Genomic DNA, 121896 nt, shown 5'->3' with positions numbered 1-121896 from the left:
CAGCCTTCGAGTATTTTTTTCCATTCGTGTTTAAATCCTACGCTCTACAATGTGGTAAGATTTGGATAGAGTCGGGGAGTGTGCGGGGACGGGCAGGGGGCGGTCCCTGCCTCGCTTGTCTCCACCTTTTATTTTGACCGGTCTGATGGCGACCGGCTCGCACTAGGACCCAGGCGCCAGAGCGCCTCCGTCTGTCCTGTAGGTTCATTCAATCTCCCATACACACAGACCCACTGCGAGACGGACACACACTCACACTCAGACACACAACTGCACGGAGCGAGGCTCGGGAAGTCAGGTCGCCTCCTCGCCTCGGCGCCTTCTTCGCTCCAGCCAGCCGGTTCTCCCCTGGGGCCCGGAGCTTGGCCGGGCCGCGCCGCCCCAAAACAGGACGAGCTCGGCGGACCCCGGTTCCTCCATGGGCAAACGCGGGCGGCCGCGCAAGGAGGCGCGCTGCGAGGGTGCGGGGCTGGCCCCCGCCGCGCCCCCGGCCGTGACCGCGCCCGAGCCCCCGGCCCAGCCAGAGGAGCTCGCGGGGGCCAAGCTCAGGTGCCCCTTCTCGGACATTTTCAACACCAGCGAGAACTCGATGGAGAAGCACATCAACACTTTTCTGCAGAACGTGCAGATTCTGCTCGAGGCCGCCAGCTACCTGGAGCAGATCGAGAAAGAAAACAAAAGTAAGTTTGGGGGCGCTGGCTCCTCCTCGGCGCCCGGCTCTTTCTTCCTCTCCTATTTGGGCGACCCCTGTCGCCTGCTTGACCCCCCTCCCCCAACACACACACATCCAGCCCTCGGCAGTAAAGCCGATGACACCGGAGAAAGGACACGCACGCACAAAGCTGCTAAAGATGTAACAAAGACGAGCGGGGGGAAGGGGGGGCCTGTCGGTGCGTCCGTCTGTCCGTCTCCCAGAGGCTGGCAGGACCGCTGGGCCGAGGAGCGGGGGAGTGTTGTTGTTTGCTGACAACTGAGCCGAGAGCTCATCTCTTCGAGGTCGCCTTTCTTCCTTTTTTTTTTTTTTTTTCCGGAGCCTTCTCGGGCAGACAAGTGTTGTTTTTCTGTCGCTCGTTCCTGGGTGGGGTGGGGATTAGAAGCCGAAAGTTGGAAACTGTAGGCAGAGCTTAGCGGTTCCAGAAAGAAAACACACAGACACACACGACAACGATAACACCAACAACCAAACAGCCCTCCACGGCGTGGGCTCGGGCTGGCTCGGGTCTTCTTCTCCCTCCTGTCTACTTTGCTTTTTCCTCTCCTCTCGCAGCAAGGCTGGGCTCAGGCCATCGCGTCCACGGATACAGTCCTCCTGCGCCTCTGGTGCCCTGTGGTTTCCTCACCGCCTCCCCCCCCCCCCCCGAAAGAAACAGGCCGGCAAAGCCAAGCACCGCCAGCAGCTCGCCCCGGACCCGCCGCCCTGCGCCCAGGAAACTTGGCGAGGGGGACGCAGCCAGAAGGAAACTTTGGGATCTCGCAGGAAACAATAGTTATGGAAGAAGGTGTAGGCTGTTATGTTCGGTTTTTTTTATTTTCCGGGATACGGCTCCCGAGTGAGCGCGCTGGGCGAGGAAGGCAAATGCCTTCCTCGTGGATTTCTGCTGTTCCCCCCCCACCCCAGATTCAGGTGGAGAGCGATGCTTGGGGGTGGTGGTGCTGGGAGCCCCACCCCGGCCTGGCCTCCTTTTTGTATTTGTTTGTTTCATTTTTGCCTCTGCCAACTGGGTTCCCCCATCCTCCCCAGGCAGTCGCTCAGCGCCGTTAACGGGGGCACGCGTGTGCGGCGTTTCCAGCACGGTCCTCACAAATAATAGCTGCGAGAAGGGCGAAGGGGCCGAGGAATATAGACCGACAGAGTAGAGAAAAGCAGGCTGTTTAATCTGTCCGAACAAGTAGGAAGATCAATGAGATGAGAGAGAGAGGAGGAGAGAGAGAGAGAAAGAAAGGAAGGAAGGAAGGAAGAAAGAAAGAAAGAAAGAAAGAAAGAAAAGAAAGAAAGAAAGGGTCCGATTGCAACGTGTCAGATCTTGCAACCTACTCCCCCCTCCCCCAAACACAACAACAACCCTCAAACACAAAAACACCTTAGCTGACCGACACCCCAGGCCTTCGGGGTTAAAGTAACCGTGTGATGGCAGCGAAATCGTGCAGTAGCTTAAGGCAAAAACAAGGATTTGTGTAGCGTGGTCGGTGGTGCGTTCTTTTCTTCTCTCCTGTTTTCTCGGAGTGCCTGGGTTGCGAGAAAGGCGCATCGTCGGCCGTGTAGCTGAATGTTTGCGATTATTCATGGGGTTTTGGGGGGGGGCAGTGTGCATTCGTCAATAGGGTAGTTTCTGAAAAGCCAGAGCTGGTGGGGAGGTGGGGGAAGACGTGGTTTTGTTTGGTGTGTTCGCTTTTGTTGGAAGGGGGAGGGGCGTGATTTCTTACGCTATCCCCCGCCCGGGTGCCCTGTTCCCCTGAGTCTGTCCCGTGGCGCCGGCTCTGGCCGGGGGTGCACCCAAAGAGGGCACCTTGGCAGTGTGTGGCAAACCTGGTTCGCCCCCTCCGCCCCCCTCTACAGAAGGGTGTACTAAACAGGCTGCTGGAGCTTCCACCGCATCCCTCGCCCCCCGCCCCTCGCACGCGCAGACAATCGGAGACCTCTGCTCCCCACCTCGCCGCCCCCACCCTCGCTCCCCCGGCCGCCTCGGCCGCCGCCACCTCCTTGTTTACCGGTGCCGGGGCTCTGGCGTGGCCACCAGTCACGTAAGCAGAGGGCCGGGCGCGCTGGGCCGGGCTGCCCCGCACCGGGCGGGCCAGCGGCAGCGGAGCCAGGCTCCCGAGACCGTGGAAGCCAAGGGGCTTCCTCCTGGTCCCTTTCCCGAGGTGTCCGCGCTGCAAGACCCCGAGAGGGGCTCGGGAACCTGGGCGCCCCAATCGAAGTCAACTTCGTGTGCGTAATCAGCCCCTCGGCCCCGCTGCCCCCCTCCTTCGGCCGGCTCCCCGCGGGAGTATTTTTAGCTCTCTTGCCTCTTTTCGCAGCCGCTGTTTGGCTCAGCATGACGTGATGCCAGCGGCCCCCAGATTTCCCCGAGAGCGGGAACTCCGCTCGAGGCCCTTGCCCCCTCCCCAACAGCTCACGCAGGCGAGGGTGACCTCCAGCAAACTATGGGGCGACCATCCGCAGGGCCCTCTATTATCTCCCCTTAAAATTGGAGCGGCCCACGGAGGCCACTTTATTTTCCCCACTCTCGCTCCGCCTCCCGCCCATCTCGGTCTCCTAGTACGGAAAACAGCGGGCCCTACATCTGCCTCATTTTATTAGGGGTGCTTCTTCGCGCTGGCGGCGCTCGCCGTTGTTTTCTGCTCGCTGCACACAATGCCCGCGCGTCACGGCGCTCCGCGTGTGCACAGCAATAATGCGAGTCGGGGGGCGGGTCGTGCGTGCGTCGGGTTCGGGCACTGAGGGTCCCTCCGCGCGCGCAGGACTTGTTTTGCTTCAGAGCCCCGCTTTCCGAAACGCTTACATCATTCAGTCGTTGGGGGAGGGAGGGGAATCTAGGCGTTCCGATAGGATTACAGCGTTTCTCAGGTCTCTGGTTTTTGGAAGGAAGCAAGGACCCTAGCTTTTTAATTATTTTTATGATTGGGCCGGGGGGGCTCAAGTTTTGTTAGTTGGGCAAGGTTTTTTTGTTTGTTTGTTTTCTTAGGTCACTACTGCAAAGGGCATTACTGGCCGGCTCAGGTGCACAATCTCCCCGCTTTCATTTCAGCCAGTTCTCCTGTAATCACTTGATCTCAGTTTCTCCGCCTTCTCCTCTTCCCCCTCCCAGCTAGAGACACATGGTTTCCACATGGAGACAAACTTCTTTCCTCTGACTGGACTTGACCTAGCAGCGTCGCTCAGCCAATCGGCAGCTTCAGCTTCCTCTAACGTCACGCGTTGCTGAGGCCAGAGACTGGGGGGTGGAGCCAGGAGGCAGGCCAGAAAATCACGGGGAGCTCTAGTGTGGCCAGCTGGTACAGTCCCTTCTTAAAGGGACGCTCTTCACCCGGGAGTTGAGCCTCAATTCTCCATTTCGGGTTCTGTGAGACATTCGCGAAATGCACCGATAAGGCCCTGGTCACGAGTTTACACGTTCCGCTTTTACCGTTTGCAAAGTATTTACTTGGCAGGAGCTTGCCTTATTTTCCGTTGTCACCAGAACTGCTTTTCATGGCTTCTTTGAGGTTTCCGTACTAGGAGAGCTCATTGAGTGTACACAGTACTGAATTATTCTCAGTATATATAATGAGTTTTCTTGGGGTGTTCAAATTAAGTCACTCAGTATTGACTGCTCTGTGCAAGGCAGGGATTGCTTAGGATATGCTGGTACATTCTCCCAAAGTTCCAACTGATGTGAATCCCTGAGAATCTCAAATTAAAGGCCTCCAGAAATATTAATCATGGATACTGTGACCCTGTTTTCACAAATTCAGAAATTATACATAAATAACCTCTGACATATCACCCGTATCCATTTGGGGTCCAGTGGAGGGATAGTATTTAGGACTGACTGATTAGTAGAGAAAATATGTACTTCCTGTTTTGGAAAAGGTTAAAAATGAAAGGGAATAAGAAAGAAATTCACAAAAGGGTGTTCTGTGCATAGAAGTTGTTCAGCAGGCAAGTGGAAGTTACTATAACCGGTAAGGTCTACAGGACAGAAAAGGGCTTCCCAGTCTGTAGGGAAGGTGGCTTTGGGGCAATGCTTAAGATAGAAAAGAATGATTAAATGGGAGTAGAAGCCATGGGTGGGTCTCTGGAGTGCATTACCTGGGTTTGAGGGTGAGGTGCTTTCCTAAGGGCATGGACAGGCCAAAGAGCAGCCTCTTCCTCCAGATAGAGGAAGCTGCTGCTGTGTGGTGTCATTTGGCCCTACCCTGCCTTCCTGACTTAATCTCCTCTGCTCCCATCCAGCAGGTCCACCAGCAAGCAGGCTTTACAGTCATGCGTCTATGCTTGACTGAGACTCTTCCCTCTGTCTAAAATGCCCTCATTCTCTTACTCCCCTGGGGTTATCTGTGTCTTACCTACTCTTCAAGTCCTAGGTCAGTTCCCACCTCCTCCAGGAAACCTCCCCTGGATATTTCTTAAGTCAGGGTAGTTGAGAGAATGAAAGCTTTACAGTCACCCAGAGCAGGGCCCAAATCCCCCCTTCACTGCTTACTGGCTGTGTGACCTTGGGCACAAGTTACCTAACCTTTCTGAGGTTTCATTTCTTTTTTGTAAAACAAGGATAACGATAGCATCGGCCTCCTGCCATTGCTGAACAACTAACTGAGGTTCTCCATTTAAAGTACCTGGAATGTAGTAGGTGCTCAATAAATAGTCACTTCTTTGAGCCTTGATAATCAGCAATTCTCTACTTGTTGGCTGTGCATTAGCTTTATCCTCACGGGGAGAAGATTAGCATCTTGAGGGAAAAGATCACTTACAGTATTTCAGTATATGTCACTGTTGCATAACACTGGGCATACGGTAGACAATATACATCCTTTGATTGGTTGGATTTGTCATTTACTGGCTATGGCACAGTGATCAGGTCTGAAGGCCAGGGGACACATGACAGACTTTCTGAAGACTTGGAGAAGAACTGGAAATACTGATCTCTTCCAAGGAGGGAGGATGTCTCCCATTATCAATGCAGAATGCCCTTGGGCTGTAAAGACCAGGGCTTATAAGGAGATGGTAGGTCAGGCCTAGAGAGCTGAAACTACATCAGCTGTGACCCTACAGACGGATCAGTTATTGGTTTAGAGAGCAGGAAACCAGTGCAATTTATGCTAAAATTGAGGGCTTTGGTGGCAACTAACGTTCACCTAGGTCACATTTCTGTACAGCAGGCATCTTACGATTCATTCATTCATTCACTCCACAAATATGTATTGAGCATGTACTATGTGCAATTGCTTTTTTTTTCTGAAAACTCCATGGGTTGATTTATGATGGGAGTGGAGTAATGTACTTGTTTTTGGTGGAGTTATGTAAAGAGCATTATTAAATCAGGCTTACGTTTCCTCTGCATCCTAAATTATGTTCCTCAGATTCAACTTTTTTTCTAGTTTTAAATATTATCTCTGCCCATAGGTAAATGCCAGAAATAGACTTTTGAGGATACTGTTGTGGCTTTCAGAGTCCCAGAGCTCCCAGGGACTGGGTAACCTGTGGAGGGAACCCAGGAAAAGCATCCGGACCTTGGGAAGTTAGAGAAGCTGAATTGAGCCATTCCTGGATTGGGAGGTGGGGGCGGGGGGAAGCTCTATCAGATCCAAGGCAAAACAACAGCTGCTCACCTACCTGCCCTCTCTGACCAAAACACTGTCCCACTGATGCACCTAGAAATGGGGGTTTTCATCTGAGGATGGCTGGCAGAAGTCTGGGGGTAGAACTGAAAGAAAGGAAGAGGGTGCCGGCATGCGGCGGCAGCAGCAACTAATTGCGTTGTATAATGTCAACACTGGCAACTATTTATGGAGTACTGACTATACTTGGTAAAGAATGGGGCTAAACATGCGTTATCTCCTCCAATCTTCACAACAGCCCCATGGCATATGCACTTCTATTACCCCCATTTTACAGAGGGGGTAACCGAGGAACAGGGAGCTGAGTAACTTGCCCAAAGGTCACAGGGTTAATAATGGCAGAGCTGAGTTTTGAACCTAGGCCTCTGATTCGACTGAGCCTACAGTTTTAACCATATATAGGTATATGCATTTTCCAGCCAAGGAATGAAGTCCAGAGAGGTGAAATGACTTGCTCAAGGTCACCCAATAATCTGAAGCAGAGTGGGTGTTTGTAACACCCTGTTGATTGTCCAGGGTCTTTCTGCACACACTCTGCTTAGAAAAGGTTTAGAAGTGAAGCTGGAGACAGGAGAGCCAACCAGAGAGATTTTGTTTTTGTTTTTCGGAGTTGTTCAACTCTGCTGGCCCTAACTCAAGTTTAGGCTCCTAGGAAACACTACCCCCCTCCTACTGCCTTTCCCAAGTCTGTCCTCTGGACATATTAGAGGACTTGGGGCTGTTGCTATGGTACTAGGGCCAACAGCAGGTTCACCAAAAGCTGGGTCTTTTGCCTTTTAAAAAAAAGCCTGGCCCTGCAGAAATGAATTGGCCACAAAGATTTGCATCAGTCATTGTGGCTTGTTCTGTTTTAGATCCCCCTGCCTCCCTACCCCACCCCCTCTTCCCTACCACCACCACTTTCTATAAATACAGTTGGATAAATATTGATTTAAACTGGGTTTCTGGAGGAGAAGCCCATGGTTGCCCTGGCCTGGTCTTCACTTAGATACCACCAGTATGCCAGGCCTGACACACCTAACCCCTGATAGCGCTGGCTTCCAAATGACCCGTTTGGGGGAGGTGACTTGTGGTTTTGTGGCTTTTGAGTTTAAAAAAGAGAGAGAAAGAAAACGAAGTATAAAAAGCAATAACCCAGCAAAAAATGGGAATCTTCCTGCAGAATGAATAAAGGCATTTTCAGCAGGAAGAAATGGGGGAAGGTTTATGGTAACCTGGCCTTCTGAACCAGTTCTCTTCCCTTTCCCATTCTGCCTTCCACTCCCTTTTGGGTTTTGTTTTAAAGGAGGCAGGTGGTAAGACGGAGCATCAGGGCCAGTAGGAGCCCCAGAGGTCACAGAGCAGCCATCATCCTCACTATACAGACGGGGAGGCCGAGGCCCAGAGAGGGACAGTGGCTTACCCAAGATGACGCAGGAGAGGCAGAACCAGGTCCTTCTGGGCTGTGTTGCCTCCCGCCTGACGTGAGAATGGGTCCCAGGCAGAGCCCCAAACCGGGCTTTTGTTTTACAAGTCAGGTGCTCATAAAGTCAGCAATTCTCAACCCTGGTTTACTGATCCCAGGGTGTGTCCGGTTATTGCAAAGGTCATTGCGACATTCTCAATAGTCTCTCAAAATTGAGCTAATTTGAATTCACCATTTAGAAGAAATATTTTCTTTTACATTTAGTGGGGGGGGGGGAGTGGGTGGAGCCTGAAGGCGATGACAGTGACAGGATGGCTACCCAGCCTTAACTGAGGAGGAGGAATTCAAGTCTTCCTGGAGGGGCCTCCTTCTGGGGGTGGAGGGTGGAGCTCTGGCTCACACTGGAGAGAAGCTTCAATTCCGCAGGGAGAGACACCTGCTCTCTGGCTCTTCTGCTAAACTAAAGGGAAGTAATTTTCTCGATACTGTTGTCCCTGAGTGGCCTGGCTGGAGGTGTCAAAGCTGTCAGCAGCTGACTTGATCTCTCCTCTCCGGCCAAAACGAATGGGCATTTGCCACCATCCTCCCCGGCTGGAGGTTCCTTCTTTGCTTCCTCATCTTGGCAGAATGCTGTACAGGGCCCCTTGCTTGTGAAATATTTTGAAAGTTCAGGTGACCCTTGTTTTGAGCAATACATCTCCAGGAAATATATGTAAATAGGATCTCTTTTTTAAAAAATTTAGGTTAGAGAACCTTTCTTTAAAAGGCCCCTGTGGCAAATAATTTTATAAAATGTGGAATTATATTGCATGCCAGGAATTCTCCTTAAATGTGTTCTGTGAGTTTGTTCATTCATCCATCCATCAAACTGGTATTTCAGGGGTCCACACTGCTTTATGTCAGGCTCTGTGCTAGGACCTGGAAGTACAGTTTCCTGCCATCATGGAGTTATACTCTATTGCAGTGCCAGATTTAGAAATTCAGTTGTCTTAAAGTAAACCCCAGCCATGTGGGACTGCATCTGACTTGGGCTTTGTGTCTTTGGTTCTAGCCATCATTACAGATAGAACAAAAATTTATGCCGGGCTTCCAAAAAAAGGAATAGTCCCTCCCCTCCCTGCATGCACCCTGCCACCCCCCAGCCTGGTGTTTAAAACCCTTTGTGTTTATCCTTGTAATATTTACAGATCTGACTCTTTTTTTGTTTTTTTTAAAGCTGCCTGAGCTTAGGAAATCAAGTACTGTGTAAGCAACCTTGTAAATGAACACATTCCACTCCTAGTTCTTTACAGACGGGGGCACTCTGCACTTGGAGGATTGTCCCTAGCAGTGCTCCTACCAAGCCTGCTCTCCCATACAACATGCCCTTGGCCTCATACCTCTAATATCCAACTCCAGTGTCTGCCAAGGAAATTTAAACACAGCAAAATTAGAAAGATAAGCACAGTGTCCTGAGGGAGAGAAAGATTGGGAAGTTTAAAGCTAATAAAAGGGGATTTGGATTACCTGCTATTTGAGATATTTTACTCCGTGTCTTTATTGCCATTAGCAAGGATACTTGAATAAAGATGATCCGGGACTATTTTAATACTGTTGTATTAAAATGGAGGGCGTGCCCAGGGCTGCTCTGTTTTTGGCCATGGGTGGCAAGTGTAAGTGCATGTGGCCTCTGTTTTTATTTCTACAGGGGCCCAGAACTTCCTAATGATGTCCCTGTGTTATCTCCCTCTTACCTCCACCACACCTGACCATCTCTACCATATTTCTTGACTCCCAAGACTCTGAGTACCTTGCATGCAACTTTCTTTCCTTTTTTCCACCAGCTGTAAAATTTCTAACACCTGTGAGGAGCCAAGCACCGTGCTTGTTGCTTCCAAAGTGCAGTATGTATGGTCTCCAGTTCCAGTTCTATATTCCAGTGCAAGTGACAGACAAATGGAGAACAGTAAATAATACTTGCCTGTCTCCTGTGAGTCTGATAGCCTGTCCCCAAGGAGGCTGCTGACAGATACAATGTTGTCTCTGTTTTCCAAAGGAATAGTGATAATGGTGCCCTTTTACTGAGCAGTTACTATGTGCCAGCACAATGCTAAGTGCTTTATATTAAATCCTAACAATCATCCAACGGGAGGGTGCTGTCATTATCCTCATTTTATAGATGAGGAAAGCCTTAGCCTTAGCAAGGCTAACTAACTTTCCCAAGGCCACCTGCTAACAAAGAGTGGCGCTGAGACTCAAAACCAGGTTTTTCTTTCTTCCTAGGAGACTTCAGGACTCTGAGAGAAGTGTCAGAGAGCAAGAGGCAAGAAATGGAATCTGGAATGTTTGAGGTTCAGGCTGACAGTCCCCTTGGGAATGCCTCCCTGGAACGACTTCCTTTACTTCCCATTCATCCTGGGGCAGAGAGAGGGCAGCCAAAACCTTCTGGGACTATTTAGGCATGGACACTGAAGCCAGATAGGGCCCTCTCTTCTGGAAGGCAATGGTCTAGGGTGTTGCCACTTGCCCTTGCAGTGCCACCTTGCCCAGCACCCCCTGGGGAACTCACCCAACCAGTAGGCCTCCTGAGACTCTGGATGCTACAATGTCAAGGGTGTGAATCCACACCCTGTCAGGCTCTACTAGGTTTCCAGAAGGCACTTGAGCTTGTAGGGCAACTGGTCTGGCCCGTGCTTGGCAAGTGTGAGCCGCACAGATGAGCTTTAGGCCCTGGCTGCCACCTTGCCAGTGTGGGCCAGCTGGTTCTGGTCAAACGGCGTAGGTCCAACCTCTTCCTCTCCTCTATCGAGATCTAGGAAACAAGAGTGATCTTAAATATAACTGGGTTCATGTCATTTATTTGGTTAAAGCCCTTCAATAGTTTCCTTCCTATCTCACTTAGAATAAAATCCATATTCCCTGCATGGCTGTCACCCTTACTGTTTAACCTGAGTGTGGTCTGAATGGGTAGCCCTGGTGTCTCCTGGGACCTTGTCAGAAATGGGACTCCCAGGTCCCACCCCAGAGCTGCTGAATCCAAGTCTCCATTTTAGCACGATTCCCAGGTGATCTGTGCGCTCGTTAAAGTTTGAGAAGCTGGCCTAGACAGCCCTTGTGATTGCCCTAATCCCTCTACCCACCTAAAGCTACCCCCCCATCTCATTTATTATTTACCCCTTAACCTACTTATCAAGGTTTACAATGATTTTACTTGCTTATCATCTGTCTATCAGGCTAGAATACAAGCACCTTGAGGACAAAGACCACAAGCAGTTTTGTTCATTGTTCTCTTTAGCATCTAGGTTAGTGCCCAGCATGTAATGGAGGATTAAGGAATCTTCGTTGAACGAATGATGAGTTCTCTGCCTTTAACCTTCTGACCTAGTGTTTATCAACAAGGGAGCTATTGATGAGACAGTTCTTCTTGAGCAGGTTCGCCTGGAATACTGCAGGATTTAACATCCTTGGTTCATCCTCACTAAATGCCAGTAGAACTCCCCAGTCGTGGTGACACTCAAGAAAGACACTCCTACACATTTCTGAAGTCTTCTAGGCGGATGGTATTATGCCTGGGTGAGACCATTGCCCTAACCAATTTTGTCTGACCTTGTCTGACGGAACATACCCTGACGTACGCCGTGGGGTCCAAGAGTTGGGAAATCTAGGTTTGAATCCATTTGCTACCTATGTGGCCTTGGGCAAATCACTTAACCTTTTGGGGCCTCATCTGGGAAACAGGAATCTCAGAGGTGTGTAGAGGATTAAATGAACTGACTATACAAGTGGCACCATGCACATAGTTGGCTCTCATTATGTAGCAGCTAGTAGGCAAGTGGAGGCATGTTGTTCTAGGATTAGAATCAGAATGCTGGAAATAGAAGTGATGGTGAGATCACAGACATCTTTGGCCAGGCAAAGTCCTGGTGTTTTATTCTAAATAGTACACCTGAAGCTGAGAACTCAGCCACGAGGCAGCAGGACTGGGTGTGTGATTTAGTGTCCAGGGCTTGGCTGGCCCTAAGAGTGACCTCCACAAGTTTCTGCCACCTGGAAGGGAGTGATGATGCCAAGGGGTGGTGAGGCAGGGTAACTGTAGGCAGGCTCTGGCAGGGGAGGGAGGGTTACCCAGGGCTGTGTCAAGAATGTGGGGCATCCTCTTAGCAGCAGGGGAAGGCCTCTGGTAATATATTTTTTTAAGGCTTTAAAATCAAGTTGCATTTAACTTTGAAAGAATAGGTCATTGCATCCAAAACCTGATAAGTGCAACAAAAAATTACAGTACATTCTTGCTTTTGAATATAGATGGCAAACATTCTAAACAAAATATTAACCCGTGGAATGAGCAATTTTATAGAAAAACATACAATGGCTGACCAGGATATATGCCAGAGATGGCTGAAAGTCACAAAGTCTATCAGTATAAATGATTATAACCACAAATTAAAGGAGAATAATACATGACTACAGCAACACATGATGAAATGTCATTTGAAAAAAAGTATTCGGGAGGCATTCCTAATGAAGGAAGCTACTTCCATACAACAAAGATCATTTACCTGTGCTGGTCTTTTAACTAAAGTGATGTAGCGAGGTTGGGCCCGTGGCTTGGGGTCATCACCGGCAGAGGAGTTGATTCTTCCCTTTCCTTAGGGAAGAATGAACCTTGAACAGAAGATGAAACAGAACCGGCTTTGGATCCCTTTGGAATGTAACTTGATCTAGATATTTAAAGGAGAAGGTCTCCATAAATTTAAAAGACCAGAAAATGTATTCCACTTTACTTATCTATTTATTTTTTATTTATTTTATTTTATTTTTTTAAAATTTATTTATTTGTTTGTTTGTTTTTGTTTTTTGGCTGTGTTGGGTCTTCGTTGCTGTGCGCAGGCTTTCCCTAGTTGCGGCTAGCCGGGATACTCTTTGTTGCAGTGTGCGGGATTCTCATTGTCGTGGCTTCTCTTGTTGCAGAGCATGGGCTGTAGGCGCGCAGGCTTCAGTAGTTGTGGCACGTGGGCTCAGTAGTTGTGGCACATGGGCTTAGTTGCTCTATGGCATGTGGGATCTTCCCAGGCCAGGGATCGAACCCATGTTCCCTGCATTGGCAGGTGGATTCTTAACCACTGCACCACCAGGGAAACCCCATATTTACCTATTTATTTTTAAAACCACAAATCAACTAGAAAAAGAATTATGGAGGTGGGTAGAGAGCACAGGATGAGAGTCTGTAAGACTGAGTCCTAACCCTTGCTCCATCAGTTTGATAGATAACTGTGTGACCTTGGTAAGTTACCATACCTCTCTGAGCCTCAGTATTTTCATCTGAAAAATGGAGGCTGGATTGAGGAATAAGCTTAATGATACAAACTTCTATGAAACAAACCATGAAATGTTATTTGGGGGAACATTCACTTGGCATGGCCCTAGCAAGATCCTCCTGCATACTTTATCAGTTGCACCCCCACGTGGGGTGCTCCGGGGTAAGCAAGAGTCTTACACGTGCATATTAATTGAGTCCTGCAATGCAGATTTCTTCTCGGATCCAAGTTAATGCAAAAAAGAAGGAAGAGGACATTCGAGAGATTAACACATCCCTTATAATCACCGAAATAGGCTGCTGTTATAAGGGCCATTTAATAAAATGTAAGAAGCCCTTTTCTAAGAGGGAAGAGATAGGCCAGGATGGAAGTCAAGTGCAGCTGTTTGAGCCTCTGCCAGTGGCCTGATCTCACCAGAAAACCAAAGTTAAAAAACAACAAACTTCCAGATTCAGCGATCTCAGATTAACACTGCCTCCCCCTGCTGTTTCCTCCACCCTCACGTCCTTTCTTTCCCTTTATCCCCAGCTCAGGCACCTGGGTCGTGGTGCTTTTCCGTGTGGTTGGGATGTCAGCCGGCAGCCCTGGAGACTAGAGCTCTGGGAGGCGGCAGCTACCTCTCGGGTTTAGCATTACGTCATCCCTTCTAGACCCAAATTTATCTCGGCTGCACACAGACCCGCAGCTCTGAGCTGCTGCTGACTCGAGGAGAGCTTACGCATGAAGTTAGGCAAGGCTGACTCACTGGGCAGAAGAAAAGGTTTTCTGTTGCTCTTCACGTTTCTGGGCTCCGAGGGGAGAGGCGAGGAGGAGGCTGCGGTTGTCATTTTGGGGTGGGGGATGGAAAGATGTACAACTGTTAACAGTTCTTACTTAGGACCTCAGGACTTACCCTCCCCTGTTCCCACCCTTAAAGATAATTGCGGAAAACAGTGCCCTGCACAGTATACACTTTGCAGTTTCAGGGAAGTTCTCTTAAGCACCAGGTGTCACTAAGACAGTGACTTCAGACTTGCACCTTAACCTCGTGGCCCCTTCCCCTCTATTCATCTTTCCTGTCTGCAGAAACGATATAACACAGACCAGCCTCCTGCATTGTTCATGGATCTGCAGTAAATCATTTGAAAATTTACATTGAGTAAACAGTGCAGGGAGAGGACCCCTCGGAACGGAGAGCTTTGCCGTGTTCTTCCAGAAGGCAGACTGTCCCCATCCAGGCTGTTCGTTACAGGGCTGGGGGACTCTGGAGGACTTTTTCCATCTTCAAAAGAGACTCCCCTGAGTGAGATACTTTAGGGGGAGGACAGAAGAATCAGAAACTATGGGTAAGATTCCAGGTTCTTTTGTCAGTAGACTTTGGAAGCCTTGCTTTTCCTCAGTTTCCCTATTTGTAGTGCAGATTGGATTCATCTGCAAAAGAAAGGCCATGTCTGCCTCTGGGCTTCCCCAGGCTGGGCTGGCGCGGAGGGATGGTTTGTGGGTAGCATCACTCTCCCAAGGCTAGAGCCCCAGGCTTTGTGCTCTAGGAGGCCCTTGTGGCCAATGTCCATGCAAGAACTCTGGGAGTCAGCCGGAGCAGGTCATTTGCTGTTAGAAGAGGCTGGATATTTCCGTACGGAAACCAGTTCTTAACACTGCCCACCATCACCATCACCTTTTCTCTTCTTCAACATATGCAGGTGGCCTTTTGGTGATTCTCGCACTACTTTGCATCTCCTCATCTCCCTCTTGGCCATGGCTTTAAAAGAAGGGTTGGTAAATTCATCTGGAGGTCAACTGTGAAAGGCCAGGCATGTGCTGCAAGCATCCTGCTTTCTCTTAATAGCCTGCTAGGGCTTATGATGTATGGATTTAAACCCATCTTGAACACATGTGTATTTTCAGTTTGTACTTTTTTCCTTGACTGCGTGTCACATGGTTTACCTCCCATTGGGTAGACTTTTGTTATAAAGCTACCTCTTTTAAGTTCCTGGGGTAGCCCTTGGCAATTTGTGATCTGAAGTGGTAGAAACTTTCAACTTTATTAGAAACTTTCAACCTTATTTTTATTTCTACCCTCAACTTACAGATGTTCTGAGTGAACAGGTATTTTCTTTTAAATAATTCCATTCTTCCCCTATCCAACGTGTCCCTTGTTGAATGCGGAGGGTGGTTGTTACCAACACCCAATGGGAAAGCCCAGATCTGAAGTGACCTAGCCAACAGCTGAAAAAGCACAGTTCCTGTTTCAAAGCTTTTACAAAAAAAAAAATCTCCTGTGGCTTGTGAACATCTCTCATTTTGGGTCTCCCTGCATTTGATAGAACATCTATTTGGTTCTTAAATGTGGTGCCAAGTGTAATATTTAATAAGGCTGGTAGAATTTTGCAGATTTTGACCTCATTGGAAATCTTGTTCACTTTGGGAAAAAAAAGGAGGGAAGCATATTAAAATGCAGCATTAAGCCCATGACATTTTTGAGAGTAACGTTTTCATTCTGAGATGGTTATTTTCTGCAGTAGCCACTGGAATGACCACAGGAAGTTCTCCCCTCACCAAGAGCTTCCTGTTATTCTGGATGTCCACCAGCAGGTTAAAATAATCAGGGTGGGGAAAAGTTATGGATGTTTACGCAGTTCCCAGCTTGCTCCTAGAGCTTTCAACAGTTATGACCCTCTTGCCTTTCTTCGCCCTAGACCACAGCTTCTCATTCAGGGGTGATTTTCTGCCCCAAGAGACATTTGGCAATGTCTGGAGACATTTTTGGTAGTCACACCTGAGTCGGTGGTGTGCTCCTGGCATCTAGTGGGTAGAGGCCAGGGATGCTGCTGAATATCCTACAATGCACAGGTCTCCAACCCCACCCCCAGTTAGGAATTATTCTCTCAAAATATCAATAATGCTGAGGTTGAAAAACTCTGGTCTAGACTTTGAGGACCTGGAAAGACGGTGGTGGTGAGGGAAGCCATTGGCAGTTTTTTAATGTGGTCCTGCTCTCTTTAGCCTCTGCTTTCAGTTCCTGCTCTGTGGAGGAGAGCGTGAGAGGAAATGATCATCATAGCTTCCATTTATTGAGTGACATGTACTAAGTGCTGGAATTATTTAATCTTCACAATTAGCCCTACTGACTACACACTCCTTGAGAGCAAGGTCCATCTCTGTTTATCTCATTACCATACACATTATGTCTAGTACAGTGCCTGACACATGGCAGGCCCTCAATGCTTGGATAAATAGAGTAATTATATCTGATATAGATGTGAGGAAAATGAGGCCTGAAGAGTCCACACAACTAGTGTTAAGTAGCAGAGTCAGAATTTGAACTGAGCCTCATGTGACTCCAGCACCAAACCACTGAATTGTATCCCTCACTTGCAGCACCAAAGAGGTTTTCTAGCTTCTAAAATCTCGAGGTTTTCTAGCCTTTTCTCCTCCTGAGGGAGGGGAAAGGAGTTTAAAAAAATAAGATAAAAAAAACCCCAAAACACTACCTCTCTGTGAAAACTGAGGTGGAAGAAGGGCCTTATGGGAGCCCTCTCTGGCTCTGATAGGATCACCCCTTGCTCCTGAACAGGGATTTTTGGCTTTTCAAGTATTTATTCTGCACATGGGGCAACCAAGGCACACAAGTTACAGGAGACAGTAGTAGTAGATAGAAAACTGGAGCGTGGCACTGTGGATCAAGCATGCTTCAGCTCCTAGGCGCCCGCCGGGAGTCATTGAGAAAAGGGCTCCCAGAGAGCAGACTCACAGTTCGCTCAAATCCTTCCCTCCGCGAAGCAAAGCCCAGAGAGCTTCTTAGTCTTTGCGTCTAGGAGGTACAAGTCGAGCGGGACTACATCTCCCGGCGGCCATTGCGGAATTTGGCAAGGCGCAGGCGCACTGAAGCGGCGTGCGTACTACGACTCCCGGCGTGCAGTGGGCGGGGCGGGACTACATTTCCCAGGAGGCAGAGGAAGGGGCGGGAGGGGGCGGGCCGCGGCGCTGCTCCCGCCCCTCCCCCGTGCTCGCGCGGAGAGGTAAACAAACTCCGCGCCGGCTGTCTGCTGAGCCGCGGGGGCGGCGGGGCGGCTGGGAGCGCGCGGAGCCGCGGCGGGGCTAGCCCGCCCGCCGCCGCACATGTCCCGGGGCGGTGCCGGATTGTAGCCGCCTGAGGCGCCTCCTGTCGGCCGGGGAAGGGAGCGCGGAGAGGCCCCTGTCGCCGCCCGCGGTGCCCATGGAGCAGGTGCGGATGATCAACGTGCAGCGCCTGCTGGAGGCGGCCGAGTTTTTGGAGCGCCGCGACCGAGGTAACGGCTGGACGCCGTCGCCTCCTCCACCGCCTGAGCCCGCGCACTCCAGCTCCGCTCAGGGAGTGCGGTGCGGCGGGTGAGGGGTGCGTGTGTGAGGAGGTTGAGTGTGTGAAGAGGGGGTGCGTGTGTGAGGCGGGGGGGTGCGTGTGTGAGGAGGGGGTGCGTGTGTGAGGAGGGGGGTCCGTGTATGAGGGGGGTGCGTGTGTGAGGAGGGGTGCGAGTGTAAGGAGGGGGTTGCGTGTGTGAGGGGGTGCGTGTGTGAGGAGGGGGTGCTTGTGAGCAGGGGTTGCGTGTGTGAAGGGGGTGCGTGTGTGAAGGGGGTGCGTGTGTGAAGAGGGGGTTGTGTGTGTGAGGGGGGTGCGTGTGTGAGGAGGGGGCTACGTGTGTGCGTGTGTGGGGGTTGCGTGTGTGAGGAGGGGTGCGAGTGTAAGGAGGGGGGTGCGTGTGTGAGGGGGTTGCGTGTGTGAGGGTGTGTGTGTGAGGAGGGGGTGCGTGTGTGAGGGGGTGCGTGTGTGAGGAGGGGCTGCGTGTGTGAGGGGGTGCGTGTGTGAGGAGGGGGCTGCGTGTGTGAGGGGGGTGCGTGTGTGAGGAGGGGGCTGCGTGTGTGAGGGGGTGCGTGTGTGAGGAGGGGGCTGCGTGTGTGAGGAGGGGGCTGCGTGTGTGAGGGGGGTGCGTGTGTGAGGAGGGGGCTGCGTGTGTGAGGGGGCTGCGTGTGTGAGGAGGGGTGCGTGTGTGAGGGGGTGCGTGTGTGAGGAGGGGGTTGCGTGTGTGAGGGGGTGCGTGTGTGAGGAGGGGGGTGCGTGTGTGAGGGGGTGCGTGTGTGAGGGGGTGCGTGTGTGAGGAGGGGTGCGTGTGTGGGGAGGGGTGAGTGTGTGAGGAGGGGTGAGTGTGTGAGGGTGTGCGTGTGAGAGAGGGTGGGCATGTGAGTGGAGAGGTGCATGAGGCAGCAGGTATGTGAGGGGAGGAGTACCACTGGTGCCTGCGTGAGGGGGCACATGTGGGTGTGTGTATGTTAATGAAGGGGAGGAGACTGTCGCCTGGGGGAGATGGAGAGAGGGGTCAGGCTGGACCTGGGAGCTGCCCTGAGTGGAGGTGGACCAGAGGAGAGGGAAGGAGGGTGTTGAGAATGGAGGTGATCTGAGGACCTGGGAGGAAAGAGGATGCAAAGAACTGGAGGAAAGGGCTGGGAGCAGTGCAGGTAGGGGTGGAGGAGACAAGGCTGAGAGCAAAGAAAGGGAACGCCTGCTGAAGAGCAGGGCGGAGGACAGACACTCGTGGCCAAGGGACCTCTTCGAATCTGAAGTGCGATGCGATGGAATCCCCTTAGGAATGGAGACTAAGGGAGATGTAGAGAGATTGGGGTATGAAGAGTACAGCCCCTGGAAATTGTGTTGAGAGAAAGTGTCCTCCTAAGACTAAGTGATTGAATTATTTGAAGTACACAAAAACGTGGGGCTTAGAGAGACACCTTCTAGAAGGGGGATAGTTAAAGGAAAAGGGATTTTGAGGCAAGTGAAATAATTTAGGTGAATGGTAATTGGTCTCAGAAATGAGGGTGTTTGAGTCAAGAATTCTTGGAGAAGAGGATTTTGGAGAGGAGGGAGAAGTTCCTTGGTTTAGAGGAGGTGTTGGTACACCTTCCTGGGGTGAGTTGGGTCTGTATATGTCACAGGATTGATGACCAGGCAAGGACTGGGAATTTTATCTTCCAACCAGAAAGAGTGGAAAAAATTTATCTCTTTTTCTTCTCTTGTTTTCAGCAACCTGTTACTGCAAGGACTTGAGATCTGTAGATCCATGAATTTGGGTATATTCCTCTTATCATATCTTTTTTTCTTGCCGTTTCTTTAGAGTGTGAACATGGCTACGCCTCAGCGTTCCCCTCCATGCCGAGCCCCCGGCTGCAGCATTCAAAGCCCCCACGGAGGTTGAGCCGGGCACAGAAACACAGCAGCGGGAGCAGCAACACCAGCACTGCCAACAGGTAGCAAGCTGGGGAGGTTTAAAAAGGGCAGTTGGAGGGAGGGAGCACATACTCAGGCAGAAGTGCTGGCCCAACTGACCTCAGTTCTCTAATACCAAGTCTAGAGCAACACTGAACAGCCAAATGGAAACAGCCTTTCCCACCATCCCTCGGGATTTGGCCCTTTTAAAATAATAAAGTCTCGGAATCATAACCTACCTTTGTGTAGAAGGGAAGAAATAGAATCTGGAAAGACAACGAAAGACGTTCTTGCTGGGGATTATTAAGTGGAGATGTCTGTGACTGAGAGCGATAGTAAGTTCAGAGACCTGGCAGCATGTGTCCATGCATGCAGCCCCATGCTAAATGCAATCTCGGGCCAGCTTTAAACTTGGACGATCCAAAAATTTTTAAAAATCAGAAATAGCTCAGGCAGGATATAAAACAGAATCAAGGGTTTTGTCAAAGGAATAAAAATATTTAGGTAGAGTAGGAAGTTAGTGGGCACAGTCTATTTTTTTTTTGTTTAAGGATGATAAGATTGAATTGGGAACTTTTAAAGCAAAAAAAAAAAAAAAAAAAAAAGGTGCTTATTCTTCAATCAAAACAGAAACTTAGAAAATGCTTACTTGGCTGTACTCAGACATAGTTGACTTATATTTTTTTGAAAATTTTTGGTAGTGTCTGGCTGTCTCTTCAGTGTTTTTGTTCTAGAGGGTCAGTGAATTCTAAAGATTCATCTCATATGAAGTTTTCAAAAGTCCAGTCTTAAAAGAAAGTCAAAATCAACAGATGCTTGCCTTTTCCATTGATAAAAGGAATTAAATGAGATCTTTTTTCCCAAAGTTTGGTCTAGAGAATGTAAGCATTCATTTTGGAGGGACACAGAACAATCTCTGGGTAACTAAGTTTGCCTGAAGACTTTGGAGAGCTCCAGACAGGAAATTGAGTAACACTTGGGGAGGTGGATTGGGGAGGGAGCAGGAGTAGGGGCTCTAACTCATTGATGCAGAAAACCTGAGGTTCCTGTATATAACAGAGCTCAAAATGTTGGATCGTCCCACTCTGGATTACTGAGGCACATCACTAGGATTCACTCTTCTTTCTTTGACTTATCTTTAAAGCTGTGTTTCCTTTATGGCTTCTTTTCTTCATTAAGACTATTCTGTGTATTTTAAACAATTTTTAAAATTATAACAATAATTAGCCATAAGTGTAATATGCTGTATTTATGTTTATGTGTGGATCTAGAGGGTTTGTTGTGGTATGGTAGGTTTGGGATGAAAATACGTAGTGTGATATGCAGCATTAAACAAAAAGCACACATAAATTTTCTTGCCCCTCACAGTTTCTCTGGTTAAGGGATCATCAATTAAAACCTGTATTCAGGAATTTATAAGTTTTCCAATCCATGTGTAGATTAAAAAAAAAATTTTTTTAACTTCGAGACATGGGAGAAATACCAGGTAGGAAACCAAACGTGGATTCTGCCATGCTGCAAGTATTTATTGTTTCCTACTTTCTAGAAATCAAGTATATGATCTCATTACATTTTTTCTCTGTCCTTTACTGTCGTCATAGTAAGTTGAGGGATGAACTACATACTCACCAAGGTCCCACCTTCCCCTGAAGTTCTGTGACACTGATTTATTGATAGTTTTAGAGATCAGTTACTATATTGGTTATTCAGTACACCACCCCATCATTGCAAATGTGACATTTTTACTAACAACTCAAGGATTATAGAGGTATGAATAAGATGTGTATTTCTAGATTTTACCAGTTATGTTACAGGTCATTAATGTCTTTGTCATCTGTTGACTTATACTTTGCTTAGCTTGGGGTTTTGACTAAGTGATGTTTCTCTTTCATGCTAGTGTTCTTGTCAGGATTCTACTATTGTGTGTGGGACCACATTGCTAATTACTGTGTATTTTAGCACAGCATGTCAGAAAATTTGTAACACTACAAGTATGCCATGTTGTTCTTAGTACCCAAGGGAAAATAATTACATGTACAGTTGGACCACCTAAGACTAAGTAAAGTAATTTTTCATGGGAATATAAATAGTAAGAAAGAAAGAAGAAGAGAGAGAGAAAGAAAAAGAGATTTTAGGATATGTTATCTCAAGGTCCACCCATGTGTGGGATTTAGGGTGGGGCCTTTAGATAAGAACTAGTATGTTAAAGTGGAACACTAGAAATTATTTCTCCTTACCATTTAAGATTTCTGCTTCATGGAGTAGGGAACCAGGGATCAAATTCTAATACTGGGGTACTTGGGAGATAGTGTTGTTGTTTCATTTGTAAGGGAGCACTGTAGACTCCCTGTTAACTTTAAGTCTATTACTGGATTTAATAAAGATTTTATTATACTGGTTGCATAAAGCAGAAAGAAAGAAAACTTGTAAAAATTTTCATTTATTAGTCATCTGAAACAAGGAAAGGAATAGAGTTGATGAGTATATGCGTCTTATTTTCCTGATCAAAAAGCTACCTATATGGAGGTTGCTGTTCTTATGCGTCTTGAACATTGATCTCTTGTATGTCATAAAGTGACATTTGTTCCCTGACATTGTAGCATCCTTAAGATATAATGTTGGTTGACTTTTCCCCCCTAATATTCTCAGATATAATATGATATTCCTGATATAAAATGTTACTTTATAAATTTATGCTGAGAGTTGGCTCATAATATTATAAATTCCTATTCCTCCTTTCTCCCAAGCCTTGAAACCGTACTTTCATAGAAGTAAAAAGGAGAGAAAATGCGTGATGTAATGTGAGTTTAAAAGCATGTACCTTGAAAATCCCAGTAATTTTATCATTTGGAATCCTTTACCAATTAGGAGGTGGGATCTGTAATACATAATTATTTTTTAAATTCATGGTTGACTTTAGTCTTGGTTCATGGCCTTCTGGCATACTTCCAAAAATCACCCTTGCTGAGATGTTACTGCTATTAGAGAACTGGCTGCAATTGCTATCTGGCTTATTGAGTAGTATAAGATAAGTTCAAATTCCCAGCTTCTTTACTGTTTGGTCTCACAACTGAAAAATAGTAAGATCTGTCATCTTTCAAACTCTACTGACACTACTCTACATGGCTTTAGCGTAACATTGATTTCCTCCTAAATATCTCTTGAACCTGCCTTTTCTCTTAGCTTCGTTGCTACGCTCCTAATCCAAGATACTATCACTCCTCACCTGGACAGCTGTCGCGACCTCCTAACTGGTATCCCTGCAACCACTCTTGTCCCAAATACAATTCTGATGAATTATATTGGCTAGCCTTCCTTCAATTGCTTCAATATACCATGTTTCCTCCTACCTCAGGGTCTTTGCACATACTCTGTTCTCTTCTGAGAATCATTTTTCTTCCCCATGTTATCTCTATCTAATTACACTCTTACTTCAGCTCAATAATAACTTCTTCAGGGAAGCCTTTTCCGCATCTGCCAAACTAGAACAGGTATTCACATACCTCATGGCATCCCTACTTTTCCTTCACTGTTTATCACAGTCTGTAGAAATACAGTTATCTGATTGATAAATTCATGTCTCATTTATTGGACTAAAAACTCCATGAAGGCAAGGATTGAATCTCTTCTGCTTAAAGATTTATCCCCAGTACCCATCACAGTGCTCTGTACACAGTAGATGTTTTTGAAGAATGGAAGGTTTTCAAACTCCAAGTAGACTGTCCTAAATTGGAACTGAGTTTTTCTTTTGTGCCAAGTATTATATTAGACTCTGTAAGTAGAAATAGTGGAAGAATGTGCAACTCCTGCTTTGGCAAACTCCGATTACTTTGTGTTCTGAAGGATATTAATGATAATACATCTGGAAAGGAAAACAATATATAGTATTTGAAGAATAAAAATCTTCAGATTGCCAGTTCTTTTAAACAAGTATGTTATAGTAGACTACAGAATGCTGCAATTAATTTTAAAGACTACTATTGTCATCCTGTGTCATGAGAATTCAGTGATATCAGAACTCATATATGCAAAGAACCATAAGTCTGTCAAACATTGGCAGTAAATATTCGTATGAGCTTATAACATGCATATAGTAATTGTATTATTTTAAGGTGATGTACAAAGTAGTAAGTACAGGCATACCTCATTTTCTTGCACTTCCCTCTATTGTGCGTCACAGACATTGTGTTTTTTACAATTGAAGGTTTGTGGCAACCCTGCATTGTCAAGTGATGGTAAGCATTTCTTAACAATAAAATGTTTTTGAATTGAGGTATGTACTTTTTTTTTTTTTAGACATAATACTATTGCACATTTAATAGACTATATTAGGGACTTCCCTGGTGGTCCAGTGGTAAAGAATCCGCCTTCCAATGCAGGGGACACGGGTTCGATCTCTGGTTGGGGAACTAAGATCCCACATGCCGTGGGGCAACTAAGCCCGCGTTCCACAACTACTGAGCTCACGCGCTTCCACTGGAGAGCCTGCATGCTGCAAACTACAGAGCCCACGCACCCTGGAGCCCAAGCGCCACAACTAGAGAGAGAGAAAAAAAAAAAACAGCACGTCACAACTAGAGAGAAGACTGCGTGCTGAAACGATAGATCTCGCATACCTCAACAAAGATCTGGTGTGCGGCAACTAAGACCCAGTGCAGCCAAAAAAAAAAAAAAAAGACTGTAGTATAATGCAAACATAACTTTTATGTGCACTGAGAAACCAAAAAATTTGTATGACTCACTTTATTGAGATATTCGCTTTATTGCAGTGGTCTGGGACCAAACCCATGATGTCTCCAAGGTATACCTATACCAATTTACGGTTGAATTTAAAGTTGATGAAAAATGTCTTACTTTTTTCAGCTGCAGTATTTCAGTACTATGTGCTAAGATTGACGACATAAAAAACAAAACAAAACAACTTTCCTTTTGCTTGTAAGGCTTTAGTTTAACTTTTCTTAAACTACAGAATGATGAAATGTTTTAGTCTTATTTTAGAGGGAATGATGTTATATTTTCAGCTTTATATCCTTTTTGTCGGTCTTCTTCATGGATTATTAGGGGGGTTTTTGTTTTGTTTTGCAGGAGCGGGGTGAATTCTTTTTCTAGTATAGTTGTAGAGGTTTTTTTCCCCCCCAGTGGAAGTAATTTGAGACATATCTTCGGTTTTTATTCTTAAACATGTACTTATTTGTTCACAGAATAATAGAATGAAGCCTTATTTTTATTTTTGTGAAATTTCTTATTAGTCTGTATTTTTCAATTTTTCTATATTAAATAACTAGTTGCTGAGTCTTTGTCCAGTAGAGAACTCCCAAAGTTTCAGGACAAAAGTGGAAATTAGTAGCAGTTAAACTCTTAATGATATTAGTGTTGTTCTTCAAGTACTTTCCAAATGTTGAGTGATGTGATCTGATGTGTTCTGTGATATTCTGTCTTTCACTAAAACCAAGTTTAAATGAAAAATTCTCAAGAATTATTTATATACCTCAACAAACTCAGATTTTCCATTAAATGCTTCATTGAAGCATAAGTTTGCTGTTGTTGGATTTCTTAAGAATATATCCCCCTGTGGAAGTATCATCTGAAGGAGACTTGCATGATCATGGCTTGTAAGTTGGTAGGACAACTCCTTCTGTTCCTATTTGATGAGAGGCCTTTCGCCAGAATATTTATGTGATACTGTAATATAGGTCACAAATCATAGAAAGGGAATTCAGGATTTCATCTGGTACAGCTCTCTGCTTTATGAAGGTAAGATATTATCATATATTTTATGGTTAAAGCTCATGTGGCCTAGAGACGCTTAAAGGATTTTTGTCCAAGCCTTATAGCTATAAGTGATGGTTAAGTTTAATATCAGGCCAGATTTTAAGCAGTATATGCATAATTCTAACCAGGCAGGAATGTTAACCTGAAGAAAGCTTTCTCTTCTATTTTGTTCCTTACAAATTAAACAGCATTGCCTCCTTTTGGATATATTGTAGCATGATTCTTTGTCATTTCTTAAGTGAAGACAGTTTCCCCAATACTAATCTAATCAAAGAGGTTTTGTGGTGTGGTTTGACAAAATATGTATCCAGATCTCATTTCTGTTCAGTAGTGCTAATGTAATTTAAGTATGCATATATTTTTTAGATTGTTTTCATTTTCATTTTGGCTTCTGACATTTTAAAACACTGGCAGATTTTTCTTCCCTGTGTGTGTGTGTGTGTGTGTGTATACATATGTATACAGTCTTCGTTATCATCTAACACATGTTCTCAAGTAAACATATAAGTACATTATTTCAAACTATGATGAGCTTAATAGAGAAAAATAGAGGATCCTGTGAAGGCCATAATAGAGGACCTGATCAAATTTGAAAGATGAAAGAAGGCATCTCAGGGTTGTGAACCTTTGCAATCCTGCTTTCACTTATCCTGAATATTTTTTCAAGTTCATACACGTCTGTTAAGTCATTTTTAATTACAGCATGATATTCTACTTCATGTGAGCACCAGAATTTGTTAAGCCAACCATCTATTAATGATGTTTTTAAAATTATTTATTTATCTGGCTGCATTGGGTCTTAGTTGTGGCACGCGGGCTCTTTTGTTGTGGTGGGCGCACTCTTTGTTGCGGCACACAGGCTTCTCTCTAGTTGTGGCCCGTGGGCTCCAGAGCGTGCAGGCTCAGTAGTTGTGGCACGCAGGCTTGGTTGCCCTGTGGCATGTGGGATCTTAGTTCCCCGACTAGGGATCGAATCCCTGTTTCCTGCATTGGAGGGCAGATTCTTAACCACTGGACCATCAGGGAAGTCCCTGTTAATGACATTTAAAATGTTAATTTTACATTACTTTTTCATGCCATGCAGGGCCACTATGAACATCTTTGTACAAATACTTTTGTGCATTTGTCCACTTAGATCCTTAGGATAAACATGAAGAATTAGAATTGTTGGATCAAAGGGTAGAATCCATCTTCAATAACACCTTGCATTTAATTTGCTACTTGTGTGCAAAGCCCTTTAACATACATTATTATTTCTTTTGAATTTCAGAACATTTCTGTGAGGTGAAGTGGAATTTATTTATTTTTTTGATAAGGAAACTGGACTGGTATGCACAGTACAACTAGAAGATGAGAGAAATCCCTGCAATTTGTTTCTCTGGAATCAGCAAACAGTCCTAGTAATAATCTACTTAAAAACTAAGACTCAGTGACTATAACCTGAAATTTATGTGTTTTACTGTTCTCCTTTTCTGCTCTGGGAAATGCCTGAAACGTGTGGTCTGCACCTGCTGTTTTAATGCCTTATCACCAGAGTTCTTTTTTACCCTTTGCAATTTGCTTCCTTATTTGCTAGCTATTGAAACTGCGCTCTTAAAATAATTTGTAATCAAATTTATTGAACTTACACTATATATATAGAACTATTGCTGTACATGCTTCCCTACCATAGAGGAGCTTGTGGTATATTTGGAAAGATAGTGTATATAGTAAAAATGATAAATAATACAAATCAGCAAGATGTTATAGACAGGGCCATTTTTATTTATGTTGGATGATGGTACAGAGAGTAAATAGCTTAAATTTATAGAAAAAGGTTATTATGGAAATGCTATAGATTCACAATATATACTTGTTCATTGATTAAATTTAATGTGCATTCAAGGAGACATAGGGATTCCACAACATAGTATTAGAGAGAAATTCCTTATGTTTTAAGTAATGAATTTCTTATAAGAGAAAATATTTGGTTTAGTAGATAATTTTGTTATTAATGTTACTGCATACACTTCAGGGGAAAGTGTTATGGATTTTATTTTTATTTAGTTTTATGACATTGGATAAAAGGGTTTCCATGTGGTATTTATTTCCTTGTCTTTGTTTATCATGGGAAATATTTTTGCTAGTCTTTTGAGAACACTATGTAAATACCATTTGTGGAGGCCACATGACAAGAGCTTTGAAGCCATTTGAAACAAGCATTTTTAAATTATAGAAGAATATAATTTTAGTCTTTAGTCAGTCATGTATTTTGATAAAGCAACTGATTTTCCTTTACTCTTATTTTGATTAATTAGACAGGGCAATTTAGGATTCTTTTTGAGGAACTATAAAGAATCTTTCCTCTCATGTAATAAAAGAGACTTGAGAGTAAAATGTGGTAAGTTTGCCTTGGTATTAGAAGTAAATTTTCAGGTTTTTAATTTCGATCACCATAGTCCTGTGTGATAGTATATATCCTCTATAGGAACAACAGAACAAAAGTGATCTTTAGTCTCCACAAAAACTCTGGATAATGTATTGTCATTAATACTTAGTCTGTTGGATGGTTTTTTGTAGTCTTTGTTGGTAACAGTAAATGCACGTGAGTTACAATTTAAAATTTAGATTTCTAGGCCTGGCTCTTAAGGTTTGGTGTACTTACTTTTATCATTTTAACATGTTACCCAATCAGTTGTCCTTTGGAAGGCAGGTTACGTTCCTGGAAATAGCACTATTAGTCAAAAAGAAGTATTTGAATCTCATTTTTGTATAGAATCATTGTTTATTGCTGGGTGGGGGCAGGTTACCAAAAGCTCAGAGTCTAATATTTTAATGGAATTTATCACAAACACCATATTTAATCCACTGACTGTTTAAAGAAACAACACGATTTATTTGTATAAAATTTAAACATGCTTATGTAGAAATTAGTTTAAAAGAATTACATGGTGGTTATCTAACATTGTAAGAATATAGTGCCATAGTGTATGGTATATAGTTGCAATTTTCTTAGTAAGTCCTGCGTTATTTTTTGCTATTTTTGTTATTTTTACTTTTTGCAAAAGTTGGATGATGGAATGTGAGCCACATGAGGGAAGAGACTTCGACATTTTAGAGTACTTATATTCCCAGTGTAGGCACTCAATAAATCCTTACTAAGTAAATGAATGGCTGAATACTTTGAACATGATTATGTAGACCTGAAGGTACTTTTTTTTTTTTAAAGAAGATGTTGGGGGTAGGAGTTTATTAATTTATTTATTTATTTTTGTTCTGTTGGGTCTTCGTTTCTGTGCGAGGGCTTCCTCTAGTTGTGGCAAGCGGGGGCCACTCTTCATCGCGGTGCGCGGGCCTCTCACTATCGCGGCCTCTCTTTTTGCGGAGCACAGGCTCCAGACGCACAGGCTCAGTAGTTGTGGCTCACAGGCCTAGTTGCTCCGCGGCATGTGCGATCCTCCCAGACCAGGGCTCAAACCCGTGTCCCCTGCATTAGCAGGCAGATTCTCAACCACTGTGCCACCAGGGAAGCCCTGAAGGTACTTTTTAATGAAATGTTGGTATAGTTTTGAGAAGACTTTTAGAGAAACTTAGGCTTAATTGATTGTTTTGTACAAAACTGATCTAGGGATGTTTAATATCTTTATTCTCATCATCAGGTTATTTGTAGCAGGTAAACTCATTGGAGACAAAGTTGTTTTTGTTTTGTTTTGTTTTAACATTTGAAGTTAAGACCCATATTATCAGAAATAGCTGAGTAACGTGTTTCTTTTATTCTTTTAACAAACATTTTAAGTATCAGTAGGAATTTAATATTAATTTATTAAGTATCAGTATGTGCTTCGTACTGTTGGCCACAAATGTGAAAAATCATTTTAGTGGTAAAGTGTAACAAGTGTGAGGCACTGTCCTGTAAGATGAAGGTCTCTTATTCTACAGGAGTCCACAGGAAGACTTGAACATGCATGGTCATGGCATTATTCGTAATCACCAAAAGCTGGAAGCAATTGAAATGTCCATCAGCTAGTGAATGGATAAACAAAATATAGTATATTGTACAATGGAATACTACCCAGCAATGAAAAAGAAAAAATACTCATACATATGACAAAATGGATGAACCACAAAAAACTTATGTAAACAAAGTCAGATACATAAGAGTACATATTGCATAATTCCATTATATGAAATTTATATTTATAAGGCAAAACTATAGAGATAGAAAGCAGATAAGCGGTGGGTGAGGAGTCGGAGTGCAGATTGACTGAAAATGGACATGAGGGGACTTTTGGGGTGATAGAAGTGTTCTAAAAGTGGAATGTGGTAATGCTTACACAAATACGTAAATTTACAAAAGCTCATTGGATTGTACACTTAAAATGGGTGAATTTTATAGTATGTATCAATAAAACTTAAAAAAAGATTGCCTGTCTTATTTATTGCAGTAAGATAATGAACATATGACAAATGCTAAAACAAACTAAAGGTAGAATGAATGAATGAATATTAAGCAATGTTTCCTTTATTTTTTTCTTCCAGTTTTTTTGAGATATAATTGACATACAGCGCTATATAAATTTAAGGTGTATAGCATAATGACTTACATACATCATGAAGTTATTATCACAATAAGTTTAGGGAACATCTATCATCTCATACAGATACAAAATAAAAGAAAAAGAAAAAATTTTTTTCCTTGTGATGAGAATTCTTAGTTTACTGTCTTAACAACTTTCATGTATTACAAACAGCAGTGTTAATATATTAATCATGTTGTACATTACATCCCTGGTGCTTATTTATCTGATAACTGGAAATTTAAACACTTTGACTGCTTTCATCCAATTACCCCTCCCGTCACCCCCGGCCTCTGATAACCACAAATCTGATCTCTTTTTCTATGAGTTTGATTGTTCTTGAAGTATAACTGACCAACAACACTATGTTAGTTCCCAGTGTACAACATAGTGATTTGTTATTTCTATTCATTACAAAATGATCACCACAGCAGTGATTCCTTTAAAACTTTAAATAAACCAATAAGGAGTAGGGAGTGTAGTCAGTTGGAAGAAGGCACCTCCACTCTCCTGCAGCAACCAGAACAAGGAAAATTCAGCTATCCTGCCAACCTCTCCTCCCTTACTCCCTTTGAGAATCACTTTTCTATGTGATATATTTCCCTTAGACAGGAGGATTCTTTGAAATAGATATATGTATAACATCTGTGTCTGCTTCTAGTACTATAGTGAGGAATGGAGTATAGTAACAATGAAAATTGGGATCTATGGGCTTTCTATTATGAGTAGTGCTATTAATTATGGTACCATTTGGGTTTTTCTTCCCTTCAACAAATACCTACTGAATGTTTATTTCATGCCTGACTCCTTCCTGAAATACTGAATTACAATTTGGAAGTCCAGTGATTTAGGAAATCACTGAATTTTTTTCCATTTTTAAAGATTTTTAGACTGTTGCTCTGTAATAGAATCAAATAATGAAGCAGTCTAGGTAATTAGTGGTTTGTCTTTTTAAATGCCTTGTTTTAACTTTTGAAAATTTGTTTAAGAGCAGTCATTTTAATCTTGAAAATTCTCTGTAGTTCCCAATATTGCTTTTACCTAAGAAGTGATTATTTCACAAATACTGTATAACTTTAGTATGTATTTAGATGCATCTTAATTTCTGGCACTAAGATAAAAGTTAGTTAATACTAAATGGCTTACAAATTAAAATAACATTCCTCTGCCTCATCTATCCCCATCCAATTTCTGCTTCCTAGAGGCTACCACTTGCAGTAATTTAACAGTTTCTTCTACTGTTTGCTTTCATATTTCTAAATTAGGAACTTACCCTGCTTGTTATCTGTTGACTTCCTGTTATGAAGATGAAGATTTGACTGTCTATACTCTTGACTGACAGCAGATTAATCATATGCCAGAAATGAAAAAAAAATTTAAGTAGATGAAAGAACAGATATTCCCCAAAGCGCTTATGTTTTAAAATTATGCACTTTCTAGTAATTTGTATTATTAGTCTTCTAGAATAAGGATTTGATGTTTTAGTCTCATTCCTGAGTACTTTATGGTAGATTAGAGTATTGCCTCAATTGTAGGATGAGGTTTATAACTTAAAAAAAAAGTTTTGATGCAGTGTAATTTCTATACAATAAAATTCCTCAATTTTTAGTGTATGAGTCAGTGACTAGACATGTATACAGTCATGCAACCCCCAACACAATTATGATACAGAACTTCTTATCTCAAAATATTATTACCTCATGCCTCTATAGTCAGTTTCTTATCTCCACCTTCTGATCTGTTTTGTCACTACAGTTTTGCCATTTCTGGAATTTCATATAAATGGAATCATGTATATACTATTCTGTGTCTGACGTCTTTCACTTAGCATAATGTTGTTTGAAATTCATTCATGTTGTCCTATGAATCAGTAGCTAAGTCCTTTATATTGCTGAGTCCATTGTATGAATATGCCACAGTTTGTTTATTCATTTACCAGTTGATAGACATTAGGTTGTGTGTAGTTTCTAGCTATTATAAGTAAAGATGCTACATACTTTTATGAACAGGTCTTTCTGTAGATATATGTTTTCATTTTTCTTACCTACGTAGGAGTAGAATTCTGGGTCACATAGTAAGTGTGTATATAACTTTATAAAGAAACTACGAAACCATTCTCCAAAGTGGCTGTACCATTTTACATCCTGACTAGCAGTGTAGGGCACTTCCAGTAGCTCCAGATCCTGGATAGCACTTGGTATTGTCAGTCTTTTAAATTTTAGCCATTCTAGTGGGTGTGTCGTAGTATCTCACTGTGTTTTATTTTGCATGTTCCTAGTGATTTTGAATATCTTATTGTGTGTTTGTTTGCCATTGATATATCTTCTTTGGTGAAGGGTCTGTGTCTTTTGCTTTTTATTTTATTTAGTTGTTTTCTTATTGAGTTGTAAGAGTTCTTTGTAAATTCTGGATACAAATTCTTTGTTACATATGTGGTTTACAAATGTTTTCTCCTCAGTGGTTTGCCTTTGTCATCTTCTTAACAGTGTCTTTTGAAAAACAAAACTTTTAAATTTTGATGAAGTCCAGTTTACATGTTTATCTTTCATGGTTCATGCTTCTTTTTTTTTATTTTTTGAATTTTATTTATTTTTTTATACAGCAGGTTCTTATCAGTTATCCATTTTATACCTATTAGTGTATACATGTCAATCTCAGTCTCCCAATTCATCCCACCACCACCATCCCCCATGCCACTTTCCCCACTTTGTGTGCATATGTTTGTTCTCTACATCTGTGTCTCTATTTCTGCCCTGAAAACCGGTTCATCTGTACCATTTTTCTAGGTTCCACATATATGCATTAATATATGATATTTGTTTTTCTTCTTCTGACTTACTTCACTCTGTATGACAGTCTTAGATCCATCCACGTCTCTACAAATGACCCAATTTCGTTCCTTCTTATGGCTGAGTAATATTCCATTGTATATATATACCACATCTTCTTTATCCATTCATCTGTCAGTGGGCATTTAGGTTGCTTCCATGACCTGGCTATTGTAAATACTGCTGCTGTGAACATTGGGGTGCATGTGTCTTTTTGAATTATGGTTTTCTCTAAGTATATGCCCAGTAGTGGGATTGCTGGGTCATATGGTAGTTATATTTTTAGTTTTTTAAGGAACCTCCATACTGTTCTCCATAGTGACTATCAATTTACATTCCCACCAACAGTGCAAGAGGGTTCCCTTTTCTCCACACCCTGTCCAGCATTTGTTGTTTGTAGATTTTCTGATGATGCCCATTGTAACTGGTGTGAGGTGATACCTCATTGTAGTTTTGATTTGCATTTCTCTAATGATTAGTGATGTTGAGCAGGTTTTCATGTGCTTCTTGGCCATCTGTATGTCTTCTTTGTAGAAATGTCTATTTAGGTCTTCTGCCTATTTTTGGATTGCGTTGTTTGTTTTTTTAATATTGAGCTGCATGAGCCATTTGTATATTTTGGAGATTAATCCTTTGTCCATTGATTCATTTGCAACTATTTTCTCCCATTCTGAGAGTTGTCTTTTCATCTTGTTTATAGTTTCCTTTGCTTTGCAAAAGCTTTTAAGTTTCACTAGGTCCAATTTGTTTATTTTTGTTTTTATTTCCATTACTCTAGGAGGTGGATCAAAAAAGGTCTTGCTGTGATTTATGTCAAAGAGTGTTCTTCCTATGTTTTCCTCTAAGAGTTTTATAGTGTCCAGTCTTACATGTAGGTGTCTAATCCATTTTGACTTTATTTTTGTGTATGGTGTTAGAGAGTGTTCTAATTTCATTCTTTTACATGTAGCTGTCCAGTTTTCCCAGCACCACTTATTGAAGATACTGCTTTTTCTCCACTGTATATCCTTGCCTCCTTTGTCATAGATTAGTTGACCATAGGTACGTGGGTTTATCTCTGGGCTTTCTGTCCTGTTCCATTGATCTTTATTTCTGTTGTTGTTCAAGTACCGTATTGTCTTGATAACCATAGCTTTGTAGTATAGTCTGACGTCAGGGAATCTGATTCCTCCAGCTCCGTTTTCTTCCCTCAAGACTGCTTTGGCTATTCGGGGTCTTTTATGTCTCCATACAAATTTTAAGATTTTTTGTTATAGTTCTGTAAAAAATGCCATTGGTAATTTCATAGGGATTGCATTGAATCTGTGGATTGCTTTGGGTAGTATAGTCATTTTCACAATATTGATTCTTCCAATCCAAGAACATGGTATATCTCTCCATCTGTTTGTATCATCTTTAATTTCTTTCATCAGTGTCTTAGCGTTTTCTGCATACAGGTGTTTTGTCTCCATAGGTAGGTTTATTCCTAGGTGGTTTTTTTTTTGGTACGCGGTCCTCTCAATGTTTTGGCCTCTCCCGTTGTGGAGCACGGGCTCCGGACGCACAGGCTCAGTGGCCGTGGCTCACGGGCCTATCCGCTCTGTGGCATGTGGGATCTTCCCAGACCGGAGCATGAACCTGTGTCTCCTGCATCGTCAGGCGGACTCTCAACCACTGCGCCACCAGGGAAGCCCATATTCCTAGGTATTTTATTCTTTTTGTTGCAGTGGTAAATGGGAGTGTTTCCTTAATTTCTCTTTCAGATTTTTCATCATTAGTGTATAGGAATGCAAGAGATTTCTGTGCATTAATTTTGTATCCTGCAACTTTACCAAAGTCATTGATTAGCTCTAGTAGTTTTCTGGTGGCATCTTTAGGATTCTCTATGTATAGCATCATGTCATCTGCAAACAGTGACAGCTTTACTTCTTTTCCAATTTGTATTCCTTTTATTTATTTTTCTTCTCTGATTGCCATGGCTAGGACTTCTAAAACTATGTTGAATAATAGTGGTGAGAGTGGACATCCTTGTCTTGTTCCTGATCTTAGAGGAAATGCTTTCAGTTTTTCACCATTGAGAATGATGTTTGCTGTGAGTTTGTCATATACGGCCTTTATTATGTTGAGGTGGGTTCCCTCTGTGCCCCCTTTCTGGAGAGTTTTTTTTATCATGAATGGGTGTTGAATTTTGTCAAAAGCTTTTTCTGCATCTATTGAGGTGATCATATGGTTTTTCTTCTTCAATTTGTTAATATGGTGTATCACATTGATTGATCGGCGTATATTGAAGAATCCTTGCATCCCTGGGATAAATCCCCCTTGATCATGGTGTATGATCCTTTTAATGTGTTGTTGGATTCTGTTTGCTAGTATTTTGTTGAGGATTTTTCCATCCATATTCATCAGAGATATTGGTCTATAATTTTCATTTTTTGTAGTATTTTTGTCTGGTTATGGTATCAGGGTGATGGTGGCCTCATAGAATGAGTTGGGAGTGTTCCTTCCTCTGCAATTTTTTGGAAGAGTTTGAGAAGCATGTGCGTTAGCTCTTCTCTGAATGTTTGATAGAATTCACCTGTGAAGCTATCTGGTCCAGGACCTTGTTTGTTGGAAGATTTTTAATCACAGTTTCAATTTCATTACTTGTGATTGGTCTGTTCATATTTTCTGTTTCTTGCTGGTTCAGTCTTGGAAGGTTATACCTTCCTAAGAATTTGTCCATTTCTTCCAGGATGTCCATTTTATTGGCATAGGGTTGCTTGTAGTAGTCTCTTAGGATGCTTTGTATTTTTGCGGTGTCTGGCAACTTGTTCTTTTTCATTTCTAATTTTATTGATTTGAGTTCTCTCCCTCCTTTTCTTGATGAGTCTGGCTAATGGTTTATCAATTTTGTTATCTTCTCAAAGAACCAGCTTTTAATTTTATTGATCTTTGCTATTGTTTTCTTTGTTTCTATTTCATTTATTTCTGCTCTGATCTTTATGATTTCTTTCCTTCTACTAACTTTGGATTTTGTTTGTTCTTCTTTCTCTAGTTTCTTTAAGTGTAAGATTAGATTGTTTATTTGAGATCTTTCTTGTTTCTTGACATGGGCTTGTATTGCTGTAAACTTCCCTGTTAGAACTGCTTTTGCTGCATCCCATCGGTTTTGGATCATCGTGTTTTCGTTGTTAATTTGTTTCTAGGTGTTGTTTGATTTCCTCTTTGATTTCTTCAGTGATCTCTTGGTTATTTAGTAACGTATTGTTTAACCTCCATGTATTTTTTGTGTGTTTTTTCCATTTTTTTCCCTGTAATTGATTTCTAATCTCATAGCATTATGGTCAGAAAAGATGCTTGATATGATTTCAGTTTTCATAAATTTACTGAGGCTTGATTTGTGACCCACGATGTGATCTATCCTGGAGAATGTTCCATGTGCATTTGAGAAGAAAGTGTTATCTGTTTTTGGATGGAATGTCCTATAAATATCAATTAAATCTGTCTGGTCTGTTGTATCATTTAAAGCTTGTGTTTCCTTAGTAATTTTCTGTTTGGATGATCTGTCCATTGGTGTAAAGTGAGGTGTTAAAGTCCCCCACTATTATTGTGTTACTGTCGATTTCCTCTTTTATAGCTGTTAGCAGTTGCCTTATGTATTGAGGTGCTCCTATGTTGGGAGCATATATATTTATAATTGTTATATCTTCCTCTTGGAATGATCCCTTGATCATTATGTAGTGTCCTTCCTTGTCTCTTGTAACTTTCTTTATTTTAAAATCTATTTTATCTGATATGAGTACTGCTACACCAGCTTTCTTTTGATTTCCATTTGCATGGAATATCTTTTTCCATCCCCTGCCTTTCAGTCTGTATGTGTCCCTAGGTCTGAAGTGGGTCTCTTGTAGACAGCATATATACGGGTCTTGTTTTTGTATCCATTCAGCGAGCCTGTGTCTTTTGGTTGGAGCATGTAATCCATTCATGTTGAAGGTAATTATCGATATGTATGTTCCTGTTACCATTTTATTAATTGTTTTGGGTTTATTTTTGTAGGTCCTTTTCTTCTCTTGTGTGTCCCACTTAGAGAAGTTCCTTTAGCATTTGTTGTAAAGCTGATTTTGGTGTTGCTGAATTCTCTTAGCTTTTGCTTGTCTGTAAAGCTTTTGATTTCTCCATCAAATGTGAATGAGATCCTTGCAGGGTAGAGTAATCTTGGTTGTAGGTTCTTCCCTTTCATCACTTTAAGTATATCATGCCACTCCCTTCTGGCTCATAGAGTTTCTGCTGAGAAATCAGCTGTTAACCTTATGGGAGTTCCCTTGTATGTTATTTGTTGTTTTTCCCTTGCTGCTTTCAATAATTTTTCTTTGTCTTTAAATTTTTGCCAGTTTGATTACTGTGTGTCTCAGTGTGTTTCTCCTTGGGTTTATCCTGTATGGGACTCTCTGCACTTCCTGGACTTGGGTGGCTATTTCCTTTCCCATATTAGGGAAGTTTTCGACTATAATCTCTTCAGATATTTTCTCTGGTCCTTTCTCTCTCTGTTCTCCTTCTGGGACCCTGATAATGCGAATGTTGTTATGTTTCATGTTGTCCCAGAGGTCTCTTAGGCTGTCTTCATGTCTTTTCATTCTTTTTTCTTTATTCTGTTCCACAGCAGTGAATTCCACCATTCTGTCTTCCAGGTCATTTATCCGTTCTTCTGCCTCAGTTATTCTGCTATTGATTCCTTCTAGTGTATTTTTCATTTCAGTTATTGTATTGTTCATCTCTGTTTGTTTGTTCTTTAATTCTTCTAGGACTTTGTTAAACATTTCTTGCATCTACTTGATCTTTGCCTCCATTCTTTTTCTGAGGTCCTGGATCATCTTCACTATCATTATTCTGAATTCTTTTTCTGGAAGGTTGCCTATCTCCACTTCATTTAGTTGTTTTTCAGGGGTTTTATCTTGTTCCTTCATCTGGTACCTAATCCTCTGCCTTTTCATCTTGTCTGTCTTTCTGTGAATGCGGTTTTTGTTCCACAGGCTGCAGGATTGTATTTCTTCTTGCTTCTGCTGTCTGCCCTCTGGTGGATGAGGCTATCTAAGAGGCTTGAGCAAGTTTCCTGATGGGAGGGACTGGTGGTGGGTAGAGCTCAATAAAACTTTAATCCACTTTTCTGCTGATGGGTGGCGCTGGGTTCCCTTTCTGTTGGTTGTTTGGCCTGAGGCTACCCAACATTGAAGCCTACCGGGCACTTTGGTGGGGCTAATGGTGAACTCTGGGAGAGCTCCAGGAGTACTTCCCAGAACTTCTGCTGCCAGTGTCCTTGTCCTCATGGTGAGACACAGCCACCCCGTGCCTCTATAGGAGACCCTCCAACACTAGCAGGTAGGTCTGGTTCAGTCTCCTACAGGGTCACTGCTCCTTCCCCTGGGTCCTGATGCACACACTACTTTGTGTGTGCCCTCCAAGAGTGGAGTCTCTGTTTCTCCCAGTCCTGTCAAAGTCCTGCAGTCAAATCCCGCTAGCCTTCAAAGTCTGATTCTCTAGGAATTCCTGCTCCCGTTGCTGGACCCCCAGGCTGGGAAGCCTGACATGGGGCCCAGAACCTTCACTCCAGTGGGTGGCCTTCTGTGGTATAAGTGTTCTCCAATTTGTGAGTCACCCACCCAGCAGTTATGGGATTTGATTTTATTGTGATTGTGCCCCTCCTACCATCTCATTGTGGCTTCTCCTTTGTATTTGGATGTGAGGTATGTTTTTTGGTGAGTTTCAGCGTCTTCCTGTTGATGATTGTTCAGCAGTTACTTGTGATTCCGGTGCTCTCACAAGAGAGAGTAAGCACACGTCCTTCTACTCCGCCATCTTGAACCAATCTCTCTGGTTCATGCTTCTTACGTCCTAAGAAATATTTGCAAAATCCAAGATCACAAAATTTTCTCTTAAGTTTTCTATAGGTAATCCATTTAGATCTGAGATTCATTTAGAGTAATTTTTTTAGAAGGTGTGAGGTAACAGTTGAAGTTCACTTTTTGGCAAATGGACCTCCAGTTGTTTCACTATCATTTACTGAAAAGACATTTCTACATTGAATTGCCTTGGGATCTTTGTAAAAAATGAAAGGACCATGTATGTGTGAATCTATTTGTGGACTCTATTCTTTTCCATTGATCTAAATATTTATCTTTACTAAAATACCACACTGTCTTAATTACTGCAGGTTTTCTAGTAAGTCATGAAGTTAGGTAGCGTAAGCCTTCCAAATTGGTTCATCTTTTTCAAAAGTTCCTTTGAGTATTCCAGGTCTTTTTCATTTTCACATATATTATTGAAGCTGCTTGTCACTTTCTACAACAAAGCCTACTAGAGTTTTGATTGGGATTGCATTGAATCTGTAGATTAATTTGGGGGAGACTTGACACATCTGAACAACATTTAATCTTTTGATGCATGAACATGGTATATCTCCCCATTCATTCAATTATTTAGATGTTTTTAAAATTCAGCAGTATTTTGTAGTTTTTCAGAGTGTGGGTAATGCACATACTTCAATAAATTAGTTAATATTTGTTAAAGTAGTTAATATTCTTTGATGCTATTGTAAATAGCAATTGAATTTGGTATATTGACCTTGTAAACCTACTTTGCTAAACTCACTTATTAGTTCTAGTAATTTGTATATTAGGATTTTCTAAATAGACACTAAATGATGTTTACATTAAAGATATTTTTACTTTTTCCTTACCTTTCTGTATGATATTTATTTTTCTTGCCTTGTTTCATTGGCTAGGACCTCTAGTACAGTGGCTGAATAGAAGCTGATGAGAGTGAACATCCTTGCCTTGCTTCTGGTATTGGGAAAACATATATTCTTTCACCATTGATATGACAACTATAGATTTTTTTGTAGATGCCTTTTAACAAGTTGAGGAAATTCCTTTATTTCCTAATTTGCTGAAAGTTTTTATCATGAATGAATGGATGAATTTTGTCAAATGCTTTTTCTACATCTATTGAGATTATACTGTGGTTTTTCTTTTTTATTCTGTTAATATGGTTAATTACACTGATTTCATTTTTTTGAACCTTAAACTAATCTTGCATTCCTGGAATAAACCCTACTTGGTCATGGTGTATTTTACAATACTCACGCTAACATCTCTAGTTAGTACAGACTCCACAAGTTTAAGGGTGCAGTCCCCAACATGACTGCCCTCACTACAGTTGCCAGATGCAAGTTTAAGAGTCCCCAGGCCACCCACGTTTATGACCAACTGACTACAAATTTAGGTGTTCCCACAATCCCCTCAGGTTCAGTAGTTCAATAGAACTACTCATGAAACTCAGGAAAGTGCTATACTTACGATTACAGGTTTTATTATAAATAATACAAATCACGACCAGCCAAATGAAGGGATGCATAGGGTGAGGTCCTGGAGAATCCTGGGCATGGAGCTTCTGTGTCCTGTCCGTGTACTATCAGGATACATTACCCTGCTGGCAGATTGATGTGTTCACCAACCAGGAAGCTCACCTGAACCTTGGATTCTAGAGTTTTTATTTCCATATCATTATGTAGTCACAGTTGATTGAATCATTCACCATGTGATTGAACTCTCTAGTGACCCTCCTCTCCCCAGAGGTTGGCTGGTATCAGTTGCTCAAAGCCTGAATCCTCTAATTACATGGCTGGTCTTTCTGGCATGACCAGTCCAATTTAAGTCATCTCCCTAGCATAAACTCAAGAGTGGTCCAAGAGCCCACCATGAATAACAGAAGACACTCCTATAACTGAGGAAATTCCAAGGTGTCCTAAGCTCTGTCCCAGGAAATTGGGACAAAGACCAGACAAGTTTTTTATTGTAAAACTGATAGTTTCTATAAATTTGCTAATATTTTCTCAAGAATTTTTGTGTCTGTGTTCTTGAGGGAATAGTAGTCTGTGGTTTTGTTTTGTTTTGTTTTTCAATGTAAGTTCTTTGTCAGGTTTTGGTATCAGGGTAATACTGGCCTCAAAATGAATTGGGAAATATTTCCATTTCCTTTATATTTTGAAATATGTTCTGTAGAATTAGTATTATTTATTCCCTAAATGCTTGGTAAAATTTGCCAATGAATACTTCTGGGCCTGGAGTTTTTTTGTGGGCAGGTTGTTTTTTGTTGTTGTTGTTGTTCTCGCTAATTTTTTCCTTGCTCTTATGGCACCATGACTTTTTTTTTTTTAACATTTTTATTGGAGTATAATTGCTTTACAATGGTGTGTTAGTTTCTGCTTTATAACAAAGTGAATCAGTTATATATATACACATGTTCCCATATCTCTTCCCTCCTGCGTCTCCCTCCCTTCCACCCTTCCTATCCCACCCCTCTAGGGGGTCACACACCACCTAGCTGATCTCCTTGTGCTACGCGGCTGCTTCCCACTAGCTATCCACTTTACTCTTGGTAGTGTATATATGTCCATGCCACTCTCTCACCTCGTCACAGCCTCCCCGTCCCCCTCCCCATATCCTCAAGTCCATGCTCTAGTAGGTCTGTGTCTTTATTCCTGTCTTACCCCTAGGTTCTTCATGACCTTTTTTTTTTTTCCTTAGATTCCATATATATGTGTTAGCATACGGTATTTGTTTTTCTCCTTCTGACTTACCTCACTCTATATGACAGACTCTAGGTCCATCCACCTCACCACAAATAACTCAATTTCGTTTCTTTTTATGGCTGAGTAATATTCCATTGTATATATGTGCCATATCTTCTTTATCCATTCATCTGTTGATGGACACTTAGGTTACTTCCACGTCCTGGCTATTGTAAATAGAGCTGCAATGAACATTTTGGTACATGACTCTTTTTGAATTATGGTTTTCTCAGGATATATGCCCAGTAGTGGGATTGCTGGGTCGTATGGTAGTTCTATTTGTAGTTTTTTAAGGAACCTCCATGCTGTTCTCCATAGTGGCTGTATCAATTTACATTCCCACCAACAGTGCAAGAGTGTTCCCTTTTCTCCACACCCTTTCCAGCATTTATTGTTTCTAGATTTTTTGATGATGGCCATTCTGACCGGTGTGAGATGATATCTCATTGTAGTTTTGATTTGCATTTCTCTAATGATTAATGATGTTGAGCATTCTTTCATGTGTTTGTTGGCAATCTGTATATCTTCTTTGGAGAAACGTCTATTTAGGTCTTCTGTTTGTGGGCAGGTTTTTGATTATGAATGCAATTTCTGTAATAGATGCAAGGCTGACACTAACTCTCTATTTCTTCTTGAGTTAGTTTTGATAATTTGTATCTTTCAAGAAATTTGTCCATTTCATCTACATGTTGAATTTATTGGCATAAAGCTGTTCATAATATTCTCTTATCCTTTTAATGTGTGTAGTATCTGTAGTGATGTGCTCTCTTTTGTTCCTGATATTAGTTATTTTTTTTGTGTTCGTAATTTTTGCCTTTTTTCTGCATCAGTTTTAGAAAAGTTTATCCATTTTACTGCGTTTTTTTTTTAAAGTCAACTTTTGGTTTTATTGATACTCTCTGTTGTTTCCTGTCTTCTATTTTGTTTATTCCTGTTCTTGGCTTTATTATTTCTTCCTCTACTTCAGAGTTTGTCAACCCCAGCACTATTGACATTTTGGGCCAGATAATTCTGTTTTGAGCATCATTGGATGTTTCGCAGCATCCCTGGCCTCTCCTCACAAAACACCAGTAGTGTCTCCCTGGTGTGATAACCAAAAATGTCTCCAGATGTGGCCAAATATCTTCTGGTGGGAAAAATAGCCCACACAGTTGAGATCCATTGCCCACCTTCTTTTGGTTTACTTTGCTTTTTTTCTACCTTCTAAAGGTGGAAGGCATTGATTTTGGACTCCATCACTGCCCCCTACCCCAACATAAGGATTTAAAGCTAGAAATATTTTTCTCTAAACACTGCTTTAGCTGCATGCCACAAATTTTGAAATGTTGTATTTCTTTATCATCCAGCTGAAGATACTTTGTTTTCTTTGTGATTTGTTCTTTAACCTGTGACTTCTTATTTCCTTTTCTATTTCATTGGGCTTAATTTGCTCTTCTTTTTGTAGCTTCTCAAGGTGAAAGTTAGACCATAGATTTTTAACTTTGTTTTTTATACTAACAGAAGAATTTAAAGCTAAACATTTCTAAGTACTGCTTTAGATACATCCAACAAATTTTGACATGTTGTGTTTTCATTATCATTCAGTTCAGAATATTTTCTGATTTCTTTGTCATTTTTCTTTGATTTGTCGCTTATTTTCCAAATATTGCTATTTTCCTAGTTATCTTATTGTTACTGATTTCTAACTCTATTGTGCTTAGAGAACTTACTCTGTATGATTTTTTTTTTTTTTTTTTTTTTTTTTTTTTGGCTGTGTCGGGTCTTCGTTTCTGTGCGAGAGCTTTCTCTAGTTGTGGCAAGTGGTGGCCACTCTTCATCGCGGTGCGCGGGCCTCTCACTATTGCGGCCTCTCTTGTTGCGGAGCACAGGCTCCAGACGCGCAGGCTCAGCAGTTGTGGCTCACGGGCCTAGTTGCTCCGCGGCATGTTGGATCTTCCCAGACCAGGGCTCGAACCCGTGTCCCCTGCATTAGCAGGCAGATTCTCAACCACTGCGCCACCAGGGAAGCCCTCTGTATGATTTTAGTACTTAAATTTATTGAAAATTATGCTTTACAAAGTGCATAACTTAGGGACGTTTATGTAATATATCAAAAGATTTACCAGAGACAAATTAGAGTGTTTGCTGTTTTTGAAATAAGAATTGATTTTTACTGAATTTGATTCATGTGTAATTTTTTCATTTTTTCTTGTTTATTGAAAATGTACATACAGAAAAGTGTATAAATCCTAAGTGTATAGCTCGATGAATTTTCACAAAGGTGAAGAAATAAAATATTACAGACTTACTGTCAACCCTACCTGAGGTAACTACAGTCTTCTTTTGATACCATTAGTTTTGCCAGTTTTTAACTTTATACGAATGGGGTTATGCAGTGTGTATTTTTGTATCTGCCATTTTTCATTCAGCACTATGTTGAAATTTTGAAAATTCATCCATGTTATTGCATAATAGTTCATTCTCAGGGCTCTATAGTATTACATTATATCAATATGAATGTTCCACAATTTATTCATCCATCCTACTATTGATGGACATTTGAATTTCCAGTTTTGGGCTAGTATGAAAAGAATGTGTATTCTCTTGTATGTCCTTTGGTGAGCATATTTATGTATATTAGTTTGGTGTATGCCTCTGAGGGAAAATGCTGAATCATAAGGTATGCATATATTCAGCTTTGATAGTAAGTTTTAAGAAAAACTTATTAATTGTAGTTATTGTTATGCATCCTGTTTAGACACTTGCTTTTTTGTGGTCTTAGTTATTGTGGTGGGTTTTTTTGTTATTGTTATGGAAGAAGTAGTACGTTTCTTATGAGGCATTTTTCCTAAAAGTGCAGTATTCAAGTTTTACTGTCTTTAATGTTTTTTTTAAAATATGTACTTGTGATAGAAATAAATGTACAAAACTACTTCTTTGAAAGAATTACTTTATTGGCAATAAGCATGATTTTCTTTTATTACAGTGTTCTTCAAACTTTATTGACCACTTTATTATATACCACTAGCAGCAAAAAACTACTGTATACCTAATATATTTGTATGTGTTGATAATTGTATACATGTATCACTGTACTAATATTTTATAAATATAGAATAAAGTTTAAGAAGAAGAATAAACATAAATAGAAGTTTCACTATTCAACCAATTCTTTTTCAACCCCTTTAGGTATATACTTTAGAGACCCCCTGCTCTAATAAAGCTGAATTTTAAGCTTTAGGATACAGTTAGAAAATATTCATTTAGCATCATAGAATGTGTTCTTTTCATTGTGTGGAGGACAACATCCACTAGGCACTTTAGGATTAGAAAATAAGTGAAATGAAAATGTTAACAAATTAGGGGTTGGCTCATTAATCCAACAAAGATAGAAGTCTTTTCTTTTGTTGGAAGAGAATATTAATTCTGGGAATGGGGGCTTTTATTTTCCTTCCATGGTGGTACTACTCTTGAGCCAAATGGTACAATTTTGTGCAGTTTCAATTCTACGCTTCATTTCATTGACTGCCACCAAACTGCACCCTAAAGAATTAAAAGTTTACATATTAAAGCAGTGTTGTAGTCAGTGAAAAATCACAGATTTGGTTGAGATAATGACTCCCACTCAAGCAGAGAATACGTTAGCATGTCTCTTAAAGGGATAGTATTTGCGAAAAAGATTACTGTGATTTGATGATAAAATTATAGAAATGTCTTTATCCCTGTCCTTGGAAGTTGTTAAGCATTCAGAGTAAGAGTGTCTGAAAGGAAGACAGTTCATAGTGTTTGTTCTCAGAGGTGTATTTTTGTTTGGAGAAGAAAAGTGTGCTAACCAGATGGATTATTCAGAACATCTCAGCTTTATAGGGAATTTATCATAATGGGTTATTTTAATGGCATATTATTGGAAGGGTTTGGTCAGGCACATAGGCTCAGGGAAGCAAAGAGGTTGTTTCTGAGTGTGCTAGGATGTGATGCGTTCAACTTCTCTGTTTGCCAGCACTGTTTGGATCGTTATTTTCTGCGTGTACGTATAATTAGACGTCATACCTTAAATCTTATACTGTCCTCACAGCCGACTAAATGATCAAAAGACCTGTCTTTTCCTTCAGTTTCTTTTTTAATCATTATGGTTGGTTGGTTGTTTCTAGGCTAATTCCAAGTGTTACTAAGAACCTCTCAATTTGTTGCCCCATGCAATATGTTTAACATTGTTTTAGGTAGTATATTTTCAGTCTTGTTAAAAATAATAAGAATATTTACAGTGGCTAACATTTACTGAATACTTACTAGGTGCTGATGCTTTTACATTATTCTCTGATTCTCACAGTAACCCAGCCAAGGCATGTGGTATTATTCCAGTTTTACAAACGAGAAAACTGTTAATTAGAGAGGTTAAATAATTTGTTCAAAGTTCCACAGCTAATGTGAGTGATAGGGCTAATATTTAAACTCAGGGCTTTTTTCCATTTTTGTTCTCTGGTTTTGCTTTGCACTTCACAACTCTGCTTGTTTGCTTGTGCTATATCCTTTCCACTTGGAATGTCTTCTCCCTACTAGGTCTGGTTTCTAGTAGTAGCAAATGTACTCATCATGTAAGCCGCAGACCAAATGTCGTCCCCTTTTCTAAAGCCCCATTTTCTGATAGCCCCATTTGTAAGTAAACTCTGCATCCTTTAAACTCTCACAACACTTTGTACCTTTCTTAATATATTTGTTTTGCCTTGAGTTATAATTATTCCTGTAAATGTCTTAATCTACCAGCTAGAGACTGTCTCTGATTCCTTGCAGCTTAAGACAATTTTGAACATTGAAGATATGCAGTATTTGTTGACTTGATATTAGAGGCAAAAAAGTCATCAAAATAGGAGTAAATGCTACTGATGCATTTTTTAAAAATTGGAAGAATACGGCAATATGATAAAGATTAGTACATATGTGATCATTTTTGCTTCTTGGTATTTGGAAATCTTGTTAAATTTTACTAGTGGTATAACTAGATATGGCATACATTTTCTGGTTTGGTGGAAAAGTTCATATACTTAGCTATCATTTTATATTTTTTAAGAAGATAATAAAGAAAAATCTGAGAGAGTTGGGAAGAACCTGCTGTTTTAATTTTGTTCACAGCAGTGGTTCAGATTATGTTCTTTTGGTGTAAGCTTTGATAGTAGGCTCAATATAATGCTGGAATTCAGCAATTGGTTATCTTTGGATATATATCTTTTTTTTTTTTTTTTTTTTTCGGTACGTGGGCCTCTCACTGCTGTGGCCTCTCCCGTTGCGGAACACAGGCTCCGGACGCACAGGCTCAGCGGCCATGGCTCACGGGCCCAGCCGCTCCGCCACGCGTGGGATCCTCCTGAACTGGGGCACGAACCCGCGTCCTCTGCATCGGCAGGCGGACTGCCAACCACTGTGCCACCAGGGAAGCCCGGATATATATCTTTTGCATTTAGGGCCATATGTGGAATACCAAACTGTTTGAAATAAGTATACGGTGCATAGTCTTCGTCTCTCTAAATAGATTATTTCCATTTATTACTTACTGTAGTATTTCTTTTTTTTTTTCTCTGCTTCTCTCTCTCTTTTAAATTAATTAATTATTTTTTAAATTTTTTGGCTGCGTTGGGTCTTCGTTGGGCTTTCTCTAGTTGCGGCAAAGGTGGGGGCTACTCTTCGTTGCGGTGTGCGGGCTTCTCATTGCAGTGGCTCCTCTTGTGGAGCATGAGCTCTAGGCACACGGGCTTCAGTAGTTGTGGCTCATGGGCTCTAGAGCACAGGCTCAGTAGTTGTGGCACATGGGCTTAGTTACTCCAAGGCATGTGGGATCTTCCCGGACCAGGGCTCGAACCCATGTCCCCTGCATTGGTAGGCGGATTCTTAACCAGTGCGCCACCAGGGAAGTCCCCTTACTATAGTATTTCATTGTTTTTGTTTTACTTGTTCTGAGTTTTCTTCTCAGATTAAGGCAATTAAACCAAAACTTACTAAGAGGGGGTGGGTGGGATATTTTATTATTGATCACACGTTCAAATTTTGGACAATATTTTTTTGCTTTAAATCTCTTTCAAATACACCTTTTCCCTCTTCTAACTTATTGATTTACTTTGACATTTCATTCGAACAACAAAGAACTTAAACCTTTTAATAAATACTTATATGTGGTAGAGATTCGGTTGTAATTTATTGAGTTTTGAAGTCTGAGTCTGTGTTATACTGAAAGTGCTGTGTTTTTATTGTTTCTCCCATCTGAGTCATATATATCCTTGCCATTAATTTGTCTGAACTCTTAAAGCATCCTGAGATTTTTTTTTACATCTCGAGAGAGAGAGAGAGATGTTCTCTTATTAAGATAATCTCTTGAAAATGAACATCAAACTACAATGAGGTATCACCTCACACCAGTCAGGATGGCCATCATCAAAATATCTACAAACAGGGGCTTCCCTGGTGGCGCAGTGGTTGAGGGTCCGCCTGCCGATGCAGGGGACACGGGTTCGTGCCCCGGTCCGGGAGGATCCCACATGCTGCGGAGCGGCTGGGCCCGTGAGCTGTGGCTGCTGGGCCTGTGCATCCGGAGCCTGTGCTCCACAATGGGAGAGGCCGCAACGGTGAGAGGCCCGCGTACCGCAAAAAAAGAAAAAAATTTACAAACAGTAAATGCTGGAGAGGGTGTGGAGAAAAGGGAACCCTCTTGCACTGTTGGTGGGAATGTAAATTGGTACAACCACTATGGAGAACAGTATGGAGGTTTCTTAAAAAACTAAAAATAGAACTACCATACAACCCAGTAATCCCACTACTGGGCATATACCCTGAGAAAACCACAATTCAAAAAGAGTCATATACCACAGTGTTCATTGCAGCTCTATTTACAATAGCCAGGACATGGAAGCAAACTAAGTGTCCATCGACAGGTGAATGGATAAAGAATATGTGGTATATATATATACAATGGAATATTACTCAGCCATAAAAAGAAACGAAATTGAGTTATTTGTAGTGAAGTAGATGGAAATAGAGTCTGTCATATAGAGTGAAGTAAGTCAGAAAGAGGAAAACAAATACCGTATGCTAACACATATATTAGGAATCAAAAAAAAATGGTTCTGAAGAACCTAGGGGCAGGACAGGAATGAAGATGCAGACGTAGAGAATGGACTTGAGGACATGTGGAGGGGGAAGGGGAAGCTGGGACAAAGTGAGAGAGTGGCGTGGACATATATACACTACCAAATGTAAAATAGATAGCTAGTGGGAAGCAGCCACATAGCTCAGGGAGATCAGCTCTGTGCTTTGTGACCACCTAGAGGGGTGGGATAGGGAGGGTGGGAGGGAGACGCAAGAGGGAGGAGATATGGGGATATATGTATATGTAGAGCTGATACGCTTTTTTATAAAGCGGAAACTAACACACCATTGTAAAGCAATTATACTCCATTAAAGATGTTTAAGAAAAAATGAACATCAGTCTTTTTCATCCTGTGTCACTTGGACCTTATGAAACTGCTAAGAAAGCAAAAGGTGGACAGTAGACAGTAATTCAAAGAAGGCTTTTGGCTCTTGAACTAAGACAGTGGGTAAAATTTCCACAAATTATGAGACTGACAAAAATATTGTTAAAATTAAGAAATTTGATTATTAAATATCCATTAAAATAATAAATCAGATTAAAGTAATCAGTAATATAATAATCTGAAGGCTTTTGACATTAACCAGAATATATTAAATGCTTAAAGTTTCAGTTCTGATGACAGGAACTTAAATTTTCCTTTATAAAATTCCATTATTGTTAATGCCAAACTATTGTAAAAATAATACGTTTATTCAAGAGAACTGAGTATAACATAATTCTAATAGTAGCTAACTTTAGGTAGAGTTTGTTATATTTTGATGTTCAACATAAATTTGTTTATTCCTCATAACAATCATATGAGGCAAGTACTGTTATTTTTCCTATTTCGTAGATGAGAAAACTGAGCACAGAGAAATGAAGGGACTTTTAAAAGGCCACACAATACTTGAACCCAGTCAGTCAGGCCTTAGAGTCTGTGCCCTTAACCTCTCTACAGTATTGCTTGTCACTGAGTGGTTAAGAACTTGGGGTTTGGAGTAACAAAGACGTGGGCTTAAATCATGGCTGCAACTTATATTCTTGGGACAAGAGCATGTCTCTTTACCTCTCTGAGCCTCAGTATTCTTGTTTATAAAATGAGGGTTGTTTGGAGGATAAAATGAGGTAATGTATGTTAACTGTTTAGCAGACACTCAGCTTGTTCAATAGATGGTAAGTATTATTGTAACAAATACTAAAAAGTAAAATGAAAAAAGTCACAAACGGAAGACTTTGTTAGCATTTTGAGGTGTATCCTCCCAGTCTTTTAAACATGTGTTTTTTATTTTATTAATATATTTTCTTCTGTTCATGTTATTTTTTTCCCTTGTATAACTTTTTTTGGTTTATGTTTCACATTCAAGGAAAGAAGGCTTGAATTTGTCTGTATCACTTAGCAATAAGACAAGCCTGTTTCAGCTTCTGTGGTGGCCAAAACTTTTTCTCTCCCTATGTTTAGGAGTAGGTAAGTGGAGATAGAAGAGGACACGGAAGTACATATACCTTTTTTTTAAACAAAAAAAATGGGATTATGTTTGAATTAAAATTTCTAATATGATGTCTACAAATCAGTAAAACGTAGGACCCTAGAAGTAGGCAAGAGAATACTTGCTAGTATCAATTTTATCAAAAATGACAATGAGATCCTAATTTCAAAATATTTAGAGTTGTTAACTGAAAACAGTATACCTGAATGAACAGTCTTAATGAACATAGACTATTTCTTCTTGATGAGTGAGATAGATAGAAGTCTGACCATGTATTGCATTGTTAAATAAATTAACTGGGTGAATTTATTTAGCAGTACCTAAGCTAATCCCCCTTTCTATAGCCTCAGCAACAAAACATGGCTAATACTCTTTTTTTCCCCCTTTTTTCCTCCCTTTTAGGTCTACACACAATGAGCTGGAAAAGAATCGGTGAGTCAGTGATGAGGTGCAGCTTTCATATATGTTAAAAAGCAAACTCAATATTTGACCTGTGAAAATATATTGCATATGTAGTTATAACTTTTTTACATGTGTAACATATCATGGTTCTGATATATGTGTATTCTCTCCAAAAAGTAGTCCGCTTACGCTATCTAAACTGGAAGACATAAATATACTCTTAAGTTTATTTGAATTTTGAGTTTATGTTGAGCGTTCTTTATTTCTGTCTCAACGGGTTAATTTTGATAGGTTCATGGCTTAAATATGGTCTTGCTAAAGGATTAGGTTTCTGTAATGGAGCTAATAACTATTATGGGAAATTGTAGGATATTGAATTTCTCTTTCTTTGCAGTTCATTCATTCATTCATTCATGCATTCAACAAATCTTTATCTTGCACCATCTATATGTCAGTGCCAGGCAGGCGTAATGCTTTACATAGTAAATACAAGAATGTGTAAGGCAGTTTCTGACCTTAAGGGATTTATAGCTTCCTGGGAGAGAAAGATAAGTAATTAAAATACTGTATAGTGTGGTAAGTATGATGATACTGTATAGTGTGGTAAGTATGATGATGGAGAAGCAGAGGATGCTGAAAGATCATTTTTGAAGGTCACCTGATTCTCTCTTGAGGGAGTCTTAGAAGACTTTCCAGAGGATAGTGAGCACTGTTTGTTGAGGAGACTGCAAGAGGTTCAGTATGAGTATAAAAGATGGTAGCATGAGGCAGGCCAGGCCAGATGTTGACAATTATGCTGAAGAGTTTGGACTTTTTCTGAGAGCAGTAAGCAGTTGAATGATTTTAAAGTGGGTTGTCATATGATCATATTTGGGTTTTGGAAAGATCACTTTGGCTACAGTATAAAGAATTGGCTGATTGGCAGAAGGGATCTCAGAGACAAGAAAACTCTTTGGAGGCCATTGGAAGCCTCCAAGGTAAGAGATGATGGTAGCCATTGGAGATAGAAGTAGACAGAATAAAGAAATAGTATGGAATATAATCAATAGAAATTGGTGATTAGTTGGCTATGGAAGGTTAAGTTTTAGATTGTATTATCATTTACTAAAAAAAGGAATGTAGGAAGAGGACAAGTTTGGGGGAGAAGATGAGGATTGAATAACTAAATATTCTCTTTTTGGTACGGAGGTTAAAGTAATAAGCAACAAACTGGAATTGTTTATATTAGCCGTTTTTTAAATTATATAAGTTTCAGATGTACAGCACTGTAATTCGACATCTGTATGCACTAAAAAGTGACCACCATACAGTTGACCACCTTCATCCATTGCACCCTGCCCCACAACCTCCTTCCCCTCTGGTAACCAGTAATCTGTTCTCTGTATCTATAGGTTTGTTTTTTTTGTTTTGTTTTGTTTTTTTAGATTCCACGGACAAGTGAAATCATAGGTATTTGTCTTTCTCTGTGTGGCTTATTTCACTTAGCATATACCTTCAAGGTCCATTCATGTTGTCACCAATGGCAGAATTTCATTCTTTTTTATGGCTGAGTAGGATTCCCTTGTGTGCATGTATGTGTGTGTGTGTGTGTGTGTGTGTGTATACACACACACATGCCACATCATCCATTAATCCATTGATAGACACTTAGGTTATTTCCATATCTTTACTACTGTAGATAATGCTGCAATGAACATAGGGGTGCATATATCTTTTCAAATCACTGTTTTCCTGTTCTTTGGATAAATACCCAGAAGTAGAATAGCTGGATGTACCACCCATTTTTGACATACAAGATCTCTATGACCTTCAACTTTTTGTCCTGCCCTTTTTTAAATAGCAGGGCCCTTACATATTGACTAACCTAACTGCCTCACTGCAGATGAATTTAAATGTCAAATCCTCTTGAAGAGGCTTAGCATTTTCCTCCAGGCTGACTTAGTGGCTTTTACCACTTTATTTGCACAATGCTCTGTTCACATCTCCTACTGTAAAACTTAATCAGGTAGTCTTATAATTATCTGTTTATATGTCTCTTTCTGCCAAATGACTATGACTACCTCAAAGGTAGGGATTCTGTTTTGTTCAGTTTTGTATTCTTGGTGTCTAGCATTTGATGCATGTATAGTAGATGGTAGCTTTAATACTGAATGAAGGATAAAACTGGAGCAAAGTTCAGTGGTCTAGTCAAAAATGTTTTGCTAGTTTGAGGCAAAGCAGTTTGGCAGGAAATGTTTTAAAGAGTCTTTTCTGTCTTATATTTCTAGTATATTAAAGGAAGTATCCGGCTAGTTTAAACATGGCAAAAGGACTAAGAAATAACAGCTTTGAAGATACTAAAAATAAAACCTTCTCTTGACCTTTAGAGCACAGAGTGTATTTTTGGGCCATATGTTTTAAATACTGGTAAACATGTGGCTTTTATAATTATTTCACCCACATGAATGTGGCCCTTGAGAGACCCTCATTGGAAATCTAGCAAAAACCTTTGTTTAACACGAGAGTAAAGAGACTGTTTAGTAAAGTATTTGGAATTGAGCTTTTAAAACCTTTGAGTAAACTTCATTCAATGCATTCTGTATATCAGTTCTGACTTATTGATAACCTTATCACCCATAGTATTACTTTGATATGCCCTGTAACTTGTTTAATCTCATATTTGTCTATAGCACTGGAGTAGCATGTGTGGCTTTTATCACCTGGACTGTACCTGATCTCTGCTCTCTCCAGTGAAGGCTTTTTGTTCCCATTTTATTTACTTACGTCTAAGACTTTCTGGCTGGTTTCCTACCCTACCTCTCTTAAGGCATGGTTCAGTTATCCTTTTCTGTCCTCTTCTGATAGTCCTAGATGTCTTTATTTCTCAAATTATGTCTTCTCCTCTCTCCCGTCTTCCCTCCTGTTCTTTCGTCCTCCCTCCCTCTCTTCTTTGAGGTTGAAAGGTAATATAGAATTAACCTTTCCAAGATATATTTGTTTTTAAAAGGGATATTTATCAATATAAATAAATTTCTAATTTAGTGGAATGTGTCAGAGGATGAGTGTTAAAGGAAGAATACAATTGAATAACCTATACTCCACTTCTGAAAAGTGGATCTAACAAGAAAACAAATATTGGTAGACACAGGATGATTTAAAGGGAGGGGTGGGGGGATGTTTTAGCCAAAGAGCAGGAAAGCAGCACAAGAATATTTTTAATATTTAAGCCTGTATTGCTATTACACTTTTTAGGCCCCCACCCAGTTCTATTTAATGATCCTTTTTTCTAAGGCACTGTTTTTATTTGACATATTAAATAAAAAGTTAACGTAGATTTGGCATCCTTTAAAATAAATAGAATTTTGGCTTTACCTTTCATTTGCTTTTGAGTGTGAGCTTATATGAGGAAAGTAATTCACTGTCAAAAGAGTGATTTGATTTTGTTTTCATTCTGAAAACATATCCCTGAAGCAAGTCATATTTTTGAAATTTTGCTGCTCTACATACAATATGTTCATATCAAAAGTTTTTTTAAAAAGCTTAGTTCTAAAATCTTGCATATAAAGCTACTCCAAGTTAGTGGGGTTTTTTTACTGGGGCAATGCAGTGAGAATTAGAGTAGATGATTTTAAATTGTTAGTGAAAGACAGAGTAATTCCAAATGGCTATCATTTTTTTTTAATTTATCTATTTATTTATTTACTTTTGGCTGAGGTGGGTCTTTGTTGCTGCTTGCGGGCTTTCTCTAGTTGCAGCGAGCGGGGGCTACTGTTCATTGCGGTGCGCGGGCTTTTCATTGTGGTGGCTTCTCTTTGTTGCGGAGCACGGCCTCTAGGCACACGGTAGTTGTGGTACTTCAGTAGTTGTGGCTTCAGTAGTGGTACTTCAGTAGTTGTGACTCTCTGGCTCAGTAGTTGTGGCTCGTGGGCTCTAGAGCGCAGGCTCAGTAGTTGTGGCACACAGGCCCAGTTGCTTGTGGCATGTGAAATCTTCCTGGACCAGGGCTCGAACCCGTGTCCCCTGCATTGGCAGGCAGATTCTTAACCACTGTGCCACCAGAGAAGTCCCCAGATGGCTATCTTAAACAGAGCCCTAAGATTGTTGAAGCCCTGGGTCTGGCCTTGAGGAGACAATAGCCAACAAATGTTGAGGTTCGTACTCCCAGATTTCAGAGGGTCTGGCGAGCACAGAGTAGTTTGCTCTGGCCCACAATTACCCCAAGATGCCTATAGCCCATTAGGGAGCTTTTAGGTAGTTTCAGACCTGATAAGGAAATTCAGATTCTTTCTTGGATAGGTTCTGGGTTTCTTTTTCTGCCTAAAACCTTGATGGTTACACTGAGCCTGGTCTAGGTGGTACAGAACATTTGTTACCTGTGTATTCACCCTGTCCCTCTAGACCTACAATAGGTCGTAACAGGCTCAGGAGGTAGAAGTAAAGGGAAGTAGAATACCTTTAGCTGTTCTGCATTCCTCAGGAGCCTATGTGAATCATCTCATGGTAAAATTAATTTTATTTCTGAGTCTTTGAGATTTGAAAATCAAGAATTTACATTGCCCCATTGGCTTATCTTATAAGTTGGGTCCTTTGCCAGAGAAGAAACCATTCAGTACAGATTTTAGATCACTTCATTGCTTTTTCATTTTCTTAATTCAGATTACTGAAGATGTTTTTGAAAGAGTCAACAACTTTAATAGGACTTTAATGATCAAGAACCTTAGTGCTGACAGCAGGAGAGGCCCTTTAACCTTAATAGTTGTCATTCCATTGAAACAAAAGGCTTACTCTTATCCCCACTTTGGCAAAGCTAAAAGGACCATATGAGGACACTGGACTTACAATGCCTTCCTAGGCAGAGCAGAAGTACCCCGAGTATTTGTGATAAAAGAGAACATGCCCAGTGAATGGTAATCGGTGTCCTCCATATAGAGATTTTCTTATACCTCTGAAGGAATGGTGAAAATGAGCATTTATTGAGTACTTACTGTGTCCTCCCACTATGCAAAACCATTGTTTAATCCTGTAAGGTAGGAAGGCAGAAAGTATAGATCAAAGTGTTATTAAAAACTAGTCATTTTGGGCTTCCCTGGTGGCGCAGTGGTTGAGAGGCCGCCTGCCGATGCAGGGGACACGGGTTCGTGCCCCGGGCCGGGAAGATCCCACATGCCGCGGAGCGGCTGGGCCCGTGAGCCATGGCTGCTGAGCCTGCGCGTCCGGAGCCTGTGCTCCGCAACGGGAGAGGCCACAACAGTGAGAGGCCCGCGTACCGCAAAAAAAAAAAAAAAAACTAGCCATTTTGACCATCATAACTACAGTTTGAAACAAGTTGATGGGAACACAAAACAGTCAATCATCGTATCTGATCATAAATATGATAGCTATGTGTAATATCAGTCTTTCTCTTCAGTAAGGATTAATAAATACTGTGTTTGGCATCATGGTACATAAAATGAAGTATAAGATACCCTGTCCTATCCTTAAGGTTAAGGCCATTGTAGTTTGGTAGTTATAAGTTGCCTCTTTCAATACCAGGATATGTATGATATGTTAACAATTAATGTCTAGAAGGATGCATTAAAATTGTTTTTCAACCTGAAGGTTGAAACCCATTAAGTAGTCTATGCAGTCATTTTAGTGAGTCATTTGAAAAAGAAGTAAAATAGAATAGAAGATACCAAAGTGCGTTGCTTGAAGTAAAGTTAAATGTAGAATTGTGAAACTTGTATATACTGGCTCGTGATGTAAAAATGCTGTGGTCATAGTCAAACAGCTAATGCCTGGATAGTCAAGGAGAATGTATCCTGAGCCATGAGGAAGCGAGAGACTTTGAATCTAAGGAAAGAATAAGGAAAGGGGTCAGAGCCATGGAAGCAGGAAGGTGGCATCATAAGCTCTGTCCAGGAAAGAGTGAGTAGCCCATATATAGTGGAAGAGTAGAGTCTTATCAAATTGGTGTTGGGAAATGAGGCCAGAAAGGTGGTTTGATATTAGACTGCAGTGTTATTGAATGTCAAGGAAGTTGGATTTTATTTTGTTGGTAGTAGTGAGTTTTTGAGACTGTTGATCAAAACATACACATACAAACGCACACACACACGCACAGACATGCGCCCATACGCACACATACTCTAGCTGTGAAATCAGGGAGACTGGTTTGGATATTCTGAAGTAGCCCAGGTAGGAGAAGGATATAAGAACCAGCATTCAGTTGATGGAATTAGGAATAGAAAGGGACAGAGCAGACTAAGAAACAGTGTAAAGAAAGAATATTATTTTCCGTTAACTGCTACTATTCATTCCTTCTTACGTTTCATTCTTTACATAGCAGCAAGAGTAATCTTCTTAAAGGATATATCACGTCTTGCCATTTCTGTTTACAGTCCTCCACTGGCTTCCTATTGCAACTAGATAAAATCTATGGCCAACAAAGTCCTACCACTTTATCCCTCATCTCCTATGGTCCAGCTGGCACTGTTTTCTTTCTTTTTCTCAAACACACCATGTTTATTTCCATCTTAGGGCTTTTGTACATGCTGTTTCTTCTGCTTGGAAAGCCCTTGCTCTAGTCTTTCATCATTATTTCGTTCTCAGTTTTCAGGTCATCTCCTTAGAGAACAGTATTTGCCCCCCAGTCACTTTCTATCCCATTGCCTTTTCTGTCACCTTAACATTTATCTCTGTATGAATTATTTATTTGTTTGAGTTATTTGACTTCTTTTACTAGAATATAAGTTTCAGGAAGGCAGAGACTTTGTCTTATTTACCCTTAGCAGGTAGCAGTCATTCATTAAATGTTCACTGAATGAAAAAATGATTAAATGTACTATTGAGCATATCTATTATCAATATGTTATTTATTGAATTATAATGACTTAAGTGAAAAATGACAAATATATAAAATACTCTTGAGAGCTCAGAAGACATATTATTATAATAAAACAATTTCATAGGAGGTAAATGGAAAACTTAGTGAATTCTCAAAATGTTAATAAATTATATGGAAAAAACTTGATAACTGGCAACATACTAAAGGATTTTTACGATGCAGAACTTTATCCTGCTCATAAGAAGAGAATCGGTAACTTTTTTTTAGAAGCTAATTGATTCTTTCAGTTCATTAAGATATCACATAGCACACTAAAAAAAAGACAGGTAATTTTTTAAAGGGGAGCAGTTTACCTGACGGAGTTTATGCTGTACTTGTGAGGTCTTTACTCTTTTCTCATTCCATGACTTGAAAATGGTTAAGCATTTTTTGAGGTAAAGATTTATGTATAGTTGGAGACTAGAATATCATAAATAATTTCAACTTTTTTGTGTTAGAATTTTTGGTGTATTATGTTTATCTCAGTGGTTTGGACATGATAATGAATACAGTTTTTTTTTAGACTATATACATGTCCTCATTTGACATGGACTTTTTTTTTTTTTTTTTTTTTTTTTTTTTTTTTGGCAGTACGCGGGCCTCTCACTGTTGTGGCCTCTCCCGCCGCGGAGCACAGGCTCCGGATGTGCTGGCTCAGCGGCCATGGCTCACGGGCCCAGCCGCTCCGCGGCATGTGGGATCTTTCCAGACCGGGGCACGAACCCGCGTCCTCTGCATCGACAGGCGGACTCTCAACCACTGCGCCACCAGGGAAGCCCTGACATGGACATTTTGACAGAGTGATTGTTTTGGTCTACATTATCTTAGAACAAGACATAAGAGTAAATCTTTGACCGTGGGTTAGGCAGTTGTTTCTTAGTGTATCACCTGACTATTTAGGGTTCCTTGGCAGGAAGAGCATATCTTAAATGGTTTTAGCTGCGTATTTTGGGTGCTTTAATGACACTTGTTTAAAAAGAACATATGCTTTTATGTACAGTGTACACATTCTAGAAAAAATACATTTGTTAGGAGGAAAAACAACTTGCAAGATTGGTTTGGTAGAACTTTCATTAAAACTCTTATCTCAACTAATATTGAAGGATATTTGCTTGCATTAAAAACAGGTTATGTGGGACTTCCCTGGTGGCGCAGTGGTTAAGAATCTGCCTGCCAATGCACGCAGGACACGGGTTCGAGCCCTGGTCCGGAAAGATCCCACATGCCGTGGAGCAACTAAGCCCGTGTGCCACAACTACTGAGCCTGAACTCTAGAGCTCGCAAGCCACAACTACTGAGCTTGCATGCCACAACTACTGAAGACCACGTGCCTAGAGTCCATGCTCCACAACACAAGAGAAGCCACTGCAGTGAGAAGCCCACGCACCGCAACAAAGAGTAGTCCCCACTCACCACAACTAGAGAAAGCCCATGCACAGCAATGAAGGCTCAATGCAGCCAAAAATAAATACATTAATTAATTTTTTAAAAAAAGTTATGTAGTTAAGGAAACTATACCTTTATTGTAGGTTTGAAATATATAACTGCAGCTGGATCAAAAGTCTGTAGTTTTCGATTGGGTCCAGTAATTCTGGAAAGTTCAGTTGAAAGTTTTTCTTAGCCTTGGTTTATTACTAAGATATAAATTTCATTATGAAAATACCTTATAGTAACTTCCTTAGACTGATAAAAAGGTCATTTATGAAAAACCCACAGCTAACATTGTACTTAATGGTAAAAGACTAAATTCTTTCCGCTAAGATCAGGAGTAAGACAAATATGTCTGCTCTCATGCCTTCTACTCAACATTGTACTGGAGGTTCTAGCCAAGACATTTAGGTGAGAGAAAGAAATAAAAGGCATTCAGATTGGGAAGGAAGAAGTAAAACCATTTCTACTTGCAGATATCATAGTCTTGTCTTATGTATAGAAAATCCTAAGGAATACACATAAAAAAACTAGAGTTCATTAAAAAATTTAGCAAAGTTGCAGGGTTGAGGATTGACACACAAAAACCAGTTCTGTTTCTATAGATAAGCAGTGAACAATCTGAAAATGAGTTTAAGAAAACAATTCTATTAACAATAGCATCTAAAAAAATCAAATACTTAGGAATAAACTTAACAAGGGAGGTGAAAGATTTGTACACTGAAAAGTACAAAACACTGTTTAAAGAAATTAAAGAAGACCTTAGCTGGAGAGAGATCCTGTGTTTATGGATTGGAAGACTTAATACTGTAGTACTCACCATATTGATCTGCAGATTCAATGCAAGCACTGTCAAAATCCCAGCTTCTTTTTTTAGCAGGGATTTACAACTAATCCTAAAGTTCATATGGAAATGCATAATACCCAGAGTGGCCAAAGCAATCTTGAAAAGAACGAAGTTGGAAGATTCATACTTCCCAATTTCAAAACTTACCACAAAGCTATGTAACCAAGACAGTGTGGTATTGATCTAAGTATTCTTATACTTACAGACTTATAGATCGATGGAATAGATTCCAGAAACAATCCCTCATATTTATGGTAAATTAGTTTTCGACAGGGATGCCAAGACAATTCAATGTCTTTTCAACAAATGGCGCTGATACAACTGGATATCTATATGCAAAATAATGAAGTTAGATCCCTATCTCACACCATATACACAGATGAACTCAAAATGAATCACAGACCTGAATTTAAGGTATAAAACTGTTATAAAATTCTTAGAAGAAAACCTGAGAGTAAATATTTGTGACTTTGGCCTAGGCAATGGTTTCTTACATAAGACACCAGCAGCACAAGCAACACAAGAAAAAATAGATACATAGGACTTTATCGAAATTTAAAACATTTGTGCTTCAAAAGACACCATCAAGAAAGTAAAGACAAATTACAGAATGGGAGAAAATACTTGCAAAACATATATCTGTTAAGAGACTTGTATCCAGAATATATGAAAAACTCTTACAACTAAACAATAAAAAGACAACCCAATATAAAAATGGGCAAAGGATTTGAACAGATATACAAAGGGTCAATAAGCACATGAAAAGATGCTCAACATCATAATCATTGGGGAAATGCAAATCAAAACTATTGAGATACCACTTCACCACTCACTAAAATGGCTAATTGCTTACCAACTTTGTGATCATCCTTTCATCATACCAGTCACCATTGGCTGGGGAAAAGGTCTGAAAAAGTCTACTGACCTCACAGTTTGGCACTTAAAAAGTGCTGATTTCATCATTGTCTGATGGCATTGCACAAATGACTCAACACTTTACAACTGCTTAAGATGTGTAATTAACCACAGACAAATTTCCAATATATTATATGGTGTTACTACCTAATGTGGTTCAAGTACTTGATAATGAGGAAAGATTGAGTTCTGTAACATATAAAAAGAGAATATTTAAAGATTTTTCAGAGCCTCTAATTAACAATGAAATTTAACAAAATTAAGACCATATATTGAAAGAATATAGTAATTGTATCAGTTTCTCTTAAGGTATACTAAAATATAACTTGATTGTATTTGTCAGACCTTGAACAACAAAATTTTAAAAGTATAGCTGTTGGGGGGCTTCCCTGGTGGCGCAGTGGTTAAGAATCTGCCTGCCAATGCGGGGGACACGGGTTCAAGCCCTGGTCCGGAAAGATCCCACATGCCACACAGCAGCTAAGCCTGTGCGCCACAGCTACTGAGCCTGCGCTCTAGAGCTCGCAAGCCACAACTACTGAGCCCAAGTGCCACAACTGCTGAAACCTATGTGCCTAGAGCCGGTGCTCCACAACAAGGAGAAGCCACCACAATGAGAAGCCCACATACCGCAACGAAGAGTAGCCCTTGCTCACCGCAACTAGAGACAGCCCGCGCACAGTAACAAAGACCCAATGCAGCCAAACATAAATAAGTAAATAAATAAATATATATATATATTTTTTTAAAGCACAGTTCTTTGGAGGATTTTTTGAAGAAAAAGTATAGCTGTGGAGGGAAGGAGAAACGTCATTGTCCAGATAGCAGGAAATAGCTACGGATCTAGTTTTCTGATTAGGCAAGTAAAAATGATGGCTGTTTCCTCTTTTTAGTCTGAAGATGGAAAACTGGCCCTTATTTTTTAAATTCATGTAAAAGTCCCTGAAGAAGTTAATTTTATTCTTTGTACTTTTTTATACAGTAGGAGTCCAGTTACAGTACTGAGTTATCGAGGGTAACTATAGAACCCTAAAAAAGTAGCTATGCACTGTAAAGTAGGGGACACATATTTAATAGAATTTGGCGACTTATGAAACTATAGAACCAGGTATATAGAGATGTTAACATTATCAAACAGTATGCAGAGTAACATCATCATTTGTCAGAGACATGTAATTGATGCATTTATTGCTGTATGCAAGTAAATGAATATTTTAACTGTAGCTTTATAGGGATAGGAATGCTGAAAACTGTACACAAACTAAAAATAGCTGTCCAAGTGCAGAGATAGGCACCTGTTAGAGTTCAATTCAATTATAGTTGAATGTTATATGAGATAGAGATGAAGTAATGGGTGGGTTTTAGAGGTAAAATTTATGGTTAATAGAGGAAGCATAGCCAGGATAAAATTACACATCTAAAATGCAGCCTATACAGTGAAGTCATTGCAGCAGTGTCTAGACAGATTCACAGTTTCTATATTGACCTTTGTTAGAAATAGCTCATTAAGGCTAAGCTTTCTATTCCCTGACTCAGGCTGCAAGGTGACAGAGACTGACTCAGACAAGGACTGCATTCTAGAAACTAAGTGTTCTCAGAACCTCAGTTATCCAATTCCTAAAGTTTAGATCAATTCTACAGATGATACCTGGGAAGAGATGAGATCATTAGGTTTTAAAAATAACCAAGAAATATTATAACTTGAAACTCAGATTCTAAAATTATGTCTATAAATAAATAAGTTAGACTTTAAATAATTGACATGGTGAGTATTATAGTGAAGGTGTAGTAGCTTTTTATCCAAGTGATTGCAGAGTGTGTATCTCAGGGCAACTGTAACTTGTTTAGGGAAACACTTCCTCTCAAACTATGAATTTGTAATTTAAAGAGGAATAGTAATAGATTTTCCTGATATATTTTAGATGATGCAGTGTACAAGAATTTATTTTATGGCAGCTTTAAGGAATGTGTTTGATCCATAAAACTGGATATACCTTTTACACCGATGTTCATAATAATTATACAGCAGCAGAATTTCACTAGATTTTAAGGCAGTGTGCTGTTTTGCTAAATTCTTTTGTTGCATACAGTAATTAATGCAGTGTAAATGCTCTGATAAATATTGGTTTAATAATAATAACAACTGCAATTCAAATAGTTTTTCTTAAACTGTCATCTTCTTCATGTAAAGAAATTTCTATTTTGGTACAAATTTTGGCAGTTAAAGCATGCCAAGGGCTTCCCTGGTGGCGCAGTGGTTGAGAATCCGCCTGCCGATGCAGGGGACACGGGTTCGTGCCCCGGTCTGGAAAGCCCACGTGCCACGGAGCAGCTGGGCCCATGAGCCATGGCCGCTGAGCCTGCGCGTCCAGAGCCTGTGCTCCGCAACGGGAGAGGCTACAGCAGTGAGAGGCCCGCGTACCGCCAAAAAAAAAGCGTGCCAAGAGGTACATCAGTGAGACATCTTTTTATTACATTAGACACTTTTTTAGTATCTTCAATTTATTTACTTTTAAAAATGAAGAGATTGAGACCATTTGATACGTTTTAGCTGTTGCAGAGAAGAGGATAGTTATTTTGTACATGCTTATCTTTTTCTGTGCATTCTAGTGAATAATGCCAGTTGCAAGTCCCATGGGTGTTGAGTGAAAAACCACAGTTCTAAAGGAGAATTCAGTAATAAGAATAGAATTTTCTAATATGGTTACTTGCTAACCTTTTTTTTTTTTTTTTTTTTTTTGCCACACTGTGCAGCATGCGGGATCTTAGTTCCCTGACCAGGGATTGAACCCATGCCTCCTGCAGTAGAAGCGAGGGTTCTTAACCACTGAACCATCAGGGAAGCCCACTAACCAGCTTTTTTTTTTTTTTTTTTTTTTTTTTACTAACCAGCTTTTGAAGGCAAATTTGCTTGGAAAATAATTGATTCAGCCCTAGGACAACCACATGACATATTGCTTATATTCATATCTTCTAAATCAAGAAAAGTTGAAACTTTGTGAACTAATAAGTATGAATGACTTCCTTTTTTTGTTGTTATTTTGGGGAAAGCTAATAGAGAAAGGTAGATTTTAATACTAAATGTGATTTAGGAGCTAAATTGTCAAAAAGGATACCTGTAATCCAACACAGATGACTTCTTTGGGGGTATGTAATGCATTGATGTGAGAATTGTACCAGAAGTTAGAAGATAATAATTTTTCTTTTCATCTCTACTACTGGTAGAATAATTTTTCTTTTCATCTCTACTAGTGTTAAGTTGTGGATATTATAAGGTAACTAAATTCTTGGGGTCTTGCTTTCCTTAGCTGTAAAAATGAGGGGACCTAGATGATCTCTGATTGCCTTCCTACGTGAAAAGTTTTATAGTTTGTGAATTTTTTAAGTTCAATAATTATAGGCATATTAAAAACTTAAATATTATTCTGCTATCTCCAAAACATACATGTATGTATGTATGTATGTAAATACCCCCCCCACACACACAAGATTAAAGAGCAGCTGGAAAAATGAGCTTAGAACCTCATCTCATTCAAACTTGAGCTCTATAAAATATCTATAGATTATTTTAACACATGGTGCTATAGCTACAATAAAAGCTTATTTTGTAACAAGTACTTATTTTATAATGATAAATAGTATATATTTCTGTAAAACTAGCACTTGCCTTAAGAAGCATATGTGTCATTTATAACTAATATAAACACATTCCTCAAAGCTGAATATACACATAAATATAGATATGAGTTCTGAGAGTTAAATACTAATGAATATTAGGACCTTGTCCCTTTTGGAAAAATACTTACCATTGACTCACTAAGGAAATGTAATGAGTTAATCTGTAAATATTATTGTGCTAAATCCTGGTCACTTTTTTTTTTTATTTTGTATTCTCTGACAAATTTAAGTTTACATTTGCTCAGGCTCCAGAAATCTGGTTTTGTGGTTGTAACTGTATTGTATTGCTATATCTAATCAGTCATTTTAATAGGCCCCACTGATCATTAGATGAGGGTGTCATACCAGGAGGAAAAAGCACACTGCTGTTACACAAAACTCCAGGGAAGGGCAGCTTAGCTTATTTAAAACATTTGTCTATAAACATCCGAAGAGGAAGTAGGTAGGTATATTGGGATCTTTCTTCCTTACCATTTGGACGAAGTAGCTTTTCAATAATGTCCTCACTGCTTTGATAGTCTGCCAAATCCGTCCCTAATTTTAGGACATCTCCACTGTTTATTTTTTTTCCTCTTCAGAGTTGGTAAAGTTTGCTGGAAATCAGAGCTGTGCTGATGGGGTCCACTAGAAACTTATGCTGTCTTCAAATGTAACATTATGGGTCGGTTATTCTCACTTCTTATTGTGTCTCTATAGCATTTATCACAGTGACTATTCAAACCCTTCTAAAAAAATCCTTTCAGCAGAGTGTGGGGTAAAAACTCAAAGCTAGGGGTCATCAAAATCACATTCTAGATTACAGATAAGACCTTAGTTTCTCTAAAATCTGGAAGTATAAGTGATGATCTTTAAGATCCCATCTAGTCTGAAAAAAATTATGAGATTTGAAACACCCAATTCCACTTTTTACTGTCAGATCTAGTTTGTGAACCAAGGGCTAGGACTCATATCTCCCAATTCCTAGTCTTAAAGCTACTTGCGGTATATTATTATGACTCCCGTTTCCTCCTTTGCTGAAAATAAGAACTCCTGGTTTGAACTTCTTCATCTTCCTCTTTATTTTCTACCTTCATGCTTTTGGCTCAGATTCCTTCCTTCCACCCCCACCCCCACACTCCCCTTTTAAACTTCTAATGCACAGAGAGGGATGAATAAGAATAACAAAAATGTTTATAATAACCTCAAATTAGAAGTAACATGGCTATTGTAAATAGAGCCGCAATGAATAGCCAGGACATGGAAGCAACCTAAGTGTCCATCAACAGATGAATGGATAAAGAAGATGTGGCACATGCATACAATGGAATATTACTCAGCCATAAAATGAAATGAAATTGAGTTATTTGTAGTGAGGTGGATGGACCTAGAGTCTGTCATACAGAGTGAAGTAAGTCAGAAAGAGAAAAACAAATACCATATGCTAACACATATATATGGAATCTAAAAAAAAAAATGGTTATGAAGAACCTAGGGACAGGACAGGAATAATGACGCAGAGGTAGAGAATGGACTTGAGGACACGGGGAGGGGGAAGGGTAAGCTGGGAAGAAGTGAGAGAGTGGCATGGACATATATACACTACCAAATGTAAAATAGATAGCTAGTGGGAAGCAGCTGCATAGCACAGGGAGATCAGCTCACTGCTTTGTGGCCACCTAGAGGGGTGGGATAGGGAGGGTGGGAGGGAGACTCAAGAGGAAGGGGATATGGGGATATATGTATATGTATAGCTAATTCACTTTGTTATAAAGCAGAAACTAACACACCATTGTAAAGCAATTATACTCCAATAAAGATGTTTAAAAAATTTAAACAGTTGATTAATGTAATAGCATAAATTCTCCTAAAATTAATATATATTGATAGATGTCCTATAATATTTTTTGCTAAACTGCCAGCTTTTTAAAAAGATTTGAATGAAATGTTCTTAAGAGTCATATGGAAAAATAAATGCCCAAGTATATCCAATAAATTATTTCCATGTTAAAAAAAAAGAAAGAGGAAATAACATGAATTCCTATCAAAAGGGGTATGGCTAAGTAAATAATAATACATCTGTACCTTGTATCGGGTGAAAAGAATGATATAGATTTCTATGTGTATATGTGGAAAGATTTCAAAGACATACTAAGTGAAAAAAAGCAAATTGAAAAATGGTATTACCAGTATGATCTCATTTATGTTAAAAATAACACAATCAAATGTGTAAATACATTGGAAGAGTTTTGGAAAGATACATGTCAAACTGAAACACTTGTTGCCTCTGGGGAGGGGAGTGAGAATCAAGGAGAAACTATCATGTTGATTTTGTTAGAATTTCTGTAGTAAGAGTGTATTACTTGTGAACTTAAAGATTTTTTTGAAAGGCAATAAATGTAATTCTACCTATACATTTCCATAGATAATAAAGCTAGAAGGATTCTTAGAAAATCATCTAGTCTAGTATTCTTATTTAATGGATAAGGAAAACTAAGTTCCTCCAAGTTTTATACTCCACCAAGCTAATGACAAAGTCAGGATGAGAATCTAGATTTTCTGATTCCCAAAGAAGAACTTTTTCACACTGCCTTCAAGGTGTAGCTAAAATATGTTTTTCACGAAGTCTTTTCTGTTTATCCAAAATGATATCTCTTCTAAATTCCTATCTGTTCACTGTTTGTGTCATTTATATGAACTTTAACCCATATTACCTCATACTGTAATGTCTTTCCTTTCTGGATCATGTGGAAGGGGACTGCAACTTGCTCATCTTTATATCTGACCAGTGTCTTGCATGTAACAGGTGGTCAGTGAATTAGTAATTTACATTTTTATTTGATTTTTATAACTGGCTATGCACATTGTGTTAGATTAAGAGAAAAAAGTTAAATGCCAAGTCAAATAAGTAGCTGGGTTTTTTTTGTTTTTTGGGTTTTTTTGAAACCTGCCACTTCAAGATAGAAAATATTTTAGGAAGGCACATAGTGAGATACTTGCTACCCTGAAGATACCTTCCATTTCCAAGGAAAATACTTTTGTTCTCCACTCCTGCTTCATAGAGAACAGTTTGTCCTCATAAGGTATTCTAGGTAATATGACCCACTTAGGAAGTATGTGATGATAGTGCTTCATAATGGGACCTCTCCTAAAGTTGTATCATGGGAAAATGCCTCTTGAGTGTGATGGTTTTACAGATGCAAGTACATGTCTCTCTGTATCTGAATTCAGTACAGCAGACTGAGAAACTCAATTGTGACTTAAAGTTTTGCTATAAATAGCAAGAAGTGGTGACAGATCTTTTTGTTGTCGTTATAAAGACATTTCCTCAGAATGTTTAGAATTTATACAGGTGTCTTCCCCTTGATGTGTTGTTACCTTGTTCTGTCTACATAGCTCTAAGATGTTAACATCTTATTACATATTAGCTTGCTTTTTGAGATATAGACTCTTCCCTGTAATTTTTTTTCCCCTGTAATTTTTATCTGCAGTTGTGTTAATCCTGTTTTGCTTCTGATTTTTTGGTAACTTGATTTATTCTGATAGCTGTTGATTTTGACATCATTAAAAGCCTGTAGAATTATCTAAATAGATTATTACATGGAAGTTTCCATGATCCCTTAGAACATTGTTCTTGGGTGGCACCTTGGGAAGACATTATTTTCTTTAAATTTTATTAGAGTATAGTTGATTTACAGTGTTGTGTTAGTTTCAGATGTACAGCAAAGTGGTTCAGTTATACATATACATACATTCATTCTTTTTTAGATTCTTTTCTCTTACAGGTTATCACAGAATATTGAGTAGAGTTCCTTGTGCTATACAGTAGGTCCTTGTTGGTTGTCTGTCTTATATATAGTAGTATGGTATATTCATTCCAAGCTCCTGATTCTCCTGATTTATCCCTCCCTCCCCACCCACATTTCCCCTTTGGTAACCATAAGTTTTCAATATCTGTAAGCCTGTTTCTGTTTTGTAAATAAGTTAATTTGTATCATTTTTAAAAATTAGATACCACATATGAGTGATATCATATAATATTTGTCTTTCTCTGACTTATTTACTTAGTATGATAATCTTTAGGTCCATCTATGTTGCTGCAAATCACATTCTTTCATTCTTTTTTATGGCTGAGTAATATTTCATTGTATATATGTACCATATCTTCTTTATCCATTCCTCTGTTGATGGACATTTAGGTTGCTTCCAAAGACATTCTCTTTTGGAAGGCTAATGTCTCTCTTAGTTTAGAATTAATAGCTTTAGGAAAACATCATAGAATGCTGAGAATTTCCATAAATGCTTCTAGCCAAATAGATTGTTATTGAAATGGCCAGTTGGTGCTCATAGGTATTCATCTAGAGCCATTTCTTTTATGCCTGAATTTAAAAGTGTGTGTGTGAGTGTGTGTGTGTGTGTGTGTTTGTTTAAAAAGTAGCTATGAGTTTGGCTCACTTGAAAGCTGTGAAGTAATTAAAGTAAAGTTAACAAGTTTAGTAAATAGAAAGTGATCCGTAACTACTTCAGTGAATTTCAGATATGGTATATTAAAACTTGTTCTTGCTCTGTTGAGCATTTTATTAGAAATTTTAAAAATAATCATGTTTAGCACTCTTTGATCTGCTCTGCTTAGAAGGAGAGATACTAGTGGTTAGTTTTCCCCTATTCTTGAGATCCTAGATTTTTTATTTTCATACTGACAAAGATACGTAGATTAATTTACTTGTGATAAAGTTAATAGATATTTGCTGTCATTTTTCTAAACTTTTAATTGGCCTTACAATTTGCTACAATAAAATTCATTTTAGTTTAAAATTGTAGTCAACATGCTTAGTTTAGTAACATTTGAATGGAGTAGGAAAAAATGGACTTTTAAACATGAGCTTCAGGGTATTTTCTGGTTAGTGCTTTAATTTAAAAATAATTTTTTTTCAGATGGTAATCCTCTACAGAGAAGCTTTTTTGGAAATGATGTAAAGAACTGTATTTTACTTCTGTCCAGGATTTCTTGGTTTAGACCTAGCAAAGCTGGAGCTCAAACATATGTTTGAGCTTAGCTTCACTTTGCAAAATGGCCTTCCTTACCTTTGTTCGGCAGGTGAAGGTTTATTGGAGGTTTCTCAACATTTTTGGTAGAGCTTTGAGTACTTTGAAGGGTTGGTTGGATGCTAGTACAGGTCCAAAAGACAGTGGTTAGGAATAAACAATTTTTGTCTTTTAGCAGCAGTTTTACTGTTTCAGCTAAGGTACTATTTGACCTCTCTGTAACTCTCTCCCCTCATCCACCTTTTGCACTTTTATTTTAACTCAGAAATATGTTGAAAATTTAGGTTTAGGATTTGTTTCAAGTTTCCTTGATGTTGAAAATTTAGAATTTGTTTTGAACTTCCTTTGAATATCAATCTAGGATGACTTATAAGTTATTGGTAATGGTCAGATGTCTATACTAATGTCTCTTAACAGCCTTACATACTGTTAACCCCAAGATCATGTTTTCTGATTTAAAATCTTTGTGTGGAAATGGGAGTTCATTTGAAGTGGCTTAATTCCTGGCACTGACAAAGGACTCCTAAAGATAATTATAAATCAACTGACAAGCATTTATTAGGCATTGACTGTGTGCTAGGTACAGGGGATAGGATAAAAGGAGGAGAAATCCCAGGCCCTGCTTTTGAGGATTTAGTCTAACTAGGTAGAAGACAAAATTATAAAGCCCCTGAAAACAGTATGTAATTAACTGCTAAGTTGTGTATGTTCCAGATGGGAATTGTGGTAAACTCAAAGCAGGGGTTTATCATGGGCTGAGGCTTGTATGAACAACTAAGTTACGAGTGATTATTCCTGTGACTTGCATGATTCTCTGTAGGAGTTTGCCAAAGTTGGTTTTGAAACATTGTCAGTGTGTTTGAAAGGGTTTTCAGGAGAAATGCTGCATCTGAAACTATTTTGTTCTTTCAGTCATTAAAGGATAATTTGTCACTTGTTCTGGGGTGAAAGTGGACTTTCAGCTATTCAGCATGGATAAGATAGATATGGGCCTGGGACTACATTTAGAGAATGTGATAAAGCCTTTTTATTCTCTTAATCTATAGTTGCTTTCCTGGTATTTCTTTAATGACAGCTAAAATACAGTGTCATTTGTAATGGCTGTGTTTTCCCTATGAAGGGGTGTCTACTAGGGTTCTCCCTCTTTTGTACTGGCAGTGTAGATGAATGCCCAAGTGTCTTGTGAAAACAGCCAAAAGCTTCAGCTGGGGCAGGTACATCTGCTATAGCTTCAGGTAAATAAGGATAACACCAAAGGCCAGTTTTCTTAGCTCTCCAGAATCTCTTGGATGTCATTTTGTTTTGGAGTACTCTTGAAGGTGTTCACTGTACTCCAGTAAGCCCTTTATGATGAATAGCCAAGTAACTTTTGCTATCATGTGTTTCCCCTTGTAACTTATATTTCATCTGAGTGTGTCTCAATTTATCCTTTAATAGAGAACCCTGAACAAGATATATCTGTGAGAAATCCTGTGCCTTTGTAAACTCTGTGCCTGCTCTAGTACATCAACCTTAGATTGTTGACTTTTAAAAATTTCAACATACAACCTGCCGCTTTTAAGTTTGCCTGATGTGGGAGGTTGATATAGGATTTTATGCCATTACCAAAAAATCTATTTTTTAATAGAATCCTTTATTTTCCAGTACTTTTATCCCAAAGTATTAGAGCAATGCTGAGCCTTTAAAATAATCTAAAATTAAATGAGAAAAAATATCTTTCTAATCTGGAAATGCAATAGCTAAATTAGAACAAGCGAGAAATCTGGAAATTAATAAAGGATACAACTAAGATTTTTTTCACCAAAATTATAACGGACTAGAATTAGGAAGTGTACTCCTTTGAAGCTTGGAAAGCTTGAAGGAGGAATTTTCGGATTAAAAATAGGACAGTTCTACTGTACACAGTGAGTGCTAGCTACATAGGGACTTATTACCCTAATAAAAAATGAAAATAAAGTCAAACCAATTTAGATCAGTTCTTTGAAAAAACATTGCTATTGCACTTTAGTAAGAAGATGTTAGGAGTATGTCTCTGTAATATACATGTATTGTCATGTAGGATAATCATCGTAGTTTCCCTGAGCCTGCTGGTGTCACTGACAAAACTTACTCTTTGGCATTTGAATCATTGGTGTGACCAATTATTGCATTTTTCTCTAGGGTTGTAACGTCTGTATGGTTTTTCTGTCTTGATTCATTTTAATCCAGCTGGATTCACAATTATTCCTTTACAGAACAGCTTGTATTTGGCATAGCTGTAAAAAAAATTCAGTGTCTTCTAAATAAGGTTCTTTTTCAATTGGAAATTCCGTCTTCACAGTTAAAACATTTGTAAACATAACACAGTTTAGATAGAGCTGAACGGCTTTGCAAGACTGCTATTTTTGAAATGGAGGAGGCTTTTCCTAAAGAGCACTTAGGTGATATTGGGCTCTTAGAACTCCCTTGAAAGCAGTTGGAGTTTACTGCTGCGTGTATTGGGTCAGATGAAGGAAGAAACATGTATTTGTTGGCTTGCAATATTCAGGAAATATTGGTGTGTCTAGAAGAATACTGAATAAATTTTGGGTCTTATTTTCCTTTATTTCAAAGGATCCTTCATGTATCTTTTGTACCCTGAGATTAGAGATGTTGGTGATCCTGGAAGATGTTTCAAGACTTTCACACTGTAGTATTTCTAATAACTGAAAGGAACTGTGGCCAAGTTGGGCAAACTTAACCTCCTAACTCTAACCCCTTCTTTGGCTGAAGCAACAGTTTTTATGCTGTTGTTGTTGGAATATACTTGAGAGAGCCACACAACCTCCCCCATGAACAGCCAGGATTTTGATTGAGTGGTAACAAAATGGAACATGTTCCCTCAGCATGGCTTTTCCTTCTTCTCAAATCCACAGAACAATATAGATTTTTCAAGGCTGTTCTCCTGGAATCAAAGTGTAATGGCACTTTTGTAGCAGTCCTTGAACAGAAAACTATAATGGTATTGCCTTGAGGCTGGAATCATACAAAATAAATACTATATCTCTGGTTCTTTTCTCATTTAATTTTTTTCTGTGCTTATCCAGAGGAGAGTCAAACTAATATTTAGACAAATATAAATAGAAACAAGCCACAAAGTGTAGTGTGCAACACAGTCTTAATCTGAACTCAGTCTTTTACTGATAAAAGTTTACCTTTTAGGAGACTATTGTAATCGTTCTTAATCCTTTGAATACCTTTCCTTTTCAGAAGAGTTTTTAGAAGTAAAGTAGTTCTTAAGGCGTGTTCACTTTCTACCTGCCTAAAAATGCTCTTCTGTCAGTGCCCTAATACAACACTGAAAAAATTTCTGCTTTATCAGAGGAGAGCATGCCTAGGATTGGTGCCAGCTGTTATGCGAGGCTGCCTCCAAAAGTAACTCTCAAAAACTACTCTTCAGTTGGGCCCTTTGTGGTCAGAAAAAAATGTGATACAGTATATAATGAAAGAGAAAGATCAGAGGAGTTAAGTAACTTTGAAATAAGAACATTAATTCTCTGTCATTGTCAGGATTGTGAATTCTGTGAATCTTATTTTAAAATTCTGTGAATCTTATTTTTTAAAAGGTTCGAAATGCCCTACAAATACCTCAGGATTAATTTTTTTTAAATTACACCTGAAAAAAAAAATTACACCTGGCCAACAATTGCTCTTTGTCACCCTTTTTCCTGCCCCAAATTTTACCTCCCCAAAACAAAAACAAAACCAGAAAACCCCACGTTTTGATTTTGGGGAAATTTTGCTAAAATGGGGCTTTAAAAATAATCCCTGTCTTGGATTGACTAAATTGGTAGATGTCCAGCGATGCCAAACCATTTGCCGTCTCCCAGTAGTAAGCATGGTCACCAGTTTTAGTCATTTAGCTCTCTATTTCAGGTTACTTATATTCAGTACAAATTGTGAATATTCATCTTCCAGGGATGCATTAATTCTTAGGCCAGAGTGTTTCTGTTTCATGTAAGAAAGGTGCCTTTCCTCCTAAGTGCATACACCTCCTTAAAGTGAACTATTACACTAATCACACCTTAATAGTGGGGCTAATTTTAAAGGTATCAAGCTATTTTCATTTTATGCTTCTAAATGAACATCTACATTACAAAGCATTCTTGGAGTGTGCTGTTTGTGCTAAGCAGGATCGCCATTTTATTAGAGGTCAGTAACAATAGTTCTTCCTTTTTCCCTCTTCCACCCTGGACTGTGATTTGATAAACTGCACTGGGCTGTGGGTAGGAATGGAGCTGTGAGAGGTAGACTTAAACTCTTATAGAATAATAGACTGATGCTTGTTGTGTGCATTTTGTATATAAAACTAGGGCAGTGTCTTACAGAAAGTTATCACTGTGTCTCAAATCTGACTTGCCAGCACGTAGGAAGTTTGTTTTGGTTTCAAAATGTACTTTACCCCATGGTGGCTGGCAGGGTACAATACTATTGACATCACTGTGTTTCAAATAGAAAATTAACAAGTAGCTACTGTTGTGATTGCAGATTGCCTTCCCAGTCCCTGTGAGAGAATGCTTTTTCTTTTGGACAGCAACACTTCTCAGCCCCTTGGTACCATTAAATCAGCCAATGGGGGCTGCCAGAATAGGGATGAACACCAACAAAAGACTGAAGAGTAGAAAAACTGTTAATAATGCAAAAATCTTTAATCAGTTTCCAAATTGATGTGAAAGATAAATAATTTTTAAAAATTTATCTCCCACCCACAGCTAAGTTTTGACAGTAGGCCAGGTTCAGAGCCTGATCTCTCCAGAAAGGAGTATCCTTTCCCTCCACCCAAAACCCTGGAGAGTTGCCAAAGGAAAATAAGCTATTTTGTATTTAGAACAAATTGCCACTGTTTTCACCAGTGATGTAGCCCTATTTCCCAGACTTTGAAACTTGGAATACAGAAAGTTCTTGTGTGACCAAAGAAGAAATATGGTCAATGAATGATCAAGTTTTTTTTTTTTTTTAACAAAATTCTTGTAAACAGATATGAGAGGGAATGAGACGTATGCGTGGAAGTTAAGTTGAGCACAGAATGGATATCAAGTGAGCAATTTCCGTTAAATCACTTTGGAGATTGGGTTCCTTGTGGGAGTTTCAGTAGAGAACATATGCCTCTGGAACCAGATTTTAATTATTTTTTTCAAATGAGGCTGTCAAAAGTCAAGTCTCCCTTAGAGATGAATGCAGGACAATAAAAAAGAAATAATTTATGTGTTCTGTACTGTAGGCTTCAAGGGATCAGCAGTCCTGGGAGCTTGTAAAACTATGCAGACATGAGTTTCTCATCTTACCAAATGAGATAAAAACCGTTCATTTAATTTTTTTCCCCCTTGCATTGTGGAGTATTTCTTTTTAGACTTTTCCCTCTCATACCTGGGTTTTCTTAGCTTTTTTTTTTTTTCTATTTTCTCCTTAATAATTGCCTTCCTGTCATCATACTTGTTATTATCACCATTTCTTGAACAACAGCTGGAACAGAGGCCAGACTTATCAGCCAGGTTTTGTACTTGCTAGGAGGCCTGTCAGTAAGGTCAGAACGTTGATATTGGTGACCAAAAAAATGGGTTTTAAAAAGTTACCTGTGAATTTTATTTGATATTGTTGACCTAGTCCCCCATCACTGTAAATACTTTGATAAGTCACTCTCTTGTAATGGATGCAGTTCCCAACCCTCTGCTTCATGTCGACTCTTAACAAGAGTTGGTTGGAGATTGTCAGTTACTCTACGTGTAGTCATCTTGGATGGCGACCACAGCTGCACACCAAAGTATAGTGTTCTGGCATCCATAAGCAAATCTCTCATGAATGTTGGCCTGCCATCTGATTATACTGTTTGGAGGCCCCTGTATTTTTACCTCAACTTTGGTGAGTTAGAGAGTCCCAGAAATATCCACTAGAAATTGCTACACCCCTTCTCCCCACTGTGGGCCAGTCATTCTGTTTGGGTATTGGAAGAACTGAAATGACTAAAAAGTATGGATTCATTCTTATCCAGAAGATAATTAAAATATAGCGTGATTAGTGTAAAAATCAAGTATTAATTATCTGAGGAAGGGATATGGCAAGGAAGGCCTCATGGAAGAAACAGTAGTTTGGCTGTGGGCTGACAAATGAGTTAGATGCCCACTAGAGGACTGGAGGAGAGGGTATTCCAGGTAGAGAAATCCGTAAATACAAACCTTTGGTTTGTGGAAGAGGTTTGCAAAGGGGAATGGATAATGGTAGGTGGAGCTGGAAAGGTGGTAGGCCAAATTATAGCATCTTCAAACAGATAAAGATTATTACTGGCATCTTTGTTTTGTTTTGTTTTGTTTTGTTGCAGTACGCGGGCCTCTCACTGTTGTGGCCTCTCCCGTTGCTGAGCAACAGGCTCCGGACGCGCAGGCTTAGCGGCCATGGCTCACCGGCCCAGCCGCTCCGCGGCATGTGGGATCTTCCCGGACTGGGGGCACGAACCCCGTCCCCTGCATCGGCAGGTGGACTCTCAACCACTGCGCCACCAGGGAAACCCTACTGGCATCTTTAAAAATGTTTTACAGCATCTAATTCAGTGGCATAATAGAGTGTAGCTCTTTGTTTACTGATGGTCATTGTTATCGACTGAGTGGCACTTCATCCTCTTCATATCTCTGAGATGTAAAGACTAAACTTTCAGCCTGCATGGCATCTGTGTAGTTTAAGAAAGAATATGTCACTGTCCTCATTAATTTATTGAGTACTCACCTCTCCCCTGCTCACTTCCCCCACTCCACTCTTTCTCTCTCTCTAAACCTTTGAAAGACATAATCCTAACAATAATTCAGAATTGATGTTCTGAAGTCCCAAGCTCTGATAGTGATCTGTAGTAATTTGCTCTAATAGTTTAACATAGATTCCTGGAGGTCCTGGGTTGTACTGTGAAATAATGTTAAGATTTATTAAAAGTCTTCTTCATATAAAGAACACTATTTTATATAAACACTATGTTATCAGTTCTTGTTTTTATGTAAAATAGTGTTCTTTTTCCAAACCTTTGAGGAAAATTATAACTTCTGGAAGGCATACTATATTTAACTTTCTGGCTTTAAATACTCTCTGGTGACTTCCCTGGTGGCGCAGTGGTTAAGAATCTGCCTGCCAATGCAGGAGACACGGGTTTGAGCCCTCGTCCGGGAAGATCCCACATGCCACGGAGCAACTAAGCCTGTGCACCACAGCTACTGAGCCTGTGTTCTAGAGCCTGCGACGCACAACTAGTGAAGCCCACGTGCCACAGCCGCTGAAGCCCATGCGACTAGAGATTGTGCTCCGCAACAAGAGAAGCCACCACTATGAGAAGCCCGCGCACCACAACGAAGAGTAGCCCCCGCTCCCCGCAACTGGAGAAAGCCCGTGCGCAGCGGCGAAGACACGATGCAGCCAAAAGTGTTTAAATCAATCAATCAATAAATTTATTTTTAAAAAACAGAATAACTTAAAAAAAACCTCTCTGGCTCCCTACCCTAAGAACTACTTTGATTTTACTGGGAGAACGTGATTTTTAAAAGTTTTCAAAGAATGAGTAACATGTATCTCAACCTTACTGATTTTCTTATCTTGTATATAGATGAGTCCTTTAAGTGCTGAGGTGGATAAATGTGACTATAGAATAATTTATATTATCATAATATTATGTACTTTATATAATTTACAACTTCATTATAACACTTGTTAATATTCCTATCTGGTTATTTTACAAGATACCAGTTGAATTAAGAGGAATATTAATGAAAGCAGTTTTTTTCTGAAAAGTGAGAAGAGGGTCCTAGCTATTCTCCTAAGTTTTAATTTTATTGTCCTTAAGCCCCATGACACCACAGTCAATTCCAACGCTAGGGAAATGCCACTTACTAAGTTACTCACTGGGAGTTAATAGTCTATTTTTTATGAAGTAGATAATGTATAAGTTGTAAATGAAGCATATAATTATCATGTGCCATTTTATGGGAATAGCTTGTCTAAAGCTTATTACACAAACAGAGTAAGCTGAACAGCAGAATATGATCATATTCGTTTTTGTAAATAAAGTTCATGTGTAGCATGATTGTGCTTGATATCTGGATCCATCTTTAATGTCATTTTTCTTTATAAGAAAGGAGGCAGGCAGTTTTTTGTTTGGTTGGTTTTTTTGGTAACTGTTAATTTTCAGAAAATTCTCAGCATGTTACATTTAGAGAAATGCTGGAGTATAAAATGTGTAGGAAAAACAGCTAGTTGCTGTCACGTGCAAAAGTGTTGTGTAGGGAGTTGGGAAACCTGGCCACAAGCCACTGCAGCTTTGAAGAAAGTGGCTCAAGGGAGGACTCACAGCCCATTGCGTAACATTCAACAGAGAGGAAAATACAGTACTGTCCCTATCGCTTGACTTGTTTTCCATTTTTATTTCGTTACTTGGCAAAGTCTTGGTATCCCGTAGTGGAGGAATGAAAGACAAGTAAGTTCCAGTGAAGGACCGTGCCTCCAAGGGCATCAGCCAATGGATGGTTTGTGAGGCTGGGCAGGCGTTAAATTTCTTATTGTTGTTGGGCAGAGGGATTAGAGTTTCAAGAGAGGACTTGAAAAACATCATCGTGTGATAGATGCTTGCAATTTTTTTCTGAAAGGGAATTCTTTCCTCTCTCCTCCCTCAACAGTGTGCTGCTTCTGGTTGATATACCTATGCATTAAAATATCACACCTACTAGCAGGGGCTATTTTATGGCAAAATCATTTCCCCTCATGTTCTGTGTTATTTCACTTTGGCAGTAGAGTTTACAAGGTTTGAAATCAAAAGCAGCACTGGTTCTTTCAGGGAAAAATGATCCCAATCTACCAAAATAAAAGCCAAACAGACTCTAATTGTTCCTTCTCCCACAAGGGGCTTGCCCTTTTTGAAGGTGTGGGTAATTCTGATAGGACCTTCTCTCCAACAGGGTTAGTCACTGGGAATTGCCTCTTCCCCTGGGTAAAACCCACTTTTAAATCTCATTTTAAAACAAACCTCAAAGTGTCTTTGAAAATAAAAGTACTTTGCCATCTCTCCATTGTCTTGCCCCCTCCCTCTCTGCAAGACTCCAGTTTTCTCACAAGGCACCTCCTGCTGCAGTGTCTAATCTTAACTTTGCTTTACAGTCACTCATGCTAAATTAGGAAAGATTTTAGTTGTATAGTTTTTATTGAGCTATTGATGTGTTGTGAAAAGTTAAGTAACTGCTAACCAGGGTGCTACATTTTTTCCATCAAGTCTGATTATGTTAATTTTACAATGTGAGGTTTTTTCCTATTGATTGTTAGTCTAATGTTCACCAGAATATTCAGAACAGCAGCCTTAACTTTCCCCAACCTTCTTACCCTACTTTGACTAAAGGTACAGAAGCATGCCTTTCATGAATCCTTCTTTATGTCAGTTCTTCCACTCCTTGAAGACTTGAAAAACATCATCTCATGATAGTTGCAAATTTTTTCTCAGTACATAAGGATTTTCAAATCAAACCAAGCTTTTTTTCTTCTCTGTCTCTTGTCCTCTTTTTCCCCCATTGTCTTACAGTTCATGATTTGGCAGCTCTGTACAGGAGACTCCTGAGCCACCAGTCACATGAGAATGAAGGCAAGAAAAGAAAGGACCAGATGGCATCAAAAGACATGCCTTTCTAGGTCATTGGTGGTTAAGCTTGCAATCTGGTTACCAGCAGGGCGACTATGGGGGAAAGGGTGGAGAGCAGCACAGCACCATTGTAAGGGAAGAAGAATTTTGCCATACAGTTCGTTTCATAATTTGCTGGAGAGAAAATACTTACACATGGAAGAGAATGGATTTTCTGATTGAACTTTCCAGTTTACAGTCACAGAGAGTCCATTGCATTTACTTAAAAGTGGTATATAAGCACATGTGAAAAACTATATGCAGTATTTGAATGCCAACTTTGAAAAGTGTGGCTCCGCCTTGGTCAGCTGCTATCGTTCAACTTCCATTAACCCTTTGTTATTCTATTCTCCAAATGCCCGATTCACTTACAAGTACAAAAACTGGAGAAAATGATATTTGGCTCCCACACATACACTTGTCCCCACAGAAGAGCAGAGGACATCATTCACCACTCATCCTTCATAATATTATCTGTTTTGAAGGACCCTATTTACAAAACATGGAAAATGGCATCACTGGCCTTTGTGAGACATGTTATCTCAGGATATGTTTTCTTAATATAAATTGCATCTTGGAGCACATTTAAAATTACTTGACTGAAGAAATGTTTAGTAGTGGAACCCTACTACACTGTTGGTGTGCATGTAAATTGGTGCAGGCATTATGGATAACAGTATAGATGTTCCTTAATAAACTAAAAACAGAGTACCATATGATCCTGCAATCCTACTCTTTGGCATATATCCAGAGAAAACTCTAATTCAAAAAGATACAGGCGGGGGCTTCCCTGGTGGCGCAGTGGTTGAGAGTCCGCCTGCCAATGCAGGGGACACGGGTTCGTGCCCCGGTCCGGGAGGATCCCACATGCCACGGAGCGGCTGGGCCCGTGAGCCATGGCCGCTGAGCCTGCGCATCCGGAGCCTGTGCTCCGCAACGCGAGAGGCGACAACAGTGAGAGGCCCGCGTACCGCAAAAAAAAAAAAAAAAAAAAAGATACAGGCGGGATGTACCTGGTGGTCCAGTGGGTAAGACTTCACACTTCCAATGCCGGGGGCACAGGTTCAATCCCTGGTTGAGGAACTAAGATCCCACATGCAGTGTGGCCAAAAAATAAATAAATAAACTCCATGCCTGTGGTGATGGTTACACAACTCTCTAAATATACCCAAAAATCATTGAATTGTACAAGTAAAGCAAGTGAATTATATGGTATGTAAATTATAACTCAATAAAAATTCAAAAAAATACATGCACCCCAATGTTCATTGCGGCACTATTTACAATAGCCAAGACCTGGAAGCAACCTAAATGTCCGTCAACATAGAGAATCCTAAAGATGCTACCAGAAAACTACTAGAGCTAATCAATGAATTTGGTAAAGTAGCAGGACACAAAATTAATGCACAGAAATCTCTGGCATTCCTATACACTAAGGATGAAAAATCTGAAAGTGAAATCAAGAAAACACTCCCATTTACCATTGCAACAAAAAGAATAAAATATCTAGGAATAAACCTACCTAAGGAGACAAAAGACCTGTATGCAGAAAATTATAAGACACTGATGAAAGAAATTAAAGATGATACAAATAGATGGAGAGATATACCATGTTCTTGGATTGGAAGAATCAACATTGGGAAAATGACTCTACTACCCAAAGCAATCTACAGATTTAATGCAATCCCTATCAAACTACCACTGGCATTTTTCACAGAACTAGAACAAAAAATTTCACAATTTGTATGGAAACACAAAAGACCCCGAATAGCCAAAGCAATATTGAGAACGAAAAATGGAGCTGGAGGAATCAGGCTCCCTGGCTTCAGACTATACTACAAAGCTACAGTAATCAAGACGGTATGGCACTGGCACAAAAACAGAAATATAGATCAATGGAACAAGATAGAAAGCCCAGAGATAAACCCACGCACATATGGTCACCTTATCTTTGATAAAGGAGGCAAAAATATACAGTGGAGAAAAGACAGCCTCTTCAATAAGTGGTGCTGGGAAAACTGGACAGGTACATGTAAAAGTATAAAATTAGAACACTCCCTAACACCACACACAAAAATAAACTCAAAATGGATTAAAGACCTAAATATAAGGCCAGACACTATCAAACTCTTAGAGGAAAACATAGGCAGAACGCTCTATGACATAAATCACAGCAAGATCCTTTTTGAGCCACCTCCTAGAGAAATGGAAATAAAAAAAAAATAAATGGGACCTAATGTGATTTAAAAGCTTTTGCACAGCAAAGGAAACCTTATAAACAAGACCAAAAGACAACCCTCAGAATGGGAGAAAATATTTGCAAATGAAGCAACTGACAAAGGATTAATCTCCAAAATTTACAAGCAGCTCATGCAGCTCAATAACAAAAAAACAGACAACCCAATCCAAAAATGGGCAGAAGACCTAAATAGACATTTCTCCAAAGAAGATATACAGATTGCCAACAAACACATGAAAGAATGCTCAACATCATTAATCATTAGAGAAATGCAAATCAAAACTACAATGAGATATCATCTCACACCAGTCAGAATGGCCATCATCAAAAAATCTAGGAACAATAAATGCTGGAAAGGGTGTGGAGAAAAGGGAACACTCTTGCACTGTTGGTGGGAATGTAAATTGGTACAGCCACTATGGACAACAGTATGGAAGTTCCTTAAAAAACTAAAAATAGAACTACCATACGACCCAGCAATCCCACTACTGGGCATATACCCTGAGAAAACCATAATTCAAAAAGAGTCATGTACCAAAATGTTCATTGCAGCTCTATTTACAATAGCCAGGACATGGAAGCAACCTAAGTGTCCATCAACAGATGAATGGATAAAGAAGATGTGGCACATAGATACAATGGAATATTGCTCAGCCATAAAAAGAAACGAAATTGAGTTATTTGTGGCGAGGTGGATAGACCTAGAGTCTGTCATACAGAGTGAAGTAAGTCAGAAGGAGAAAAACAAATACCGTATGCTAATACATATATATGGAATCTAAAGGAAAAAAAATGTCATGAAGAACCTGGGGGTAAGACGGGAATAAAGACACAGACCTACTAGAGCATGGACTTGAGGATATGGGGAGGGGGAAGGGTAAGCTGTGACAAAGTGTGGCATGGACATATATACACTACCAAATGTAAAATAGGTAGCTAGTGGGAAGCAGCCACATAGCACAGGGAGATCAGCTAGGTGGTTTGTGACCACCTAGAGGGGTGGGATAGAGAGGGTGGGAGGGAGGGAGACTCAAGAGGGAAGAGATATGGGAACACATGTATATGTATAACTGATTCACTTTGTTATAAAGCAGAAACTAACACACCATTGTAAAGCAATTATACTCCAATAAAGATGTTTACAAAAAAAACCAGATGAATGTATAAAGAAGATATGGTGTATATATATATACAGTGGAATATTACTCAGCCATAAAAAAGAATGAAATAATGCCATTTGCAGCAACGTGGATGGACCTAGAGATTATCATATTAAGTGAAGTTAAGTCAGACAGAGAAAGACAACTATCATATGATATCACTTATATGTGGGATCTAAAAAAAATGATACAAGTGAACTTATTTAGAAAACAGAAGTAGACTCACAGACATAGAAAACAAATTTATGCTTACCAAAGGGAATAGCAGGATAGGGGTGGGGGAGATAAATTAGGAGTTTGGGATTAACATATACACGCTACTATATATAAAATAAACAACAAGGACCGATGGTATAGCACAGGGAATTATGCACGGGCTCTAGGCGTGTGGGCTTCAGCAGTTGCAGCACACAGGCCTCAGCAGTTGCAGCACACAGGCCTCAGCAGTTGCAGCACGCAGGCTCAGCAGTTGCGGCACACGAGCTTCAGTAGTTGTGGCAGGTGGGCTCAGCAGTCATGGCTTGCAGGCTCTAGAGCACAGGCTCAGCAGTTGTGGCACTCGGGCCTAGTTGCTCCATGGCACGTGGGATCTTCCTGGACCAGGGATCAAACCCGTGTCCCCTGCATTGGCAGGCCGACTCTTAACCACTGTGCCACCAGGGAAGTCCCTTGTTAATTGATTTATGCCTAGATTGTATGTTTCTTTTCTTCACATTAAAGCGTAGTTTTATTTTTTCATCTTTTTTTATTGAAGTATAGTTGATTTACAATGTTGTGCCAGTCTCTGCTGTACAGCAAAGTGACTCAGTTATCCATATATATATATGTATGTGTGTATATACACACACACACACACACACACACACACACACTCCTTTTTTTATATTCTTTTCCATTATGGTTTATCCCAGGAAATTGGATATAGTTCCCTGTGTTATACAGTAGGACCTTGTTGTTTATCCATTCTAAATGTAATAGTTTGCATCTACCAACCCCAAACTGTCAGTCCATCCCTCTCCCTTCCCACCTCCCCTTTGGCAATCACAAGTTTGACCTCTGTGTCTGTGAGTCTGTTTCTGTTTTGTAGATATGTTCATTTGTGCCATATTTTAGATTCCACACATAAGTGATATCATATGATATTTGTCTTTCTCTGACTTACTTCACTTAGTATGATAATCTCTAGTTGCATCCATGTTGCTGCAAATTCTGCTTAGATGTTAATATGACTTTAACTTAGATCTCACAAAACAGAAAATTGACCCACCCATTTTTTTTCTTGATATGAAACTATAGTAAGGAGTCATTTTGAAGTTTCTTAAGCTAAAAGTAAAAGTTCCTATATATGCACTGAATTTCTGGGGTTAAATAATTTAAACAAAATTGACAAGTTATTCCTGTGGCAAAATACTTGTTAACTTTACTAGTTAGTTGCTTTGTTAACTTCTTTAGATGATTGAATTCAGAGCTCCCTTGGGAGCCTCTAATTATTGCAAGAGAACCACCAGTCTCTCTCCACTCTCCAGTCATCTCACATGAGTTCAGTTGTTAGGCATATGGTATAATAATCCTAATGAAGAGTTTAAAGGCACTTTTTTTTTGAATTTTATTTATTTTTTTATACAGCAGGTTCTTATTAGTTATCCATTTTATACCTATTAGTGTATATATGTCAGTCCCAATCTCTCAATTCATCACACCACCATCACCCCCGCCACTTTCCGCCCTTGGTGTCCATACATTTGTTCTTTACATCTGTGTCTCAATTTCTGCCCTGAAAACCGGTTCATCTGTGCCATTTTTCTAGGTTCCACATATATGCGTTAATATACGATATTTGTTTTTCTCTTTCTGACTTACTTCACTCTGTATGACAGTCCCTAGATTCATCCATGTCTCTACCAATGACCTGATTTCGTTCCTTTTTATGGCTGAGTAATATTCCATTGTATATATGTACCACATCTTCTTTATCCATTTGTCTGTCAATGGGCATTTAGGTTGCTTCCATGACCTGGCTATTGTAAATAGTGCTGCAGTGAACATTGGGGTGCATGTCTTTTTGAATTATGGTTTTCTCTGGGTATATGCCCAGTAGTGGGACTGCTGGGTCATATGGTAACTCTATTTTTAGTTTTTTAAGGAACCTCCATACTATTCCATAGTGGCTGTATCAATTTACATTCCCACCAACAGTGCAAGAGGGTTCCCTTTTCTCCACACCCTGTCCAGCATTTGTTGTTTGTAGATTTTCTGATAATGCCCATTGTAACTGTTGTGAGGTGATACCTCATTGTAGTTTTGATTTGCATTTCTCTAATAATTAGTGATGTTGAGCAGGTTTTCATGTGCTTCTTGGCCATCTGTATGTCTTCTTTGGAGAAATGTCTATTTAGGTCTTCTGCCCATTTTTGGATTGCGTTGTTTGTTTTTTTAATATTGAGCTGCATGAGCTGTTTATATATTTTGGAGATTAATCCTTTGTCTGTTGATTCATTTGCAAATATTTTCTCCCATTCTGAGGGTTGCCTTTTTGTCTTGCTTGTAGTTTCCTTTGCTTTGCAAAAGCTTTTAAGTTTCATTAGATCCTGTTTATTTTTGTTTTTATTTCCATTACTCTAGGAGGTGGATCAAAAAAGATCTGGCTGTGATTTATGTCAAAGAGTGTTCTTCCTGTGTTTTCCTCTAAGAGTTTTATAGTGTCCGGTCTTACATTTAGGTCTCTAATCCATTTTGAGTTTATTTTTGTATATGGTGTTAGGGAGTGTTCTAATTTCATTCTTTAATGTAGCTGTCCAGTTTTCCCAGCACCACTTATTGAAGAGACTGTTTTTTATCCATTGTATATCCTTGCCTCCTTTGTCATACATTAGTTGACCATAGGTGCGTGGGTTTATCTCTGGGCTTTCTAGCCTGTTCCATTGATCTATATCTCTGTTTTTGTGCCAGTACCATGTTGTCTTGATTACTGTAGTTTTGTAGTATAGTCTGAAGTCAGGAAGTCTGATTCCTCCAGCTCCGTTTTTTTCCCTCAAGACTGCTTTGGCTGTTCGGGGTCTTTTGTGTCTCCATATAAATTTTAAAATTTTTTGTTCTAGTTCTGTAAAAAATGCCATTGGTAATTTGATAGGGATTGCATTGAATCTGTGGATTGCTTTGGGTAGTATAGTCATTTTCACAATATTGATTCTTCCAATCCAAGAACATGATATATCTGTCCATCTATTTGTATCATCTTTAATTTCTTTCATCAGTGTCTTAGCATTTTCTGCATACAGGTCTTTTGTCTCCATAGGTAGGTTTATTCCTAGGTATTTTATTCTTTTTGTGGCAGTGGTAAATGGGAGTGTTTCTTTAATTTCTCTTTCAGATTTTTCATCATTAGTGTAAAAGAATGCCAGAGATTTCTGTGCATTAATTTTGTATCCTGCAACTTTACAAAAGTCATTGATTAGCTCTAGTAGTTTTCTGGTAGCATCTTTAGAATTCTCTATATAGTATCATGTCATCTGCGAACAATGACAGTTTTACTTCTTCTTTTCCGATTTGGATTCCTTCTATTTCTTTTTCTTCTCTGATTGCCGTGGCTAGGACTTCCAAAACTATGTTGAATAATAGTGGTGAGAGTGGACATCCTTGTCTTGTTCCTGATCTTAGAGGAAATGCTTTCAGTTTTTCTCCATTGAGAATGATGTTTGCTGTGGGTTTGTCATATATGGCCTTTATTATGTTGAGGTAGGTTCCCTCTGTGCCCACTTTCTGGAGAGTTTTTGTCATAAATGGTGTTGAATTTTGACAAAAGCTTTTTCTGAATCTATTGAGGTGATCATAGGGTTTTTCTTCTTCAATTTGTTAATATGGTGTATCACATTGATTGATTTGCATATATTGAAGAATTCTTGCATCCCTGGGATAAATCCCACTTGATCATGGTGTATGATCCTTTTAATATGTTGTTGGATTCTGCTTGCCAGTATTTTATTGAGGATTTTTGCATCTATATTCATCAGTTATATTGGTCTATAATTTTCTGTGTTTGTCGTATCTTTGTCTGGTTTTGGTATCAGGGTGGTGGTGGCCTCATAGAATGAGTTTGGGAGTGTTCCTTCCTCTGTAATTTTCTGGAAGAGTTTGAGAAGGATGGGTGTTAGCGCTTCTCTAAATGTTTGATAGAATTCACCTGTGAAGCCATCTGTTCCTGGACTTTTGTTTGTTGGAAGATTTTTAATCACAGTTTCAATTTCATTACTTGTGATTGGTCTGTTCATATCTTCTATTTCTTCCCGGTTCAGTCTTGGAAGCTTATACCTTTCTAAGAATTTGTTCATGTCTTCCAGGTTTTTTTTTGTTTGTTTGTTTGTTTTTGCATTACACGGGCCTCTCACTGTCGTGGCCTCTCCTGTTGCAGAGCACAGGCTCCGGACGCGCAGGCTCAATGGCCATGGCTCACGGGCCCAGCCGCTCCGCGGCATGTGGGATCTTCCTGGACCAGGGCACGAACCCATGTGCCCTGCATCGGCAGGCAGACTCTCAACCACTGCGCCACCAGGGAAGCCCCCTCTTCCAGGTTTTATTGGCATAGAGTTGCTTGTAGTAGTCTCTTAGGATGCTTTGTATTTCTGTGGTGTCAGTGGCGACTTCTCCTTTTTCATTTCTAATTTTATTGATTTGAGTCCTCTCCCTCTTTTTCTTGATGAGCCTGGCTAATGGTTTATCAATTTTGTTTATCTTCTCAAAGAACCAGCTTTTAGTTGTATTGATCTTTGCTGTTATTTCCTCTGTTTCTATTTCATTTATTTCTGCTCTTTATGATTTCTTTCCTTGTACTAACTTTGGGTTTTGTTTGTTCTTCTTTCTCTAGTTCCTTTAGGTGTAACGTTAGATTGTTTATTTGAGATCTTTCTTGTTTCTTGAGGTAGGCTTGTATTGCTATAAACTTCCCTCTTAGAACAGCTTTTTCTGCATCCCATCAGTTCTGGATCATCATGTTTTCATTGTCATTTGTCTCTAGGTATTTTTTGATTTCCTCTTTGATTTCTTCAGTGATCTCTCGGTTATTTAGTAATGTATTGTTTAGCCTCCAGGTGTTTGTGTTTTTTACATTTTTTTCCCTGTAATTGATTTCTGATCTCATAGCGTTGTGGTCAGAAAAGATGCTTGATATGATTTCAATTTTCTTAAATTTACTGAATCTTGATTTGTGATTCAAGATGTGATCTATCCTGGAGAATGTTGTGTGTGCACTTGAGAAGAAAGTGTAATCTGCTCTTTTTGGATGGAATGTCCTATAAATATCAATTAAATCTATCTGGTCTATTGTGTCATTTAAAGCTTGTGTTTCCTTAGTAATTTTCCGTTTGGATGATCTGTCCATTGGTGTAAGTGAGGTGTTAAAGTCCCCCACTATTATTGTGTTACTGTCAATTTCCTCTTTTATAGCTGTTAGCAATTGCCTTATGTATTGAGGTGCTCCTATGTTGGGAGCGTATATATTTATAATTGTTATACCTTCTTCTTGAATTGATCCCTTGAGTGTCCTACCTTGTCTCTTGTAACATTCTTTATTTTAAAGTCTATTTTATCTAATATGAGTAGTGCTACTCTGGCTTTATTTTGATTTCCATTTGCATGGAATATCTTTTTCCATCCCCTCACTTTCAGTCTGTATGTGTCCCTAGGTCTGAAGTGGGTCTCTTGTAGACAGCATATATACGGGTCTTATTTTTGTATCCATTCAGCGAGCCTGTGTCTTTTGGTTGGAGCATGTAATCCATTCACATTTAAGGTAATTATCGATATGTATGTTCCTGTTACCATTTTATTAATTGTTTTGGGTTTGTTTTTGTAGGTCCTTTTCTTCTCTTGTGTGTCCCACTTAGAGAAGTTCCTTTAGCATTTGTTGTAAAGCTGATTTGGTGTTGCTGAATTCTCTTAGCTTTTGCTTGTCTGTAAAGCTTTTGATTTCTCCATCAAATGTGAATGAGATCCTTGCAGGGTAGAGTAATCTTGGTTGTAGGTTCTTCCCTTTCATCACTTTAAATATGTCATGCTACTCCCTTCTGGCTCGTAGAGTTTCTGCTGAGAAATCAGCTGTTAACCTTATGGGAGTTCCCTTGTATGTTATTTGTCGTTTTTCCGTTGCTGCTTTCAATAATTTTTCTTTGTCTTTAATTTTTGCCAGTTTGATTATGTGTGTCTCAGCGTGTTTCTCCTTGGGTTTATCCTGTATGGGACTCGCTGCACTTCCTGGACTTGGGTGGCTATTTCCTTTCCCATGTTAGGGAAGTTTTCGACTATAATCTCTTCAAATATTTTCTCTGGTCCCTTCTCTCTCTCTTCTCCTTCTGGGACCCCGATAATGCGAATGTTATTATGTTTCATGTTGTCCCAGAGGTCTCTTAGGCTGTCTTCGTGTCTTTTCATTCTTTTTTCTTTATTCTGTTCCGCAGCAGTGAATTCCACCATTCTGTCTTCCAGGTCATTTATCCATTCTTCTGCCTCAGTTATTCTGCTATTGATTCCTTTTAGTGTATTTTTCATTTCAGTTATTGTATTGTTCATCTCTGTTTGTTTGTTCTTTAATTCTTCTAGGACTTTGTTAAACATTTCTTGCATCTTCTCAATCTTTGCCTCCATTCTTTTTCTGAGGTCCTGGATCATCTTCACTATCATTATTCTGAATTCTTTTTCCGCAAGATTGCCTAGCTCCACTTCATTTAGTTGTTTTTCAGGGGTTTTATCTTGTTCCTTCATCTGGTACCTAATCCTCTGCCTTTTCATCTTGTCTGTCTTTCTGTGAATGCGGTTTTTGTTCCACAGGCTGCAGGATTGTATTTCTTCTTGCTTCTGCTGTCTGCCCTCTGGTGGATGAGGCTATCTAAGAGGCTTGCGCAAGTTTCCTGATGGGAGGGACTGGTGGTGGGTAGAGCTGGCTGTTGATCTGGTGGGCAGCGCTCAGTAAAACTTTAATCTACTTTTCTGCTGGTGGGTGGTGCTGGGTTCCCTTCCTGTTGGTTCTTTGGCCTGAGGTGACCCAACACTGGAGCCTCCCTGGGCTCTTAGGTGGGGCTAATGGTGGACTCTGGGAGGGCTCATGCCAAGGAGTACTTCCCAGAACTTCTGCCAGTGTCCTTGTCCTCATGGTGAGACACAGCCACCCCCTGCCTCTACAGGAGACCCTCCAACACTAGCAGGTAGGTCTGGTTCAGTCTCCTATGGGGTCCCTGCTCCTACCCCTGGGTCCCAATGTGCATACTACTTTGTGTGTGCCCTCCAAGAGTGGAGTCTCTGTTTCCCCCAGTCCTGTCAAAGTCCTGCAATCAAATCCCGCTAGCCTTCAAAGTCTGATTCGCTAGGAATTCCTCCTCCCATTGCTGGACCCCCAGGCTGGGAAGCCTGACGTGGGGCTCAGAACCTTCACTCCAGTGGGTGGACTTCTGTGGTATAAGTGTTCTCCAGTTTGGAGTCACCCACCCGGCAGTTATGGGATTTGATTTTATTGTGATTGTGCCCCTCCTATCATCTCATTGTGGCTTCTCCTTAATCTTTGGATGTGGGGTATCTTTTTTGGTGAGTTCCAGTGTCTTCCTGTCGATGATTGTTCAGCAGTTAGTTGTGATTCCGGTGCTCTCCCAAGAGGGAGTGACAGCACGTCCTTCTGCTCTGCCATCTTGAACCAATCTCAAAGGCACTTTTTAATGTGGACTTTATTTTGTTTAGTTTTAGTCTGTTCAGCAAGAGCACTTGTGATCATGTGAGAGTCCTCACCTAAGAGATTTTCCAATTAAAAAGGAAAATTCTACTAAAGGTTCTATGATTTTGGGAAGCATAGCAGGGGAGGAGAGTGACTTTAAAATTGTTAAATCTCATTAAGGGGAATCCATTGATAATCCTTTAATTTAGGGCAAGTTTAAAAAAATTTTTTCCTTATCCACATTAGGTATGTCACGTTTCAGCCTGGAGCCAATTACTAGATTTTAGTTGTTGAACTCAATAAAGAGATTTGGAATGGAAATGCTAGCAGACCTTTAACTAGCTGGGCTAGTGGATACTGGAAGAATCTTGACAATTCATCTGCCAGATCTCTGACCTCACTACCCTTAATCATCCTTACTTGTCAATGACATAATTGGCTGCCTTATCATATCCCTCTTTGAAATTGCTAGCATTTGAGAATGTCTCTTGACATTATTTCTTATGTATTAAGGCAAAGAAAGCATAGGTCGGTGGTTGAGCTAGTAGACCGTTTTGGCCCTCTTTGAGGAAAAAATGGAGGATGTGTTCTGTTTGTGGGACAGTTGAAACAGTTGCTAAATGTTCGATATGGCTCTTTACAGAATAGAGCCTAATCTATGAGCACATCTGTGGATTTTCTTTTCAGATATATTATTAAGTGATTAATTACGTTATACTTTATGAAGCACAGGACCAGATATATGAACTAGTATTGTTTCAGGGTGAAATTATGTACCCAGAACTCTCATCATGGTAATCATAGTTCCTGTAGGGTATAGGGAATATAAATTCATGAGGCTCTCTACTAGCATTTACAGAGAAAATTTCCCTAACTTGCCCATAGGATGGGTGTATTAAAGAATACAGTGACTTTTAGTGAAGAATTCTGTCATGGCTTTTTTCCATGTGTAGAAAATTGGAGGTGGTGGGTAAGGGGTAGTAAGAGGGAAGAGGGAGACAGAAATAAAAATGAAAAGCTAATGATAGCTGGTACACTTAGATATTAGGAAGCAGGGGACTATTTTATGGGTTGTTGTTTCAGTGGCTAGAATTGATCTCAGGGCCATATATTTTGCCTAACCCTATCCTCACTGGCCACAGAATTTTGCTGTTTCTATTGTGTTGGATCATATGAAGTTGCCATTTTTATAAGTGAGAAATGGTTGAATATCAGAAATTTTGTATGGTTCAGCCTAATACATAATAACATAAACACTGTAGGATGGCTACAGTTGTGGAGAGGGGTGTGTGTGTGTGAATGAAAGGTGGAAGGGAAGAAATGGAAATTTGTGAGCATTTTGGGGTGCTCTGAAGCTGAAAACCTCTATTCTAGCCTGTGGTTTTACACATTCAAAATCAAATACAGTTGCCCAAATATGTTTTCCTACTTCCACATTAATACAGTTGAGACAGTTTATGGGGCAGGTTAAAATTAAATCACCTCTGACAGAGATAACCATTGGGGATAATAATCTGAAGTGACCGATGTTTTCAGAGTACAACAGAAATGTCAGAAACTGAAAACCTGTAGGCACACCTTCACTTGCATGCAGATACTTTGTTGAAACTGAAGAATTAGGGGCGTAACATGGTTATAGACTGAATAATGTGCAAATTCTTATTTGTCTTAAAATAGGCTTTAGGATGTTTTTAGTGGAATATTCAGGCTGTACTGATTGGACTTTTTTGTCTTTCTTAGACGAGCTCATCTTCGCCTGTGTTTAGAACGCTTAAAAGTTCTGATTCCACTAGGACCAGATTGCACCAGGCACACAACACTTGGTTTGCTCAACAAAGCCAAAGCACACATCAAGGTAGGAATTTTTTGTCATATTTTCACATGATTCTCAGTCCTGCTCTCTTTTTAGCAATGATTCCTATTCATATATATCAGCTAGCACAGTGACCTCCTTTAATAACTGACCTCAAGAGAAATTTTCTGAAAACTTATCGCTAATCTGATGGGAGCAACATAACCTGATTACATTAAATTGTTTTGACAGCGTGGTCATTTGAAGAGCTGAGAATACTAGGAAAATAACAATTACTCTGCTGATACCCTGAAGGAAGGCAGTTGTGCCCTCTGGTGGAGATGACTTCATTTGGCTGTGTCTCTCAGTAATTTTCCATCAAACTATATGGCAGAGCAAGTTTCTCTTTTGTGGTGGTAACTTGACAGACTTTGAAAATTCTATACTGTTCTAGTAATGTAGCACTCATTACACACACACACACACACACACACACACACACAAAGTGAAGAAATAACTATTTTTCATGTTTAAAAAATACATACTTATGTATGTTTTTATGTATACACACACGTATAGTCATTCATGTTTTCTCTGTCAAAGAAGAAATCTTTTGAGATGTTAGGTAGGAGTCAGTTTTATTGTTTGTACTGTACCTCACACAAACTTAAATATCACTTTATCATTTTAGAAACTTGAAGAAGCTGAAAGGAAGAGCCAGCACCAGCTAGAGAATTTGGAACGAGAACAGAGATTTTTAAAGCGGCGACTGGAACAGCTGCAGGGTCCTCAAGAGATGGAACGAATACGAATGGACAGCATTGGATCAACTATTTCTTCAGATCGTTCTGATTCAGAGCGAGGTAGGCAGTGAGCTTCTTTGCTAATGAAACACTAGCATCCCTGTATCTGAATTTAGAGAGGGGAGGTTGGGTGGCATTGTATTTGCTTCCTTTTTTGCCAACATTGAATGTAGCATTCTAGATTTTATGTAGTCACAACATTGTCTAGCAATGCCTGTATGAATTATAGAATTTTTTTCTTGATTATATGTATATTGAAAATTTTCCACTTTGAAACAATTTTAGACTTAAAAGTTGTAAGTTTTCTGTAGAAAATTGTTGAGTTCTCATATACCCTTCACCCAGGTTCCCCTAATGTTAGTATCTTATGTAACCATAATAGTTATTGAAACCAGGAAATTAACATTCATGCAATACTATTAATTAATCTATAAACCTTATTCAAATTTCACCACTTTCCCCAATAATGTCCTTTGTCTGATCCAGGATCCAGTGCAGTATCCTACATTGCATGAGATATTTCTTCAGTCTTTCTTTCATGACCATGACACATTTGAAGAATATTGGTCAGTTATTTTATGCAGTGTTCCTCAATTTGGGTTTGTCTGATGTTTTTCATTAGATTGAGGTATTATACATTTGGGGGAAGAAATATCACAGAAGTGATGTTGTGCCCTTCTCAATTCATAGTATCAGGAAGATACATTATGTTGATATGTTTTATTACTGGTGATGTTAATTTTTTTTTTTTTTTTTTGCGGTACGCGGGCCTCTCACTGTTGTGGCCTCTCCCGTTGCGGAGCGCAGGCTCGGGACGCGCAGGCTCAGCAGCCATGGCTCACGGGCCTAGCCGCTCCGCGGCATGTGGGATCTCCCCATACCAGGGCACGAACCCGTGTCCCCTGCATCGGCAGGCAGACTCTCAACCACTGTGCCACCAGGCAAGCCCTGGTATGTTTGAATTAGAACCCAAACAAAGTCTACATTACATTTGTTTGTACTTTTTAAGGTATGGTTGGCCCTTGAACAACACAAGTTTGAACTGCACAGGTGCACTTAGGTGTCGATATATTTCAATAAATATGTGCTACAGCACCTACATGATCCATGATTGGTTGAATCTGCAGATAGGGAGGGCTGACTGTAAGGCTAGACTCAGATTTTTGACTGTGTGGAGAGTTGGCATCCCTAACCCCCTGAGTTGTTCAAGGGTCAACTGTACTTCTAATCTATAATAGTTTTCCCTTTCCCACTTTTTTTTTCAGTGCCAATTATTTCTTGTAGAACCTGGGAAACTGGGCCATTTTTCTTATAGAGTTTCCCACATTCTAGATTTGGCTGAATGAATCCTCGTGGTGGCATTCAACATGTTCTGTCCCTCATATTTCTTGTAAACTGGTTGGTAGATCTAGAGGCCTGATTTAATTCATGTTCTTTTTTGAGGCAAGAATACTTCATGGCACTGTGTACTTCCTGTTGCATCAGTGTTATTTTTGATTGTCCCATGATAGTGATAACATTGGTCAGTGGGTTCAGGTGATGTCATGTTTTATGCAGATTTATCAACCTTTCACTTAATAGTTTTAACGGTCATTGATGATTGTTGCTCAATCAATATTTCATTAGTTGTTACAAAATAGTGATTTTCTAATTCTATCATTCTTCTTGTGTTTATTAACTTTTTCTTCTTTAAAGAAGAATATTTCCTCATCAACTTTTTTGGTTACCCTCAAATAACCAAAAAGTGGGTACCTCCTTGTACCCACCCCACCTCCAAATTGCAGAGAGAGGGTATGTTTTCATCATTATAAATGTTCTCATTTTTTTAGTATTCCCAAAGTGCAAGTACCTTACCAAGTACCATTCTTGTTCTTCTCTGGCAGCTCTCTTTCCCAGAGTTATAGGAACTTTTTTAGTAACATCTCTAGTCCATTTGGCTAGAACAGTCTCTCATTTTATTTTGTTTTGAGTTCAGCATGCTCTGTTGGATAGGGTGTCTTGATTTTGTTTCCCAAATGTAGGTTGGATGAGTGTTCTGTGATACTGGGAAACACTAAATAGCCTGTGAAGCATTATGGATATGAAACAAATAGTTATGAATTCATAGGATTATTTGTACAGCCTGTTTGGACAACTGCCTGCATTGTAAAAACAGATTGCTAGGGCTTCCCTGGTGGCGCAGTGGTTGAGAGTCTGCCTGCCGATGCAGGGGACACAGGTTCGTGCCCTGGTCCGGGAAGATCCCACTTGCTGCGGAGCGGCTGGGCCCGTGAGCCATGGCCGCTGGGCCTGCGCCTCCGGAGCGGCCACAACAGTGAGAGGCCGGCGTACCGCAAAAAAAAAAAAAAAACCAAAAAAAACAGATTGCTAAAACTTTTAGAAGCAACAAGCCCTTTTGAAAATTATGCTCTTTAAAATAACTTACTCTGTCTTCTTGCGCTCAGCTAGAATCTGTGTTTCCTAAAGTGATTGTGTGATCAGTGTGAATAACTAAAATCAGTGCCAAATGTGAAACATCAGGCTTTGAGTTTGTTTTAAGAGAATTTAAGAATATTGAGTTCATCCTGTCTGTTATGGGAGGAAGTGGTCTTTCAACTGCCTTTAAAAAAAAAATGTGTATTGCTTTTTATATATTATTGGTGATTGTATATGTAGTATTTAACAATTAAAATATCTATACATAGCTGGGTCATATATGTATTTAGATTTTTTTTAATCGTTTGGTTTTTGAAGTAAAGTTAAATACCACCAGTATTAAATAAAATGCCTTTACTGTAATCTTTACTATAGATCTCACTATAATCCAGAGACTTTTAAGACTCATGCCCTCATTTCAAGCTATATTTGATGCAAGAGAATTTAATTGAAGACAAATCTCTCAGAGTCCACTTTATAATGACTGGCTAATTTTGGTTACTGAATAGTCAGAGATCTTTATGATGAATCCTAGAAGTCTATCTGTAAAATAATACCTAGAACTATCTGTAAAATAATACCACCAAAGGCCCGGATGGATACATTTTCTAGTTCACCTGTATTCAGTTTATGCTTTTTTCCCCCTTTAAGGCAACTCTGCTTAATAAAGATCACTGAGAATTAGTTTCTAGTTTAATGCAAAACAAATGTTGTTAAACCACTTGGGGTTGGGATCTTTTAATATTAAGCACTAATTCCCAAATAGGTCAAGTGCTTTTGGTGGAAGGTCTAGACGGACTGGTGTCAAAGGCTTTAGTAAACTTGCTGCTTAAATTGAGACCACCACTGTATACCAGACATTTCCCTTGTAAAATATATCCCTGTGTCTCTTAATCTTTGGGTCCTTCTGTTCTTCAGAGATCACTGATAATAGTTTGTATAACAGTTTATACTACAAAAAGTAGTTTCTTTTCCTCATGCCCCCCTGTTCTTGAAGGCACACGTATACTAGATTACTAACATTCTTCCTTTTTTCCCTTTGGCAGAGGAGATTGAAGTGGATGTTGAAAGCACAGAGTTCTCCCATGGAGAAGTGGACAATATCAGTACCACCAGCATCAGTGACATTGATGACCACAGCAGCCTGCAGAGTATTGGGAGTGACGAGGGTTACTCCAGTGCCAGTGTCAAACTTTCGTTCACTTCCTAGAACCCAGCATGACATAACAGTGCAGGGCAAAATATTCACTGGGCCAGTTCAATCCAAACAATCTCTTAAATTGGGTTCATGATGCAGTCTCCTCTTTAAAGCTAAACAAAACTATACTTGAATGGAAGGGTCAAGAGACCTCTGTTTAAGCAAATACTTAGCAAAAAGTGGAGCAGAGACTCCCTCAGCAGAACAAATATTCTAATATTCATATCTGAAAATCAGTTTCTAATGGCAGCAGAAAACGTGTGAAATTTTCTCGATTTGATTTAGTTGACTTGAAAGAGGACATTGGAGATTCCATCCTCTTTTTCTTTTCAAGTTTGCTCATACTACATTGATTGAGTAGACACATTTAAGGATGGGATTATGAACACTTCCTGAGCTTTTTTGGTCCTAAAAACAAAAATCAAACCTATAGTAATGACAAGATAATCAGGCATTAATCTTGGATAGCTAAAGAACTATTAAAACTCAAGCCTGGGACAGCTTCTCATGAAGCCTGTGGATGATCAGTTCTTTTAAAAAAAAAAAAAAAGCTCATTTCATGCTCTGCAAAAGGAGAGACTCCCATGAAGCCTTTTGAAAGGGATCATCATGCAGCTCAGCTTTCTGTTGGATTCCATGCTAAGCAAGCTAACCTTATCCAGCATTGTTAGCACTAGGGCACCCAACCGCCAGCTCTACAGTCAGCTGCCCTTAGGCCCTTGGGTCTGTGTGCATGACACCCTCTACCACACAGGGCCTGAGTTCGGATAGAGGGGCCAGAAGGAAAAAGCTCCATGTGCCTCTGTGTCTGCGTGGCCAGAAGAGTTGTGCACACAGATTAGCAGGCCAAGGTCTGAGCCATGGCAGCATTTTTATTTCAGATTTTGATAACTGTTTGTATGTGTTGAAAACCAAAATGACATCTTTTTAAAGCTTGTCCATAAAAAACGTAGACGTCTTTTATAGTGAAAAACACATGGGAAAAAATCATCTATTTTGATGCAGCATTTGATAATGATAAAACACCTCACACCTCACTCTTTATAGTGCACAAAATGAATGAGGTCTGGGCTAAGTAGAAAAAAGGTCAATGCTGTTTTTGTTTTCTTTTAGAATCATTACCTTTTACCATCTTTTAACCATCTGATATCTATAGTAGACATACTATCATAGTTAACATAGTTAAGTTCGGCACTTGTCTCATTTTAATGTAAAGATTTGCTTCTGTTTTCCTACAGGCAGTCTCTCTCCCTCACAATCCCATTGTGCAGGTGCTATTGTTGCTCTTGTCAATATTTTCAGAAATGTTATTTTAAGTGAAATTCTAGCCTGCACTTTGATGTCACGTGTTCCCTTTTTGTCTTTCAAACTCCCAGGTTCTCCCCTGGCCCTCTCCCTTACCCCAGGAAGCCTTGGAGACCTTACCCTGGCTCTTTGGACTTTGTGTACTTTAAATAATTTAACTACCCTTAATTACTTAAAAAAGAAAAAAAAAAGCTTTATGATTTTCATAACTTATTGCTGATTTTAATGGGTTAATTTCAGTCCTGTAGTTTTATTTTGTTTAGATAGGGCTGGGCAAGGAAAAAGAAAATAAAGACAACCATATTTAGCAGTGCAGTTGTGTGTGTAATGTTAGACCATCCTTTGTAAGTAGCACTTTTAACAGCTCTCACTGCTTCTATATATGAAGTGAACCATCTTGGTCATACACAAGGCCTCATCATATACTTACTTGTTCTTGTGCTCTTCCCGTGCCTCCAAAAATATTTTGTCCTTGACTGTGGTATGTTTGAGTGGAAGAAGTTCTTTGAAGTAGATGTGTGAAAAACTGCATGCCTTTAGAAGCCCATTATTAGAACTTGCTACTTCAGGTGCTGGGGACTTAATGAAAAACATGATAAAAGAAATTCATTTCTGTGGCCCAGGTAAATTATTTCTGGTTTCATTTATAATTACTCCTGGCCAGGTCAAAATGTTGCTCTATATGTTTGCTTATTTTTGACTTTCCCAAAGGAGACAGTTTGAAGACTCTGCTAACTACCATGGAAAATAAATGGAAGCCAGTGACAGAGCTTCCATTTTGTAATTCCCATGGCATTCACTTGCATCACTTGCCGAGGGCTGGAATTTGGGACTTCATTTAGGTGAACTTGAGGTGCTGCAATTTTGTTGTATATGTACAGGATGGTGGGCTGGGAAGCCTTTGTCACGAACCTATAGTACCTATTTCAACTGCCCCCTAAATTACTCCTTCCCTGAATTTGTTTTCCTTGGGGGAGGGGGATGGATTGTATGATGAATAAGTATTAATTTTTTTTAAAGACAAATGGACTTTGAAGATACAAAAAGTTAACTGCAAGAAATAAAAATTGTGAATGAAGAACACACGAGTGCTTTTTGTACCGCCCTTCTCTATGAAGGAAAAAATATGAATGAGCATATCTTGAGGCAACTATCTCCTTAAATGTCTATGTTTATACCACTTCAGTGGTCTGAATTAATGGCAGTTTAATCATTGCCATTTCCTGTTCAGTAATTTACAACAGGTGCCTTCTTGACTGATAATTCCACATAACCTAACTGCAGATGGTTTAATGTACCCAATAATCTTAATTTCTTCAGGTAGGACACAAAGCCATTTGTCATTCTAATTATCTGTTCTCCAAATAACTTTTTAGGGAATCCCTTTGACTCTACTATTATTCAAATTGAAAACCAATCTGGAAGTTCCCATTTAGTCCTTACTAACCTGAGTTAACGCTGCCCCCTATGTAAAATGTCTGAGTGATAAATTAATAGGTACAGGTAAATCCTATTTCTGTGCATATTATTACCAAAGAAGATTGTGATGAAGTCATTGCGACTCTAGTTTCTGATTAGAATAGGTATGAGAAACTCCAGCAGAAATGCCTTTTCTAGGGCCGTAGCAATGACAGTTTTTAGCATTATGAAGGGATTTTAAAAGGCAATGAGGATTGTTCAGGCAAGGCTTCTAACCTAAAGCCACAATGCATCCCCGGTCATTTCTCACAAGGAAATGGTCTACCCTTTCGGGGAAGGGTTTTTTTGAGGGTTTGTTTTCTTCCACTTGAAGAAGCAACTAGCTGCCCTTTTTCTTTTATTATCCTTCCACCTCAAAAATTCCACACTCCCTTCCAAAAAGAGCATAATAGGGGAAGAACAAGCATTTTGATTACATTTAAATAGCAGTTCTAACATTCGCTAAGGACCCTGGGCAACATACTAAATTTCTTCATGGAGACTTGTTTCCTCCTGGAAAGTTGATAGAAATACTACCTCTATTTTGAAAGACTGTTAAGGATTAAAACTGATATATGTAGACTGAGTGAACTGATGAGGATGATAATTTTTGACTTTGTTTGAATAAAAAAAGAAAAAAAAAAGACTTACAAAAGCGGACACATGTGGATCCATGCCACCACCACAGCCCAGGAGCATGTAGTGCCAGAAGGAAATTAACAGGTGTTATACTTCTCTACTTCCTCCGATGAATGCAGCCTTCTAATCTCTTCATCCTTAATCTTGAATTTTAGTTATTCTGACTCTGGGTCTTGCAGAATAAAACTATTAATAAAATGATTCATTTTCACAAAATTCTGTGGCAGGTTATACATTGTAAGAAGTAAATTTTGACATCCTATAGAAATTTTTAAATAAAGCCTTTGTAAGATTTATGTATCATTGGTTTTAGTGATTACCTGGTCTTCCTAAAAAAAGGAAAGGGCCTGAGCTTGAGTATGTTATACACTGATAGTAACCATTGCATAATAAATTGAGTGTCCTAGTTAATATTTTAGTGCTGGCCTCACCATGAAGAAAAATCTTATTGGCCTAGGTACCAGATCCAACAGGAAACTAGTTTTCTTTTGGAATACATCTGATTCTTGGAAATAATAAGTATAGTTCAAAATAGATGTACTGGCTGACAGCTTCAGTTGTTTGTTTTACCTTTCTATATAGTAATTATTAGGGGAAATGGCTTAAATGAAGCTCTTATAAAGTACTGCCAACTTCCTATAATTTTGGAATATTTTCTATTTTTTCAAGCTCTTAGCTATGGAAAAATGCTTTTACTCTTTACTAGTAGGACAATAACTGGGATATTTTAGATTTTCACACCAGGGTACAGAATAGCATTGTAAAAACATAAAAGCCATAAAATATCTCTAAAATGTATGTAAGAAATAAAAATTTAAGAAGTCAGTTGTTTCTAAATTAGCAGCTTCATCACACTCACTCTGAAAGCTAGGTCAACTAAACCTGACAGGGATTTTGGAGGGAAAAATTCTAAGCAAAAGAACCAAAGGGATACTTACTCCTCCTTCCTGCATACTTCTGAGCAATTAACAATTGGGACAATTACCATCTATTAAAGACTAGCCTCGCTACCGATCTCAGGCTTCAACTCTAGTTTTCCCAGGATGTAGAGTCAAGTGTTTCCTCCAAGCCTGAATTCTTTGTTTCTCTGGTCAGAAATTCACTGCATCTTGCTAAAGTGAGTACAGGGCTTGAAAGGAGAAAAAACAAAAGCACATCAGTTTCACCAAAAAAGGAAAATCATGAGCCAGCAAAGTAATAACCATGATTTTTGTGTGAAGTAGCTCTTCACACAAAAAACAAACCTTTTCTCCCAATAAGAATAACCATAGCTTCTTTAGCTGTGCTCTTAAAAAAAACTAACTGGGGAAACAAGTTACAATTTTAATAATTCCAGTAACAAGTCCATACTGGTTTTGTAAAAATGAACTGGTAAGGTGCTTGGTGGAAGTAAATTGCCAGTTTTTATTTCTGGGAACTAAAAGATGACAAGTAGCCATAATTTGATATTTTTAGTTAGTTCAGCTGTCAGCTAACCCAAGCCCAGCATTGTTCTCAGATCTGCTTTTCGCCACTCAAGGCCACAAAAGAACCTTTACATACTTAAGCTGAATGGCAGAAAAGGCAAGCGAGGACCCTCACAGAATAACACCTTCATCTGTTTTTGTTTGTTTGTTTTACTACTTTTGGCTAGGCCAAAACAAATTCTTAGAATGTCAATATTACGGGTTTCTGAACCTCTTGAGATGTTTCTTAAGAATACATCTATACCCATCTATACAGGTATGCTTTTTTAAAAAAATCATAGTATAAGGGGAATCAATAGCTTTGGTTTTGTTTAAACTATGGCATTACCTGTTATTTTACCTGCTATGCTTTTCCTCTCCACTGCAGTAAAAATTCAGTTTAACTTGCAACTCAAAAATCCTAGATACAAAGAATGTTTACGTTTACTGTTGAACTTGTAAATTACCATTTATACTAACTGGTTGTTTCATAGTTTAATACAAATACTTAATACAATTCAGCACATGTTTATTGAACTCTCTAAATATTTTAACAAATACAAAACCTTGTTGGGTTTAATACATTTTCTTCCTTCTTTTATATCTCAGTTAATACCCAGTTGAGGCAAAAAGCCAAATCAAAACTCTAATACTTCGCTTAATTTGCAAGTGGTATTTTTCACCTTATATAATCACAATCTACAGACACCACACAACTTACAAAACTGAGTTTCCTTTGTCACTTCATGGTTTTCCCTTGCTATTTTAAAGGCATACAGAGCATTAAAACTGCATTGTAATGGAAACACACGTGCATGCACATGCACATCCTTTGTTGTGAAAAAACAAGTATTTAAAAAAATGAGTTGTTACGTTAAATGGATGCATTTTCACTTTGGTTTGATGCCTAAGTCTTCATAATTGGGCTCAGAAAATTGCCACTTATAAATTTTTGCCTTCATTTCAAAAATCCAACCGTTTTCACATTTAACCTAAAACATGGTGCTCAGCCAGGGATGCACATCAGAATCACCTGTGTGGTGTCTGTCAAAAAAACAAGACATACCTTGGCCTGGATAGGCCTGGGGTAGGACCCAGATCCAAGAATCCCTCATTAATCTTAATCAAGAATTACGAGTGGGGCTTCCCTGGTGGCACAGTGGTTGAGAATCCACCTGCCAGTGCAGGGGACACGGGTTCGATCCCTGGTCTGGGCAGATCCCACGTGCCGCGGAGCAGCTAAGCCCATGCACCACAACTACCGAGCCTGCACTCTAGAGCCCGCAAGCCACAACTACTGAAGCCCACGCGCCTAGAAGCCATGCTCCACAACAAGAGAAGCCACCACAATAAGCCCGTGCACCGCAACGAAGAGTAGCCCCCACGCAGCAACCAAGACCCAACGCAGCCAAAAATAAAAATTAAATTAAAAAAAAAAAGTGATTTTATTAGGAGTGTAACCCCCTTCCCACTAAGAAACAAACCCTAAATACAAAAATTTAAACCTCTACCAGGATTACTTAATGTCTTAGAACTTTGGTAATTTGGTAACATTTCAGTAACACATTTATAAGCAATAGTATTATTTCCATTATAATGTGAATTGTTATTCAAGTTAAGGAAAAAAGATCAGATAGTCATCATTAGCTCTGCACAGTAGTAGCAAACACTTCTATCTATAGTGCTTACAACATACCAGGTACTCTACTAAACACTTCACACATATTAACTCACTCATCCTTACAACCTAATGAAACGTATTAATTTAATTCTACAGCTGAGAAAACTGAGGCAGAGAATTATGCATACAAATAATAAATGGGGGAGCCAGGATTCAAACACAGCAGTCTGGCTCCAGAGTCCTTGCTCTTCCAATATGACTTTTCTACATGTTAATTAAAACACTGTTATCTGTGATTAATATTAAAATTTAAAATTGTTTTGGGGGTGTTAGGACTGTACTTTCCTTGAAAGAGCCAATAACAAAGTCAAATGTCAAGTTTTGAGAAAAGACAAATGCAACCACAGCCACGTGGGGGCCATCAAGTATGGTTCAGTCTGTCCATTTCAGAGCTTCATGTCTCCTTTCTTGACAAGAGGGTAACCTCTACATTAAATTTTATAACAAACCTTCATAGACCAAGCATCATATTTGATTTTAGAATATTGAGAGCTTAACCACCTGCATTTGTAAAATACCATTGGTATCATGCTCCTCATTAAGATTTTCTCAACTTCAGCATCCACTATGAGACAGGTCCCCCCAGGATTCCTAATTTTTAAGTTTAGTCCAGAGAAACTATCATCATCCTGACAACAGAACTTTACAAAGGACCACATCTAGGTCTTCGACACACAGGCTCTTGACTTCATGCTATATGCCTATTTGTTAAAAAATGTTTTCTACAACACAGTCACTTTTTTTTTCCCCTTCTCTCTCCTTCTACTGCAAAGCCCTCCAGGAAAATTAATGTGCAGAAAGGAAGGCCCATAGAGTCAAAGGAGGCACGAGTCTCAACACAAGTCTTGCCTACACAAACACCAGGTGAACTATTACTCCAGCAAACATACCAAGATAATCTCACAAAAAACCACTTTGTATGGCCACAGAGTTATACCAAATTTCCTTCCAGTGCTTTTTAATTACTAGGGTTCCCTTGCAATCCTTTAAGGATACCACTGATTTAAAGTTTGTTATACTGGTAACAAGAACATTAGTATATTTAGAAGTTTTTCGGGCTAAGTAGCTCCTTTTCTGCTGTAATTTGTGCCTTGTATTGAAAAACTACTTCACCTTTCATTCTGTCCTATGTGCTCTACCCTTTGGCCATAAATTACAGGGAGAGAAACAAAAAAACAAAACAACAGTGATCTCCTGAGTTGGGAGGGAGATGGAGACACGAGGAATTCTCTCTCATCACTGTCCTCCTGAAAGTTTCAATTTACCAGACTTCCCTGGCGGTCCAGTGGTTAAGACTCTGAGCTTCCACTGCAGGCAGGACGGGTTTGATCCCTGGTCCAGGAACTAAGATCCCACATGCTGTGCTGCGTGGCCAAAAACATTTTTTAAAAAGCTTCAATTTACCAAAAAAATTAAAATCATGAAATAAAAAATTTTTTTTCTTAATGAAATAAAAATTTTTATTTTCCCCTTCTACCAAAAATTTACAAACACCCCTATGCAAGCACAACCCTTAAAATAAAACTAGTCTGTCCTTTCCAATTTCTTATGTCCAATATAAGGCGCACATAAGGATTTATTGAAACATTTATTACACACTCAATATTCTTTTCTGTGGAAATGATGTATGCTTAATCATTATATCAATGCTAGCAGCTAACTTCACCTTTCTGTTAACACACCCTGGAGATTTTAAAAACACTTTATTTAATAAAAGTTAAACATACAAAAACTGAAATTAACACACATCTTAAAAATCACCATCTTCCATTAATAGGAAGACCCTTTTCTACGCATACATTTGGCTTAAACTCAACTCAGGATAATTGTGATGCTCACTTACCAACAAATGCTGACAACTTGATCTAGTTAACAAAAATTACAAACTCAGCTACGTGAACATTATACAGGGAAATTATGGTCAGATTAATGCACAAGAAATACAGTAAATTTTTAATGATGAAACATTCGGTACTCTTGTTCATTAATTTAGCCTCGGTTTTTTACAAAAATAGTATCTACATTGTATACAGGGCTATACATCAGCTTTTTGTTTTCTCATATAAACATTACACATCCAAAAAATGGTACCACTACCATAAGTGAAAATCAACACGGGAGGAAAGCAAACGTACAAAAAACAAAAAAAAACATTAGAAAAGGTAGCTGGTCCTAAACATGGTTTCTTACATAAAACTAAAATTCAATGAAAAGAATACAGAGCTGGATCAATTTTAGAGATGGCCTAATAGGCTTAGGAAACGAGTTGAGAAAAACCTCAAAAAAAACTCTGCCATTTACAAATTAACCTACTTTTAGGTTAACTGGGCAACAGCTAGGTTTAAGCTGAAGACAAAAAAAAAAATGAAGAGAAGTTCTCTTTAGCAGGTTGGTATTTTGCCTTGATGTTCCAGTGAATTGCTAGAATATGTGGCAAGTTCAAAGCATCTGAAACTTCCCAGTTAGAACCTTACAAAACGTATATGCCATCCATTAAGTGGGGGCCTGATACTAGGAAGATCAATAATTAATCTAAGTGCTGTATTTACTCAGCATCTATCTAGAAAAGTTGCTTTACCCAACAAACTTTGAGGAAACTGGTAGTAGTAATGAAAAAAGTTTAAATGAATAGCAGTTATCAAATACAATTTCTTCAAGTTTCATTCTACTGAAGTCAAACAATGACGACAATGGTATCTTCCTTACTTGTCTAACAAATAATTTACCTTTAGAAAAATATAAGGATAAAAAGGTAAATGTAAAGCCCTGCAGAGATGAAATCCAACAGTTTTTCTGATTATTGAGGCATCAAATGCCTAACATTGTATTTAGAGGTATCTTGATACTGTGTCATAGGTTTATCAGCAATTCCACAAGTTCCTACTCCAACTTTGCCAGTTACACTCTCAGGTGAAGCAAAAATACTCCTCTTTACCTAGGAGAAATGAAACAAACAATTCTTGATTAGTTTTGGAAAAAAATAAAATTCCAAAATACATCTATAAGGAAAAGTACCTCAAGGGAACCTGAGTGCTCATAAAACCCACTAGTGACACCCAACATAAGGCATGTTAACAAATCAGGTAGGGTTCAATACACTCTAAGCAGTATGTAAGATAACAAATAATTTTTCAAATTTTAGTTTATAAACGGAAATCAGGGATTTCCCTGGTGGCACAGTGGCTAGGAATCCGCCTGCCAATGCAGGGGACACAGGTTCATGCCCTTGTCCGGGAGGATCCTACATGCCGCGGAGCAACTAAGCCCATACACCACAACTACTGAGCCCACGCTCTAGAGCCTGCAAGCCACAACTACTGAGCCCACGTGCCATAACCACTGAAGCCCGCGCGCCTAGAGCCCATGCTCTGCAACAAGAGAAGCCACTGCAGTGAGAAGCCTGCCCCCATTCACTGCAACTAGAGAAAGCCCGTGTGCAACGATGAAGAACCAACACATCCAAAAATAAATAAATTAAATAAATTAATTTAAAAAAAATTAAAATAAAATAAAAGGAAATAACCCAGATCTTTTGTAATTCCTGGCATAAACTCATTCATAGTGCTTCCACTGCAGAGACAGTGGCTAATGGAGATATTTTTCAGTAAGTCAAAAATAAAGATTAAAGAGGATTCTGAATTCAAGATCCAGTTACTATTTCGTTAAATCTATGAACCTCCTTTTTCATTTTAAAGTTATTTTGTGCTCGCTTTATTTTAAAGACAGTTGTACTTTGCAAATTTACAAAGTATGATGAAAGGATTTACTAACCTGGCCTTTTTTGTTTTTAGAATAGGCTCTGTTGTTGAACTGCTGCCATTTCACCTTCTGGTCCTCTCTTTCTTGTTCAAGTTCTTTTATTCTCTGTGCTTTTTTCAAAGCTTTCTTCTTTTTATATTCACGCTGCTGGGCAATCATTTCTTTTCTGTGTGGACAGAACAGGTAAATGTCAACTCTTAAAATTTAAAAGATGACTTCCTTAGAGATATTTAGCAGTGCAACCACTGCTCCCTCCAAAAAAACCCCAAAACCTAATGAACTTACACATTCTTCACCCCACAAATAAAAGCTAACATCAATGCCGATCACTCAGGACTACTAAGAAATAAATGTTATTTGAAATATACAGTATCCTTGGAAGCTTTTGAACGCCAAGTGTAGTAATGTATTACCCATTTAATCAAACATTGCAACTATGACTTTTAATTTGCCATTTACATGGCTTTTGCCAGTTGTGTTTTAGGAATAGGAGGAGTTTCAACATTAAAAGCTATCTAAACCTGTATCAATTGTTAAATGGGCAGTTAGCAAGTGTGATATGCTGCCCATTTGGAAAAACTGTATGAAGAGATTCAATGCAGATAAAACTATTTCATGTAGATTGGAAGAGCACAGCAGTACAAAGGGAAATCATAGCTAACAATTCTTAAAACAAAAACAACTAGGGTTTTCCAATCAGAGCCTAAAGCCCTCTCAATTTCTGCTCAGTCTGTTAACACTGACTTCTCACCAAAAGAAGGACGAAGAAAGAGGTCTTTAAAAACAAGGCTATATGATCTAGACTCCTCTGTATCATAAAATCACTACTATGAAGTGTGGTTTTTAAACAAATATCAAAGACTAAAAATAGAAATGTCATGTTATTCTACAATCTTTCTTATTGGGATGCTTAAACCAAATTTATTTTAATAGATGATACAATTTTCCCAAATTCAAATATATTTATGTAGCAACTTAAGTTTTGAAAACTCCTAACAAATCCAAAAGATAGCCAATTGTGGCAAATATGCAGAACTGAAAATTGTTCATTCTGTCTCTTAAACACCTCTCAAACTATACACGGGTCCATCCTTAACTGCTACTCCCTGGGCTCAGGTCCACGATCATCTTACACCTGGAAGACAGCAGTAGCTGCCTTCTCTCTGCTGCCAGTAATCATTCGAAAGCTCCAATCTGAACACATCAGATCCTCTCTACTTGAAATGCATCCGTGGCTTTCAAGTTTTTTATGATCTGGCCTCTGACTCTCTAATCTCTTCTCTTGTCAAACCACCCACCCTCGAGCCCCAAGTTTTTACCAAAGGAATTTCTTTCTGTTACCTCTATGTTCCCACCTGGTTTTCTTCTTTAAATGTAAACATTTACTGAGTGAGATCTTACTACATGTCAAGAACTGTGCTACATGTTTTACTCATGCTGTCATTTAATCCTTACAACCCCATAACGCATATACTATTGTCCCTGTTTCACAGATGAGGAAACAGAAGTTAAGCAGCTTGCCCAAGATCATACCTTCTAGTTCATTAACTGGCTAACACCTCTTCTTTTCAAATCTCAGTTTACACATCATTTCCTCAAAGAAATTTGCCCTGATGACTAAAATGCAGTTTAGGTACCTTTTCTTTGTTCCCTAAAAGTACCCATTATGTTCCCTCCATTACTTTTATACTTTATTATTAAAGTTCTTCTTTAATTATGTGTTTGTTCTTTAGACTATAAACTCAGTCAGGACAAGGCCTAATTTGGTCTTCTTTGCTGTGATGGAACCCAGAACCTGGTTTAGTGAGAAGTATCAATATATAGAATCCTCTTAATAATTATTCATTAAATGCCTAAGTGGGAACCAAAATGTCTTCACTTTACCTAGGCATACATATAAAGACAATGTTGACCATACACTGCTAATCTTCAAAATAATGGTAAACAGTATTACAAGTTTCTTACTCTAGTCTAGCCTGTATAGATTCTGCAGACATCTCAAGTACCCAAATGGGGAAGATTACATTTAAAATGCTTAAGTCAAAGTCACTTACTTTGACATGGGTTTGTTGCCACTGTCCTCCTTTGCCTTCCTTCCTTCTTCTACAGGCTTGAGGTTCAAAAGTGGAGTCACTTCAGCATTGCCATAGCCAGCAAAAGTGATTGCAGCGGTGCCGTTTTCTTCATCTATCTCCTCAATCTCCGCTTCATAACACCTGTAAAGATATCATGGCTGTAAGCAGGTGAGTAAAGGTTTAGCACTCAGCCTACAAGACTTATACTGCAGTGATTCAACTATTCAATGTGTCTAAAATGAAACTCCTATAATCAAATGTCCCTTTGGCAAAGATAATAGTGGCTGGAGTTAGCCATCTGCTTTTTAAAAAGGAAGTCCTAACCAAAATATTGCCAAGGAAGTCTCTTACATGTCTACTATATGTGCTTTAGTCAATCTCTTTTGAGAAAAGATACTTCTTATAGGAATAATTTCAGTATATGTGCTTCACAAAAGTCTAAGATAACCAACGATTACTCAATTTTCAATTCAAGGAAAAAAGAATTTAGACTATTTTTTTTTTAATATCCATTCATTTTCCTCTACTTTCATGTTTATTTCCTCTAGGATCCAAGCCATTCTTCTGCCCTAAAACTTAACCTAAAGCTAAAAATTAAACTGTATTAATGTTAACCACCCAAGAATCAAATTCGTTCTATAAGTCATACTGGCTATTATAGAAAGATTAAAATAGGGTAGTTCAAGCTGATTAAAATCACCTTACCATTGTACTTTACTATTTCATGTTATAGTTACAGTTTTTTTCTACACTTACTGTCCATCTTCACTCCAGATTGCCATACACTTGTCTCCTACTTTCCATGAATGAGTGGGCTGAGTAGAAGCAAAATTGTCTGAACTTGCCAGCGTTTCAGAAGGTTGAGTTGACAGAAGGTCTTTGGTTAGTTCTATAACTTCCTAAAAAGAAAAAACAAAAACCATTAACATTATTTTTATAATTCACATTGTCAACTACTTTCAACAAGCAAGTTCTTTCAGTTTTTGATAACAGCTCTCATACCACACAGCACTCATTAAGTACTCTACACATATTTATTTGCAGTTCATAACAATACTATGATGTAGATACTGTGATTATCCCCATGTAGAAACTGAGATACAGTATTTTATACACTGGTGCTGGGATTTAAACCCAGGCAGTTGCCTTTCAATTTAATTAACCTCAAATACTAACAGAAATAGGGTAGACTTGAATTTACACTGTACATTATTTTTAAGCACCTATTTTAGCTAAACAGACCTCCCTAAAGATGAGAAACAGTCAACTGTAAGGCACTGACCTAGATTCAAGATCACTTTTCTCTCACATCACTGTCAGGTGTACGTCGCGCAACTGCACTTTTTACAGGGCACTGCTTGGCAGTCGTATTAACTGCCTGCCAACAGGTGAGCTCCCCCTCAAAAACCCCCAAACACTTGAAGCAGCCTTATTAGTAATAAAAATGTTCCTGCTCATACATATTTCTACCAAAGTACTGTAGATATATTTTAAAAACAGTAGTGTCTCTATTCATTTATTATAAAACCTATCCCATTTGGGTAAGCAAATTACCAAGTCAGATTTAAAATATCCCAATACCTTAATGTTAAGCACATTAGCACAGCTTCGTTTAAAAGAAAAAAAATAAAATAAATGTAACACACACAGGTAGGCAAAACCTTTCTGTGTGGCAAATGTATTTTCTAACTCAGGCTTACACTTACTGGCTTTAAAGGTGTTTAGTAGGGCTGGTTAAAAAACTTAAGAAATAGAACAAATTGATAGATTCTGCTACCAATCTGCTATATTTTTACTCTGATGAAGACTCATATTATGCATCACCTTATCTGATTTATTTTAAGAACTTGCATACCTGTTCCTCTGCTGTTGCAAATAAAATATCTTAAACATCACATTATTATGTTCTGGGAGAAAAATTAGCAAAGTTGCACTCTGTATTGAGTTTCTTCTGGTTCCCACTGAGGTTTTATAATAGTAGCTCTGGTTCAATAGACAAGAAAGTTTAACGTTACTTCTCTCCTAAAGATTTTAAATCTTCCTGGCTATTTCTTAAAAACTTGTATTTGAGCCTTAAAAAAAGGATTATTAAAGCCCTTGGAGAAAGATCAGTTTTAGTAATTAAAAAATTTTATGAATGAAAAAACTAGAAGACTCAGATTTAAGTTAAAAATTCAGTAGATTAACATCTTTAATGAAAGTTTTATTAGGTGCCAAATATCCATTCAAATACTTTTTAATAAGACAATCTTTTGCAAATAACTTTTGCAAATAAGCAAAGAACTTCCAAATAAACAGATCATGTACTACACAAAGAAGGAGAGTAAATCATCCAGTCTTGTTTTTAATTAACCACTTTTAGGGCCAAGAATGTAATCCAATAAGCCTGACTCAAGAGCCCATACAATCCCTATCATTAAATAATTCCATTTAACTAGGGATCATTTAACTACTAAAGCACAAACATAAAGTCTGTGTTTGTAGGTCTCAAGATTTAGAACTCTACGTGTCTTGGGATAAAACATCTCCCCACTATATTTTCATAAGGAAATACATTTTCACCAAAGAAAAGGGTCCTGAAAAGCTGTGCATGTTATAATTTCCAGAGTCCTGCACTGAAATGACACTTTAAAAAATCTGGAGCATTTATCTCTAGTTGTCTTTTTACTTTGCCATGTTTTACATACCCCTCCCAACAACTATAAAGACCCTTCTAAATGGTTTTTTTTTCTTCACATGTGTATATGGACCAAAGTATTAGAGAAACTATTTTATGTATGAGGGAGTTCTTAAAGGTACATACCATTAATTACTTTTCCTCCCCCAAGTCTGAGTTCTGAAACTGCTCCTTCATTGACAGATGGGCAGCAGTTACAGTAATCGGCAATCCCAGGAAGCATCAGATGTTGTGATCTACATATCAGCAGGTCAAAGGGGGTGCACTCAAGCACTCTGCTTACTGAAGGAAGGCGTTTCGGGGATGCAGAGCCACTGTAACATATGAGACAAGTGACTTGACCCCTGCCTCCTTTAGAACCAGTGTATTCAGCAAACAGCCTAATAAACTGACTTTTTTGTGATTATCAGAGACTGCCTGGGGAGCTAGCCAACTAGCTAGCCTGGATTTTACTAAACCCACTTCTTTTAAGTGAAAAAAGAAAGGCAATTAGGACTTTAGTAAATTAATCTGCTGCCTGTTGAGTAACTTTATATGAAAGATAGTACATAAAGAAATAAACATAGAAGCCTTATTGGCAAATGAGGGTCACTGAAAAAAATGCAGAAAGAACATTTTGCATAAATGAAAGGGCAAACAAATTTTTAACCAGAGTAAGGATATTCCATAAAAGGAACACAAGAAAATAAAGGAGGCCACAAACTCAAGTCATCAGTCTGAACAGATTCTTCAGCAAATATAAAAGGCAGGATTAAATATCAATGGCACAAGGTATATCCCAGAATGCAGAGAAGGAAAAGGATTTAAAAAAAAACAAACAGACACACAAAAAACCTGGGCTTCCCTGGTGGCGCAGTGGTTGAGAGTCCGCCTGCCGATGCAGGGGACGCGGGTTCGTGCCCTGGTCCGGGAAGATCCCACATGCCGCAGAGCGGCTGGGCCCGTGAGCCATGGCCGCTGAGCCTGCGCGTCCGGAGCCTGTGCTCCGCAACGGGAGAGGCCACAACAGTGAGAGGCCCGCGTACCGCAAAAACAAAAACAAAAAACCTATGACAAAATAGAAGCTGTAGCTGTAGTCAATGGAGATAACAATTACTAGATGGAAGCAGACAGCACAAAACTTTCCAGAATTTTATGTAATCCTAAATGATGCCTTCCACCTTTGAGAAGTTTTCAATTCAAAACAGACCTATTTCTAGTAACCAAAATGATTTTTTTTTCCATGACAGAATAAGAGGAAAAGAATCCAAAGTCAAGACTGGTCAGGAAAAACATTCTCTATTATTTCTAACTGAAGTGTTAGAACTTATGCTTCTAAATCTGTGCCATCTGATATGGTAGCCACATATGGCTACTTAAATAAAATTAAAAATTCAGCTCTTCGCCATCCTAGTCTTATTCCCAATATTCGACAGCCACATGTGGGTAGTGGCTATAATATTACACAGCAGATACAGAACATCTCCATCACCACAGAAACTTCTATTGGACAATGCTTTTCAAAATGGTTACAGAAAACAGGACATTTTACAGAAAAATGGCCCCCAGGTCATTATTAACTGAACCCTAAGTAAGCCATTTACCTGGTTACTACAATGCCTACTACAATGGTCTGTCTCCCAATAGTATTTCCACTATGGATCATGTCCTAATAAGACAATTCTGCCCAGGCTCTGACAATTTACTCTGTAACATTATTACCTCATAATAACGTTCTCAGTCTTCACTCCCAACTCCCCCCTCCACCAGTTCCACATATACCCCTCCCTCCTACTGCCCAGGAAGCAATATATACAACACTAGCACATGACGTTTTTTCTTCAAAGAAAAAAGCACTGCTTTTAAGTTGGATTTAAAAAAAAAAAAAAGATAGAGAGAGACAGAGAGATGGGGGCATACCAGGCTCTCTCCTTGAGGCAAGAAGAAAGTTGGCCTGAGAGTGGGAGAAACTGCTCCCAAAACATCTTTCTTATTGACTGGCTCCTTGAAATCCACTGGCCTGATTTCTACGTATTGAAGAGAGGCCCTGGTTTCTGTGTTTTTAGAAAAATAACATACTATTGCAACTTCATGAAAGTCTATCCTAAATCCAGAATTTGAACCCAAAAATATTTAACTCATCTTAATTATACCCAGGTAAGTGCTTTCAGAATCCTGAATCTGGACCCCATTTCACGTAAGTTTCATTTGTTTGCAGTTCTAATATCCCTAAAATTTAATAATTTTAATGGGCAAGAGGATGATATAAAGGGAGGGAAAGGATTACTTAGATAGGATGAAGATGATTCAAGTTTTGTTTTGAATCAGTGAACATAGACCATCTAATCATCTTTTAAAACTTTCCAAAAACTCAGGTTCAGAATTTTAAGTTCACAAATTTGTTAAGATGAAAACTCATACATATTTACAAGTATTATATATGATATTTTTATTAATCAACCTATTGTTCCGAGAAATAACAGATATTTACTATCATGGCTTTATGTTTGTCTCGAAACCCCAGAGCAAGTTTTAAAAAGCAGGTTTCATACTTACTGCCCCTCCACAACAAAAAGAACAAATTAAGATCTCCTTCTCACATAGATTTGGTTTAATTTTAAGTTGCTAACAAGTGTCAAAAACTAGATGTAAAACCTAGCCTTAAGTTCAAACATTATATAACATTTATGCAGAAAACAAGCATCTCTTTAGGTATTTTTATAATGTGTTTTCAACACAAGGCACTAGAGCTAGCTCTGTTACACACACACAGGATCTCTGGCATGCGTGCTCTATTTCATTTTCAAAGAATCTTTTGGCATTAAAAAGAATCTTAATCAGGTTATATTTTCCTCCTTTTAGTTACCCTTTGAACTAAAATTCCTTTTCCAGGTCTTTAAAAACAGAAGAGCTATTCCTTGTAAAATTGTATGTACCTCTTTCTCTAGAAAGTTTGACAATGACTTCTAACATTAACTCTTATTTTTTAAAATTATATGAGCATACAAGGTTGACGTTAACAAAGAACAATGCTTCAATCATTTTGATGTACACAAACTGAGGAAGCAACGCTACTCCTAGAAGCCATGTATGCCTATGTACGTACACACTTGTACGCACAAGGGGTGAAACACTCCCTCCAAATGGTGTTCTGGATACCCACAGATTCTTAACAATAGATCATTTGTAAAACACAAAAATATTCTTTTCAAGCAATGTAACTGTAAGTGTCCCCTCATACTTACTTGCAAATCTTTCTTTAATTTTAGCAAATCTTCGTTTTCTCCATTTCCAGACAGCGCAGCTTCAACTTGCTGGAGTTGAGCTTTGTAGCTTGCCAGTTGCTTTGCTAGATCCTCTGACATCTGAAGAAAATAAAAAGAGTAAGGTCATGAAAACGGAACAAAAAAAAACAAACCATAAAAAATAATTTTCCCTGTCTGCCTGAATCAACCCTAACCAATTTTGCTCCCAACTCATTATTATAATTCACTGCAGCGTAATTTATCACTACTACCTTTACTTTCAATTCAGAAAAAAGCTGTGAGCCAAACACAAACTTCAAGTATTCTGATGATTATAAACATGTCAGACAAATTCCATATAGGAACAGAAAGCAAGAGGTAAGAGGAAAAAGAAGAACTTCTAATTTTCTTTAAAGTCCTGTAACAGGGAAGGCACTGTGTTAGGCTCAATTAATAGGATTGTTATATTGTCACCAAAAAAAAAAAAAAAAGGGCACTAAACTGTTGAAAGTGTTGAGGCTTCTGATTTTTAAGCACTAAAAAATACTTCCAAAACCAATTCCAACTGATTTTGGATTAACTACACAAATAGCTCTCCACAAGAGCTATTCAATTAGTATGAATGCGTTTAGAAACTCTTATCCAGAGCAAAAACCCAGTCACTTAAATACTGACGATGCATTTTCTGCAATGAAAGAAACAGCACTGATACTCTCCTATTTAGGCAATCTAAGGAACGTGGCTTTCACCAAATCTGGCTCATTCTTCTCCCGAAAGTAAGATAGGAGAGAATTCTTTCTCACTTTATTAGCAAACATACGGGTTTTCCGAGAACCCGTCTGTTTTACAATCCCCGTCCAACCACAGCCTGGAAGGACTCCAAAGGGTTAGAGCAAGCCAGGCTGCTCCCCCTCGGTCACTCAACACCTCAAAGTCCGCCACAACTTGCTCGACCATTTCAGACCTCGAAATTCAAACAGCTTCCAGGGAAACCGAAAACACGAACCCAGCGGAGGCCCCCGGAGCCGGAGCCCCACCCGCAAACAGGCTCGGAAGGGCCCGGAGCGTCCTTAAAATGCCAACCCCACCCGCTGGGTTCCCGCGGCTAGCCCAACCCCGTCCGAGGCCGCTCAGGGCTCAACTCTGGGTGGAAGAGGAGGCCGGCGCTCCTGACACTCCGGCCGGCGCCCGGGCCTCTGCAGCGCGGCCCGCTCCTCGGCCTCAGGCCTCCGCTTCAACTAGGGGGAGGCCGAAGCCCGGCGAGGCCTTACTCTCTCCCTCATCGCGTTTGTTACCTTGTGTGGGGCTGGGGGCGTGCCGGCGGGACGGGGTCGCGGCAAAGCAGCCCAGTGGTGGTTGCGACAGCGGCAGCAGCAAGCAAAAGCTCCGCGGCGACAACTAGGCGACTCGGTCTGGAAAAGAATATCTCGCTCAGCGGCGAGCGGGAGAGGACTAAAGCCGGGCACTGGAAGGAGGAATAGAGGAGGCGGGTGAAGTCTCGCGAGAGGTTAAAAATCCTCGCAAGACGTCGCTCGACTCACGTGATTCCCACCTCCCTCTAGGCCGCCGGCCCTTAATCACGTTAGGGAAGTAAAGTGGGCGGGGTTTCGTAGGAAGGAAATGACGTACTGGTATGCGCCAGGCGCCGGATGTAGGTTCGTTTTATCTTAGTTCCGGCTCGGAGTGGGGGTCAGTTGGGTAGTTACTTCAGGGCTCGGTGCCGTTGGGCACTTATTGAGGTTCCCAGGGTGCTGGGTGGTGGGAGGAACGGGGTTTAATACAGCATTCATACTACCGGTTGGTTCTCTGAGTGTGGTCCCGGTAGCATCAGCCTTGCGTGGTATTTTTTTTTTACAGTAATTTGTAATTTATTGCAAAAATAATTTACTATAAATACGGTTTCTCAACACCCACCTCACACCTTTGAGTCAGAAACTCTGAGGATGGCCTCAGCAACCTGTTTGAACAAGGCTTGTAGGTGATACCAATGTCTCGTCAAGTTTGAGAACCACCGATTCACAGAATAATAAAAGTCTTAGTGGCAACAAAAAGCTGATTAGATTGTGGCAGAACCTATTCGAGAGTAGATTAATTGGACTTTTCGAGGGCGATGACCCAATCTGTGGAGTCGCCCCAGGAGCCGGAGCTGTCGCATCCCCGCCTCTTCCACTTCCTGTAGCAAACAATAAAGGCCATGCGTACCGTGAAAAAGAAAAGAAAAACCTATTTTGTTAGCACTTACTGGTTTTAATTAAGTTATATAGGTTAATACCGTCTGAAAGGGGACAATCTCCAAGTTACAATCGTGAATGATAAACAGTGGTGTGAATACATCCACTTATGTTTAAAAAGAAATGCGTGTTGTGTGTATGTTTGTAATAATATATACCATTTATGGACGGATGCACGAATCTATGTAGAGATTTGGAGTGGAAGCCACATGTTTTCACTAATAATCGTTTTTATCCTTTTAACCATACGTATATATTTTTTCCAATTAAAAAAAACTAGTTTAAAAAAAAGATAAAGGCCTGAGACACGAAGAGGCTATGTGAATGCCAGGAAAGAACATTCCCTGGAGGATTGGGGTCTGTAGCTGGACCCTTCAGAAAGCCCTCCTCTAAGGTGGGTTTGTGATGATTAAGAGTGGCAGTCAGCTTGCAAGAATGGAAAATGCTGCAGAGGGCAGCAGTGTGTAGCTAGAATTAAGAGGGAAGACAAACCAGAGAGGATGTACTTTTCTTTAATATAGTAGAAATCTATTAAAAACACAATGTAGTATTTGACAACTCTTATTTCAATTGTGTATTTTAAGAACTAATGCCAGGAGGATCTTCCATGAATATAAAGTAAACTTTACAGCTGTTTAAAAATTTCTCAAATAAGAACTCTTAATGAACCCCCAAGATCAGAAAATAGGAAAATATTTTTAAGCTTCAGTATAGTTTTCTGATAGCTTTTGTTTTCAGGATTGCTTTTAATCTCTCCCTGTGTGCAACATAGATTATATTTGGAAAGAAAAGTTATACTGAATATTATTAGTTCTCACAAAGAGATAACAGTTGTGTGTACCAGACACCATTATAAACACTACATGTATTCATTTATTTTTCACTGTGATTCTGTGTGCTTTTAAAGACAAAGCTGGAGCAAGTACAAGCTTTGACTAAGAGTGTTCCTTCAAATAGGCGTTCTGACTTACCACTTCCTTTGAAGTGTCAAAATCTTAAAATATTCTCACTCAAATTTAATCGAGTTTATCTTCAAAAAGAACAGTATCTAAAACCTCTAGTTCTTTAAAGCTGGTATTTATTTTATTGAACTCAGTAAGTACATAAAATTTAAAGACTCCACATTGTCATATATGCAGCTATTTCCTTTCACTACTAAAGATAATTAAAGTATAGCCACTGCCTTTGGAAATGTACCAACTCACTGCAGAGCATAAAAGTATAGAATAAACTAGTACATGTTGGTTAAATGGGAGATTGTATTCTTTAGCTTAGTTTTCACTGTATTCCTTCTTGACTAAAAGTAGCCCCAGATTTGCCTACCTTTTTTGCTATCTGTACAAATGCCTAAGGTAATGAATTAGAGATGTGTACATAGTCAAAATAACTATCTATGCCTTTTGACCTTTTTAGTCATAATAGGTGTTCTGAATGTTTGCATGGAGATTTGATGCAGGGCAAGCTACTGGCTTTTTCTGCCTATTGAGTGTTTTGGGGTACAGTACCTTGAAAATATACCCTGAGATGACTCTTAGGTTATATCATCCACTTAAGTTTGATGGAAAAACAACCTTAAATGAATGCTGACCGATGCAGGTGCTCACCAGTCATAGCAATCCTGATTTGTTCACTGAAATCTGCATTGCCTTTCTAGTCTTAGGATGCACATTTTCAGCTATTGTATGTTTCACGTGTACCACTAAAAAAAGAAAAAAGGATTAGTTTGAAAAAATGATAATCTAGGCTCTACAAGGATCAGAAATGGCAGAGTCATCAAAGTTCTTTAGATCTGTTTGAAAGTGGTGTTTAATAGTACTCCTACATTCTTAGTGAGATGTAGACTGAGGGCAGAAAGAACAAAAACAAAAAATCTCAAACATCACAGATTTATTTCTAATAGTACTATTAGTAATGTAATTTTAAAATTTTATGTCTACTCTAGATAAAGTGAATTATTAATAAATTTTGTTAGTTAAAACTCTAATAAGAGGAAAGAAAAAATTTAGAAAAGAAGGTTTTGGGGAAAAGCTCTCTGATGTTAAATTTGAATTTTGGAAAATAAATATATATATACACATATATCTTAGAAGTAATGTTACCCAGTGGAGGGTGCCCATATCTTGATATTTAAATGCAATTCTCCACAAAAAAAAAACAGTATTTCTTGGGGGAAATGGTTGCTTTTGGGTCTTAGGCCCAGAAAGTACAATAGTACAAAGGTGAGCCTGGAACATCTTGCCAGAAAACAAGGAAGTGCCCCAAAACTAACAGGATCAAGTCAAAAGTTCACATAACCCAGCTTGAGGGGACTCCACTGGCTAAATATGAGTCAATCACGGCACCAAAAAGAATAATTACTGTGATAGATTGTCAAATCATTAAATACATTTTAAAAATCCATAAGTCCAGAGTGATACTCAAAATCAAGGGTTGGGGAAGGGATTTTTTTTCTTTATAAATGAATGCCAGCCGATAAACATAGATGGAATTATGGAATTGGAAAAATCACCTTGTGCAGTCCCCAATAATTCAGGCAAAGGTCATCAAGAGAAGCTAAAATCCATCTTGGAAAAGGAGGTAGCGAAAAGGAGGATGTTCGCACAGTGTCAGAGTATCACTCCATATATTAATAATTATAAAGGGGAAAATATACCTTACAATGAAGAAATTCAGCAGTCACCAACTTAGCCTAGTGCTCACACTTAGCACCACTAATGGTAGAGTAACCTGACTTTAGAGGCCTCTTGATTTGATGCAACGTGAAGTAACAACATTACCTATGAAGGAACCTTGCCAAAGATGCTCAACTTAAATATAATCAAGCCTTTTGACCCAACTTCCAGTTTATAGGAAATACAGGGGTAGAGGAACAAGTAAAATGACCCTGAGGGTAGAATCAGATCCAGCCCTTAATGTGGGCCATAAGAAAACTGGCCTAAATTCTTCAGAAGGTCAGTGTCATTAAAAAGAGTGGGGTAAAAGATATAACAATTGAATGCAATGGGCAAATCTTAATTGGGTTTTGGGTTGGAAAAATAAAGCTATAAAAGAAAATTTGAGGACACTTTGGGAAATATCAATATGGACTGGATATCTGATGATACTGAATCATGGTTAGTTTTATTAGGTGTGAAACTTTCTTAACTTACTTAGGAGAATGTCCTATTCAGGTATTTAGGGATGAAGTGCCATTACATCTATGACTTAACCTTCAAATAGTTCTGCCAAAAAATTACATAAAATTTTGCTAAATTCGTTGTGTGTATGTACACACACACACACATATGGAGAGAGAAAGAATTAAAACGTGGCAAAATATTTAACAGTCATTGTGGAGGATGCATGTGTTTGCTCATTGCACTAATCTTTCAACTTTTTGTTGAAAAATTATGTCTCGGAATTTTCAAAGGAAAAAGGTGGAGAAAAGTGTTCATAGACTAGTTAGAATAGTTTTGGCTGGTGTTGTGCATGTTGGCGGAGAATGGTGAGGAAAGGCAGCAGATAGTTGAGGAGAAATCTAGGAGCTAGCAGTGGTTTAACAAGCTCAAAAGTAATATAGGAGATTATAAAAGCTTATGTGATTGTCAGAAACAAAAAGCCACAGAAAGCCAGATGGGTCAAGGCTTAGCAGGAAGATGTGGGCAGTGGAGGTTGAAGTAGTCACAGGAGCTCTTTGAAGGCCAGGAAGGAAAGCATGAGAAAAAATTACTTTGACTTCCCCACATGCAAGAGAGAGTGCAGTGGGCCTTGCCCTCTGATGTGGTGACAGGAGCATTTTTCATTTTTTGGTTCTGTTTGGCTTTCTTGTATAACAGCCTCCATCAGTAGTCTTAAGATGGTCTTTTACACCCAGAGTTAATTGAATTCATCTGCATCATAGCCCCTGAAAGTACCCTCCTTATCTGTGTTTCCCACCTCCCATATTCATGTTGCCTGTTTATTTATCTTAGAAAAAGCTTATTGCATAAAAAGCAGGAAAAGCCTGGTACATTCCACATCACTTTTATTGCGCAGTGGATAGATAATAAAACAATCTTTTTTTAAAAGAATACATATTATAACAAACAACCATGGGGAGTAGGGGGATATATATTCCCAAATGTAAAGAGGAAAAAGGAGACAGTTAACATGACTTTTTGCAGAAGCCAGAATGAGCCCCAGAGTTTTGCCACAGTAAGACTAGTGGTCCATAGTTTGATATGGTCACATTTAGCCAATTTATTGGTATAGTGTCAGCAGTTGGGAAAAAAAGAACTACGCAATGGAGACCTTAATGCTCAAAGAACCATTAGGTGGCAGTAGGGACACAGGTATTTTTTGATGTCCGATTTCCCTCCCGCCCCCCCCCCCACCCCAGTGATGGAGCCTTAGTGAAGGAACATTACCGAACAGATTTGTTGGGGAAAAGACAGGGAAAAACAAACAGCCAAAAAAACTATGGTTTATAGTAACCAAGTGACGAAGGCCTGCTATTCATTTATACTCAACTCCGGTTCTTGGTTTTAATATACACATTGTACTTGCTATAATTTTTTAATAAAATAACTTTATATCCAAATTCCTTTAGATCACCGTGTTCTGTTTACAACATCTCTCTGTTGTCAGTTTTAGAACATAAGCTGAAACATAAGTAGGAAGTGTGGTTCATCTTGTTCAAGACCCAGTACATTTAATACATACATGCTTCTACAGGGACACCTTCATTCTCTGTAATTAGTGATCACGAAGGGCTCTTTGTGGTCCTGGTAGGTGTAATGGGTTGGGGTTCCTGGGAAAAGGACTCAGATTTATGTGCAAGAGGTTTATTGGGGTATACCCTTGGGAACATCACCTGTGAGAGGTAACAGGAGCAGGATGGGGCAGAGGGAGAAAGAAGGAGCTGCAACACAGTTGCAACAAAGGCCTCAGCCAGTCCTGTAGGAGCTCTGGAGCTGGGATGGCCCTTCAGAGATGCTCCCCACCTGAAGTCAAGGGAGCCAGGGCTTTATACCCACCCCAAACCGAATAATCAGCCAATAGATATGGGCTGCCCCTGTGAAGTGGGCTAAGAGCAGTTCAGCTGTAAACTCAGCCACCAACACTCCCTCCCTCCGGGAGAGCAAGCACCTCAGTCCTGAAGAGGGAATCTGGGTAGGGCACCCAGCATCCACAGTAGGGAAGAAGGCATACTTTCCCCATGGCACCCCTGTTTTTGGCACCTCTGATGCTGCCTCTCTTGCAGAAGCTACCCATTTTAGAAACCATGAAACAATGTCACCTTCTCATCTTGTTTTCCTTGTGTTAAAAGCTAATGGAAAAATGGCTCAGCACTTCCTGCAGGTGTTTGTTTCTAATTGATTTCTGATATATATATAAAATGCTGTAGGAGAGCTTGCTTATGCTTAAGCATCTCAGGTACAAAGATTAAGCATTTCCATTGTTGAAGGATGCTCCAAAAATTTTTGGCACAATTGGTGATTATTTACTCTGGCACATCAAAAGCAAATAGGGCAAATTTTATAAAAAGAAAAACCATTAAGATAAGTTTTTTTTTTAAGGAGGAATAAATGATATGTTCTGAAAATAGCCTCTTTGCAGGCAGGAAATGCATGATCAACTATTTATAAATAAGGGTTTTTTTTAATTAATTAATTTATTTTTGGCTGTTTTGGGTCTGCGTTGCTGCATGTGGGCTTTCTCTAGTTGCAGCGAGGAAGGGCTACTCTTTGTTGCGGTGCACGGGCTTCTCATTGCTCTGGCTTCTCTTACTGCAGAGCA

At 39.4% G+C, this 121896-nt stretch overlaps 2 protein-coding genes across 5 annotated transcripts; one reads left to right on the top strand and one right to left on the bottom strand.

Moving 5' to 3' along the window:
* Window positions 1–233: 233 nt before the first annotated feature.
* On the top strand, window positions 234–98031 carry MXI1 (MAX interactor 1, dimerization protein). 3 transcript variants are annotated; one of them, XM_019939973.3, is made up of 6 exons: window positions 236–680; window positions 19143–19275; window positions 49960–49989; window positions 91178–91292; window positions 91921–92092; window positions 95494–98031. In XM_019939973.3, exons 1-6 carry the CDS (start codon window positions 419–421, stop codon window positions 95655–95657), a joined length of 876 nt encoding a protein of 291 aa, XP_019795532.1. In that variant the 5' UTR covers window positions 236–418; the 3' UTR covers window positions 95658–98031. The 3 variants fall into 3 exon arrangements, with proteins under 3 accessions (XP_019795533.1, XP_019795532.1, XP_033698494.1); XM_033842603.2 differs by lacking the exon at window positions 236–680 and adding an exon at window positions 17012–17288; XM_019939974.3 differs by lacking the exon at window positions 49960–49989 and having other exon boundaries at window positions 234–680.
* A 5828-nt stretch (window positions 98032–103859) lies between these two features.
* SMNDC1 (survival motor neuron domain containing 1) lies at window positions 103860–115382 on the bottom strand. 2 transcript variants are annotated; one of them, XM_004313923.4, is made up of 6 exons: window positions 115204–115382; window positions 113909–114028; window positions 108764–108906; window positions 107987–108148; window positions 105945–106098; window positions 103860–105108 (listed from the first exon to the last, which is right to left on the bottom strand). In XM_004313923.4, the coding sequence occupies exons 2-6, from the start codon at window positions 114026–114028 to the stop codon at window positions 104971–104973; spliced, it is 717 nt and encodes a 238-aa protein (XP_004313971.1). In that variant the 5' UTR covers window positions 115204–115382; the 3' UTR covers window positions 103860–104970. The 2 variants fall into 2 exon arrangements, with proteins under 2 accessions (XP_004313971.1, XP_019795534.1); XM_019939975.3 differs by lacking the exon at window positions 115204–115382 and adding an exon at window positions 110811–110998.
* Between the last annotated feature and the right edge of the window lie 6514 nt (window positions 115383–121896).

The sequence above is a fragment of the Tursiops truncatus genome, chromosome 16 (genome assembly GCF_011762595.2).
Source record: "Tursiops truncatus isolate mTurTru1 chromosome 16, mTurTru1.mat.Y, whole genome shotgun sequence".
In the NCBI taxonomy this organism is placed as follows: Eukaryota; Metazoa; Chordata; class Mammalia; order Artiodactyla; family Delphinidae; genus Tursiops; species Tursiops truncatus.
The sequence above is the reverse complement of the archived record's forward strand: the minus strand, read 5'-3'. Positions and strand labels throughout refer to the sequence as shown.

Excerpts from the sequence above, each read along its gene's own strand:
- SMNDC1 (XM_004313923.4), bottom strand. The coding sequence starts at position 114,028 with ATGTCAGAGGATCTAGCAAAGCAACTGGCAAGCTACAAAGCTCAACTC. Across the intron at positions 106,099-107,986 it reads GGCAACAAACCCATGTCAAA|AAAAGAAATGATTGCCCAGC; the intron begins GTAAGTGACTTT and ends CTGTCCACACAG. Across the intron at positions 105,109-105,944 it reads CTAAAAACAAAAAAGGCCAG|GTAAAGAGGAGTATTTTTGC; the intron begins GTTAGTAAATCC and ends CATTTCTCCTAG.
- MXI1 (XM_019939973.3), top strand. The coding sequence starts at position 419 with ATGGGCAAACGCGGGCGGCCGCGCAAGGAGGCGCGCTGCGAGGGTGCG. Across the intron at positions 49,990-91,177 it reads AATGAGCTGGAAAAGAATCG|ACGAGCTCATCTTCGCCTGT; the intron begins GTGAGTCAGTGA and ends TGTCTTTCTTAG. Across the intron at positions 91,293-91,920 it reads AAGCCAAAGCACACATCAAG|AAACTTGAAGAAGCTGAAAG; the intron begins GTAGGAATTTTT and ends TTATCATTTTAG.